The 141,227-nt window shown below is 42.0% G+C and overlaps 4 protein-coding genes across 6 annotated transcripts; 1 reads left to right on the top strand and 3 right to left on the bottom strand.

Annotated features, from left to right (window-relative positions):
* The first annotated feature begins 23,492 nt into the window (after window positions 1-23,492).
* On the top strand, window positions 23,493-66,747 carry LOC101156808 (pre-B-cell leukemia transcription factor 1). Of its 2 annotated transcripts, none has more exons than XM_023954458.2 (9): window positions 23,493-23,931; window positions 26,543-26,616; window positions 54,175-54,419; window positions 54,644-54,834; window positions 56,391-56,526; window positions 58,788-58,836; window positions 60,562-60,674; window positions 62,256-62,345; window positions 64,389-66,747. In XM_023954458.2, exons 1-9 carry the CDS (start codon window positions 23,747-23,749, stop codon window positions 64,479-64,481), a joined length of 1,176 nt encoding a protein of 391 aa, XP_023810226.1. In that variant the 5' UTR covers window positions 23,493-23,746; the 3' UTR covers window positions 64,482-66,747. The 2 variants fall into 2 exon arrangements, with proteins under 2 accessions (XP_023810226.1, XP_023810225.1); XM_023954457.2 differs by having other exon boundaries at window positions 58,788-58,947.
* Window positions 66,748-67,894: 1,147 nt separating this feature from the next.
* On the bottom strand, window positions 67,895-70,464 carry med8 (mediator complex subunit 8). Of its 2 annotated transcripts, none has more exons than XM_004068164.4 (7): window positions 70,344-70,464; window positions 70,090-70,211; window positions 68,917-69,061; window positions 68,693-68,833; window positions 68,527-68,614; window positions 68,216-68,455; window positions 67,895-68,139 (listed from the first exon to the last, which is right to left on the bottom strand). In XM_004068164.4, exons 1-7 carry the CDS (start codon window positions 70,347-70,349, stop codon window positions 68,069-68,071), a joined length of 813 nt encoding a protein of 270 aa, XP_004068212.1. In that variant the 5' UTR covers window positions 70,350-70,464; the 3' UTR covers window positions 67,895-68,068. The 2 variants fall into 2 exon arrangements, with proteins under 2 accessions (XP_004068212.1, XP_011472635.1); XM_011474333.4 differs by having other exon boundaries at window positions 68,216-68,452.
* Window positions 70,465-71,528: 1,064 nt separating this feature from the next.
* Window positions 71,529-76,894, bottom strand: aldh9a1a.1 (aldehyde dehydrogenase 9 family, member A1a, tandem duplicate 1). Its single transcript, NM_001104848.1, is given in 12 exon segments — window positions 71,529-71,671; window positions 71,753-71,865; window positions 72,009-72,150; window positions 72,224-72,311; window positions 72,391-72,579; window positions 72,644-72,784; window positions 74,009-74,205; window positions 74,284-74,418; window positions 74,499-74,628; window positions 74,842-74,987; window positions 76,651-76,794; window positions 76,878-76,894. Coding segments are annotated over 11 exon segments (1,518 nt in total). The 5' UTR covers window positions 76,793-76,794; window positions 76,878-76,894; the 3' UTR covers window positions 71,529-71,576.
* A 2,294-nt stretch (window positions 76,895-79,188) lies between these two features.
* Window positions 79,189-82,616, bottom strand: tmco1 (transmembrane and coiled-coil domains 1). Its single transcript, XM_023954456.2, has 7 exons — window positions 82,447-82,616; window positions 80,798-80,875; window positions 80,659-80,718; window positions 80,532-80,578; window positions 80,393-80,460; window positions 80,073-80,217; window positions 79,189-79,485 (listed from the first exon to the last, which is right to left on the bottom strand). Exons 1-7 carry the CDS (start codon window positions 82,514-82,516, stop codon window positions 79,387-79,389), a joined length of 567 nt encoding a protein of 188 aa, XP_023810224.1. The 5' UTR covers window positions 82,517-82,616; the 3' UTR covers window positions 79,189-79,386.
* Window positions 82,617-141,227: the final 58,611 nt, after the last annotated feature.

Below are 141,227 nucleotides of genomic sequence, written 5' to 3'. Positions count from 1 at the left end.
GTGCTGATAAAAAAAACTGCTGGTAATTTTGAAACATTAAACTCAATGGACATATTCTCATTTATTACAACATTTCAATATCAACGTCTAATTTGTATAAAAAGACACACAAGACCCGCATAACATGGGGGGGCAGCCACGCTGGTTGGTAGTGCATATTCTAAATAAGGTCAAAGTCATCTGGGCTGTGTAGCAGCGTCTCTCTTGCGGTGTCCCAGCAGACAGACAGACAGACAGAAACAGTCTGAGTGTTTTACAGATGCAAAGCTGGGGGGAGGGAGGGGGTGCTCTTGTTTTAGAGATTTTTGATGATGACAGGCTGTCCTGTGGGGGTTCACAACTGTGTGCTTGTTTTTTGAGGCAGCTTCTGTTCTCAGATGAGGACACAATGAAATATCCAGGCGGTGAGGTCTGTTTTGTCCTGTGTTTGACCTTTGACCCCATACATCCTTACGGTCTGCCTCGATATTGAGTTAAAATTCATCTTCATCCTCACACAGACTTGGATGCCAGGGGAGAAGAACATGAGTCTGAATCCAGCAGAGATACTGACGTTAGTCTGCTGAAAGGTGAGCTTAAAGCTTTCTCAGTTGGACATGAAAGGAGAAGGGTGAAAAGAGAAGAGAAAGACATGAGGAGGAGCAGGAAGAAGATGATTGAGGTTAAACAGTGAAGAAAATAATGGAGGAGGAGGAAATAAATCTGTTTATTGTGTTTGCATTTACGTTGACAGTTCAACAAGATAAAATTTAGTTTAATAAGCTTCCACTGTTCAATTGAAATATGTTGATTTTAATTCAATCTGTTTAATTATTTAAAATTATTTTTGTTCCAGTTGTAATATTGACAAAATGTCCTAAAATGTATCTAAATAGCCTTTACGTCGCCGATCATGTCATCCGTTGGGCATGGAAACGTGAAATATCATATTTTTAGAGGAAAATACATTTCAAGGAGCTATCACATATAAATACAGTTTAGTAAAATTATAGTTAATATGGTTTTTAAATATCTGAAAAATATCTTAATGTTATGACAACTTCAGTAACTGAAAACCCCCAACAAGCCCAAAGCTAATAGAAACCAATACATTTATGATCATTCTAATGAAATCTTACATTTTAGACCATATTAATTTAAATTAAAGACATTGTAGAGAAGCAAAAATATTATAAAACGGAATCCTTAATTAGGGACAGTGGTTTTCTCCCCAAAGAAAACTAAAATTCCCGGTCAAATGGTGTGTCAGCTGGATTATTCCTGCATGTAAGAGCACACACACAAACACATAAACACACTCAAGGGGCTTTTCTCACTTTTATTTATGGCTGAGAGGGAAAATGCTAGAACATGCATTCCACAGTTTGTTATCTAAATGGATCCAGATCCACTTCACATGTATTCATTCCTGAATTAATGTAAAGTGATCTCAGCAGAGGCTGTAGATGGTGGTTACATTTGTGTGTCTGCTGTTACATGTGCGGTGCTAGAGAACAAAGCAGAGCAACGATGCACTGTCTAAGCATTGAGAATATTTAACAGTAGGAATACAAAAACACAACACTCAGTCCCTGAAGCAGGGGAGACCCATCTGAAGCAATAAACTAAGACTGACCTCCATGCTTTGTCCTCATGAGACAGACAAATGGTTGTAGCTGGCAGTACATTAACTTCAGGGGGAGGAGGATGCTCAAACAGTCAAAGGTTTCTATTTAATCCCGTTTCCTTTAGGATGATAGCTGCTACATATTCATTGCATGTCTGCACGGCAATAATACCCACCACCCAACCCCACACAAACACTTTGTTGCTCTCTTTTACCTTTTTTTAAACAGTATTTCTCTGACTTTAACAAAGCGTCGTGCAGCCAGTAAAATTATAGTTAACTTTAGGAAGTGATTCTGAAATGATTTCTGCAACCATGGTTGGCTCTGACTTCTCCATGTTGCAGGATTTTGTCCTTTAATTAGGTTCCAACCAGAAACCCGATTCCTTAAAGGTACATAAACTCCTTCCATGCTGTTCCATCTCCACTCCCTGAATAAATCCAGCTTCAGAGCAACAGGTTTCGAAGCGACACTTGCAGCAGAAGCAGTAGTTCTCCCAGTTTTACCAAAACAGTCTAGTTTAAATACTCTAACTTGGCGTTTAAAGACCCACTGCGAATAAGATTGTGTTTTGGATGTTTTTAGCATTTTCTTGTAGCATTTTTCTCATGGTGGAGGACACATATAATAAGAAAATTAAGCTGAAAATTGCATTTATTTATTCTAATTATTGTGAAATGGGAGCAGCTGACTACGGCAAGCCCCAAGCTCCATACACCCCCTTACAGACAAACAGGTCTATGTACGTCTTTGTTTTCCTCGTCTGAGCTGGCATCTGGCAGCATCTGGCAACTGTACAGCTGGATAGCTCCAATATTACTCCTATGTTGCACGCCATTTTTGTTGCACCGCAATTGTAAGGTTAGCGGTGTGAGGGGCTGTAAGCTAGCAGGACAACATGTATGGATGATGGGGAGGGGCAGGCTTACTCCACTCCGACAGTCCTTCCTCCAACTCAGAGGTACATTTCTAATGAACTCCAAGTTTTTCTTTTTTATTCTCCCTAAAAACAACAGAATTAAAAGACTACTTGGAACGCTTTAAACATCCATCAAGAGATAATCAAAGTGGTACTTTATGGAGTTGTGCAAAAAAAGATAATGTTAAGCCAACTTTCCTTAAATAACCGTTTTTAAACACTTAAAAGTGCTGAGCATCTGAAGAACAATAAAAACATTCAAGTGAAAAATTGGTTTGTATTTTCAAGTGAAAATACAAAGCAAAAAGTAATGAAGCCACTTGGATGAGTGGTAAAACTTTTAAGAAAAAAGATTTTAAGTCGATGTGCAGTGACTCATCTTTAAGATTCATTCAGAATAAAAATAGGCAAAAAAACCAACACATTTTTTGTGTCAAACTTAATTAACCATTGAATCTACAACTCCTTGGAGTAAAACACAGGGAAAACACGAAGGCTAAGATTTAATCCCTGCACATCGTATGTCGCTAATTTGCAACACACCAAGACTCTTCCTAATTTAGCACCGCCTTAAAAGAAAAAACACTAAACTATTTTTTCACATATTTGGAAATTAATTCAGGGATGAAGGGGTTAAGATATATATATATAGCAAATAGAGGGCAGACCAGTCTGATGCCTGATAACACTCACATCACACAGAACTGCCACATCTTCACAATTGCCTTCCTGACTCTGACATAAATACTTTAATGTATATTATTCTTCACATGGACAGCGGTACCTGAAGCGTAATCTAGTATGTCCATAGAATGTAATGGCATATTAAAACGAGTAACTTGTGCAACAAGAAAGTGCTGTGTTCAAACTGAAGTGAAGAGAAAGTAGATAAGAGTGTGGACTCCCGCTTTCCACTCTCTCAGAGCTGGAATGTTAATCTTTGCGTCTGTGATTGTAGACCTTCATTAAGTGCACGGCTGCAGATTTATGAAGTGTTCTGTGCAAAAGTCGTTTAGAGTAGCTGCTGCTGCAGCATGATGTATATACTCCACTTGGCTGCAACGCTGCATCTGAAAGAGGCTCTGTTGGGTTTTTGAAGCTGGATAGAGCGTTTCACTTCATGCTACAACTCTATCCTGCTGTAATTACTATCTTGCAGAACTTGACTTCAGCAGGCTTTCTGCTATCGTCGCGCTTTGTTATGCTGTGAGACATGTGAAAACATGATTTGTGAGGCAGGTATCGGCGCTTCACTGCTTTGTAAAAAACTGTATTCACATCACGCACAGAGGTTAAAGTTTTCAGCCCAGAATCTTCATCTCTCTCCCAAATGTAATGAATTGTAAAGATCATTTCATGCTAATTGCTTTTTAGAATGATAATATGCAATAAACTGCACAGAGGTGTTGGCCGTCTGCAGGGAAATAAGTCAGGCTGCTCAGCTTCGCACCAGAAAGAAAGGAAGAAAATTAATATTTTCCCTGGGAGACGCTAAAACTTACTTCGACAAAGGCCCGCTCCATAACTTTCACAAACTGATCAGATGTTTTCAGGTATGCGCTTTAAGACTGCTTTAACCAATGTTACTTATAAATTCAGCCCATCTGAAGTCTGGCTGCATTTTAATCCAGTTTCCATCCATATTTCACCGGCCTGCAGTCCATCGACCTTCAGCTGTAGGAACAGTGGATGTCTGTTGGCCAAGGATGTGGACCTGCAGCTGGAGCGTCAGCAGTTCAAGGCTTAAACCTGAGTGGGGCAGATACCTGGTAGAATTTGATCCACCCTTGTGGTGCCCTAAAACAATGCTCCCAACCCAAAGCTCTCTCTGTGGAGGTGCTCAGTGGCCACAGGCTGATCTGGGGTTAAGATGGTAAAAAAATGAAATAAAATAAAAAAATCAAGGGCTCACTTTTGTATAAAAGAAAAATTTCTTTCTACTTTTCTCTTCTTACTTCTCACGTTTTTATGACTTGCTGAAAAAACCACAAACTTTTTTAGACTTTTAGACTGTGCCACAACTCAGAAAATTGTCTTTCTGACAAAAATCTACCACATTCTATTATATTTCCTTTAATGGTCATAGGATCTGTGTGACTACCAGTTTTTGTGGAAACTCCCCAAAAAAAGTAGAAAAAGAAAAAGGCAAAAAGTAAGACCGAGCAAATGTAAAATTGAAATTAGTGGGCTCTCTGCAGGTCTCAAACACAATCATGGTGCCAGGATTGAGGAGTCTGTGGAGAATCTTTATTTAGATGCAATATTTGTTTTGGTTAAAGGGAACTATTTTGATGTTGTAAACTGGGAAGGAATTGAAATATCCAGACCCACAAAACAATTCATGAACACGTTTTCTATATTGTAATAAGGTAGACTTTTAAAGTAAGGAAGGAAGAGAGATGGAGATGGAGAGAAGAACAAGAAACTAATCAAATATTTAGAAAGCTTGACAGATCCTTTTAACATTCACGTGTGAACCCAGGTTACTGAGGTACATTCCATCAGTCCAACAAAATATGATCAAGTACAAAACATCTTTAAATGTCCAATAAAATGTAAATTGTCATGTGAACAGGCAGAGTAAACCAAATGACATGGATTGTGCACATACAGCTCTGTTCTGTGCCTGTCTGTAAACCTGAGACATAAGGTGCTTTCTCAACTCTCTTTGAGAAGCATCATTAAACCTAAACTTGCAATCCAAATGCTACAGGAGTTCTCTAGGATCTCTGCGCCTGCAACAGGAAAAAATAAATGACAGCATAATAAAATCCACTTTTATCAATCCCCACAACTGAATATCATCACAGATTAAACATACTTGCTGTCAGATCAGACCAGATGGGTTTCCTGCATTTCTAGTGTTTGTATTTCTACATTATCCTGCCTCCCATCACTTTTCTGCACCAACAGGAGCTCGGCTGGCAGAAGCTATGTCTTACAGCTTCACTCTCTGAAAAAGAAAATACTTGATTTCATCTTATACTTTTACATTGAAATGTGAAAGAATTTCTGATATGAGAACATTTATGGTGGAAAAACAGGAATTCAAAAAGCATATTTCATATTTCCAGCACATTCCCATGGAATGAAGCAGCGTAATGAGAGGAAGGATTAGAAATCCAAGAATGTCCTCCTAAATTCTGCTGGGGGCGGTTCTGGCAGCATGTGGTGAAACCTCTCAGGCTGTCGGCAGCTGAACGGGCACAGCTGGGAATGGTGTCTACGGTCTCAGGGGGCAGTTGCTGCAGCAGTCTACCTGCCCCTCCAAACAGTTTCAGACCCCCATCTCCATCTGTACCTACTTCCACAAAAATCAACATCTGTTTCTTGCAAAATGTTGCTAAGATAAAATGAGTTTGTGAATGCACATACTCAGCCTTCATTGTCAATTGGGTTTACAAAGGCTCAACCCCCAGGACACGTCCTTTTTTGAAATGTGAAAAATACTTTAAACATCCTGGAAGATGTGCAGAAATGAAGCATGAATTTTTGTGCTATAAAAGACTCAGAAAGAATAACCAAAAAGGAGATTTTAGTCACTGCTTGGTGAGCTGTGAATACATTTTGTGTTTACAGGTATGTTGGTGGGTGGCAGGTCGTAACAAACACTTAAACAACACTCAAGGGTAAGTAAGGGTGAAGTCGGTAAGACGCAGTACACATTGCGTGCCAGGGCTGTTCAAGGGACAAGTGCGTAATCCTTAAGTACAGAGGAAATTAGACAATCAGAGCATAGTTTGTGTGGAGATCCTGTGGCCACTTATGCCTTTGTTACATTCACCCGCAGGAGTCAACCCCTGTACGGGTCCTGCAGGTTCTTGGATTGTCCGGGCCCGTAGAAGGCTCACAGACAGGAAGGGCTGCACCTTAAGGTGCAAGTGTTGCTAGCAGTTCTCTTGGGGTTTGCCACCTTAAGGGACATCACGAAAATGAAACGGATAATGTTGGTAACACGCACTTATGACGTGCGGGTGACGCTGTAGCAGCACACCAGTCTTTACTAAGGTGCACATACTGGCTCCTTACTGTTCAAATGTTGCATGTACGGGGTGTGGCCATGAAACATAAATACCTATAGAATGCCACACAAACTACAGTCTGATTTTCTCGTTTCCTTTTTTCTACCAGCCAGACTGCATGTAAGGAGTAACGAGTTTTTATTGAAGCATTGAGTTTGTTTGGAAATGCTTCTGTTTAATCAAATCTACTTCACATAAACATTGTCTAAAAGTGAAGTTATACTTTACTTTAGATAACATACTTTTAGTTATACTAAAAACTGTGATAGAGTTTTGCTTTTGTTTTTTTTTCCTTTAAAAACTTAAAGTTGTGCATCTCCTATTCTGCTTCACACGAAAGATGTGACGTTTCTAAAAAATATCACAGAGGGTTTGATCTGACAACAGCAGCAACACCAGCAGGACAATGTTTTGGAATTGATTTGGGTTTTTTTGTGTTACTGGGGGTGTCGACACATTTTTATCTAATGTTATGTGATTGATTGATTTCTTCTCCTCAGTCTTGGAGGGGCTTTTTTCAAAAAGCTTGATGCTGATCATGTTGCTCTTTGAAGACGAAGTTTCCCCGGAGGTGCAGATGATGTGAGGGGAGGAGACGGGAAGGGTGTTGGTGGTGTTGTCATTGTTATTCACGCGGCAGGGATGAGATGGGAATATGTTTTTGTGTAGTTTCAGGGAACCAGAGTTTTGTTTGTGCTCAGAGGCATATCAAGGCTCTGTTGGAGCTTATGGTTGTCTCTTTATAATTACTTCTTGTCAGTGACCCCCCCCCCCCCCCCACACACACACACACACAACACACACACACAAACAACAACACAGCGCAAAAGTCTCCGCTTCATTTTTTTATTAAAATGTTTTATTTCCTTTGATGGAAAATAAACAGTCTTTTCCTCCCAGGCAGATACTAGCAGAGAGTTCAGCTCATTTGCCCAAATTTGAGGGAGTGGGGCTTTAAAATCCTGTTGGTTAGAGTTGGACAGAGAATTATGAGTGTGTACTTAGGTTTAAGTACTATTACTATGCCACGGTACAACTCAAATGTAAAACATAAACACTGGGAGTTAAAAAGCAATCAAGTAAAAATTCTATTAATCTGGTCAAATCTTTATGCTACATAATCTTTATGCTACAAGTATACATTTTTACTATAACTTTATGGCATACAAGTACACGTTACCTAATTTTTTTGTACTTATATTCTTCACACTCAAAAAAAAACACAGCTTTTAGCAAAGCTGCAAAAAGTTGTTATGTTAGGATGTGAGATAATTGGGAAACTCTGCATCATCAAGTACTAATAAGTATTTAATTGAAAAATGGATGGCTAGTACTTTAGTGGTAATTGTAATTTGCAACACTTTATTGCAGTAAATAATCCCTCTGCACTCCTCTGTAGTAAAGAAGGTTTCAATGATTGGTGATATTATAACTTTTTCACTGTACTTTTGACCACATTCAACCATTTTCTCATAGATGGCCACAAGAAGACACAAGCATGCTATTACACACTTCCCTTCCATGCTCATCTTTTCAAGAAACTCAGATTTTAAGGATGTCTTTTTCCCTGAAAATTCGAATACAGACATGTTAACACTTTAAAAAATAATCATTGTTCAAGAGGCTTTGAATCTGTTAAACAAATTAGCTTTGTGAAGACAGGTGAATTAAAACTTGTATTTTCATCTTCAGCTTGACAGAAAAGGAACCATGATTTATTGGACAGTTTTCTGCAATGCAATACCTACGGTGGTGCAGCCTACAAATATTTATGTGCGACAGCTTCCCACTTCATCTTTGACACTGCAGCTAATAAAAGAGTCAAAACACTAACGCCCCTTCTTCTGAATTCATGACAGCTGCAGAGTTACGTTGCATCTTTCGTGTTTCTTTGGGAGCTAAAAAAAAGTTTGGAGAACACTGCTTTCCAATTCCTATGGAGGGACTGTCCATTTTATGTCTCTGTTGAAACTATAACCTGCATTATTTGCATGTTTGACTTCTTCACAACTGCTTGAGTTTGCTGTGTGTGCTCCATTTCCTTTTATTTCATTGGCAATACGTTCCACAGTGATTGGCAGGAGGTTGGTTAATTTATAGCTGACTGCTGTTGAGGGACTGGACGGATTACATCTATGACTGAGCTGACATTTTTTCCTCCAGAACCCTGCAGGACTTCAGAAAACCATTATTGAGCACATATTGATGTCACTTGTCACAAATGGTGAATCGACTGTCAGTAAACAAAGTGGTTGGGTTGTGTTTGTGTTTGTTGTTTGGCAGATCCGAGCTGATCAGTGCTGCACAGTAACCACACACCAGCAGCTCTTGGCTCATTCCAGTGCTAACTGTAGTGAGCTGTGACACTTGTCTGGACTCATTCTCCCAGCGAGGGAGCCTGCAGAGGGGACTTAAGAGCCCAGAATAATGACAGCAATTAGCCCAGCTCACTAAAAACAAACAGGAGTGATCTGATCGGCGCTGGCGAGCTAAATGTGCTGATTAATCCTGTGTTAACGAGGCGAGTTCTCAAGAAACTGACGGACAGGAGCTGCAGCATCCACAATCCTAACTGAAGGCACCATGTTTACATAAGGATGATGATGAAGAAGAGGAAGTTCCATCTAAAGGATTGACTCACCTCCTCCTGAGTGACGACATGATTTGAGTGTCCTCGATGACAACGCCAAAGTCAAGCTGTCATGTGCATCAAGGTGATGTTTACTAATTCCCAGATTCTCTGGAGCCTCTCTCCCTGAACTGCAAAGTGCTGACATGACTTTATTACCGGTGACCTCATTATAGCTAATACCGGTGCCAGAAAATTAATACTGCTTGGTGTCCATGTGGTCACCCACCCATAAATCAGGACTCCTCTGTTGTAATGCTTCTCTCAGCAGAGATCCATTTTCTCTCTTCTTCTCTAATTGCTGTCCTCATAGTTCTGCTCTTTTTCTTGCTGATGCTGATGGCTGTAATCACTGTCTGGTCCAAAGTGACTGCTCTGCGGCGTTTTTTTCATCCTGAAGACCATTTCCATGTCTGTTCCTGGTATAGATGTTTTCTCTGCTTCATGCTGGAGCTTTTAGGAGCCTCGTTATCCCAAGGACAACCTTGAACCTCATCAGTGTTGAGGTGTGAGGAAGATTGGAAGTTAGACTTAGAATATCAAAGAAATGCACATTTTGCAAACAGAAAATGTTTTTCTGCACCTCTAAGAAGGAAAAGGGATCTTTTTTCTTTTTCTTTTTTTTTTGGGGGGGGGGGGGGTGAAAGGGATGGGTCAGCAATAAGAGGCTTATTATTTTAGTCAAGATGTTGCCTTCATTTTTTGAAGGCAAAAGAGTCATTTTTCTGTGAAAGTCCTCTGGGTTTGACAGGCAGGGCCGGCCCTGGTCTTCTGGGGGCCCTAAGCAAAATTTTATTTGTGGGCCCTCTAACTGATGAGCAGCACCAAAAAAACACAACTATTGTTGTAATATAAATGAGATATCTCTATTAATACATTTGTGAATTATTGTTGCTGCCGAAGAATTGAATACAGTAAATTGCCTGCATGTTGGATGCACATTAAGTGGTGCCAAACAAATTTTAATTGCAAAGAAAAAAAATGAATGACAAATGTATATAGATATATATATTTAATGTAACATTAGGCACTCAACAAATGACATTCACAAAACTCCAAGTCAATAAAAACAGCAACTTAATAGAAAATCAAATATGAATAAAACAATCCAACATAAAGAACACAACAGCTCAATGAGGGGATTTTAGAAAGTCAGAGTCTTTCTCAGTCTGAAAAGGACCTCTTTGCACCAAATCCATTCTTTCTGGATCAGAGAGTGTGGTTGGTCATTCAGCTGGACCAACTGGATTTGAGGTACCGGTAGGTGGAATTTTGGATCCAGTCGGCTCCTCTTCCATTCACGCCTCTCTTGGAGCCTCTGGAACATGAGATACATAACTTCAATAGAAGCAAACAGTGAAAAGTCAAACAGTCAAATGTTTCCCTTTCAACAGTAGAAGTGGTGACAGCAGTTTCTTCTGCAGCTAAAAAACAAGAATTATTATTATAGAATAATCAATGATAAAGCTAATAAAATAACTATAGCAGAATACTAATAATGGCTCGTTTAAAATCTGTGTGCAGGGTTTTCACAATTTCATGATCTTTTTATACATTTATGAGAGATTTATTGTGTGACTATTTGCATGAGGTGATATTTATTAATTTAATTATGAAGAACTTGGGACTCCATACTCTTCAGCTGCTGTTTATAAATATAAGGGGTTATGCAGACACTGTTTTTTTTATTACTTTACATGCTATAAAATTACCTGAGATGACATCCTTAGTGATGACAAGAACATCTTGGGATGTGGATGCTGCACCACTTCCAATAAGTTATGAGAGCAGAAGAAACTGTCGGCTGAGACGGAACTGTGCAAAACATCATCATTATGTAGAATCAAAACTGCAAAATACAAATAAGAAAAAAATGTACCCATTTAATAATAATAAATGTGAACAATAATTTGAGTATAAATGGAAATATAAGCATTTATACACGTCTTTATCTATTATTTTATGTTCATGATTTTAAAATTAGTACATTTATTTTGTTTATCATTTATAAATGAGAACATTTATTTCCTGTTTGTATTTGGCAGTTTTGATTCTCCATATTTCATGCCAATGCAAGATTTTAAGACACATTCAATGTTGAAAAAGTCAGACTACCTGACCTGCTATAATAAACAGCAGTTTTTTAATGACATAAACCGGAAAATGCAGAACGCACTATATGTGTTAGTAAAACAATTAAACAATATGATTATAACATGAGTTAAAACATATTTCAGCCACCATACCATCATCATTATTTACTTTTCTCTGCTATTAGCCGTTTTAGAAGGTCATGTCCGACCTCATGATCTTGGAAACTTGGATATCAGAATTATTTTCGAGTTTTCCATTGGAAATGACGACAAACGGGATTGTTTATGTGCAATCTTCACCTCGGATCGATGATATTTGACGTAAATTGAGCAGCTGCACAGAAAGGCAGGATAATGTATAAATACGGCTCCAACATCCTCCAAACTTACCTTGTGATTGATGTTGAAGTTCATCTTTTTTCAGCTCCTAATGATGGATAAAATCTCTTTGGCATGAAGTTGTCTTGTCGTTTTGATCAGTGTGATAAAATGTGCTCGTTTTTTTCTTTTTCTCAACTTTATTGAAACAAAAATGCGCTCGTAAATGCACGCTGTGTATGGCTCAGATGCAGTGATTTTGACCAATCGTTGCTAAGAGGGGCGTGACGCCCTTATTTGGGTTGCCAGATTGGTTCAGGTGTGTTGAAGGGGGGATCACAAAAGTGCAGGCAAGTTTCTTTTGCACAACATTCAGAGCGCACGTTGGTACGGAAATTCTATGAAATGGGTTGCCAGATTTGGGTCTTTCTTTATTTCATTTTTTTCGCCACTTCGGGGCCCTGGTGATGACGGGGGCCCTACGCGGCTGCGTAATTCGCGTATAGGGAGGGCCGGCCATGTTGACAGGTATAAAAGATCAATTGAAGAATTTTATTTGATTTGACCTTTTGTTTTATTCCCTTTTAGTAATTTCAACATATTCATTTCTCTCCGTTTTTATGTATTTTATTCCTTTTACAGTTTGCTTTAACTGACTGATGCACAGGAAACTCACTGCCAATCCACCTATGTGAGTCAGTGACAGCGGACACGCTGTGGCGACCCCTGATGGGATGTGCCAAAAGGTGAACAACAACGTATTGTTTTAACTCCAGTGTTTTTCCTCTGAGGGATCCTGCACATCAGTGATTGCGCCTTCTCAGTGAGGAAGGTGGTGGTGCTGGGTGCTCAACTAGTAAAAGGTAATTGGCGTATACTTATCTAGCACTTTTCTACCTTCTTAGAAGGCCTACAGTGCTTTACAGTCACAGCCCTATTCACCTATGCACGCACACACATTCACACGCTGATGGAGGCTCCATTGATGCCAACCTTTAACCACCAGGAACAACATGGGGTTCAGTGTCTCGCCCAAGGGCACTTTGACACAAAGAGCGGGAATTCATCTGATAAGAGGTTGACCCCTCTACCTCTGCACCAGTAGGTAAACCTGGAACAGCATCAGTGCACGTCTGCAGTGAACACAAAGAGGTCAATCAACCGAGGGACTGAGAGACTATTTATTAATAATCTTCGATTAAAAGAAACTTGAAGCTGTAGGAGGTGCAAAGTTGGAATAGCTCTTTCCAATGTTCTCCTTTACATCTTCAAATACTCAAAATGAATGTTCACATACACAGATAGGACTAGCTAGTCTGAATCATGGAAGATGCTTTGAATGGTTTGAAAACATGATCAGAGAAGCTCTAAGACTGGGCTCGATGTCTTCTCAGTCAGGACTGCAGAGATGTATTTGCTCCAATCAGACTCCGTCATTGGAAACTGTTCTGTAGGTTTTTGTTTAGTGGTGTCTCATTTTTAGAAACCATTTCAGATGCAATAAAATGCCATCTGATCTCTGGATGTTTATCAGGTTTATTTGATGTTTACCTGATCTGTTTCTCAGGAGCTGTCACTAACTCCTGTCATTGTTCTGTCTTCAGAAAGTCTCACATTTATCCTCATTTGATCTAATCACAGCAACCAGGCACTAACGGATATTTATAGCATCAGATCAGGGATTGAATTAATGTTTTACACAATTTTACATGGATGACTTGAAAGTAAAATAGCTCGAGCTTAAATCTCAAACATCTGGTGTAAATGTTTTTTTAACATCCTCTCTTTTGTATATCATGTTCGACAATGGCCAAAAAGGCTTGCTTTTTGCTCTTTTTCCCTTTGCTGCTTCTGTTCTCATGTCTTTGCAGAAATGGTATCATTCACATAAAGGCACTCAACTCCTGGCAGTCTGTGCCACCACAGAGCTGAAGCCGATTCTGACATGATACCAATTGCTGAACATGGGGAATAATTCTCCAAAGTCGAGATGCCAATTAAACAAACACCCCATGTCGTGTGTCTTTGGCCAGAAAAGTAGTTAAAGTCCCGCTCCAATCATCTTTCATCTATTGTAAAACCATTCTCAATGGTCTTTTAATTATGATTGTGCCATATTTGGCCCAAATCAACAAAACTTTGACATTTTCAAGAACATAATTTCTGGTGGTATAGGAGTTCATTAGAAATTTTTCTCTCTGAGTTGTGGGTGAGACTGTTTGTGTGGAGCAACCCTGCACCCATTTCGCTTCACTCATCTATTTACAATCAGTCACACGTTTACAATCCCGCTAGCTTGCAGCCCCTCACAGCCCAAACCTAATTTTACCAAGTTGCAGCAAAAATAGTGAGCAATATTGGAGCTATCCAGCCATACAGTTTTGATACAGATGTCAGCTCAGACGAGGAAAATAAAGACAGACACGGATCTAGTCGTCTATATCAGAATGGTGCAGAGCAGAGAGCTTGTGGCCTGCCAATTGTAGATTTTACGTCACAAGTATTAGCTTTTTTCAACAGCATTTTTTCCCACTCTGGATTAACAAGGATTTGAATAAAGAAATACGCAGAAGTATGATTTTGAGCTTAATTTTCTTAAAATATGTCCTCCATCATCAGAGAAATGCCCAAGAACATGTTAGAAACACCAAAAACACAATTTCCATCAAAGAGGGTCTTTAAAGACAACAAAAAACATTGAAATCAGCAAGAATTACTTTAGTAGAAAATATAAAACACTTTTCTTTGTATAGTTTTTTACACAGCTTCTTTTTTACGAATGGAAAAGCAGTAAAAAAAAGTTCTTCTACCCTCTGTGTGAGAGGGGAAAACAATATTTTGGCTAAAGCCTCAGTTCTTGTGCTCAGTAAGTGCTGGACAGAGAGGAGCCTGACTAGTGGAACAAATGTGTTCATCCGTGCCGATTAGCTTGTGTTCACTGTGTGGCTCTGACTATTTTGTGGGACCCTTAGCCTTTAATTCAGAACATACTTAATTTGACATCCTTTCTGAAAAGTGTCTGCAATATCTGAACATTCATTCTCACCCAGAATTGCACTGGTTTTCTACTAAGCTGATCTATTAAGGATGAGGGAGTCTTCTCCAGCACATTCCAAAGATTCCTAGGATGATTCTTTAAGCCCAAGAGGGATCAATCTCTTTGTCAGAAGGATGTGTCCTGCTCTACTCATAAACAGGTTAAGCCTATAAATTCTAAAAGTGGCATTATGGAATTTTCTCATGCCCTCTGGGAGAATGGAATGCAATGCAGGATGATCATTAATATATTCAGGTAGTCCACTTATCACTCTTTTTGGACTCTAATTCCACTGAACTTTTACCTAATTAACTGCAGCACCCCTGGATCAAAGCCCTACCACTGATATTACTCTACAATTTTATTACTGTGCCATCTTTACGGGGAAGTGTGTAAAATTTTATGATTTAGCAAACTAGTTCTTTCTAGATTACTTTCTCCCGATAAAAAAATAATATAAAGTAAACTAAGCCAAACATCATCAGTATTTAACCCTTGCGCTATCTTAGATGACCCCACCCTTACATTGACGTGTTCTCCCTACCATGACAAAGGTGAATAAAGGTGGAAAAATTTCATGTTATATATGGACACCAGTGAAGATCACAAATCATTAAAGAAAAAAGGTTCAGCGCACTGTCTAGTGGGTCTCGATGACCCAACTCCCAATGTTGAAGTACCTAGGATAGTACAAGGGTTAAACCATCCAGTCAACCAACCAGCCAACCAGACAGTCACTCAGTGAGTCAATCAACCAATCTGTCAATCCACTTTATTTGTCCTCTGGGGGCAATTTTAAAAACGAAGAACAAAAAAACAGTCCAGGACAGTATAGAACATTCACAAATAAACACAAGATTAAAAAAACGAAATTCTTCCAAAAGTCAAGACAATCCAGAAACACCTCATTTCTCCCAAAGAGAAAGTAAATAAAAGATTGTAGACAACAAACAAATGGTACATGAAAGTGTTTTTATGTATAACAATAATACTATATGATAATCTAGTGTGTCAAAACTCAGTTTTCTTTTTTAATCTTTGATAATTAAAAGACAGACCACATTTAAAATCAAAACACCCATCAATGCAAGTACATTTTTTTGTTTTGTTTGCTTGAATTACAAAAATGTTTGAATCCTAAAAAGGAATTGTTTTGTTTACATCTGTTACTTTCTCAATGAGATGTTTGAACTTTAGTGTCTTCATCTGTTCAGGAGATGTACACGTTTGTTGTGTGGCGTTCAGGAGGTAACTCTGAATTTATCTGGGGTGGTTACTGCTTCTTGGACAGGTGCCAGCCAGTCTCCACTGAAGCGAGCATCAGATTCATGGTTGATGACAGAGCCTTGTGTCAATGTGTTCAGAGCTTAGATTTGTTGCATGAGCATCATGGCAGCACACAGAGTAAACACCTGGCTTTCCTGCCTGTGATCTTCATCTGAACCTATGACCTCCCTCTGTTTTTTTGTTATATCCTCTAGCTTTTTACGAAAGGCTGCTGAGTCCAGACCCCCACCCCCACCACAACCAACATACATTCACCTTCTGCAATTTAGAGGCTGCTTGATCATCTGCTACAGGGTATTGATTTCTATTTCCCCAATCTTTAGAGGAGAAGGAGAGACCAGATTAAAAACACAATCAGTCTAAAGTGGAATCAGAATCCTGCAGAGGACACATACTATATGCGTTTGTGTGTGCATGTGTGTGTGCCTCAGTGAGGGATAAAGGCATGGCTAAGGGAAAAGTCTGTGCACAACAGCGGTTTCAAGTATTCTACACAACTCAGATCAATTGCATGCTCCTTTGTTTGAACATTTCATTCACAGCTGTCAGATCTAACAAAGCCTAAAGCAAAGAGAAGTCCTGGTCAGCAGCCATCAGCAGGTCATCTGGAAACTTGACCTTGACCTCTGCAGTCATTTTCAAACAGACCACAAACCTATAGATGACACTCAATTTGACCATACACACTCTTTCAATCGCTGCAAAAACTTTCTGTCTTGCAAAAAAAATAATCTTATCAATTTTTTTTACATTTTTCAAACCCCATTGACAGATTTTTGCTTATTTAAAGAAAACCTGCCAATTTGTTTTACTTGACCTGTTTTTGCAGTACATACAATTTGATTCAAACATTTTTGAAAATGAGTTTACAATTTCCAAGATTTAAAGGATTAGACTGGAAGTTGTTTTATGTGAACTAATTAAAGAGCAGAATGAGTATGGCCTGATCAAAGCAAGGAATGTACAGTTTTGGTCATTGGTTATAAGGGGGAACCCAAGGCACAGGTTGAGATGCACATCTTCAATCCACTCCACGTCCCTCACTACAGAATCCTCAAAAATCTAGCATTCTCTCTGCTCAGAAAGGCATGGGGCAAAGGAAGAGTTAATAGCATTCTGAACTGCAATGATATTAGGATGACAATTGGCTGGACAAGTGTGGCTGTATGATGTCAAACAGAGGAAAGGTTATTAGAACTTGGTGCACTGAACTACCACAAGGCAACATAACAGATGTAAAGTATTAAGACTAGAAATTGCCCACAAGAGGAGATTGAAGCCACAGCCATCAAAAGCAAGAACCTCCTCACAATGCATGATGGGTTCAGTCCAAGTCGTTCACATTGCCCTTGGCAACATGTATTCAAGCAACCACTTTCAATGAAAAATCTATCTGAACGTGAGAAAGTATGTGTGTCTGCCTTCCATGTTCAAAGCTCTTGCATTCATGCATCACTACGCACATCTTGAAGACCAATTTGGGCTTCTGCGTTCAAAATATGTGCTGACCACGTGTTGCAAGTTAAACCAGGTCAAACTTTGACCAACCAGTTTTGACTGGGATTTGGCACTGATAAATGGTCCCTTTAATTCACAGAAGTTCCAACCGTTTGAAAATTGATCATGGTGGAGAAATTAATAGTTGCTGTTTGTGTCCGGCTGGAATTCTATGACACCAAGTCTGTCATTGATCAGAATGGAGCTGTGAAAGAAAAAAACCTGGAGCGAGATTTGCTAGAGTTGCACCACTCTGACATTTCACACCAAGCCTCCTCCAACTGTAGGTGGCAGACATGGGCTAATATAAAGTGGTGATATTCCACTTAAAACGCGTTCAAGAATGCGCATCACATGCCTGGTGTGGAAGTAGCATAAGGCTGAAAAGAAGGAGGCTGAGGATGGGGATTACCTCTCAGCAATAGTGTGATGGGTCTCACTCAGTTGGCCCAACCTAGAGGACAAGAGAGAAAGGATGAACCATTATGGGAGGAAAAGCCCCTGCATGGTGAATTTCACCAGAAGACATCAACCAACCGTACCAACGGCCAGAAACATGTGGAATGAAAGGCTGCAAAGAGGCAAAGATGTCTGCACAAAAACAAACTGAGTGCATGATAAAAACCTTTAGAAAAATCCACAGACTGAGTGTAGCACATGTTTCTCCATGTCCTGATGAGGTACACCTTCAGACAGGACTTATGGTGAAGTCTGGTGAACAGAACTAGTTGATTGAATCCCATGAGGTGTCCTTATCCAGGTATTTTAGCATTTTCCTCTCACATTTCATAGCTGTCTTGTGTTTTTTAGTCATTTTCTGATATTTGTAGGGAATGTTCAAAAACGAAATTGAGGTGTGCCAAGAAAATCCTGTCTGTTCGTCAGCCTGAAGGGCAGCTTCGTGCAGGCTTCCTCAGAGGCCGCATTAGTGCTTGCTGCTGCATATTAATTCAGTGTGAAGACAAGCCACTGCTCCTCTGAGCCCCTCTCCCTCAGCCTGGGGGAGTGATACTGTCGGTCTGTGAGTGCTCTTTGAATGTGGATGTGTTGTTTCACAGCATCCTCCTCTGGTCTTGTCATTAACAGCTGTACTCTTTCAGTTACAGCAGATTTTCACGTGCGTGAAGTGTCGTCGTGCACGCATCTCTCTGAAAACACTGACAGGTTTCCATATGGCGGCACAGGTGTGGATGTGTGAGTGTGGGGGCGGGTATCTATCACTGCTTTGGCGCCTGCTTTTTGTGTTTGTCCCATTCTCGGGTTAGAGAATTGTTTGCTTAAAAGAGAAGAAACAAGTATACAGCAGCATAAAGCCCAGTTGGATTGGCTTTGTCTGTCTCCCCCAAAACACACAGAGCTCATAATGAAGGGTGAAATATGTGATTCAGATTTATTAATCTGAAAGTGGAGCTCCATTCTCTTCTGGCTGTCAGCGGGCCTCTCTGCGCTGACATTGGGATGCATTCGTCTTGTCGGCTCTGACAGTCGGATTCTCCTGGCGCCCTGCTCGCAGGGATCGCCCTGGGATTTTTCTGAGCTGGATAAAACACTCCGGCAAGGAACAGTCTCTTTATTAATGCAAATGAAGGCAAAAAAATTCCAGAGACAGCTTCTTGGCTCCAGAGTCTTGGCTCCATCAGCTTGTTTCCTTCTTTTTCTGTTTGTTGTAGGATGGGGTGGGGGGTCAATAAAGCGCAGCCCAGTGTGACTGTCAGGTGTGTAGGAGCACCTGTCACACTGCAGCTGTGACTCTCAGCATATGCCGGCTCCTTTCTGGATTTTGGAGCTGGTCCTGCCTGATACCTGGTCCTCCCATCATTCATTTTTCAGATCCATGGTTAACCTATCCAGTGCTGCATGTTCTCTTAGATTGGTAGTCTGTTTGGAAAAAGCCTGCAGCTGCATGAACTGTGACCGAAGCTGCTGAAACTTCTGGGATACAGAAACAATGATTTAGTGTAGTGTACCCTCCCTCATGAAAGCCCACATCTCTAGAAAGCTTTCTGCTCCTAGTTCATCTTAGCTGGAGGGTGCTGTTGTTGTGTTTGACTAATCGTGACACAGGATGGAATTGCTTCCTTTTGCAGTCCAAATAGTGAATCTGCAGCTTCACTGACTCTACAGTATGTACATGCATACTGCATACATGCCACAGTTACTTTCCCTGGTTAGGTCTCACCCCTTCAATCAACCACTGGTTGTGCACCAAGCAGAATTACTGATTAGGATTGGACTGGTTGCAACGATATTTGATACTTCAGTAATCGTGCCAACAGCACTGCTGCCTGTTGTTTCTGTTTACTATTGAAGGTCTAAACTGGTTTCCTCTGTGGATCAGCTAATTGATGGGTGAATGGTTGTGTCCAAATTCCTTCACTGTTATACTTAGTTCACTATAAAGTGCGTTCGCCATTTTGTAGATCTGTCCAAATCTACAATTCCAAAATCCAGTGCCCTAGAAATTTCCCAGAAGTCCCTATGAAAAACCTTTGTACATTGATGCGCTCTAGATTGGCAAATATAGACCACAATGCATTGCGTTTGATTGCTTTTTTTATGTGAAAAAATGTAATTTGATTTAGTTTTCTGAGTCTTTCCAGTATTCGTCATCAGAACACAGTGGATTCCTAAATAGTCTTTGTAAAATGTTCATATGTATTAGGTTTTCACTTCTGGAAATTGGTGATGACATATTTGCCATTTACAAAAAAAAGTAGTGAACATGGTGTCCGAATTGCTTTTAAAATCCAGGGCACTAAAAAGTCCTTCACTATATAGTTTTTTTAGTTGTGAGGGTTTAGGGAGGGAACTCAGACATAGCCTATGTTTTGCAGACATCCTGACCATTTGCGCCTGCAGAGGGAAATGGGTTCAGGAACAGTGCTCCTCCCCCAAGTGCCAACTCCATTTCTGACTTTTGGAGATGCAAGCTTCGGCTTTCCACTGAGGAATTTTCCAAAGGATTTGCCAGGAGCAGATTGGGATACCTTGAGGGGTGAAAAGTCATCACCTTCTTTACTTGAGAACCCAAGCTAATTGAGTGCTCAGTGCAAACATCATGACAGATATTTAAGTGTTGTGGACGTGAATGAGAATCTTCATCATTCGTGAGAGACGGCTGAACATTTTTTGGGCTTTGATTTTTACTGGAATTGTGGGACCTAAAGTAATTTTCAATTCATTCTACTTTTCATCAATTTTGATGTGTACTTTTCTTCACTTGTTTGGCTTTATATGAGTATAACAGAAGCCAGGACAGGTACTTTGGGGCGATTTGGTTCAAACGGGTACCAAATCGTGCTGCTGGAATCATGCAGCTGCCAGACCTGCCGATGCTCAAACCGCGGCACAGGACCTCAGATCGCATCTGTACCATTGACTTAACATTGGAACTTGCTTCCTCTGCCGCATGAATCCCGTTCGGTTTGAACACAGCTTAATCGTAAGCCATTATCCTAAACTTTACCATTCCTCTGGGTGCATGCGTCTAAGAAAAAAGTTCAGCACTTTTTGGAAAATGAGGTGTGAATAGTCACTTTCTTTCTGGCATTTCCTTTTATTTGCTGTGCAATTTTCAGCGTTCCTGAGGCTGTCAGTCGGTGTCGTTTGTTCCCACCCTCCTTGTGTCAAGCTCTTCACTCCTCTAAGACGCAGCTTGTTAAAAGGGGGGGATCAAGGGTGGGGCTACACAGCTCAGCACCGATGGCTACGCCCATGAAGAGGAGATTTTGGAAACAAAGGGTTCAGATAGAAATATGGCTTTTTAGACATTTATGTTACGGGATTTTGGTTAAAATCCTCATAATCATGATTAAAAAACCACTGGGAATGTTTTCATTTAAAAAAATTGTCATGGGGGATTTTAAAAGTTCTCTGCTTTGACTCTCCACCCAAAACTGGAAACTGCTGGGCACCTGGTTAACCTTTTCCACAGCCCTGTTCCCCAACATCACCAACTTCTCCACAAGACGCCCACCTTATCAAGTGCCTTCATAATTTTAAAAGCCTTTTTTTATGTTGTTGTTTTTCCTCTCATACAGAAAATGGAGCCATGATTTAATATTTTAATGCATGTTAATGTGTTGTTTAACCTTCCAGCAACAATCAGAAGTCTCTAAAAGGTTAACCTTGAATGGGAGCCAGTGCAGACAGCAGCACCATGAGGCCTTACTCTCTGGAAAACATCTCTGTCTAATGGCTTGCTGCTTGATTGCACAGCCCAACCTCCAGCATACGCCGGATGGATAGGATCAGAATTAAAAGGAGCATTTCTTTGCGTTCTCTTTGCTGCACCTCTAGGATCAGTGTTGTGCGGCTCGACAGATTGCAGAGTCCACATTTAGAGCTTCATTTTAGCAATAAGACCGTTAGATTTACAGGAGCGTGGGCCTTAAAGTTCACTCTGAAAATGTTAATGGGATTACCAGAGAGAGATATGTGAGCATCCTGTGGCGTGAGGCACTCAGGCGAACGTCCTGTGAGGACACTGAGGGAAACATCCTGTTACAGAAAAAGGTTGGGCACATTAACGCAAAAATGATCTATTCAAGGATTTAGCACACATTTATGTTTCAGTAGATTATGTGTTTCTTTGGTTCACATGCTGTATATACGGTATGGATCTGCAAATGTTGCTAAAAACCTTGCAAGTATAGCTGAACAGATGCTGGGGAGTCATATAGATGTTGGTGTGACAGACCCCCTCCCCAGGTATTCTCATTATTCTACAGCTGAGCAGATGGTGGGAAAGCAGTACCCTTGCAGTATCCATCATACATATTCTGCTAAAAATTTTCCCCAGCTGACAGACAGCACTGGGGCCCCCCCTGAGGGTCCCAACCATGAGCTGGGGCCAGTGGTCACTGTCTGCACCCCACACTCAACATGTTCAGGTGCAAAATCACCAGGGAAGGCTTCAAACCTCCATAAAACCCACTTTTTTGGAGTGTTTTCTTTTACTGTTCTGGTTCTGGATCTACTTTTGTAATTCTGATATCTGGGTTTCTATGGCAATAACCTTCATTACCCAGCAGGATCTTCTCTGAGGTGGTTTTCTTGTGTTCTGTTTTTGTTTTATTTAAGCTCCTCCTGTTTAAGTTCAGTCATTTCTTCTTTCTGTTTGTGTCATTTTCTTAACACTCTCTCCTGCTAGCTTACAGCTCCTCACAACCCCAACTTAATATAAGCGGTGCAATAAAGGCGGCGAGCGATATTGGAGCTATCCAGCTGTCAGAGCCAGATGTTAACGTGGACGAGGAAAACAAAGATGCACTGCACATGAATCCATTTGTCTACAAGTGGATGCATCAGAATGAAGCAGAGAAGGGAGCGAATAGCCCGCCAATTGTAGAGTGTAACAACTAAGGTTTTTTTTAACACCATTTTTTCATCTGCTCCTGATTCTGATTTGAATATATAAATACAGAAATGCAATTTTAAGCGTAATTTTCTTTATATATACAGTATATCTTCCATCATGAGAAAAATGCTTCAAGAACATGTTAAAAACACCAAAAACATAATTTTCATCAGAGTGAGTTTTCAAAGGGAAATGTGAATGTCACCATAGTATGGGATTTCTGAAAGCTGTATACATATGACTTATTGATTTGCTTTAGAGATTTTTTTTTTTAGCTGATAGATGTTTTAGATATGATGTGGTCAATCCCCCACTTCTTTAAAGGTAGATGAATAAGGGGAACATACCTGTCAGTTGCTGTTTTCAGCCATTTAGGCCTCAAATCTAAAATAAACAAACAAAATTCCTGATTATTTAAAACGATAAAAATAAAAGAAAATGTATGATTTGCTCGAATTTTTTCAGCCATTGAGAATTTTTTTAAAGGCCTTTCGGTGTCTGCAGGTCTGCTTATCCTTGGACTCTAAACTCTGATCACAGCATTGTTTTTGGAACGTGTGCGCGCCCGTGGGGGGTGGGGTGGAGGGACGGATGGGGGATGTTTGTTAACAGACACTTCTGATCCTGCATCCCTCCATCATCCCAGTGATCCACGTGCGACTTACTCCTCCAGGTGGGGCTAATGGAGCATACCAGGTCCTGCTTGGGGGGAGGCGGAGTCTGACTCCGGTGCGTGTCGCCGCTGTCCAGCCCGCGCGGCGCAAGGATGGAGAGAGTGGAATAAATCCACTCTTCTCCGTTTCTCGTGTTTGGGAGGCACTTATTGGGGGGGTGAAGCGGTCTGCTGTCGCGCGCAGGACCTCCAAGGGGCTGAAGCAGCAGCGGATACCCGCCGTTCCTGAACGGGGACCGCCTTCTCCAGCCTGTGGGATTCATTCAGTGATTCTCCGGGATTCCAGCAGACAGCAGGTGACAGACATGGACGAGCAGCCCAGGATGATGCTCTCTCACACGCCAGGCATGGCCGCGCACGCTGGCCTGCCGCAGCACGTGCACGAGGGCGGCACGGCGCCGGACGGGGACGCGCGGAAGCAGGAGCTCGGAGAAATCCTGCAGCAGATCATGACCATCACGGACCAGAGCCTGGACGAGGCGCAGGCCAGGTACGCGCGGACGCGTCGGCATGCATGAGAGCGCTGATCCCAAAGAAGCAACACGACAAAACACGACCAAAGATGATTAGGATTGATTTTAGCTCATTTTTCTTATTGTTGTTTTTGTTTTATTGCTTTGCATTTATATATTATATGTCTAAAACAATCAATAATATTAAACTATTAACTATTTTTTCCCCAATTTTTAATATAAATATTTGTTTTTATGAGTAGACTATCAGGCTACTGATAATAATTACAATAATAGTACACATTATTTTAGTTAATTATATTATTAATTATTGTCCACAATAATAATAAATGACACATTTTACTTCATATATGCATTAAAAATCACAAACACAACACTTTGTTGCGTTTATATAGTTTCATAGAAAAACACGAGGCTTTCTTGTTACGGGTGATGATGAAACAAGCGCGCACACTTCCCTCTGTGCTTCTGCTGTACATCTGCTGCACACTGTCCTCGTGCATGCCCCTCTGTCCGTTCTGTCGATAGAAAACAGAAAACAAATGTTTTTTGTCTTAGTCTTTAAAAAATATTTAAAATACTTTCTAAACATAATAATGAAATGTGTTTTGAAACGTACTAAAAGCAGGAATCTGAGATTGTTTATGTAATTTTAAATGTTTTGGTACTGAAATTTGTTATATTTTAATTTTGTCAAGTTTACTAAATAAAATCAAATAATCATAATAATTCATCTTTGAATTTTATTTTTTCAGTGACGCACATGGGGGGGGGGGGGTTATAAGATGCCCTACTTAGTAATTAAAAACAAAATAATTTAGTGGAAATATTTACACTTTATATTCTCCAGGTTTTATCAGATTCAGAAAACCTACATTTTCCATGCAGAAAATATATAGTACTCTAGTCTTGGACGGTTATATTCAAATGCTTGCGTGGCTGCAACACTTATTTGAATCACTTAATCCATTATCACTTAACAGTGAGTTTTTTTACTCAGTTTTTTATTGGTCCCAAGTTTAAAGCAACTGTTTCCAGTTTTAAAGCAATTTTCTTGAGGAATAGTTCTGTTTTTTCAGAGACAATTGTTTTTGAAAGAAATTGAAGATGTTGAATGATGAGCTTCATGATCCACGATGAACCTGCTTCAGCTGTTCCAGTGAAAAACTTGACATCAAATTTCTTTCCACTGGATTACGCATCATTTCAGCAATGCTGGCAGGTCTCCTCTGAAATGAGACAGCTCCTTGTTTCATTTCTGTTTTGCCAGAGTATCTGTGAAGATTTTCACTGACTGGTCCAGGATGTCCGCTCTTCAGTTTATTGACATTTTAATGCTCATCTGCATCGTTTCTTTTCTAACTGATAGGAAAGTTCAGATTATTTATGTGCTGACAGTTTCATTGTGTGGCACTAAACTTTGTAAATATATTATTATATAAAGAAATGTTAATGATCCAGTTCTCATCAGAATGTCCCGTAACTTGATATCAGTCTCAATTCTGGTTTATTGTTTGCATCTGACAGATGTGGAGGAGATTCTGGTTTCCTTTTTTTAAAACCTGAAAACATGTGTGTGGGAGATCCCGCCACTGTGAAAGTGGATTATTTTCATGTTGACAGATGGCTTATTTAACTCCACTTTTAAACCATCTGTTCTGTATTTCTAGAATCTGACTTATTTGTCACCAAATATTTCCTTCAGGTGCATGTGAACTGCTGAGTCATGGTCTTTTATGTGCTGTGGCGTCCCTCTGAGGGTGTTTCCCCATGGATCAGATCAGTCATGGCTGCACAGGAAAAGGACTAAATTGTTCTGCTACTGTCTTTGAGTTTTGTCATTGGGTGTATAGCTGGGTTAGAAGTGAACCAGGATTCTGAAGATCCTCCTCAGTATAACTGCCCTAAGGGGAACAATGTTGTTTCTCTGTCACTCCTTGTGTTTTCTTGGCTCAGTCCTGCAGGTTCTCTTTTTCTTGGCTTTCACCGTAGCCCATTTGGGATATCCACTGGTGCTGAGGGCCGTGTTAATGTGGAACTTTAAAGGCAGGGTGTCTGCCCGGTGCTGTGTTGCTCTAATTATTTCCAGATTGTGCTTAAGCGGGAATTTTTTTAAAAAGTCCAGTTGCTCTGAAGAACATAAACCCTGTGATCATTGGAGAGTACTAAAAACTCTACCTTTCATTCCCTTTCAGATAAGACAACCTAAATCTGCATCTTTTCAGACCTTTGGAGGTTTGCTGTCCTCTAATGCCCTTTTGTTTCTTACAATCAACTGTAGAAGCAAAAGGGGTAAAAACCACCACTTTAAGAGTCTGACGGTAAAGCTATCAGACAGAATGACAGTGTCAGCTCACCTCCCGTTCATTTGACAAATAAAGTCAGGGTCATGTGGACCCCACCTCTGGATTACCATCTCTTCTAGAAGCCTGCCTAAGAAATTGTAGATACCCTCATTATCAGAGATTTATTAATACATATATTAACTTTGTTTAATATGTAATAATTAACCTTTTGTCTCCCACTTTTGGCCTGGATTAGAGTCTGAATAAATTCATTTTCATTAATGGGAGGAAATGGGGGCATTTTTCATCATTCCGTCCTAACCTCCCCCCTCTTGCGTTTCAGGAAACATGGCCTGAACTGTCACAGGATGAAGCCGGCTCTCTTCAACGTCCTCTGTGAGATCAAGGAGAAAACAGGTACTGGGTGTCGCTATCATGAAATGGGGTGGGGGCTATTGAAATATAAACTTCTCCAGATTACTGGAAATATTTGCCTACGTTTGGCCCCCGCCCAAAACAAAGTGAAGTCTGAAAGTGTGTGGAGTTGAGGGGTGTGGTGAGGGAGGTGTTCATGTTTGTATCCTGTCTGACCTTACAGTGTGAGAGGCACACTGCTCCTTCTGGGGATCCTCCCCTGATGAAGCCCTCCTCTCCTCTTCTTCTCAATCTTTGCTACCAGACAAGCAGTCAGAGAGTCCACAATAGGATTTCTTTTTTATATTTTGAGGAGTGGTTACACTTTTGTGGCTGGTTCCACCCCCATCCTGACCCTCATCCTGACCCTCACCAAATACAGATTCTGACCAGCGACACCATCGCCTCCTCTGTCAATGAAAGAAGTAAAAGTCAGAGCTGTTAAACTGAAGTAGACCTATAAAAACTGCTATAAATTTAGTGGTGGAGGCCTTTTTTCATTTTTGTTGAGATTTTAAGGTGAAGTTGACAGAAAGTGTGTTGAACAGGATTTGACTGTTTTGACTCAGTAAATGATTTAATTCTTGATTATTGAAAAAACAGCCAAGCTGTCCAGGCCATCAGGAATGCCAGTGACCCCCCTGATTAAATTTATATTAAATTTAATTATTCTTTATTCCTTTTTCTTTTATGATTACAATGCTACTGTAACGCACACATTTCCCACATGTGGGATCAAAAAAGTACTTCTGATTCTGATTCTGATCTTTGGTGCAAATTAGTGAACCAAACTTATAGGTTAGTGAACATTTATGAACCCAATGTCCACTGTTCTGTGTTAAGCTCTTGTTAATAAGCTGTTTTCATTTTCATAAACAGCTCAGCTTGTGGGATTTTTTTTGTCCCGAGTCTGCAAAAACATGGCTTTACATCCACAGTCAGGTTAGACCATAGACTTGGCACTCAGCATCATGGATTGGTCAAACAACTCAATGGTTTTTGAGCAGTTCATCAGAAATTTGCCTCTGACTTGTGGGCAGGACCGTTGGTGCGGCGTTAGCCGGCCGGTCTTCCATCTGTTGACAGTACACGCTCCCCTACTAGCTAACCGCCCCTCACGCTCCCAACCTAACATTATCGATGCAACAAAAATAGTAAGCAAAAATGGAGCTATCCAGCCATACACTTTAGAGCCAGATTCCAGCTCAGACATACTACAAGCAAAGATGTACATGGATCTATTTGTCTACAAGTGGATGCATCATAATGGAGTGGAGCAGGGAGCTTGTGGCTTGTGAGGGGGGGCGATACAGGGATTTAAGGTCTTGATCCACTATCAAGAAATTAACTGGCTAGTATTGCCGATATTGGTACTGATACCAATACTTTTTTCTTAAAATGTTGTATTATAGATTAATTTTGGAAAAATAGAATCTTTTGGTAAATAAATGTATAATAAAACACCGGACAGAGACTTTTGGAAAATAAAAAATGTTAATAACTAATTACAACAATCTGAACTGAGCATACATCAAATGTAGAACATTTATAGTAATAATTGCATGCTACAATACTAATAATAAGAAAATAATAACTAGTGCAAAATTAAAAAAAAAGTAAGTTTAACACCATCACAAACATATAATTAAAAATTAAATTAAAGGCAGTACTAAAATATCAAAGTCACCAGTGAAAAAAGTTAACAAAAGCAAGCAGAGAAGGAGGTGCTCTGTTTACACAGACAGACAATGTTGCCATATTGGGCAGTTTCTTGCGCAAAATGGGTGGGTATTTACTCAAATGTGGCAATTTTTTGCCCAATTTGGTAACACTGTAAAGAGATAGACACTGGGCTTGCCTGAACTCTGTAAGTAAATTCAACCTCTTTAATGTACGTATTGAAGAAATACTGTGACGAAAGTATCAAAAGTATCAATCTCACTACGCTAGTATCACTTTGGTATCAATACTAATAGCTTGCCGTTGTAGGTTCTACGTCACAGCTACAAACTTTTTCTAACAAAAAGTTTTCGTCTGCTCCTGATTCACAGTGATTTGAAAAAAGAACTACCGGTACTCAGAAATTCATATTTAAACTTAATTTTCTTTTTATTTCCCCCCCCATCATGAGGAAAATGCCATAAGAGCATGAAAAAACACCAAAAACCCTATTTTCATTGGAGTGGGTCTTTAAAGGTTTCAATGGTTTTATAGTATTCGTCTTATGGGAATGTCTGACTCAGAAATTCACAGTTAAAAACAGAGAAACTGGAGGTATGTGTGGTGCTGCAAAATTTAACAAAACCTAAAGCCTCAAAAGTGTCTTCATGCACTAAAAGTGATTAACATTGACATCAATTCCTCCAATTTTTTTCCAAGTGGAGAGGAAGTACGTTGTCATTCTGAACTGCTTTTATTCCCACAAATTTTTAGGGGGAAAAAAACCTTACAAAACATGTTTTTAAGAATGTTAGGGGCAGCTAAAGTTGAAGAAGCTCAGGATCTGGTCAGAGTAGAAGTTTTGCTCCTTCTGGATGTTTGAATTTTTCTGTAACATAGTGTTTTGAGTCCCACCTCCTCCGCTCTCCCCTGCTCCCCACAGATGCCACCTCCTGTGTGCTAAGAGTACTAGAGGCTTGGCCACCACAATTATCATGCACGGGGGGGGGCTCTCGCAATTGTCGAAAGTGCACAAATTAATAAACTCCACTTAAAAAAGACCAAGATTAATGGCTTTCTGCGGCTACAACTCAGCCTTGACTTTAGCTGCCGGCTGCTCGTTGGACAAAATCAACACTAATCAACATTTATTCCACTTTAGCCCTGAGCTCCTGGGACACCCCCCCCTCCCACATACACATCCCGTCTGCACTCCCAGCAGTCACCCAAGCACGCACACACTCTTCCTCTGTCAGTCTCGCTACGCTTTTCACCTCTCATGCAGTTCCCCCATACATCACCTCCCCACTCAGCGCTCAGCTCCTCATGGGAGAGAGTGCCTCCTCCCATCAGGCCGCATTAGAGTCATGATAAATTTTCTCTTTTTATTTGCATCTGATAGATAATTCATGCAGCCTGGCTTTTGTGTGTCACCTCCCAGGCGCTATAGCGCACTGCCACTCCCCCTCTGTTGGTGTGTGTGTGTGGGGGGGGGTTGTCGTTTGTACAGTTGCATCATCATCACATTATCATTTTCTTTTTTTATAAAAAAAAAGGAAAACTTCAATGAGCGCTGACAATCCAAACTTGACATTCCCCTTGATATTTACTGCTGCACCGGTCCTGCACAGCCATGACCAACAAAGGTCATGGGTTCATTTCTACACTTCTGCAAATGGAAAGAGGTTGTTTTTGCTGCTGAATTTTTGGAAATTAAAAGCGCAAGTCTGACAATAAATTTCTTTGAGGTAAAAGCAGAAACAAAAACAATTCAGTTGGCTCAGTTAGCCATACTGAGGTTTTAGTTAGGGGTCCTTACAGAACCCCAAAACAAGAACGATACAAAGCTGTAGGTTAGACTACCGCTGATTATAAAACGGTGTCCTGATGGTGACCCAACACACTCACACGTAATCATTTACACAGGCATAAAAGTGTGTTCACATATTCTTGGGTATAATGAAATGGGTGTGTTCATGTGGGTTTTGTGTGTGTGAGTGTGCACAAGTTTGCTCATGTGTTTTTGGTTATGTGCATGTTTCCATACAGTGTGTGGATCAGAGGGCAGTTATGTGTTTTATACATTTTTATTGATGGTGAACCCCCTTGTTGGCGTTTTATTTTTCGTCAATGGTTTTTGCCTCCCGTGTCCCCGTGTCCTCTACCTTCGGGACACCATTCATTCTTAAAGTATTATTCGTTTATAATTGGGTAATTAAACAGTTTTTAATAATTAGTTCCTTGGTTAAAATCCTAGATTCCGTTCATCCCAGGTTTGTTCACTTTCTATGTTAAACTCACAGTTTTTGTGTAATAAATGTGGGCACAGATTTCCTTTAATTTTAGGTTTTATTAAAAAAGATTTTTAAACTCTGTAATTCTTTACATTTGTAATTCATGCTCTTTGGCGAGCACATTGGTTAAGGGATCTTTGGTCATTTCCTGACATTTTCTACCATGATTATTCCATAGATAAAAATAGGATGAAAGTTAATAGATGATCAACAAGCATTAGTCGCTGCTGCAAAAGCAGCTGCACCTCCCCGTTACTCCTGCTGTGACTGATACGTGCACGGGAGCCGCTGCTGCCGACAGCTGATAAGTTATTATTCTGACAACACAGATGAGATAAAGGGGTCTGAGGAGATGGAAGATGAGGCGACTGTGATAAAGTGGCTCTCTCAGTGACTCTGATTTTTCTCATTTATCTTAGTCTGATATGCAGATACGGGTCGCAGTGTGCTGCTGTTACCAGGGCCCGTTCAAAAGAAACTGACTGTCAGATCCAGAAACTGCAGACTCTGTCCACTTTTGTTCAGCATCCATCCCTGCTGTCATCGTCTCTATCAGCTCCCTCAACTCGTGCCCCCACCACCACCACCACCACCACCACCACCAACGTTCGTTGTATCACAAATTGGGCTGACACTGAAAGTGTCAGAGCAGCAGTCGCAAAATATTAACAGCTGCAGAGAAGCTCACAGAAATCTTTGTTTCTTGAGTGTCAGCACAACAGAGTTCTGGAAGGCTGTCCTGCAGCTGCTGTCACATGCACGCGCTCTGTGTCGTACCCGTGTCCGTCATGTGTTGTCTGTACCTGTTGACCTCGCTGCCTGGTCTTCTAGTGTCTGTTTATGTCGGGGGGGCAGATGTTGAATTGGCCTCCTGGAGGAGAAGTTGTTTGGGATTTCTATTCCCGAAGACAAGGCAGGATATTCCCATGAGCCTTTGAGAGAGTTAATTTGGCTTTTATTTCTACTGTCATTGTATTTGCTCTGTGAGTTTGGTGGTGGAGAAGAGAAGGGGGGGGGGGGGGGGGGTCTCTGCCAGCTATGTGGTTGGAAGTGGAACTAGGAAAATAGAGCTGTCAATCATGTGACTCCTGAGAGGCTGTAGTGGAGGACGGGGAAAATCACCTGTGTTGTCACACGTTCTGCCCTTTGATTAAAATCATACCTTCAGTTGGATATGATGGTGGTGCTGCTGGGGGGGGGGGGGGGGGGTGTATTTTAAGCATTCACTGCTTCTTCAAATAACGGAAGGAGCAAAGCACGTGGTTAGATTCCAAGATCACACGAAGACTCAGTTATTTTGCTTAGCGCTTCATCCAGCTTCTTTTTCATGATGAGGGAAACAAGATGCACTGTAAATTACAGACATTCTATTCAATTCACCTTTTTCTAAAGTGCCAAATTTACAGAGGTTGAGTCAAAGCGCTTCACAAAAAGTCCAAAACAACATGCAAAGCTAAATTTAATGGGGTCGTTTCCAAGTCCATTCAAGTGGAGGACAAATGAGAATTCATGTAGATTTTCTGCACTATAAGGCGCAGATTGTAAGGTGCACCATCAATGATTTTTTCTTTTTGAACTTGTGACGTAAGGTGCACTGAAATATAAGGTACATTAAAGGAGACAAAAGAGTCAGAGGCAGTAGTCCGTAAGTCAATTAGACTTTATTAACTGAATGCAGTCTCCACCACCACTAAACGTTAGCCACGTTAGCGTATTCACAGTAACATCCTAACTTGTTTTTTCGACACGTAAAAAAAAAACAGACTGATGCCACTAAAAGAAATGTTACCGTAGCAATGCCACCTCCTAATTTTGTTAGTACCATATAAAAAGAAACCACAGTCAGACACGCTACACGTGATTGTATTCACAATAACATAAAAGCTTGTTTGCAACTCATCCACACAAAAAAACAGAGGCATTTTGACACGGGTACCCCTCAAAATCACTTCAGTATCAGCAAAACACAACCATTAATCAAAATACAGGGCACTCTGGACACACTGTCATTTAAAAACAATAAAGTCTGTATTAAGTGTGCCTAAATAATGCAGAGCATAAGGGATCACTTAGTTGGATTTTAAGTTTAGGTGGCCTTGGTTTCTGGCTGATGAAGCAACAATGCAAAAGGGCACTGCTCCACATTCTTCAACACAAACCGCGATGAAGATCCGGGCGTTGTCTCTGCGTAATTGGTCATCAGGAAGCTTTTTCTTGGTCTTAGACAATATTGTCATCTTTTCATCTGTCATCTCTTGTGATGTAATGTGATCACCGTAATCTTACATTAAGATTGCATGCACAAAAGTGGAAGACCCTGTTAAGCATTTAACGTTTATATAAGTTGCAATAGCTTACAAGTAGCATAAACCGTGGCTTTGACTGTAATATTTTAAAAGGCCAAATAAATTCAGAGCATTTTTAGTCAGAATGAGGCAGCTGCTCACTTAGCAAACACAGCTGTGTCTGTTTCATTGGATCATTCACGAAGAACCAACCTGTCTGGTTCTCCAGATGTTGGTGAACCCTCAGAAAACTCAGGGAGAACCTCAACAGCCTCTGATTGGTTAAGCTGTGTCTGGAATCTATGTGAGATTACCGTACATATATGTATTATAAACATACTTGTAACATAAGAAAGGAGTAATGGGATATAAATCTTGATCAAAGAAATAAATATAAAAACAGAGAAATGTTGAGCAAGTTTTTTTCTTTGTTGGTTAGCTTGCAAAAAAACACAAATAAGAGGCTTTTAAAAGCAAAATACTAAGTATTTTCCTTTTGTTTTGTAGGGACGTGTGTGCACTGTAATTATGTTTTTATCTGTTTATTATTATTTCTATTTAACTGACACTGTAATTTCCTTTAAATACGGGTCAACTCAATAATACTAATACTATGTGGATAAAATCAAGTATTCTTAATGATAATCTTTATATTTTATTGCTTTTTAATGTTCCATGAATTTAAGACATTGCAATAGTATGTACAAGTCTGTGTGTTTAGGAATTTTAGCTAATAAAAGCAAAAAAAATCTTTATATTATCACATTGTCCCAAATAACAGATCAGAGGATGAAACTGATTTGATTAATTTAATTAATTTGACATTAAGTTCATTTAAACAGGCAAATATTTTTTTATCTGAAGTCACGGTCAAATTGACATTTTAGTATAAATTATAAGTCTCTGATATATGAAAATTATTTACCAATTAATAAGATTTTCAGTAGCTGTAGATGAAAAGTGTCAGAACTTTAGAACTTTATTTAAAACTGCAGAGGAGTAGTGTAGTTTTAAAGCTCATGACTTGGTCAACACCCCTAAGAAAATGTTCAGTTGTGAGTTTATGCTCCTGAAATGTCAATCACATCTTCCTGATACTTTTCAACAAATCAAATCACATTGCAGACATATCAATTTAAAAAAAGGGCTTTAGGTTGTCATGCAGAAATGTTCTGAGGCCCCTTATAATGCACAGTTGTGTGTTTGTGCATCAAGCTCATGCATTACCTGGCCTTCTCCTGCAGGAAGGAAGACGTTAGATGCAAAAATGCTCAGCAGGTTCACAGCTGCATTCTGTCTCCACATTCCTGTCTCTTTTTTTTTGGAATCCATTATCCCTGATCCAATGAAGCAGACAGACATTCCTGTAATTTTACATGAAAAGGACGGTTTATGTAGAGGGGGACTGATGAAGAGTTGCTGTGACATTAATAATGTAGCACAGCCAAGCCCTGTGTGCGGTAGAGTAATGGGTATTCTTAATGACATGAAGAGGAAGAGACTGGAAAGATCAATGCTATCACACGTGTGCTCTCACATAGACTGTGGGTGTGGATCTGTGGTTGAAGACGATGCCCCCCCCCCCCTTGCTCCAATGCCGCTCGGGTCCAGTCTGATTTAATCAGCTGAAGGTCTGAACGGTCTGCGCTGAGCCCTCATGTTTATTTCATTACCCCCTATCCCACCCCATACGCACACACACACCGTCATTACGCTCCAGCCTAAAGCCCGTGGGGGCGCCTCTAATGAATTCCTCTGCAGCTCTTCACTCCCCACTTACTTACCAGCTCAAAGTGTCAAACTAAACCAGGCTGGAGAGGAATGGGAAGCCGCTGTGAGGGAGTTTGTTTGAAGTGGTTATTACTGGTGGAACAGAGATTTCCACACCATCAAGACATGAATGTTTAATCTGCAGGCTGTAGAAAACTGACTGGTGATCCACTCTGATGCTTAATCCTATTTAGGACATTTAAAATATATGAAGAAGACAAGTAACCAGAAAAGACATTTATTAGATTTACATTAGTTTTATTTACACTGACCAAAAATATAAACGCAACACTTTTGTTATTGCTCCCATTTTTTATGGTATGAACTCAAAGATGTAAAACATTTTCCACAAACACAAAATAACCAGTTTTCTGAAATATTGTTCACAAATCTGTCTAAATCTGTGAAAGTGAGAACTTCTCCTTTGCCAAGACAATCCATCCCACCTCGCAGGTGTGCCATATCAAGATGCTGATTAGACAGCATGATTATTGCACAGGTGTGCCTTAGACTGGCCACAAGAAAAGGCCACTCTGAAATCTTCAGTTTTGTTTTATTGAGGGGGTCAGGGGACTCAGACAACCAGTCAGTATCTGGTGTGACCCCCATTTGCCTCATGAAGTGCGACACATATCCTTCGCATAGAGTTGATCAGGTTGTCTATTGCGGCCTGTGGAATGTTGGTTCGCTCTTCTTCAATGGCTGTGCAAAGTTGGATTTTGTCAGGAACTGGTACACGCTGTCGTATACGCCGATCCAGAGCATCCCAAACATGCTCAATGGGTGACATGTCCGGTGAGTATGCTGGCCATGCAAGAACTGGGATATTTTCAGCTTCCAAGAATTGTGTACAGATCCTTGCAACATGGGGCCGTGCATTATCATGCTGCAACATGAGGTGATGTTGTTGGATGTACGGCACAACAATGGGCCCCAGGATCTCGTCACGGTATCTCTGTGCATTCAAAATGCCATCAATGAAATGCACCTGTGTTCGTCGCCCATAACATATGCCTTCCCATACCATAACCCCACCACCACCATGGGCTACTCGATCCACAACATTGACATCAGAAAACCGCTCACCCACACGACGCCACACACGCTGTCTGCCATCTGCCCTGAACAGTGTAGACCGGGATTCATCTCTGAAGAGAACACCTCTCCAACGTGCCAGACGCCATCGCATGTGAGCATTTGCCCACTCAAGTCGGGTTACGACGACGAACTAGAGTGAGGTCGATGAGGACGAGGAGCATGCAGATGAGCTTCCCTGAGAGGTTTCTGACAGTTTGTGCAGAAATTCTGTGGTTATGCAAACCGATTGTTTCAGCAGCTGTCCGAGTGGCTGGTCTCAGACGATCTTGGAGGTGGACATGCTGGATGTGGAGGTCTTGGGCTGGTGTGGTTACACATGGTCTGTGGTCTGTGTGAGGCCGGTTGGATGTGCTGCCACATTCTCGGAAACGCTTTTGGAGACGGCTTATGGTGGAGAAATGGACATTCAATTCCCTAGCAACAGCTCTGGTGGACATTCCTGCTATCAGCATGCCAATTGCATGCTCCCTCAAAACTTGCGACATCTGTGGCATTATGCTGTGTGATACAACTGAAGATTTCAAAGTGGCCTTTTCTTGTGGCCAGGCCAAGGCACACCTGTGCAATAATCATGCTGTCTAATCAGCATCTTGATATGGCACACCTGCGAGGTGGGATGGATTGTCTCGGCAAAGGAGAAGTGCTCACTATCACAGATTTAGACAGATTTGTGAACAATATTTCAGAGAACTGGTTATTTTGTGTATGTGGAAAATGTTTCACATCTTTGAGTTCATACCATAAAAAATGGGAGCAATAACAAAAGTGTTGCGTTTATATTTTTGGTCAGTGTATGAAATTTACAAGACATACATGTAAAAGTACATTTTACTGTAGGACAGGAATTTGACGTTAACGAGATATTTAGGTACAGTGGTACTGAAGTTCAAATCCTATTAATATGTAACACAAAAATGTATTGAAGATCACAACACTTAAAAAAGCAAAAAGAAAATAAAAATAAAAAGCTAGATTACATTTCAGAAATCAAAACAAAAACCCAGAAACCAAAACACAGAATTCACCAACCTTCCGTAGAGCTAATCATTGCAGACTCCAACTTTCATGTTTTCAAATATCTCCTGGACTCTAGAGTAGAGGAGACGCTTCCTCCTGAGTGATCAGGATCAATCTGTCAATCTGATTTAAAAATGCCTGAGTTTGGCTGTCTGACTTTGATTGTGAAGTTCGGTGGAGGAGTGATTATTGTGCAGATTTGTTTTGCAGGAGGCTTGGCCTGCAACATGCTCCTGTTGAGACTCTTTTCTGTGACTGATCCCATGGCCTCCACAGCTATCTGCATCTGGATTTCTGCAGAGCACCCTAGTGGTCTGGTGGTGTTGCTGTGACCTGCAGGAATGACAGTGTTGAATTTATGTGGCATTTAAAGTCCACAGCTTGTTAGCCTAAATGAATGTGCAGCATTAATTAAAGACAGGAGCATTAGGAGGGTTTGAGAATCTGAGCTACCTCGTGTTCTAATTAAGGATTAATTAAAAAATAATTTTATTCCGCCTGGCAGACACCAGCCTGAAACCAAGGCTCATCATCACTAGGTCTCCAGAAAGTATCTGTCCTGTCTGGAAAACAGACACTTACCGTGGGGGGGAGTGGTGAAAGAGTTGGGTTAATTAAATTTTCTTTGCCCCCTCTATGCTCTCCCACCCCCTCCTCTCCGTTTCTCGGCTGACAGAGCAGAAGGGAGGCTTGCAACACTACTTGTGCAATTATGGTAATGGTATGCCATTAGGCCATGATTCTGTATGAATGATCAAGAAGGGGGGCGCGCCCCACAGCACAAACGATAATGGTGCATGCAGCTCGTTGATATGACTCTAGCTGGATCATTTGCATAATTACCCGCCCCCCCCCCCTCTCCACTAACGAGACGTGTGGCTTTGTGGGATAGCTGCACGAAGCTCAGAACTGTGACACAAAAAAGAGGCATGGCTTCATGGCATGACATGTATTGGGTGGATTCCAGTTGCAGTGTGCACGCTCTTCAACTTATTTCACAGGAGACCCCTGTCACATGAGACCTGACCACGCCCCTTCAAGTATTCCTAAAGTATTTTAGGAATACTTTGTGTTCTGATGTTGCAGATTTTCTGATGTAAAAATGGTCTGATGCAAAGGTTTGTCAGTTTGTTTTTTGTCAGCTTTATTTTTGAAGACATTTCAATTCTATACATAATGTAAACAAGACAAAGCCTTTTTTTTATATTGCTGAAAGAGCTAATGTATTTTATTCGGAAAGTGGGTTGGATGGTGAAACATGAAAAGTATGTTGTAAAATGAACATTAAAAGGTGCAGAGTAAAAATCTTCTAACACTACCAAAAACCATCTTAAAGAGCTTAACAGAATAGACAGAAAGAAAAATCCTAAAAATACCATTACATTACAATAAAACACATTAAGTCAAACAAAGTTTTTGATGTTGACCTTGTTACCACTTCCTGTACATTTTTTACTGTACTTTTTATGATAAAGTGCAGTTATTTTGAAAAGTGTTCCTTTCAAAATGAAGTATTTCTACTCTTTTTTTCAAACAAAAAAAAGCGCGATCATGTTTACATGAACTATAAGCCAAAATTTCTTATAAACTAAACTTATAAAATAATGACAATCCTTTATCTGATGTTTAGGATTTTCAGATTTCAATTGTTGTGGTGCATTGATGTTTTGATGTTCTGATGTTGTGATGGTTCGATTTTGAGATGTTCTGAACTGTTCAGTTTGTCTGTTCTGGTTCTGGTCTAAATGTTAGTGTTTAGTAGTTTGCATTGAAAATATTCCACATTCCAGTTGCTTTCGGTGTTTTGAGGTTAAGTATTCTCATGTTTGGATGTCCTAATGTTGGAAGTGAAGTTGTAATGATGTCTGGATGTTATAATGTTGTATATTATGAACGTTTTGCTATTCTGAGATGTTCATGTTCTTTCGTTCCAGTGCTCAGGTGTTGTGACCATCAGATTAATGCTCAGTCATTTGGAATGTTGGGTGCTTTACTCTTCTAACCTTATTGATTTAACTCATCAAGCCAACATTTAGTGTTGTTTTGATGAAGTGTGTAAAGCCTTAAGGAAGGCATTAAGTTACATTTTTGAAGGTTTTTTTATTATTAGTATCACCTGACCACAGATTGGAACCCACAGTCTCTCAGCTATTTAGCTGTTTCTGGTGTTTTGATACTTTTGAGGTTCTGTTTTTCTGGTGTTCTTATGTTCAGATGTCCTTTGCACACAACTGGGTGTTGATCAATATTTCCTTTTTCTTGTTGATCTCATGCATTCCCTTGTATTAAAAAAGGTGGAAAGTTTCCACACTATTGTATTTCTATGTTTTTTTCTTCAGACTCTCTTGTGTTAAAGAATTCAATTATTCTCATGCCCAAATCTCTGCTTTTCTAATATTTGGATGTTTTAATGCTACAGTATTGTGATGTTTGAAAGTTCTAATGTTTTGCACGTTCAAACATTGTGATTTTCTAGTATTTAGATCCAAAGTTCTCTTATGGACCTTTTTATGTTCTGAAAAACTGATGTTCAGGTATTTTCAGCTGTCGGGGTCCGATGTTAAAATGTTCTGATATCTGAAGTTGAAACATATTTATTCTCAGAATCTAATGCTCTAATGTTCTGCTGTTTGTAGATGCTTATATTTAGACTTTATGCTACGCGGGGTATCTGTTAAAGGTTCTAATATTTGACTATTTTGATGTTCATATGAATTGGATGTTCAACTGTTTTTGTGTTTTGATGTTTAGATTCTTTATTGTGCTAATGTTCTGATCCTCAAATCGGATAATCAGATGTTTTCATGGTAGAATATTCTGTCATCTTAGATTTGTAAAGTTCTGGTGATATGAAGTTCCAATGCTCTAATTTAAAGTTGGGATATTCCTATGTTCGTACTTTTCTGTGCTAAGATCGTCCTACTTAGGTGGCTGAGTTATGTCCATACACCTGTGCCACCCATAATATTAACAGAGACTAGAAAAAATGCATTTGACTTTCCCACATACCTGAAAGGTACATATGTGTTGCTTTTTCACTGAAAGCTCTGAGTGTGTTTGCACACAGTTGACTTGATTTTGTCTGGATTTTGTCTGCTTCTTCTCGGCTCTCTATTTTGCTCCTCTCCTCCTCTGTTTTGTCTGATGGAAGCACTTGGCATACAGGATTGTCTGAAACTGAGTCCAAAGGACCAGGATTGAAATGTTGCTTTATTGATTCAGTCTGACAGACAAGAAACATCTAAGACAGATATGAGTCGTTGTGTGCTGGTTGTAGTGGATGCAGCAAAAATGAGACATGAATCAAGCAGAAAGGAGACAGGTGCTGTTTTTCTTTACTGCTGCTGTCTTTGTCAGTGGTCAATGAAGATAGGCATCTTCTGGCTCTGTTGCTTCTTTCTATGTTTGCCAGAACTCTATCCACCAATCTCAAAATGTATGTCTGTGGAAAGTCTTGGTGAACTCACAAAAGTGATATTTTGAAAGCTGTGGGTAAACACTAGGATCCTTTGCTTTCTGTCCTTTCTGTCTGGAATGATCCTTTGTCCTGCTGGAAAAGTTCTGCCCTCATGTCAGCATCCGACCTCAGCTGTAATGATCTCTGATTGAACCATAATCAATTTGAACTTTTCAAATCATAACATTTCGTAATCAGCACAGGACTCATCTGCAGACACTCAAAGCTGTTCCAAAGAGTGCTGGTTTTAGATCAGAACAGTGAGGTCTGACATTTCTACCACAGAGATGCAAGTCGTGTTTTAGCTATGCCTCCCAAGAGCAGAAGCATCTTCAGCAAAGAAGACGATGGACAGCAAGTTTTATCTCAGCATAACTCCGCCATAAAATTACCAAAAACTCTCTTCCATCCTAACTTTCATCTATTCTGACCTCAAACCCCAGCGAGACAGAAGAATGGTGTTGTATTTTTTTCATTTTTGCTTCGCTCTTCAGACTGCAGCTGTGTGCTCACGTCGAGAGAGAATTAAGTGGTGCTCTTCTTGATAAAGAACACGTGTGCCTAGTGCAGCATGTGCAGAGGCTCGGCGGCATCCTTATCTTCTGAAGCTCCCCCGGAGAAAGCAGCAGCTTTCTGAAGGTTACCTCGTCTAAGGCGTACATGTTTGTGCCGCTCGGAGCCTGGAGCAGCCTCCTGTGTGTGTGTGTGGGGGGGGGGTTTAGCAGCTGCACAGACAGCACCGGGCTTTGTTCCATCACTCTTCATCATAAGAATAGCCCCTTAGCTGAGCAACACTGCAAGATGTGCACGCTCTTCTCGGTGGTGTCAGTAACAGGAAAAGACATGCTTCCATCGTGCTACTTGATTGAGTTATTGTTGGGGGGCGGGCAACAGCAACTCTGGCCCAACTCAACCTAAGTTTTTTGACTATTTGCAGCAGTACATCTAAGAACTGAAGCCCGTGCCACTCTGCCAGCCAAGTGTTAGATGCCGCAGAAATCCTGAGTGGACATCCCACCATTGCTTGTTGTTAATCTTGGCGCTGCTGTGCATCACTCTCAGTTAGAGATTTTCTTGTTTTGAGAGGGAAAAGGTTTGAGCATGCAGCGTTGTTCACAGAAAAGATGCAGCAGCCTGTCACTCTCTGTAGCAGTAAAGGTGCTCAGTCGCTCCCTCGTTGACTCTCAATCTACAGAGATAAACCTTTACTATATGAGAAAATAGAGCACAGGGATCTGACTGCTTTTCTTGCCTATTTTACTAGCTCCATAATGGGCCCTTTGTGACATTTAAAGCTTTATTGGCCCAACTCAAAAATCTGGGGTTAGTATATAAAAAGAGGAGTTATTGGTCTGTGTGCCATTTCAGGGAGAGGAGGCTGTAATGTGGCTCTCACACTGATGACAGGCAGCTGCTGGATAATAGTTTAACGTTTCAGTTGGCACGTGGCGTTTTTTTTTTTTTTTTTTTTCTTTTTTAACTTGTCCTGTCCAACAGCTAGGCAAACAGATGAGAGCTGAGGGCCTCTTGTGTTGGACATATTTTATTTTAACAAGAGGGGTTATTCATCTTCAGACAAACCAAAGGTATGTCTGAATAAACCCCTTTTGTAATTGAGGCCAAAATTTATTAATTTCAATCATGTTTGAAAATCTTTGGTGTTGGACCGGACGGAAAAGGAAAGAGGGGAAGAAGAGAGAGGGACGTTAGAGAGAGGGGGGGGTAGGAGGGTGATAATAGGAGGGGAAGGGGGGTAAGACCATGAAGCAGCATAGAGCAGACAGGTTTACTGGTTGTTTATCGTTACGGTACGGTTCAAATGTAGTACAAAAAGGGCGGGGCCTGTTCACACACACTCAAATATTATCAACACACCTGCTAGCCGCAAAAATGTCCACATGTCAACATGCACACAAAACAGATAGTGTTCACGAACGCATACCTATGCCTTTAAACCAACTAGTGTGAAATCTTTCATTCATTCAATCATGCAAACTATTAGTGCAAAGGTGAGCTAACACCTGTGCTCAGGTGAGTGTTTATGTTCTTCTAAAATGGATGGTGGAATGTGAAAAGAAGTAGGAGGAGCGCCCAGCCACCCCCACACCCATACCCCCGCCGCAGCAGCAGCGGCAGCCGGAATTCCCCCAACGCCACACGGGAACAGGCAGGGAACAACCGCCCCCCGGGCGACCAAGACCGCCACCCAGGCCAGGGCCAGCAGGACCGCCGCGAGGCCCCCAGAGCCAGAGAGCAGGGAGGCGCAGAGGGAAAGAGAGCGCCGCCCCAGCCCAGCCAGGAAAGCAGCCCCCCGCCGCGCCGGAAGAGCCCAACGCAGGGCCCCACCGGAGAGGGACGCCCACAGCCCCAGACGAGCACCCCACCACCACCCAGGAGTTCCGGGCATCCCCCCGCCCCGACCCCAGGTACGAGCCAGGACCCCCCAAGGGAGACCCGCTCCGCACTCCAGGCAGCCACCCACCCGGCCCACGGTTGGTCCAGGTAGGAGCAAGGCAGGGGCCCGCCGCCCCCGCCCAGGAGGGGGGAACCCCGGGGAAAAAAGGGCGGCCCACAAGGGATGTTATAAATATGGCCCGACCAGGCTCGGCCATGTTGGAAGTTTGGCGGGGCCCAGCGCCCAGGGGCAAGGACCAGGACCCACCCCCCAGGGACACAAACACCCCCGGCTCAGGTGTAATATGAACCCCCCCACCGTGCGGAGAGAGCACCGCCGGGCCCAGGGAGCCGGCACCCAAGGGACACGGCCGCCATCGCCAAGGGGCCCGCACCCCCCACCAGGGAAGGGGTAGGGGACAGATGGACCCAGGTCCCACCTTCCTTGTAAAATGTGTGTGCGTGTATGGGTGTTTGAGAGGGTGTTTGTGTGCATGTGTGTGTGTTTATGTTTGAATGTATATATTGAAGGGGGAGGGGTGTGTGTACTAAGGGGGGTGCAGTTAAAATTGGCGAGTAGGGCACTAAGGGGACATCTCCTGATTACTCACAGTGATGTCCCCTCACCCTCCACACCAAGGGGCCCTAAATGTCTAAGGTGCGGTTAAAATTGGCGGGTAGGGTGCCAGGAGGACATCTGCTGCTTGCTTGCAGTGATGTCCAAGCACCCCCCCTACCAAGGACCCTACATGTCTAAGGTGCAAATAAAACCGAAAGAGGGGGGGCCCACTCCATACGGCAACCATAGGAGGGGGGCCACTCCCAAGTAGCCCCCCCCCAAGGCGCATCGCAGGCTAGACCCCCCACCCCCTCACCCTAATATGAGGTTATATAAGGAAGGGGGTAAGTTGGGGACAGCTGGTAGACTGTCCCCCGGTGGTCAAACAGCCGTCCCCCAGCCCACCCCCAGCAAAGGGGCCAGGGCCACCCAGCCCAGGGGCCCACCCCCGGAGGCGCCGACACCCCAGGCCCGGCACCACCCACCCCACACAGAGAGAGAGGAGCCAGAAAGCGTCGCCCCCCCCCCGGAGCAAGCCCAGGCCCCCACCCCCAGACGCCGGCCCTAGAAGAGCTCTGGTCAGGCCTCGACGGGACCGAGGAGGCCAACCGGCCGAGGCAACCACTGATTGCCTCAGCGGAGACCCCGACCCGCTAGCCCCCCCGACCCGTACTAATAATGGGCCCCCCCTCCCCCCCAGAACGCCCCCCCACAGGACAGGGCCGACAAGCCCCCCACCCCACCCCACCCCAGACCCCGCAGCCGAAGCGGGTGACACCCAGAGCGACCGGGGGCCCCGAGAGGGTTGTCCCGTCCCGCCCCAGAGCCAGGGAAGGGCCGATCCCAGCCCCAGGTGCAGATGGGCAGCCCATCCGGCGCCGCTGGGCCCCCCCCACCCGAGCAGGGCCCCCCGCCAACCCCCCCCAGCACAGGCAAAGGGACCACCCCCCCAAGCCAAGCCAGACCACCACCCCACCCCCCCACCACGCACCCCCACACCCAAGCCCAGAGGGCCACGCAGCGCCCCAGCCCGCCCCACCCAGGCACCGGACCCGACCCCCCGACCAACGGAGCCCCCCACCGCCCCCGCCAGGCACCGGAAGCCCCAACCCCCACCCCATACCACGGCAGAAGGGCAAGGAGCAGCGACGACCAAGCCCCCCACCCCCTAAGTCATGGAGTCAACCACAGGAGACCAGAGAGACTGAATTCTTTCAAAGTTACTTGAGCTTTGGGCTGACATTTTTTCCAAGCTGATATGATCAAACAGCAGATTTCTGTGTTGACTTATGTTTATATTTTTCTTGTTTTTCCAATTTATTAAAATAGTTTTTTTGGCAATACAAAGAGTTATGAAAATGATAGATGCTAATCCTTCTTCTATATCGATGGCACTCATGTCACCAAGCACACAAAGTGACGGTGAGGCAGTGATTGAAACCTTAAGCCAGACTGATAAATCGGCACATACCTGCTGCCAGAGAGCCTGGACAGGAGTGCAGAACCACAGTGCGTGCATGTAGCTGTCGGGTAGATTATTATCACAGTGCTCGCAAATGTCTGAGTTACTGAGACCCATCTTGAACATCCTCTGTCCAGTGTAGTAAATTCTGTGAAGAGTTTTGAGATGGATTAGCTGCAGATTTGGACTTTTTGTCAGTTTAAAGGTGTTTAGACAAAGTTCTGACCAGAAGCTTTCATCTGTGCTGATGCTCAAATCTGCATCCCATTTTTTTGTTGGAAGGGCAATATTGTTATCTAAATTACATAAAAGTTTGTATATTTTGGAGAGAGTTCTATACATTGAAAAATTAATCAGAGTGGTAACTACATCTGGTAGCTTTAAATCGTCGTCTTTAATTTTATACTTTTTAGTAATACTTGATTTAAGTTGCTGATATTCCAAGAAGTTATTTATTCCATGTTTGTCCTGAAATTCCTGGGGGGTTATGAATCTTCTATCAATAATTACGTGCTCTAGTTGTTTTATGCCCCCTGCTTGCCAAGCTGGGAAGTGAATCATTTTTTTGTTAATAAGGATGTCCGGGTTGTTCAAGATGGGTGTCATTTTGCACGGTTGAATTGATGATTTTGATATTTTGAGAAATTCCCACCAGGCTGTTAAGGTGGCATTTATATTAATGCTTTTGAAACAATCCTGTTTTTTAACTGTTTGGCTAATAAATGGTAGCTGTGACAGGTTGATCTTTCCACATAACGCCTGTTCCAAGTCTAACCATGAGTTGGTTTCTGGATTATTTTTTAACCATTTTAAGATGTATTGTAATCTATTTGCAAGAAAGTATTTGTGGAAGTTAGGTAATTCTAATCCTCCACAGTTTTTTGCAGATTTTAAAGTTTTTAGACTAATTCTTGCAGGTTTGTTGTTCCATAGAAAGCTTGATATGGATGAGTCTAATGTTTTGAACCATTTTAATGGCGGTTGTGTGGGAATCATTGAGAAGAGATAATTAACCTTGGGTAAGATTTTCATTTTAACCGTGGCTACCTTGCCCATAAGGGACAAAGGCAGGTTGGTCCAGCGTGTTAGATCGTCCTGTATGCTTTTCAGTAATGGGGTGTGGTTTAGCTGCACCAGTTCTGATAGTTTGGGGGAAAAGTAGATACCCAGATATTTGATATTTCCTGTTTTAACTGGAATTGTGAGTCTTTGTTCCATATTCCTGTTGAGTGGTAATAAAACAGACTTATTCCAATTAATGGAATAGTCTGATATGGAGGAGAATTCATTTATGATCATTGCTGTTTCATTTACAGAATGTAAATTCCTTAAAAACAGTAATATGTCATCTGCATAAAGACTAATTTTATGATGGCTGTGTTTGGTTTTTATTCCTATAATGCTCTCATTCTGTCTTATTGCTGCAGCTAAAGGCTCAATGAATATAGCAAAAAGAGAAGGAGAGAGTGGGCAGCCCTGTCTGGTTCCTCTTCCAAGAAAAAACCTGTTTGAAGTCTGTTTATTAGTTCTAACTGATGCATTGGGGTTGTGATATAATATTTTGATCCAATTGATGAATGCTTCTCCAAAACCAAACTTCTGGAGGGCAGCAATAAGGAACTTCCAATTAACTCTGTCAAAGGCTTTTTCAGCATCCAGCGATAGTACCGTCATTTCCTGGTTTTTAATGGTGGCAAAGTCTATTATATTAACTAGTCTACGGACATTATCATCCGAGTGTCTGCCTTTGATGAATCCAGTCTGGTCGAAGTGAATTATGTGAGGAGTGATTTTTTCTATTCTCTGTGCTAGTGCTTTGCAGATAATTTTTACATCTGCATTGATTAGAGAAATAGGGCGATAGCTTGAAGGACTAGTGGGATCTTTGTCTGGTTTTAGAAGAAGAATTATGTTGGCTGAGTTCATGTTAGGTGGCATTGATTGGCTCTCATTAATAGATGTGACAGTTTTATAAAATGTTGGTGCCAGTTGTTCCCAGAATTCTTTATAAAACTCAGCAGGAAAGCCGTCAGGCCCTGGTGCTTTACCATTGGGCATAAGTAACAGAGCTTCATGAAGTTCAGACGGCGAGAGCGGAGAATCTAAGTTTGTGATTTGATCCTCATTTAGCCTGGGTAGGTTTACATTATTAAGAAATGAGTCAATACTTTGCTCTGACGGATTGATCTGCGGTGTGTACAGGTTTTTATAAAAGTTTTCAAATGCGTTATTAATTTTGACCGGGTCATGGGTGACATTTCCTGTTTGGTCCATAATAGAGGTGATTGATGATTTTTCTCTGTTAATTTTAAGCTGATTAGCCAGAAATTTGCCAGATTTATTAGAGTTTTCAAATCTTTCAAGTCGTAGCCTTTGTATTTGAAATTGTGTTTGTTTATTAATGATGTCATTTAACTGCAGCTTTAAATTTTTCAGATCTCTCAGAATGTGCTCCTGTGCAGAAGCAGCATAAGCAGTCTCCAGGGTTTTGATTTTATTTTCTAATTCTAATAAATCTGCTTTCTCTTTGCGTTTTTTGTGCGATGAATAAGAAATGATTTTCCCTCTCATGACTGCCTTTGCTGCTTCCCAAAGAACGCACGGTGGGATGTCTGGAGTATTGTTGAAGTCTAAGAAGGTTGCCCACTCTTTTTTAAAGAATTCAAGAAATTCCTGGTCCTTTAACAGAGACGTATTAAACCTCCAGGTTGTACCAGAGGGTGTGGATTTTTCCCTAGAAATGTTTACAGAGACTGGTGCATGATCACTGATAATAATTGGATGGATATTGGAGCTTTGAATATTTTTTAAAAGAGAGTTACTGATTAATAAATAGTCTAAACGGGAGTGTGAATAGTGAACTGGAGAAAAAAAGGTGAACCCTTTAGTGTTTGGGTGACATGAGCGCCACGCGTCGCAGAGACCCAGATCATTCATGTACTGCTTGAGAATACTTGCAGATCGCCATGTACGCTGATTTGCTGCTGTGCTGAGTCTGTCAAGTTCAGGGTCCAAAACAAGGTTGAAGTCTCCTCCTATAATGATTGTGGAGTCAGAGTGAACTGAGAGTGAGGTGAAGAATCTGTGAAAGAAGGCGTTTTAAGGCGTCCCCATCTTGTCCGAGTTCTTAGACCGTCTGTCAGAACCAAAGCCCTCAGATGAAGACTTTTTTGGGGGGTTTCCGGATCACGCTCAGCTCTTTCAAATGATTCAGGAGGTGGATAAAGGAATTCAGATTAATGCTTTTGTCTTCCGTATGAAGCGTCTTCATCTGGCAGCAGCTCAGATAAAGACGTACTTACTTACCACGCCGTGATGTCACCTCTGAGCAACTCTAGAAGTATTCAGACACAATCAGGCCAGTCCCTAAGCCTTTTGTTTATCTTAGTTTAGATAACATTACTCCATAAATGTGTGACAATCAGAAAATCCTATTTTATATATTATCAGACGAGTTGGAATTCAATCAGCTATGAAGTTCCTAAAGATGAAAAAAAGTCCACATCGTGACACTTCCTCCTCCAATTCAACCACAGTAAGTTCTACCTCTCCTGAAAAAAGGATGGTGACAGACAGATTAGTTTAACCCTAACATCCTGTTTTGAGAGGATCATCAGAATCCACTTTTGGAAATTAAAAAGAAAAAGAAAACTGGGTTTACAGTCCCACATCGATCATCTTTTAATCTATTTTCAAAGAGTTCCCAGTGGTCTTTTAATTATGATTACCAGTATGCCATTTCTAGCCAAAATAAAAAAAAACTGTTGTTGTCTAGGACATAGTTTCTGCAGAAGAGCAGTGGTTTATCTGAAAAGAAGAGAAAATTAACTTACTGTAGGACAAATTGGGTGGAATGTCTGGGCAGAAAACATGCAGGTTATTATATAAATGTTTTCACATGGTAAATACTTTTTCAGCACTTTACAGTCACAGTCCCATTCACCCATGCACACACTGATGGAGACTTTGTTGCCAAAAACTGACGCCAACCTATGACCACCCGAGGCAAAGTGGGGTTCAATGTCTTGCCCAAGGAGACTTTGACGAGGTCAGGCAGGGCGGGAATTGAACCTGCGATCTTCCAATCAGAGGTCACCATGACTGTGCAATGTGATGTTTTGTTCGGAAAGGAATCAAGACTGAAGGACAAGAACATCAACTTGTTCTCGATAGTTGCTGGGACTGCACTTCACCCCCCCATCAGGGGAAGACTTTTTTTCCCTCCAAAAGAAACATTTGACAACTTGTGGGACTTGGACTTAAACTTAGAAACCATTTCCAGAAAAAGATAAGATAAACAGGAAGAATCAGCTTGTTACATTGATCATATGATGCTAGTTTGGGACATAATTAAGCTCAAGGACCAACAAACCAATCACTCATAAGGAGCTTTGTGATCAAGATCTCCCCGCCACACAAACACACACATGTAATTTTGTAACTGCTGCGTTAGTAATGTAAACCTAGGGGGAGGTGAGCGGTATGTTTGTGAGGTGCTCCCTCCATCATGATCTCACTACAGATCTGTGATAATCAAAGGCCGGATTGACAGCAGTTTCCCCTGTAAGCACGCCCTGTTACACTCCCCACCCCCATGATGGCTCCGTGAAGGTACTTTTACAGAGAGAGCTCTCTTTTCACAGCCGGGGAAAATTGTCGGCCGTAAATTGCTCTGGCGTCTAAAAGATCTGCTCTGCTCTCCTTTAGAAAATTGCTTTGCTACACTCAAAAACCGGTGGATTGCAGCATTAGCATAACAGCATTCAGACAAGAATGAGCCCTGGTGGTGGTGGAAGGGCTACTGCGTAGAACCCAGCGTACATTGAAATGAAGTTTAAAAAAGCTGCAGCCTGAGATGCTTCACTTATTAATTTTTATATTCAAAACTCTAAATAAAAAATAGAAGAGTTCAGGCTGGTTCATGAAGCAGATGTGTCATCACTCATTACTACAAGAGAACAGTGCATGTCCTTTTGTGTCTGGTAGCCATGATCCTCTTACTGCTCATTTCAAACACAGCTGCAGGTTGGAGCATCAAGACAAAGATTGTATGATTGGTGAAAAATGCCGTAAGACAGGGTAGTTATGTGTAAAGCAGTAGTACATCTACATTACACAGTTTAATTATAGTGATGGGCTGTACTCTGTCTGCCAATAAAAATGTCTGTCTAGTATTTTAGTACAATTAAGGATTCTTGCATTTCCACTCTAAAGAAAATAGTGGTTTTGATGTTTTAACATGTTTTTGTGGCATTTTTGTCATGATGGAGGACATATACAAAGAAATGTCAGCTTAAAACTGCATTTCTGGGTTTTTCTTTATTCAAATTGTTATGAATGAGGAACAGATGCAAAATTGTAAAAGCTTTTAGATGTGACTTAAAACCTACAAAGACAACCCAAAAGCTTCTTGCCCTGCTCCATTCTGATGCATCCACTCGCAGACAACTAAACCCATCCATAAACGTCTTTGCTTTACTCTGCTACCATCTGGCTCAAAACTGTGTGGAAAAACCCAGAAGGAGTGAAGGTATAGCAGCTAACCTGCACAGAACCAAATATGTTCTTTATTAATCAACGTCCCATTAGGAGATGAGCTGGAGGTGCCTCTTTGCTCTGTTGTGGGTAATTTATCATAACCTAACATGCTGTTGTGTTTACCTGGAGATTCACATGTCCAGTGGAAGGAGGGGAAACTAAAGGAAATTAGGAAAACTGAAGGAAAATGTAAAAATTGAAAAAAAAGTTACATTTGGAAAAGAAATTTAAAAATATCAACATTATCTAAAAAAAACAATATTACAAAAAGCAGAAAATAAAGAAAAAAAATGACAAAACAGCAGTAAAATGAAAGACAAAATTGAAAGAAAAATATAAAGAAAAACTCAAAATAAAAAAATAAGGAAAAATATATTGTAAAAAGTAGTAATTCTCTTGACTTAAATATTAATTGCAAAATTAAATTGAGGCAGACAAAGGCGAGGCAAAAAAGAAGAAATGGAAATGATGTTAAAAAATGGGGCAAAAGAAAAAGTCAGAATAAAGAAATCAATCTAGAAAAACTGTAAGACAAAAAAAGAATGAATTGTACGAAAAGAGAGAAGGGTTAAAATTTACACAAAAAAGTGCAGAAACTATGAAAATATTTGTGCAATGAGTAAGTTAGAGAAAAAACTGATTAAACAAAATACATCAAAATAGAAAAAGTCATAGAAAATGATATACAAAACATAAAGGAGGATATTGGGAAAAAGAGCACTTTTATAGATGTAAAACAATTCTGAGCTTTGGATTTATGTCCAAATATGGCATTTCAGTGAGAAAACCTAAAAAAGCCAGAGATTTCAGAGATTTTTTTACACATTTTAGTCTGTCCTTTTAAAATAAGCAAGTTCACAACACAAAGGTGGGTTAAGTCAGACTGATCATAGGGAACAAACAAACGGTACTTCGTTTTTATTACTTTGTGTGTTATCATTGCGAACTGCACAATACTGACCACAGAAGCTGCTGACTTATTTTACTGCCAACATTTCTTGAAAATAGCAGCATGAACCAGCCCCTGTGCTTTCATCTATCAGTGATTAGAGGGGTTTGCACTGTTTGTTTGCATTTCACTGTCCAGGCTGTACCCTGGCGTCACCCAACAGTAGGTGAGATAGGCTCCAGCAATCCCACAAGGGATTAAGTAGGGTTGGAAGATGGGTGGGTGGATGGATAGCATGTTCACGTCTTAAAAGAGTTTATGTGAAAGGACATGTGAGGAGCAGGAGATTCCCCCTCTGTGACGGAGAGAGGTTTCTCCGTGTCTCTGACCTGCTGTGTGGTCACAAGACACAGGGGACTCTCAGTGAGTAGGGGCATGCACACTTAGCTTGTCTGCTGCAGCTCACAAGCCTTTCATGAGCCACTGCAGATGTGGCTTTGTATACCTCTAAGTAGCTAAATATGAATTGTCTGGCTGTTAGAAAGCAGATTGAGTATACTCTTTTCCAGAATGTGTGGATGCATAGATTATTTGAAATTGCACGTGCTCAATAGTGACTGTAGATGATGGTGCTGACACTGGCTTTAGCTGCTGCAGACTGGGTCCTGCATGCATGAGTTGCAGCCGGGGTAGAGTGCTGCTGCCGGATCATGCGAGTCCCGACCGAATTCCTCTTCTGGTGCCACAGATAGTAACTTCCACTAACACAGAGTGACAGGAAATCCAAGGGACATCGGGGGCAGAGTGAGGCTGTGATTGCTCATGCTGATGGTGGCAGTGTGGTCACCCTCCCCTGGCCTGGTTTCCGTGACGTGCTCGTCTGCCCCCTTGAAGGAATGGCTCTAATAAGCTGGTGCAGATCAGCGCAACTCTGCATGACAAGGCGGGCCAAGTCCACATGCCTGAGGTGATGCACAACCCCCCGCCGCCGCCACTATCTAGAGCTGGGCACAGTGTGACACGGGACACTTGGTCGGATGAGCTGAGCTGCTTCACATCTTCACCGTCCATTGAATGATGCCAGCTTATTCTTCTTCATCTGTGTTGTTTCTTTGTTCAGCAGAACTTGGCTGCCCAAAATGGGACATAAAACCCTGCACTCCAACAGGAAGAAGTCTGAGAAGATTCATGATTGTTCTTTTTTTTTTTTTTTTTGTCCTGCAGCGTTGAAGAATGTTGTTACCCATCCTGCTTCAACACTCCCTTCAGGCATTAAAGAAGTGTCTACCACAATTCTCTTTTTTGCGAGTCCAAATCCTTTCTGATGTCAAACAAAGCAAAAGCCACATGAAGAGGCCTTTTATTTTAGACCTAACAGTGATGTCATACAAGGCCGGATGGATTTAGGCATGCTGTGATGGCCCCCAAAAATCCAAAATGATCTAAAGAAATAAAAGTACAAATAAAAACACAAACAAATAAAAACAGTAAAAAAAAAAAAAAAAATGTAAGGATGGATGGATATAAAGAGAAAAAAGATAAATGCAGCCACAACAGAGCACAAACCAGTGTTGTTCAAACGCAATGCATTGTGGTCTATATTTGCCAATCTAGTAAGCATGGATGCACACTGGTTTTTTTGCAGACTTCTGGGGCACTCCATTTTGGAATTGTAGATTCAGACAGCACTACAAAATTGCAAACGCACTATAGTGCACTATGTAGTTATTAGTGAAGGAATTCGGACATAGTCCATGTCTACATTCCTAAATGTATGGCATTGCTATCATGTAATTGGGTGATTATAAATTTGCGCTAACGGCAGTTTGACAGGTGTGCCTACTAAAATGGTTTGTGAGTGTAGACTGGTAACCCACTGTGTTTACATTAGCCATATTAGACTATTAAACTAATCAAACTGTTAATCAGTCAGGCTCCTAATCAGTCAGACTGTTAGTCAGGCTGCATGCATTTAGCCAGAAAGGTTGTCCTTGTTTAATGATGAGCCTGTTTATAGAGCCTCATTATCGCTGCTCATTAATTTGGAGTGTCTGTTATTGTCCCCCTCTGCTTTAATGATGGCTTCATTTTCAGGCTGCAGAAAAGTAATCATTGTTTCTGATTTCCAGACTCTCTTATAATGTCAGAGTACCGTAATAAGACCCCCCCCCCCACCTTCCCACATGTCAGTTCAATCAGGAGTTCAGATGTCCTTGCAAGATGCTCTGCAGGTGGATTAAGGGTGCAGGAGATTTTACAGCTTGTACCCTGTTGAAGTGTGTGGGGGACGCTGTGCTACAGCGTACTGTCACTGAGGGATGACAGAACACAGCCAACATTATTCCACACTCTCCCCCCCAACAGAAGCTCCTTGGGGAATCTGGATCAGCAGGGATGAAGCCAGATCCTGGAGAGTAGCTGATTAGCATGAGTGTGAAGGAGTACAGAAAAGCTGGTGTTCACTTTACCAACATGCATGCATTTCCTTGGCCTTTAAAACAGAAATTTTCCCATTTTTCCATGACTTTACAATTTATACAGATTTTACTTTTCTATTGTTCCTTCCAGTGGATCTTCTGGTCTCCTCTGCACCAAGAACTTCTACAACCCACACAAAATGATTCATCTAAACTCAAAAATTCAGCTGGAAGTGGGAGACACAAGAGTGCCAGTTCCAAAGCTTTAGGCGCCTCATTGTGAAGAGCAGCAGCTTTAGGAAGAGAGAAAATCTGCTAAAAGGGAAGCTTGGAAAGATGTGCTCTCACTGACCCCCCTCACCCAATGAGGAGATGCTTTTGCATCACCAGTCTCCATCTCATCTCCACCCTTCACTGCATGTGCAATTCTCATAAGCCATAAAAGTGTAGACCCATCAAGCTGTCAGTTTCTCAGGTTCTTAGTGAGAAATTGACAAGGTTTTAAAGTGATGATATCAGGTTCTCAGCATGGAACCATCAGCTACAGGTTCTCAGCTGGTGGCTCTTCAATTAGCAAGAATATTTAATTTGATGGAGACATTTATGAGGGGATACTGCTTTATCTGAACAAAGTCATTAGTTCAGGTCACTTGTTGATGTGCACATGCCTACGTGTGTGCCGCTTGTTTTCATCTCTGACCTCTGACCTCTGTTTCTGGCAGTGCTGAGTATCCGTGGTGCCCAGGAAGAAGAACCTCTGGACCCTCAGCTCATGCGGCTGGACAATATGCTGCTAGCGGAGGGCGTGTCTGGTCCAGACAAAGGCGGAGGCTCGGTGGCAGCAGCAGCTGCAGCGGCTGCTTCAGGAGGGGTGGGGGCCGACAACTCTGCAGAGCACTCAGACTACAGGGCCAAGCTGTCCCAGATTAGACAGATCTACCACACAGAGCTGGAGAAATATGAGCAAGTGAGACATGCATCTTCAACTTTCCAAGAAAGATGGGAACCTCTGAAGGTTTCTTTGCTTCTTTCCAAAGAAAAAATATGAAAATATAAACTGCATTAACCTAATGCAGTATTATAATGACTAATTATAATAATGGACCTTCACTGGCAGCCCATAAGCTTTATTCTGCAGCCTGCAGGAGGCGGCATCATCGTTCTCGTTGTAACTCTGCTCCTTCTCTGCAGGCTTGTAACGAGTTCACCACGCATGTGATGAACCTGCTGCGAGAGCAGTCACGCACGCGGCCCATCTCACCCAAAGAGATTGAGCGCATGGTGAACATCATCCACCGCAAGTTCAGCTCCATCCAGATGCAGCTGAAGCAGAGCACCTGCGAGGCTGTCATGATCCTGCGCTCCCGCTTCCTGGATGCCAGGTGAGTTCAATACTGCACATGCCTTACCCTGCAGCCCAAACGTGAACCTTCCCTCTAGATGAAAGTTCTTCACCTCTGCTCATGGCTGCTGGTGGATCTGTATGTATCTAGCTCTGGGACAACAAATCACAAATTTTCTCAGCAGCAGGAAGCATATCTACCAGTTTCCTCTGTTAAAAGGCTGGATGTTTGGTTCTGCAGAAAGTAGAAATTATGTTTGGCAAAATATAATGTCAGAAAAAATTATTTTGATTATTAAATCAAATGAGGTTAATAATTAATCGCATTTCTGACTGCAAGATTTACTATTGCATTTATAAGTATTTGATTGTCTCAGATTCACCCAAATAAATAAAATAACGTCACTTTTTTTATTCTGAAAAACGTGCCATAGTACCTCTCTTTTCTAGTTTCTTATTTTGTTTCATTTTTTTAGCATTTCAGTCAAATTTCTGGAAATTGTTTTTGTTTTCCAAAACGTTTCATTTCTATTTTCTATTCTATTTTCTATTCATATAATTTGGGTTTTATAGAACTTTATTTTGATTTAGTCAGTTTTTTTTTTTTTTTTGTTTTTTTATTAGCTTTTTTAATATTAGTTTTGCTCATTGAATTGTCGTTGTGATATTTACTATGTTTACTTGAGTGGTTTGTTTATGTGATTGATACTTCAGAGCCACCGTACTTAAAAGGCATCCAATAGATGCTTTTCACATTATCTTGCTCTGAAAAGCTCCTCTGTCAGTCTGTCTCTCTATCTCACTGCTCGTTTCATTTCTGTTAGTCTCTCTTACCATCTATCCAATGCTCGATCACATTCTTCTGCTTCAGTACCACTCTGGTTCACTTTCTTAATGTCATCTTGTCTCATGACTGCTCAGCCTTACTCTTTTTTGTTCAATTCAATTCAACTCAATTTTATTTATATAGCCCAGAATCACAACAACTGTCGTCTCAATGGGCTTCGTACCGGTAATTGTAAAGTAAACATAAAATTCTAAACTGAACTCGGAAGCATCATCTCACCGTTGCTCTGTCTTCCTGCTTTGGTACCATTCTGCTTCTTTGTGGCTTTGTCTTGCTTTCTCTCTGTTTTGCCATCACTTTGTCGAACTGTCTCTGTGATTTACAGCTGTTCTGGCTAAATGGTCCTCTGTCAGTTTGTCTCATTTGTCTCAAAACCCCCACCAGCACTCCTTTTTTCTGTAACTTTGTTTAGCTATTGTTTTTTCTCACTGCCTTTCCTCTTTGCCATTGCTCTGTCTAACTGCCTTGCATAGCCTCTCCTTGTCTGCGTGTCCCTGATTCACCATCACTCCAGCTGCTGCTCTTCTTTGCTGCCAGTCTTGCTTCTGCTCTGTCTAGCTGCCATGCTGACACTGTCTCCCTGCTACTCTTCTTCTCTGCCTTGCTGTATTCCTTTAGATCTGTCTTACTGCTGGTGTGGTTGACTGTGTCACTGTAGTTCTGTCGTCCTGTAAAACACTCCTCTGCCTTGTGGCTTTCTTTCACAGCCGCTCTGTCTCATTGCGTCTCATTTGCTCTCTTACTTACAGGCGGAAAAGGAGAAACTTTAACAAGCAGGCTACAGAGATACTGAACGAGTACTTCTACTCACACCTCAGTAACCCCTACCCCAGCGAGGAGGCCAAAGAGGAGCTGGCAAAGAAGTGTTCTATCACAGTGGCCCAGGTACAGCCCCCTCTTCACACCATTCTTTACATCCCAGAGTGTCCGAACAACAATTTTTCATCTAAGAATACCAAGGTGCCTGTTGGTTGCAAGTAAAAAGTGCTTGACTAAAAATTGGCTTTCCCATTATGTACCAACTTTAACAATATGGTGGGAATTAACATTAGAAATATATAAAATTGAAGAACTAACGGCACATTTGAACAACAGAGAAAACTGGTTTATGTTATGCTGGAAAAAGTGGGTCCAATATACTAATTCAAATATGTCACATATTATTTCAAAAATACAAACAAATGTATAATTACTGGTCACTCCCTATAGTTCAATGTTCTTATATTTTGTAAAAAAAAAAAAAAAACACTTTTCTGTGTTTGTGTATTAAGAACTTCTATGCAAATTCAAATTAAAATGTTTATTGTACTGTTTTGTACTGTAAAACTGAAAACATAAATAAATAATAAAAAAAAAAAATAGAATACCAAGGTGAATGTTTCAATGTGCTTTGTTAGACGATCTGTCAGGGAAACTGACAGGTGAGGAAATATGTTAGGGTCTACATCAAATTATAGACTAAAACATGCAACTAGGTTTAACTGGTCTCAGTTATTGATGCTGACTGAACGGTGTGGAGGCTAAACATGCATAATGGAGGAAATATTGTAAAGAAAGTCTTGGCCTAATCCACACATGTCAAACTCAAGGGTAGCGGTTTGGACCTAATATAATTATTTTGGCTCGCATGATATCTGATTACTGTTAAAGCTGACTTGCACGTGCCCAAAATCACTACAAATTTGACAATGCACTTCAATTAATCCAGAGGATTTCCTTAGATTAAAGCCTGACAGCTAACATATGTGAACTTATACCTAAAATGAGACACCAAGTGAACATCCACCAGAGCTGTTTTTGTATGTTTTAATAAATATTGCTGCTCTAGAACAATTTGATTTTTCTTAAAAGAAATTAGATCCAGTTAATAACTTCTCCAGAAACGACAGCTGGGTAGCTCGGTTGGTAAAGTGGGATGCTACAATGCAGGAAACCAGGGTTCGATTCCTGGAGGGGAATGAGCAATGGTACTGGGGGCACTTACCATATCAATGGCAAGCAATTAACATCACCCAGTGAGAGTCCTTAGGCAAGACCCTTAATGCTACTGCCTCCCAAGCGCGGTTCGGCTGCAACTCACTGCTCCCCTAGCGGATGGGTCAAATGCCGTGAAAGAATTTCCCTTCGTGGGATAAATACAGAAGAAAAGCTATAAAGCTTTATTAAGTGTTATGTTAATGTTTATTTTTTAGACACAGACTGTCCTGAAAACTTTGTCTGGACCAGTTTCAAGTATCAACTACCGTCCATCACAAAGTGACAAGCTAAGCTTTAACACGGACTTCATTTTTGAATATTTTCTGTGCTGCTACACACTTTTTTTGCTTTTTACCAGTGGAAAACATTTTCATTACAAATTTCAATGAAAGGCTCTGATTTGTAAGCAAGAAAAAATAAATGCTTGTGTCATATGTTTTGGTGGGTTTTTTTCCATCTCAGATTGAAAACATTCATTAAGGTTGTTCGCAATTTCTGGAAAAACATTAAACTAGTTTAGCCCTTTACTTTTATTTGGTCCACTGTGTATTTAAGCTTCAGCTTCTAGCTAGTTTATTTCCTGTTTTATTTTGAAAGGTTCTTGTGTTGTGTCGTATCGAGTTTTACTTTGGTCCCCCTCTGTCCTGATTGTGTTCACCTGTGTCTCGTCTTGTCTGTTTGTATTTTAGTCCTGTCTTTCTCTTCCTTCTGTGTTGGTCCACAGTTTTACGTTTCTCCTGTTCTTGTGGTCTTTCGAGTTTCTAGTTGTCTTTCCTGCTCAGATGAATGAACTTCAACACTCCATAACTTTGGTTTTTATTTTTTATACTGTTTATCGTTTTCTTTCGGTTTTCCACATCACAGAGACTCTACAAAGAGTCCATTAGGCATAACAGCTCTAGTCGATGTTGACTGATTGTTGCTTCCGTGAAATCTTATGACAGCTGCAGTCATGGTGACATAATGAGACTTTTAATGGCAAATCATTTTACTTCGACACTAATGCAGATTCACAGCAGCAGCTTGTGCAGCCCGCTGCTGACAGTGGCTCTCTGCAGTCTTACAAACACCATTAAAGCCCATGTGAGCAAAGCGCAGCATTTGTGTTTTGGGCTCCTTCATTTCTCCTTTATTCAAACAATTAACTTCATTTTGTTTTTTCTGCTCAGGTTTCCAACTGGTTTGGGAATAAAAGAATCAGATACAAGAAAAACATTGGTAAGTTCCAGGAGGAGGCCAACATGTACGCTGCGAGAACTGCCGTCAATGCGGCTAATGCATCCTCACATGGAAGCCAAGCAAACTCACCCTCCACTCCCAACTCTGCAGGTGAGACAGGAAGTCTCCGGCTCTGTGCTTCCTCTCTGTGGTTTACTGCCAGCAATTCATGGCGTTTGTAAAGATTAAGAAAGTACTTAAAGACAAACATTACTTACTAATTTTCTTATTAAATTATCTAGTCAACAAATGCAGAACCTGCCACTCCCCAAACTCACCCCATTCTCCAAACCCTGACTGTCCTGTTCCTTTGGTCCTGAGTAACCAGATTCAATTCAGTTCAGTTTCTTATTTTAAGTACCAGTCCACAACTGAAGCCGCGTCAAGGGACTACACAAAAGGTTCATGATGGCTGTTGAGGCCAATTTGTCTTCCCTGTATTCTACTATTACATGTCCAACGGGGTAGATTGGGTTTTTGGAGTCATTACGTACATTTACATGTAAACGTCTGTGCATCAGAACATATCCACTATTTCGAACACCCCTAACCCTCCAAATGCCCCAACAACTGAAGGGAAAGGGAAAAGCCGGAGGGGTAGGGGAAGAATTTGGATTGGGCCTTATTGTTTCATCCAAGTTGGTTGCTATTAACTAGTTCAGTAGAACCAGTTCAGTTCATTGGAATTTGTTGCTGTTAAAACCACAGAAGCTGTTGCTAATTACTACCTGAAAGAGGAAGCACTCGTCAATTTTTGCTAATTCTGCCCGGTATCAAACTTTACGCAATCAAACGATTCATTTGGGAAATGTTCTCGTTTCAGAAATGTGTGCGACACAAATGTGAATTTGTATTGATTTCCATCAGTGTGTTAAAAATAAGAGGTTCCACATGTTCATTATATCAGTATGAAGGTAGTATGACAGGGCAGTTAGTCTAAAACAAGAGCATGGATAATTGCGACATTTGTGTTTTATTTCTGCGGACAGCAGAGGTTGAGGAATGTGTTTTTTTTTTCTGTGAAACACACCTGCTTGTCCATATGAAACATATGTCCCTATGTTGAAAGAGGTAAACCAGAACTCCAATTTTCCATTCCAGACCTACTGACTATTGATGTTCAAGCCATATTTTAGAAACGTGTTACTCAAGTCACAGACATTTCTTGGCACCTCAAAGACCTCAGACCCACCAATGATTGGCCCAGCCCTAAAGTGCAGAGTTCCTGTTTTGGCATGGAAGAATTGTTGTTGGGATTGAAAAGAGCTTCCATGTATTCATTCCACCACCTTGCAACACACATGTCAAAAACAAATGTTACGTTCTCATGCCGTCTTCTTCTACATCCTCTGCTAAAGTCCCATAACAACACATTTGGCACACTGTTTTTTAGGACGTCCCCTACATTTTGTAGAAAGTTTAAGACTTTTAAGTGCGCCTTATGGTCGTGAAAATACGGTATATTTAGCATTTAACGTGGCTAATGTGCTTTTCTGAAAGAAGGGATCCAAAAGGACATATGGCTCCACTACTGTCTCTGTGTTCTGAACTGAGATTGGTTGCAGCCTTCACATGCTCACACAAGGAGGAGCCAAATCCTCCTGAAAGACGAAGGAGGATGTTTCTCTGCTCCTTGTGTTTGTGTTGAATGAGCATGCAGGTTTACACGCTCCCTATGTGTGACAACATCATGGCTGACCTTTACATACTCCTGTCTCATTACAGGTTCTGCTGCTTCTTTTAACGTATCCAACTCAGGGGACCTGTTCATGAGTGTGCACGCTCTCAACGGGGACTCCTTCCAAGGGGCACAGGTGGGAGCCAATGTTCAGTCACAGGTGAGTGTGACAGCATGCATAAATGTTCTTTTAAATATAAGAACGTATACACTTTAACATTCCACTGTTAGCATGCTCTTCCTTTAAATGTGTTCTCTTCTCCATTCGATTGGCTACATTGAACTCTTCCTCTCTAAATTAAATCAGAGATGAAGAATTGGACATGTGTCTCGGACTTCTGTCTTACTTAAATTTTAAATGCAAGGGACTCTTGAAAACACTTGACAATTACCTGGCTTTGGGACTTGTAAAAATATGGTTCTTTTACCATATTTAAATAGTTTTATCCCTCCTATTCTGTTCGCTCTATTTGTTTTAAATGACTATGACAGTTTGTGACTACACAACAGACTCATAGAGGTGTAAGACTTAAGAATTTACTTAATCTGCTGACCAAAAACTGAATATTTCACTAGAAATGTTAGCTAAAGATTTACGAATTTGCTTGGAATTACAGCTAAAGACTTGAGCCTTGACTTGGAAGTGCAAAAAGTCAATTGTAAGCATCTCTGGATCTTGGTCTTTCTTAATGCTACTCACCATTTTTTTTGTTGTTGTAATTTGCAAGAACAGGCTCTCAGTTGACACCTCTCCAATTTTAACACTCCTTTCTGAAAAAATGCTCACTGCATCTCTACTGCTGTTCCACAGGGTTCTAGTTCAGGCCTCCTCCTCTCCTCACCCTATATCTGAGTGCCGTCACTTGCTCATTAAGCTTTTCTTACTATTTTAATGTTGAGGAAACACCATTTTTCCTGTCTTATGATAACTTTTTCATCTTTTCTGTTTGATAAAAGAAAAACCTTAAAAACATATTCAACTTTACCCTTTTAAGGCAGAACTCCTTGCCCTTTCTTCAATTCTTTCCATGAATCACAGCAGCTTCACCATCAGACCACTTGTTGGGGACGACCTTGATAGAAAAATAATGTCATAATCCACAACATGAGAAAGACTAGAATGACTTTCAGTTTGCACGACCAATCTCAAGGCAGTTCTTAAATCTGTCTTTTTAATTTTACTGAAACTCAAAATTCTGAATTGTTTTGGCATATTATTAATTGACAGGGGAGTGGACTCAACAAAGCTCTCACTTTGTTTTGTCCTGCCTAATCTGCCATTCTGGGTTAGGGTAAACATTGCTGAGTTGGATGGCGTTAACTCTCCTCAACTTACTGGTCATATTTCAGGATTCAATAGTGCGATACAGAATCTTATGGATGCCATCAGAGATGATCTGTCCTGTTTATATTTGTCTGTGGATGTGACCCCAAGATACTAAACTCCACTACAAAATCCACCTATTTTTGTGAACGTCTTAAGTCAATTTTCTTCAAGTATGCATGAAGTGTATGTACCTTTATTTCGAAAGATTCAGCAACAGAAATCCACAAGTCAAAGGACTCTAAGCTGCTATGGTGGAGTGCTTCTTTGCCCCTGCGCCTGCAGCCACAGTCAGTCTGGAACATAATGAGAGCAGGGGTGCAGCTCTGCTGTCACTGTGTGTGTGTGTGTGTGTGGGGGGGGGTTATTCATTACTTTTTCCCGCTGCAGTCTCTCATGGCTTCTTTTCTGTTTCAGGTGGACACTCTTCGCCATGTTATCAGTCAGACGGGGGCGTTCAGTGAAGGAGTCGTAGCCAGTCACATGTACAGTCCGCAGGGCATCAATGTAAGCCCCCTTCTTATTTCTTTTTCCTCCCCCCCAATTATTTCAGAGCCACAGGGCTCAGGGTGCTTTCTGCACGCTCACCTCGTGGGTGTACTTCTGCATGTCTACCGCACGTGCGCACGTGTCAGCCGCCTGTCAGGTTGGATCAGGCCTGCACCTGCAGCCTGCTACCGCCAACTCTGCACACGCAGGTCAGCCCCCCACCCCCACCGCTGCAAGGGCCCCTGACCCCCAATCTCCACAGCCAAACTGTTCATCTAACTGTTGTGATGGGGGGCGGGGGGGGGGGGGGGGGGGGTTAGCTGGCGGCAGAAAACAGGCGGGAAATTCACAACGACAAGCCGTGTGTTTTCTGTGAAAATCAAGCAGACAGATGCGGGACAGCACCACAGCCTGCTGGATCATGTTCCCACCATGGTAATGGCCATGACAGCCCAGCCGCCCCCCCCCAGTGCGCCTCACTGTACATTCGATAATCCGAGGAAATGTCCGGAGTGCTTCCCGGCACAGTCAGCTTTCCTTTAATGCTTCCTCACTAGGAACATTGGATCTTTGGGGGATGAGGTTGTTGCAGGTTCTGAGGACTGCACTAACATTTTTGCACATTTTGGTCCCAGAGCTGTTCATTTTTTTAAGGTGAAAAAACATAACTGAGCATAGGTACACAATCTTGTTTACAAGGAACTCTTAAAAGAGAGAAATATAAATAAAATAAACATCTGCTCACATGTCTGAACCAAAAAATATCCATCCATCTTTTGAACTTGATGAATCGTTTTTGGGGTCACGGGGCTGCTAGAACCAACCCAGCTACTGTTGGGAGAATATTGGGTGAACACTGGACCGGTCACCACACCATTCTGTCACATGGCCACACAACCACATTTACACTAAGAGGGAGTTTAGAATCTTCACATGAACTATGGAGCATGTTTTTGGGCTGTGGGAGGAAGCCAGAGTGCCCGGAGAAAACCCAATCATGCACGGGGAGAACATGCAAATGTAACCACATAACTTCTGCATTGTTTTTAAGAAAATAAAAGATGTTGAGACACAGCAGCACCCTTGGAGACCACCTCCAAGTGTTGCGGATCTGACTGTTTTCCGATAAGTAAAGAAACAGGAATCACAGTGGTAGCTGCCAGTCCTAGCTCCTCTCCCAACAGATCAAGCAACAAACATATATAAAAAAATAAATAAATAAAAAGTGAAGAAGAACAACTTAACCCTTGGGGCCATCTTATGGGGTCCAGATGACCCCACCCTTACATTGACGTGCTATTCCTACCATGACAAAGGTGGATAATGGTGAAGAGGATTTCATGTATTATGGACACCAGTGAAGATCACAAATCATTGAAGAAAAAAGGTTCAGAGCACTGTCTAGTGGGGTCTAGATGACCCCACTCTCAACTTAATGGACCTTGGATAGTACAAGGGTTAAGGAAGGGCAACAACTTAACACTGAACACAGGGGGGGAAAATCTTAGGGACAAGCAACATTTTGTGGTCTCATTACACAAACTCCACACAGAAAAGTCCCAGAACCAGAGCCCTTTCATTGTGAGTTAGAGCACCTTTCCAACAAAAATCAATGAGATGACTGCATGCAGTCTGAACCCCTTGAAGCCTAAATTTATTTCCAGCTATGAAAAAAGTGAGTCACTTATTATTTTGATTTCACGTTTCAAGTTTGCTTTCAAATTAAACGTATTTTGGCGCTGAAGTTGTTTGATGCATCAATAGGTGTCAAGGGGTTAAAATAAAGCACACATCACATGGAGTTATTGGAAAATGCTTGTGCAAACATCATTTTTATGGAAAAGACAAATGTTCACACAGAGCCGGACACGAAAGCGTGACAGAGCTGCCATGACAGATCCTGAATGAACAAATTCTGTTCTCCTTCAGCCCAACTTTGGTTGACAGCATTCTGCTGAACATTTCTTCAGTGTCAGCTGACTCTGTCCTCTGTTGTTACTCACACTAACCCCCACCACCACCCCCCCACCCCCTCTGTCTGTGTTTGTTTCTCCCTGACAGGCTAACGGAGGTTGGCAAGACGCTCCCACCCCCTCCTCAGTGACTTCGCCCACAGAAGGACCAGGAAGCGTTCACTCGGACACCTCCAACTGATGAACTCCCATCTACTCATCTATCAATTGACTTGCACTCCCCCCCACCCTCAAACTGTTCAAGTGGACATGACACAGTGCAGCTGGGGAAATTTCCAACCCCCCCCCACAAATCAAACAAAAATGATTTTATCCCTCTGCAACGATCAGCAACAGACTAAACGCATATGTGTGCACCCAGTTGGTGGTTTTCAAGTTCTCATGAACCCCCTCCTCATAAAATCTTTTTTCAGATCCATAAAAAGTGTGCATGAGGTTATCATAAATACACTCATAGTCCTGTGGGGTTTACATGAGATCTAAGTAAAGTTGTGGTGTGGTCCTTGTAAAATCTGCATAAACATCACAAACATCACACAATTCCCTAAAAAGACCACAGGTGAAACATCTCTGCTTTGTAGTCCTTGTATTTGTTTTTTATTCATGTGGCGTTCAGGGATCTTTTATATTGTAATTTTATTGTATTTTTTCACCCTGTGCCAAAGTTGAGCTCAGAATGTTTGTTTTGTGTCCCATGGATTCTCCCGCTTATCCCCCAAATTTTGATCACATGACTCCTGTCAGATTCTAACCAAATTTTGAGCGTCAGTTTATAGACTCTTCAGATTACAGGACAGCCCAGAATGGATCCCGTCGTGATTCCTTCACATTAACTGAAGCACAAAGGTGTCCCATAAATGAAGATGGTCCGAGACGACCATGCCCCTATTTTTTTCTGTCCATTCCAGTGAGAAGGTGGCAGCCAAAGCCCTCTGATTTGGTTGGTGTTTGTGGTGTTCATCTCTGCATCTACACCAATGTCAAGAGTGAGACAGCACACATTGAACAAAAAAAAATATTTCCCAAACACAACATTTTGAAAAGACTTATTTGAATTTTATTCAAATAATGACATTTTTTGCTTCAAATGTCTTGCCTCACTCAAGTTCTCTGCATCATGTTGGACTCCACAATGTTGTGTGTTTCCAGTATTAATGTAAAATTCTTTCAAAATTCCATGCAGACGATGATACGGAATTTAAATGACTCCAGCAAGTTCTAAAGAAATTAAAGGTCTGGGTAAAAGCTGAAAAATGAAGAGAATTAACTTAGTGACAACATTGGTCATAAAAATGGTAAAAGTAGAAAAATCAAGTGTGATTGTGCACAGCTATCCAGATGTGAACATAAATGGCCCCATCATCCAGATGTGAGCGTGCACAGCCAAGCATCCAGATGTGAGCATTGCCAGCCTATCAGCTTTACGTGAGGGTAAACGGCCTATCATCCATATGTGAGCGTGCACAGTCAAGAATCCAGATGTGAGCATACACCCCCATCATCCAGATGTTAGCGTCCCCAGCTGCAGCATCACACCAAATACAAAAACATTGCATTTTAAGCAGCCATATTGCTCTCTGCTGTTGCATGCACTGTGCACAGTCCACATAGATTCAACCAACCAGACATCATATCTGCACAGTCATATCCTTTAACTGGGAGTATAATCTGTGCTCGGGTGGCACTGAGGGAACCCAGCTGTTTTCTGATACCAAAAACCAGAATCTGATCATTTGAAATGCTCAGGCGGCTTTATTGAGATTTCATCTTTTGGGGGCGGGAGAGGGAAGTTTGGACTGCTCTGCAGGATTGTCCTCGCACTCTGTGCTCAAGCCAAAAAATAAACTGAGGGAGTCAAACAAAATCCCTGAGGGCATAGAAACCTCCAAGTGTTTGTTTGGTGAAAAAGTCCTTTCTTTTTTTGTTTACTTTTTGGGTTCTGCTGTTCCATCAGTCAGACCGGCACATGCAGACTCAAGCTGAACGCACCCCCAGATTCAGAACGTGAGGTCTGGGGAGGGGGACGGGCAGTTGTGTTATAGTTACCTGCACAGGCTTGGAGCACTCAGTCGCTGGACTGACGGCAGCAAGACAGGAAGACAAAAGAAAAAATGGTTTTCAGTGTCTAACGTCATGAATCTCAATCCAATGAAGGTTTTTAGCTTTTGAATATAAACGCTGAAGTTTGTACACACTTGTTTTGTTTGTTGCATGTCTTTTTATTCAGAAAAACAACTGTGTTTTGAATGTTTACTTGTTTTTTTATAAGGATTTCACAGTGAAATTATGAAACATTTTGACTTGGAGGATCCGTGCACATGTTGTCCCGAGGTGCACGTGATCGCATTTTAACCCAAAATCAGACTGTCTTCTGGATAAAAACTGCTCCTTCATTTGTACTGCCCACGTGAGTCCAAATAAACCTTTTATTTCTTGGATAAATTTTACTTGGTTTTGGTGGTTTTGCTTGCTGTTGTCACTGCTTGCTTCACAAATCTGTCCTGTCAGACTGCTCTGGCCTCACCTCAGCTAGCTGAGCATTTGGGGGAGCGTGGAGGGGACGTTTTCACACTTTTGGAAGTGAGGGAAATGTGTCCGCTGGCAGCAGACAAGTGTCTTTCCTTCAACACTGCCCCCTCTCTCCCTGTACACACAAAGGAATGAGCTGTACTAATCTCTCTCTATCAGATAAAAAGCAGCTGTGCATCCATTCCTCCCTGTTGGTGAAGAAAAGCAGGCGGAGGTTTGAGGATGAGGAAGAGACCCCATTAGCACTCAGAATCTGTGAACAGAGGCTGTGACACATGCATTTGCACATGCACTCCTGCACATAAAGATGCATATCTTTAGTTTATTTGTGAAAACAAACAACACTGCAGCTCAAGCTTTTAGTGATGAAGTTTTGCAGTCAACACCTGTACTCTATCACCTTCAGGTAACAGGCTGACCAATGATGAAGATCCCCTCCTTTTGTCTAGTATTATTTCTTTGTTAAATTTGAGCCGAGACTAAAATGGGGCAAGCCAAATATTGTCTCAGGTGTCCCTTGAGATCCTGTCCATCTTGATGTAAAAAGTTTCTCTCAGTATAGGGCAGTTAGTTTGAAGTCACAAAGATAAAGACGATGTCTACATCTCCAAAAGCAGGGTTCTAAAGATGAATGGAAATTAGACGTGGAGTTGTATATCAAAAAATACAAATTTAAGAATTTACTTACAATAAGGGTAACTTTATGGAGACTTCTGACTTTGTGTCTCCCATATCGGTCTTTTGTTCAGGTTTGTTTGTGAGCACAAATGTGTCTTTGTTCAACTCTGAGTTAAGGAACGGAGGGTGGATGTAGGTCATACAGCCAGACAGGATCAGAGCAGACAGAGGGCCAACACTCAGACAGGAATAAAACCCCCACCACCACCATTGTCAACAGCAATAGTTCCTCGCGTTCTCCCTTAAAAGTTGTGACACAACGTCCACCCCCATCAGGCTCAGCGCTGCAACACAGACTCAGAAGAGCGGAGCTCAGGTTTTTTCACGTCGTTTCAGTGCAGAAACAAGAGAAAGACACTTGTATAATAAAGGCCACACAAACCAAGCTGCTTTTCTGGGTTTTATTGAAAACATGTCATTGTGCTGTTAAGATTTAGCCATAAAGGATCCCATGCTGCCACCTAGTGGCTGTATAGAGAGCTTCAAAGGGGGACGTGAAGGTGGACCCAGTAACAGACTGATGTTCCTGCATCTGAGCAGTAAAGAGGCGGGCGGGGGAGATCACCGGTTGTAAGGGTGAATGGAACCCGATGCAGACTTGATGTTTGTCTTGATGCTGCTTGGCATTTTTCCTGGACAAAAATAAAGAAATAAAAATGTGTCTCCAATACAAAAAACTTAATACATTTTACCAGTACAGTTTCCTACCTGGCTGACCTTGCTGCTGGGGGGCCCCAGGCCCTCCCATACCTGCTTGCTGGTTTGACCCGCCACCAATAGTGACCTGCTGTAACGTTGGACCTCCGCTCATCATGGGCCCCTGCCCTGGGTGGCCAGGGGCCACAGGGCCAGGAGGTCTACACTTGGAGAGTCCCTTCCCAAAAGCCACAGCTGCTACCAAGGCACTGGTGTCTGTGGGGTTGAAGGACGCTTTGTTCTGCCGCACTGCTGGAAGATAAACACACTCAGCTCTTTCTACAATAAGGACAACAAGGGATTTACACAAACGAGCGACCCACCAGAAGCATCTCCCTCTCTGTCCTCTCGAGGGTTGTTCAGCTTCTCCAGAAGGTTGGAACACAGCTTGTTCAGAGCCTGGATATGCTTCTGTGGATTAGCACAGACAAACACTAAACACCTTCTGAGCACAGACAACAGATAACAAACATCCATGCGCCTCCTGACCTGAGCCAACTCAGGACCAATCCTGACCGCCTCTGCACTCAGCTGCTTCTCCTGCTCTTCCACCTCGGGGTCAGGCTTGGTCCTCAAGTGATCTGGCACAATCTCGTGACTGAACACCGGGACGCGTTGCTCTGTGAGTTTCTGAGGGGGGTGTGGGGGTGGACAGGATAGTTAGAGGTCTTTCACCACACAGGACAGCCTGCAAATGTTGCGGCGACACTCACAGCTAAATCCTCATCCCGGTCAGGAGACAGGAGCAGCGGGATGATGACCTGACTCCGGAAAGCTGGGGTCTTCTCGTTCCTCAGCAGCTTGTTGATGGTGTTCAGCTGACCCGAGAGGAGAGCAAAGTTGTCCAAAACAGATGGCCTGAGGGACAGGAAAGATTTGAGAGGGGGGTGAGAAAACTTTTGCAGGTAAACATGGAGACACAAACACTTTCTAAAAGACGCATGCACACGTACAAATACACGCACGCAAATACAGACACCAATGCTACAACAAGCTGGCAGTTACCATAGATCTGTGTTGGCTTGCTTGTTTTTCTTTAGTTTCGTTTTTTTTTTTCTCTAATTATTATTCTGTTTTTTGACAGAATTGTTGTTTTTTACACAAGTGCAGTGGCGTGCCTGCTAGTCCTTTGGACTATTTATCCCCCACTTTCTGGGTCTGAAGCGGTCTGTGGGTACATCGTCTACACGGTCAGCTGTTGTTGCTTGGCAACAACAACATGCCGCTGGAGAAGCAATCCCAGATCGCAGGAGATACTGAGGAGACTGGGGTTCTCCTGAGTTTTCAGGACTCTTTTTAATGATGGCATTGTTGCGTCTGCCCTCTTCTATGGTTTGAGCTGCTGGAGGTGTGAATGCACAAACAGGAACAAGAAGAGGATCAACAAACTGGAGCGGAGATCCGGCTACGTTCTGGGATGTCTCCTAGAATCGGTAACTGTGGTGGGTGAGAGTAAAATGTTACAGAAACTGAACTCCATCATGGACACTCCTCTTCTTCATCATCATCATCATCCTTTGTATGGGTGTACTGAGCAGCTCCTTTACACCTTGTTGCAGGAAGGAGCACTTTCCCAGATCTTTCTTCCCGTCAGCTATTAGACTCTGCAATGCCTTATAGACATTGGACAAAAATGATTGCTGTTAATTGTTTAAGTGTATTTTTAGTGTTATTAATATATATCTGATGTTTTATTGGAGCTATGGCAACAACAAGGTAATTTCCCCTTTTGTGGGATCAACAAAGATTTATAGTCTAAGTGCGCTCGCGCACACATGCACACGCACGATATGCACTCACTTGTTAACTTCGCATGTTTCCAGGCTTTTATTTATCATAATCAAAGGAGGGGGGATACGTTACGTCATAAGGGCAGGAGGACCCACCATGTCAGACGTTCGTACTCATTCTCCAGCTTGTAGATGAAGCTGCTCAGGGCGTTTTTAACGTGAGCCACCCGGGAGATGAGAGACTCCACCGCCGTCTCCAGCTGCTTCTCCTCCCGCTGCTGAAACACAAAAAGGACGAGCAGAGAGGCCCGGACAGATTACACAGCGCCCGAGCTAGCATCAGTCCAAAGTATCGTCCACAGTAGGTCAGAAGAATCACAGACAACCGAGTGAAATTATTTCAGACTCACTTGCATTGTTGATCTGTCAGCGACCCGGAAGTCTTCTAGGTTGTACTTCCGCTTTGCGCTTTCCAAAAAAAAGAGATGCTTCTTCTTCTCTGGTCAAATCTGACGGTGTGTTTGTGCTCCCTTGTGGCTACAGCAGGTACCCATACCACCCATCCTCTTGTTTTTTTCTTTTCTTTTTTTATTTATTGTTCAATAAATATTTGTTTCTGAGGGTTTTGCACCCTTTAATATTGTTTTCTTTCGTCCAAATTCTCTGTTCCAGGCCAAAATAATGTACTAGAACTGTCCCGTCAGAGTCATTAATCCAGTCTATACTGACTTTTTTAAAATAGAGAATCAACGATGGTGTTGACTAAAAAAAAATGAGAAATTGCAGCAACCAAAGTGAAATTGAAGAGCTGAGAGCAGAATCAGAGGATGAGTCCTGCAGACAGTTGTGAAGGAAGCACAGAGAAGGTGCAGCTTACAGGGAGACAGAGATAAAAGCTCAGAGCAGAAACAATTTAGTCTTCCTGGTATTTATTAAAAACAAATGATATGTTTAGTGTTTTTGTTTCTGTGTGTGATCATGGGTCTTCTGTAACAAGCTGTATATTGTTCTGGTTATCTTTAGTGGAAGCTCCAAATGTCCCAGAATCTTGGCCAACCATTACAAAATCAGTTCTTTTCAAGTTTATGAGTCATCAACATTATCTATTTAGTTCGGCTTTATTATTAACATTCACCGGTCCAGGCATCAGACTAAAATACAAGCCTTATAAAAACAGAGACCTGATTGTTTGGTGCAACCTTGGAGAAGAGCTCTCTGACCTAAGACCTCAAAAGTGTCTCTTAGACTGAATCCTAACACCATTTGACCCAGCAGTGGTCTGGTGAACTGCCCAGGGTGTATCCCACCTTTGCCTTTCAGTAGCTGGGTGGGCTCTAGGACACCCAGCATACTTTTTTTTTATATACATGAATAAAGGTGGTTTAGAAGATGGATCAATGTTTCTAGCAGTGTAAACTCTATATGCAACTGCTATTTTTACTTCAGGATCAGAGTTCAGATAATGTTTGCATGAGCAAATGTCCAACGTGACAAAATAAATTAGCCTGAAGAATCATGCCAGCTGTTCATACACACTTAAGAGTTAATAAAAGACACTCCAGAAAAGTTCAAATAGGACATCCACATTCAACAGGTCTGCACAGTTTCGTTTATTGCTCTGAAATGAGTGTAAAACGGAAACTCTAGAAGTAGTTTTCCACATCGCCTGTTTCCACCACCACCGTCTTCAGCTGGGAGTAGTACTCGATGGTCACCTGGCCGTTCTCTCTGCCAAAGCCTGCACAGATCAAGAACTCGGTTTCACCATTTTTCCTCAAGAAGCCTCTTGTTTTTTTTTGTTTTTTTTACAAGACCCCACCTGACATCTTATACCCTCCAAATGGCACCTCCACTGGGCTGATGTTGTAATTGTTGATGAAGCAGGTCCCCGCCTCCAGACTTGCAGCCACACGATGAGCTCGAGAAATGTCTCTGCAGACGAAGAACAGAGTTCAGGTGAGACCTTACCAGAGACTGTGGAGTGTTAATCTTTGACAGCAATAGGGTCAGAAAATGCAATAAAGCAGTTTTATCTTAAAAGCAAACGTTATCGCAGTCTGCAGCTCTCTGCTGACCTGGTGAAAACCCCAGAGGCCAGTCCAAAGGTGGTGTTGTTGGCCCGCCGGATCACCTCCTCTTCGGTGTCGAACGGCAGGACAGACATGACCGGGCCGAAGATCTCCTCCTTCACGCAGGTCATGTCGTCTCTGCAGTTGTCTGTGGCAGGAGAGACGGGAGGTGAGCAGACCGGGGGAGGAGCATCTGCACACGAGAATGTGTTCCAACTCACCGAGAATGCAGGGAGACATGAAGTAACCCCCCTTCAGCTTGGGATCACTTGGGACAAAAGGCTCTCCTCCACAAAGCACACGGCCCCCCTACAGGAAAAATCTCCACATCATCAAGGGGGTAGTTCGAAAGTCATCAACTTCCAGCTTGTCATGTTTTGCAGCACACCTCCTTCTTGGCCTGACTGACGAACCCTAGCACCTTCTCCAGGTGGGGCTTGGTGATCAGCGCCCCCATGCGGGTGCTGTCGAGGAGCGGGTCACCTACGGCGATGGCTTTGGTCCTCTTAACCACCTCCTCAAGGAACTGTGGCAGGATGTCCTTATGCACAAACACTCTGGTCCCATTGCAGCAAACCTGTGCAAGTGAGACATTTACCACAAGCAGCAGCAGCAGCCCTCCCCCCCAGAAAACAAGTTACCTGCCCCTGTGTGAGGAAGTTTGCCATGAGTGCACCCTTCACTGCATTCTCCAGATCACAGTCTTTGAAGATAATCAGCGGTGACTTTCCTCCAAGCTCCAGGGTCACCTGCTTCACTCCCTTGGCGGACATCTCCATGACCTGGAGATCACAGAGGCGTCGGTTTGAATCCTGCAGTCTTTCAAGTGTCTCTTAAACCTTTGCATGAATCTCGATTCAAGTTAAGCTTCGAGAAAAATCATAGTAGTATCACAGCTAAACTGAAGGCAGTTTATTTTATCACGACTGCTTTGTGTAAAAAAAAAAAAAAGTTCATGGTTCATCGATTCCTCAAAAACGTCTCACTGACTATCACAACATTTTCTGCACTATAGGGCAGATTTTAACTGTTTTAAAAAAAAATGACTTCCGTCTCATGTACAGATTAATGGATCACCGCATGTATGGATTAATTCTGTTTGTGTTTACCGATGTCAAAGTGATTTTTAGAAGTACACGGCACTTTGTTAAAAATGTCAGTCTGTTTTTTTTATGAGTTGCAGAAAAGGTTGGTTGTTATTGTAAAAACACCAACGTGGCTCACATGTAGCGGCGTCAAACGGTGTTTGTTTTATTTTATTTTTTACACGTTAGAAACAATGTTGGGAGTTAGCATAATCACAGTAATGTTTGTTTTAGCGGTTGAGAGTTCCAGGTATCGTGAATATGCTAACGTGTCGCGTGTAACAAGTGCTAGAGTTACTGTAAATGCAGGTAATGAAGTTGGACTGTTTTGTCACGCTTAATGCGCCTTATAGCTCAGTGCTCCACGTATGTGACATAAGTTCAAAAATAGCCAATCAATTGACCGAGCGCCTTTTCTGAAAATAGCTTTTTAAATCATACCACCTTGTTGTTTGCATTTATGCTACATTTTCTTTGTTCTTGTTCTTTATATTATTCTTAGTCTTTTTTTTCCCCCTCTGCTGTCAGTTGCTATGGTAACGAACAAATTTCCCACGTGTGGGATCAATAAAGTACTTCTGATTCCGGTGCGCCCCAAATAGTGCAGAAAATAAAGTACTCTAAAAATGACAATAGGGCTCAACTTCACTTAACTACTGTAAAGTTAAGTTTTTAATCATAAGTTGAACATTTATTGGTGAAATTGAGATTTATAGTGGAACTTTAAACCAGAAACATTTTTTTCTCTTGGTTTATAAAAAAAATAAGTATTCATTCAAGAACGTATCAATGTTTTTTTTAAGGTTTCGAAGTTAAATTTTTGAATTGTTCCTTTGGTTCAGTTTGTTTATTATCTTTGTATGTGAGCTGAGCGTTCTCATACCAGGGATTTTTTTAATCTTCCTAGGGATGAGTGTTCACCTTTTTCCCCGTTGGAACGCTGCCGGTGAAGGAGACTTTGGCAACCTTCGGGTGATTGCACAGCAGTGAGCCCGTCTCTGCTCCTCCCTGGACGACACAGAAGAGCCCATCAGGGACCCCCGCCTCTTTGTAGATCTCTGCCAGTATGACGGCGGTCACAGGCGTAAAGGGAGACGGCTTGAACACCATGGCGTTTCCTGTTAAAGCAGCAGCATCTCAGCTGTTAGTACGTTCTCCGCTTCATCAAAAGGGGGACTTGTGGTGCAGAGACCCACCGCACGCCAGAGCCGGAGCGGACTTCCATGCTGCAATCTGGAAGGGGTAGTTCCACGCACCAATTCCCACGCACACACCAAGGGGCTCCCTCCTAGTGTAAGCAAAGGCCCCCCCAGGCAGCTGGAAGTGCTGACCTGCAGTTACAGATGCAAATGAAAAAGGTTAACAGAGTTTCTAAATGCTTTTTCTCCAAAAGCACCAGAGGTGCCCCCACCTGCAAGAGTACCAGCCAAACCAGCGTAGTACTCAATGCACTGCCAGGAAACGTCGATGTCCACCAGGGCTTCAGTGATGGACTTGCCATTGTTGATCACTTCCAGCTTTGCAATCTTCTCCCTTCGTTCCTGTTTCAAAGAAATGAGAAGAGAAATGAGATGTGTATAAATCTGGAATTCTAAGAGTTTCTGCCAAGTTCAAAGTTCAAACTCTTTCTTCAGAAAAGATGAGACGCACAGAAGCTTTGGGTTTTTAATGAGTAACGGTTCTCACACTGCACGCCAGCAGATGCCAGTCCCAGTTTCTGTTGAACAATCATGACACCAAAGCCCCCTCCTCACCCTGATGATGCGGGCTGCCTCCAGCATGACCCGGGCCCTCTCCGTGCCAGCCTTCTTGCTCCACTGCACGTAGGCAGCGTGAGCGCTCATTATGGCTTCATCCACCTCCTCGGCTCCACAGGGCACCATCTGGCACAGGACTCGACCTGCAACGACACAACAAAAAGGTCTGAGAGGTTTGCTGCCAGGGACAAACTGAGCATCAACTGTCCTAAAAAGAGGCCTCACATGATTAAGCACATCATCTGTAAGAATTTGTTTTTTAAAAGCAAATCTAATAAGCAAATCTCATTCATAAACTAAAAAAAAAAAAATCATAAAAATACAATTTAGAATTTACCCTGAAACCCATGGGTAGCTGTTGCAGTGTTAATAATGGTGTAATGTGAGCTCAATTTCTCGTTTGTGTTGGTACACGAGCAGCTAAATTTGGAAATACCTTTGGGCATAAAATATTTTTTAAACCAAAAATGAGCTTTACAATGATTTAAAGGACTAAAAATTGTCAACATCTATGTGTTTACCCAGGAGAGAGATGCAATGTTCTTCAGGTGTTTAAAAGAGAAAAGATATAATGTATTTAAAGATGAAAAGAGTGATTTTGCTGTTCTTAACATGTTCTTGTGGAATTGTCCTCGTTATGGAGGACAAGTATAAATAAACTTGGGCGTAAATTTGCAATTCTGAGTATTTTTGTATTCAAATCGCAGTGATTCAGACCAAAAAAATGGTGTTTGAAAAAGAGCTAATTTGTGACGTAGAAGCAACAATGAGCGGGCCACAAGCTCCCTGCTCCACTCCATTCTGCTGATCACCTTGCAGACGATTAGATTCATGTACGTCTTCGTCTTCCTGGTCTGAGCTGGTATCTGGATCTAAACTGTACGGCTGCATAGCTGCAATATTGCTCACCATTTCTGTTGCACCACTAATGTTAGGTTGGGGGTGAGAGGAGCTGGAAGCTAGCAGGAGAGTGAGGGCAGGCTTACTTCCAGTCAAAAGTCCACCCCACAACTCACAGGCGAATTTCTGATGTACTATAGCTGCTCTGCAGAAACTGTCCTAGAAACAACACAGGTTCTTTGATTTTGGCTAAGAACAACATTGACACTTTGAAAATAGATCAAAAGACGACTGGACAGGGGCTTCAAAGATGTGGTCCTATTTTCCAACAGCTGTTCCCATCTCTTGACTTTAGACTTATAACTAAAACCTGAATTTTGTCCTTGTTCAGTTGCAGAAAGATGTCTTCCACTCATGTTTGCAAAAAGAGCATCAGCTGATCTTGAATCATAAGAAGGACCTCTCTGTGTTCTCTTCACAGCTGTAAGAATTGATGTCTGCCTACTAATGACGCTGGAACATAAAAGTATTATACAAAAAGGTATAAAAGTTGTGAAGCGAACCTGTGCAATATAACAGTCTGTCTTATTATTCCACTCCAAAAAAAGAAGGTTCTTTGTGTAGTTTTACAGTACAGTATGCCCTTGGCAACGATAGGGAAGGCGTGGTCAGTTGATATGTCATGACCAAGTGATCACTGGTTCGCAATGGGGCGTATTTGCCCCACCCATTTTAGAAAATTCTGATGGAAAAACATACAGCGTGTCACGTGACCTGAACAGTTTTTGCTTTGTTCTGCCATAGCGGGTAAAAGTGTTGCATATTGCTTGTTCACGTTGTAGTTTTCCACGCGCTGCAGAAAGAGGCTCTATGATCGTTCACTCGCGCGCGCACATTTGTCACATGATCTGCGCGCGCTCCTCATGACGCCTACGCACTTCTCCGTCATCCTGTCATCTGTCTCACCTGTGGCAGGCTCGAACACCGGCTCTGCATGCTCGCTGTTCCGACCCCCCACGCGCCTCCCGGCCCAAAAGTTGAGCTGCTCGGTCACCGTCACGGATCCCGTGGAGGCTCCGCCCATTGAGTCCAGAGTAGCCAGCGACATGTCTGCAGGAAGAAACAAGTGTGAACCGACAGCGATGGACCCTGCGATGCCCCCATCCTCCCTTCAGAGTTAGTTTTATGCCCACCGTTCGGGATGCAAGCAGAGGGGAGCAGAACTTTGACGGAACAGGGGGAGGGGACTTCTGCACGTCCCTTATAAGGAGGACGCACCCTCCGAGTGGGCGGGGTCAAGAGACAGCTTGTTGCACATTCACCGAAAGTCCAATCAAAGTCTGATTTCCTAATTTATCAGATTTTTTTCATGTAGTTAGTCATAAGCGTCAGCATAATCTGGCATCCTTTACTCAGATTATGGAAGTTTATCTGGTTTTGAAAAAATACATTTCTCTTTAATAGCCTGATGCTCTGGATGAAGTTCTTTCAAATACTTGCATCTATGTGACAGTAAGTACTTTTTTAAAAGTACTTACTGTCACATGCAGGTCACTTGCAGGTTGAACAGACCTAATGATAGTGGGTGTGATAAAGACGTGTTCATGAATGCACATGACTTTATAAATCTCTGCAAATTTAAGTTTATTAAAACCAAAAAAGATAGTTTTCTGCTAAGCTAAATGTTTTTATTCCTTAATTCCTGAAATACATAGCCCTTTATCAGACGGGTGACTTGTTTTGGGTGAACCCCGCCTTTGCCAAATAGGTGCTGAGTTGGCTCCAGTGACCTCATGACCCCAAAAAAGAAACAGCAGGTTCTGAAAATGAATGGGTGGATATTAAATAATACATCTGTTCTTTAAAAAGAAAAAGAAAAGGAGATTTGAAAATCAAGCTTTTAAAAGAAAACCTTTAGAGATAAAAAAAAAACATTTTTCTAAAGTTTATTTAAAAAAAGAAAAACAAATTCCCCTCTCAAAAGAAGTGGTTTTTAAATTGAATGGCATAAGATCATCATCCAGAATGTGTTAAGCATGTGGTTTATGATATGAAATATGAATCCTGTTCAGACCAGACCACCTGATGAGACAAAACTAAAATACTTTCAGAAACAAATCATCAAAAATTACAGTGATTTCAGCATGTGATCATTTACCGTAACTTAAATATGCAGAAACCCTATGATTTGTATTTCCACATAAGTTCTAATTTAAAAAAAAATGTCAAACTGATATTCATTAAAACGCTTCGACATTTTCTCTATGAATGTGAAAATAAATCTGTTGGTCTGACAGATCTAGTAGAATTACAGGTAAATGGAGCAAAGCCGGGGCTCAGATTATGAGGGTAATGTTTCTACTTACCTGGTCAAGTAATGATGCAGGATTAAATTTAAGACGAGGAGCTGTGCAGATATCTAAAACGGTAGATCTGAGTTTATGCCAGTTGAACCCACGTATGATTTCCTTGACTGTTTCTCCCAATTTCATGAAAATGACAAAAAAGTGATGCAAAACCCCAACATTACTAAACACAAAAAAAAAGCTTTGGACTTTATCTCAGCCCACGGACAAAAAATTACAATGTTTTTATGTTTCACGGGAGTCAACATAATAAAACTTTAAAACACACAAATCTAAGCAGCAGCAGTGAACAATAAACCAGTTACATTTACTGAAGTAACTTTAAAAACAAATGTACTCCTATAAAAGGCTGTACTTTTTTCCCTTAGCTTTTTTTGTAATTATTTATTTTACACAAAACTTTTAAAAGTAATAATAGCAATAATTACACTTCTTTGTTTGAAAAAAAAGTTTTTTTTAAAATGTTTTTCATTGTTGGAAACAATTTGATTCATTGAAACATCTACATTGAAACTGTTGCTTAAAAACATCAGATTAAATTGGAATATTTTATTAATCTATCTTAATAACTAGAACAGTTTAAAAAAAAAGGAGTTAAAGACTCCGAGGATGTTTGGGATGCTTATAGAGCAGTGGCTTCTGACAATTGCATTCAAAGTGTAATTCACTGTAATTCTAATCCAAAAGGCATCAATACGTTCACAATGATGCATTTGTTTCAATGAAAAGTGAAGCAATCTTTCTCAGAAAGACCAAAGGTTAACATGGTAAGCTTATCTTCAGGCAGCACCACAGCAAGCCTTAACCCATATGTCGACTTGGCTTAACTATTTATTTTAAAAAGAGCTAAAAGTCAACCATATACTTATATTAAAAAGAATACAAAAAGCTGGATTTAAATGAAAAGGCAAAGATCACAAAGCATGAAGTTAAAAAAAAGAATGCAGCAATGTTAAATAAAGTCTGAAACTGTAGGAACTAAAGCAAAAATTCTGTTTTTATCTTTTTCTTTCATTGTTTGAATAATTTGTGTGTCTATTGTCCAATGGTGCTTTGAAAATACCTTTGAATCCATTTTTAAGATCAATAAATATCATTTCTTTAGCTTGAATATAATAAAAGCTGCCCTTAACAACAGTTTTGAGTCAAAACAAACTTTATTGACATGCAAAGAGAGACACAGCAGTCACTAACAAAGATGAAGAGCAGTTTACATTTTTAACTTCTCTAATGAGTAAAGAAAGCATTTATAAGTTAAATCAACATTTATGGGTTCCGAATAGGAAGCCGTGCTCTTCACCTTTGCCCTGAAGGGTGCGCCACGCTCACATGCTGGTTATGAAAACTTTGCCGCCTGGGGAGGTGGTCCCAGGAAGCCCCCTGCCTGCTTGGTAGCAGCTCTGGAGGGAGCGAGGCCGAGCATTTTCTGAATATTCTGCAGAAACAGGACAAAGACTTAATCAGAAATGCATTTTCTGACAGAGATAGATCATTAACATTCTAGGTATCCGTCTGCAGGGAGCTGCTGTTCCCAAACCCAAACGCCTCATCGAGCCCCACAAAAACAAAACACTTCCTGTAACAGAAAACAAATCATGACAGGTTCCTTGTGAACAATCAAGCTGTCTGAAGAGATATGTGACATCTGTGAAGAAGAGGATCGAGGACACCCTGCTAGATTGGAACAAAACTTAATGTTTTGAGATCAAACATCTTAACTACACACAATCTTAGGGTATTTTGTCTTTAATTTCATGTTTTATGGTCCCGTGTCAAGCGTCCTCCTAAAAGGGTCAGACCGTTGGCAGCTCACTTCCAATGTTTTGCTACAGAAAAGACTGAAAACACTTCTCAGCCTCTCAACTGCTACATCCACTCTTCCTCAGCAGCTCCTCGAGTCTCCTGAACAAAAACAGGAGCATAACTTCTGCCCTGACAAGCTCACACTCAGTCTGCAGTCCATTTGACTTTGTCTGTCCGAGCTCCGGCGCTCTGTGGTTTACTGAGAGTATGGAGGCTCACCTGTCTGATGGACATGGTGCAGAGGATGTAGAGGAAGATGAAGGAGCAGTCGGTGTAATCTTCGCCCAGCAGGTTACGGTGCGACAGCCCCTGGATGTAAGACAGCGGCACGAAGGGCAGCTTTGCCACGACCCTGCCATCGAAACTGAGCACAGACGGCCGTCAGTGCATTTCAATCCTGGTCCTCAAGATCAACCGACTATTAAATATGTGGATCTAATCGGTAATCATTTATGTTGGGTATAAATGTCAGGCAAACAAAGCAGGATTGTACATCTGAGGGAGCAGAGTCTTCATCTGAAGACCTCTAGGCCACTTACATGGAGTTGAACATTCCCATCAGCGCCGTGAAGCAGAAGCCAATGGCAAACATGGACTTCATGCGAACCTACAAGCAGCAAACGCACAAACAGGTTAAGAGTTTCTGAGCAGGGCAACTTCCAGCACGTCCCTCCTCACCATGGACAGATCTCTGTTGTTGTTCTTCAGCTTCTCCTCCTGCCTCTCTGCAACAGAGCAGCGCACCAGTCAGCAAAAAAGTAGCATGGATATGACGAATGCAGGGAGGAGCCAGAGCTCTTCTTACCAATCTTCTTCTTCTGTTGACGTCCAGCAGACTCTGTAATGGTCTCCTTTTTCTTCTCAACTGGAAATCACAAAGATGTATGGTGAAGAAAAGCGATCAGTGCAGTTGTTTCAAAAACGGTGAGGCTGCAGCCACTCACGCTTTTTGCTCTGCTTTTCCACCTCGGCCTTCAGCCTCTTGTACTTCTCAGTCCGGTAAACCAGCACCCAGGTAATTCCTGTGGAGAAGAGGGCTGGTTTTAGCAAAAGCCACAAGTCCTTCTCGTCTTCCTGAGGACTTTTTTTTTTAAGATTCCACTCCAATCATCTTTTGATCTATTTTAAAAGCATTTCCAGGGGTCTTTTAACTAAGATTATTCCACTTTTAACCAAAATAAAAAAAACCTGGGTCGCTTTCCAGGACATAGCTTCTGCAGACCGGCAGTCCATCACAAATTTGCCTCTGACTTGTGTTTAAACGCTCTCCCGCTAGTTTCCAGCCCCTCACGCCCCCCTCCAACCTGACAATATTGGTACAACAAAAACGTTGAGCAATATTGGAGCCTTCCAGCCGTACAGTTGTGAGCCAGATTCCAGCTCAGACGAGGAAATCCAAGACGTACATGGATCTATTTGCCTGCAAGTGGATCATCAGAATGGACTTCTACAATATCTGCTTTAGACAGGAAACACCAGACCACCCTTTCTATGTTAGGAGAAAATCTAAACCCACAAGTCCCAAAAGATTCAAAGTGGTAACTAATTATTTTAAATTGAAGTTAAAAAGAAAAGGAACATTCCCAACTTGTAAATAGCTTTTGAGATGTAAATGGTTTATGAAGTACTTGTGAGCTGTAGAAGAGTGTAATAGTCATTACAGTAAAAAATAACTAAATAATAATAATTAAAAAAAAAACTCTAAGCAGAATTAAAACAAACTTAATATTTTTATCCTCTTATTCTTAACTAGTTTTGATGCAAAGACACATGTTTGATGTCGTCCAGGATTATATATTTTATTTCCGCGCTGTGCAACTGTGCCAACAAATGACCTCATGTCTGTAGTTTAAAGTATATAAAGAGAAATATATAAATAGGAGGACCTATAGACAGAAAATTAGGATTAAAACTGCTTTTCTGATTATTCAGCTGTTCAAATAATTGTGAATCAGTGAAATCAGGGAATCAGAAAAAAGTGTGACGTACAAGTTACAAGCCACAACCAGATCCATGTACGTCTTTGTTTTCCTCGTCTGAGCTGGCATCTGGATCTAAACTGTACGGCCGGACAGCTCCAATATTGCTCGCCATTTTTGTTGCAGCACTAATGTTATGTTGGTGTTGTGAGGGGCTGTATGTTAGCAGGAGAGAGTACATGAAAGCTGATGGGAAATGACACACCTAGAAGTGTTCCCAGTGGTCTCCCAGTGTGTTTGTTTTTTGGCAGAAATAAAAATAATAATAAAAAATTTGTTATTTTCTAGGACATAGTTTCTGCAGAGCGGCAGTAGTTTATTAGAGAATTGCCTCTGAGTTGTGGGCAGGAGTGTTGGTACGAAGTAAGCCTGCTCCCACTTACCATCATCTATCTGTTTACACACTCTTCTGATTCGTCTTTTTTCTCTCTTTCTTTTTTCTTCGTCTTTCTAGAAAAAAAATACAATATCTAGGAAAATATTTCACTATAAAACAGTTTAAACTGGGTTCGGCGGATCATTGTCGAGAGCCAATGAATGTAGAAACGAAGGTTGGCTTCGGTTCGGTCGCAGCCCGTGACCGGTTTGGAATAAATGTCGTGGTTTTCATTCACCTTCAGCCAGCAGCGCCGTACACACGGAGATGAAGACGATCAGGATGGTGTCCGCGAACATAGTACTCATGTTGGCGGAGCTTCGGCTCTGTCAGTGCGGTGGGTTAGGGGGCCAAATCCTGGAATCCTCTGAGCTCCGTCAGCTTCCGGTACAGTTCACTACAGGAGAAGAACCACTTCCGGTTCACCAGCGCAACAGAGTTCCGCGTGTGTGTGTGTGTGTGTGCAGCTTTAACTTCTTTAATAATGAGGTCAATTTATACTTAAAATCCATAAAGTTAATCGACTCACCTAAAGCCATAACAATTTATGACACCCTGAGTGATATTCCTGATGTGTAAGACAGTTTATTTATATTTTGTATCTCCCTGCTTTTTGCAACACTATCCAACTCTGAAATTGTTGTTCTCTTATGTTATACTTTTCCCTGATTACTCTATGATTATGAATATAAATAGGTTTATGTTTGCACACTGATAAGAATTTTTCTTCTTTTTGCTTCCTTTCCAATTATAGTATTCTCTTTTGTATTCGCCATATTTTGCAATTTTTATGTAAATGTTCTGGTATTGTTTTGTATTGTGTTCTATAAAAAAAATGTGTGTGTGTATATATATATACTTACATATATATATGTATGTATAATTATAAAAAATATATACAGTATGTATACGAAAAATTACAATGGGTAATAAGAATAAATAAATAATTAAATCACTTACTTAATTTAATTATTTATTTTATCATTATTCAACAATAATAAAGACGACGCCTACTAAATTGAGCTAAACTTGAGTTCAGTAAATTGCCCATGAATCTGAATCAAGAATCATTTGAGTTGTGGGTCTTGAAATTGAAAGCTTCAATGTTTTTTAACCTGCCACTGTTGTTACTTTAGTTGATTTTGTTTTTTTAAGATTGAGAATGCCTTTCTGGTTGGATTCATATCCAAACTGACAAGGGCAAATTACTATAGAGAAACATTACCGCTTCACAGCAGGGGAGGCTATTGCCTGGAACCGGATCTGCAGATCGGGTTCTGTAATTGGCCCACAGCTATAAATGAGTCTGTGACTACAGACTTATTTATCTGGATGATGTTATTTTGAAGTTGAGTCATGACATCTTTCTTTCAAATAACTTCTAATAATATGGCAGCTTAAGAAGTTGTTACCTCTGTTCATGTCAGTGTAAAGGCTTTAAAACTCCTCAGAAATGAATGCAATACCTACTTTATTTAGGTATGAACCCTACAGGAATAAAGTCATTTCACTTGATTGACTTCTGGCAAGCAGCTTAGAAAACTGTAAGAAAAAGTACAAACTGGTTCAGTAAAAATGGCATTTCTCTCTTCAAATCACATAAAAGTCGTGATCAAAGAATGAAAGACAAAATCTGGCATGCAGGCAAAAGCTCATGAACAAATACAGAGAACAAAACCTTTATTGGTAAAGTTAAGTAATGTTCTCGTTCATAGCTTTTTGCTTCCAGATTGGCCTCTGTTGTTCAGGCACAAGTGGTCAAATAATTTCTCATTTCTTTTTAAGATAAGACGATGTGGAAATGCAATAGATTTTAAAACAGACAAATTGTCCTTTTGAAGTTGATTTTTAGTCTTTAAGACTTTTTGGTCTAACAACTGTCTGCTTCATGTTATAAGTGTTCTGTTTGTTTTTAATGGCAGTAAGGAGTTATTATCACAGTAGTATTGAAGGGTTTAGGAAGTCGAGCCGTTTCTCAAGACCAATTTGGATCATTTTCCCTTTCCATTTAACTAATGGGGGTCTTTCATCTGTAGTTTTCTATCAGCAACATTGGGCCTTTTGAGCTTTTCTTCTGGGAAATCCTAAACTCTGGTTTCCTGTTTTCCTGCAAACAAAACAAAGTTTAACCTTTTGTTCTGACCAATTTCTAAACGTTACATGCGGTGTAGGAAAGTCCAAAAAGCCTGATTACTTTAGTATGTCTTATGAAAACAGTTTATAGAAAATGATGAATAGGACATTTATTCATTCATCCATCTTCTAAACCCGCTTTGTCCCTTTTGGGATCACAGGGCTGCTGGAGCCTATCCCAGCCACTCGTGGGCAAGGCAGGGGACGTCCTGGACAGGTCGCCATTCTGTAGGATGGAAACAGATATTCACACGTTTTTAAAATGAAACTTCTGCTCTGATACAACTTTTAACGATAGAGCTGAATTTTTTTTTGCTGAAAAGTTAACGTGTTAAAATCGGAATGGTAAGGCTTAAGTCACGCCGCTTTCACAATCATGGGGGAAACCCCTGAAGTGGTGCTCTCGATTATCTTGCCATCCCTTCTGTAGCCGTGTTTCTATTGCAGTGTTTTTCAACCAGTGTGCCGCGGCACACTAGTGTGCCGTGGGAGATGGTCAAGTGTGCCGTGGAAAATTGCCCTCATTCACTGATCTCAAAACAATTACCATCTCCAGGAAATCAGCTCTTTGTTCATCCAAACAGGTCCTGATAAAACACTGAGTAGTTAGGAATATAAAAGATCATAAAATACTTTTTTCTTTGTGTTTATTTGATTCTATTAAAGACATTTTGATAAAAATGACGGTAACGCGATTTAGCTGCAGCTATAACTGTTTTCTGAAAAGTACCGCAGCTTTTACTGTCTCCACGACTCCACCAATCATTCTTGAGGCTTAATCACATGTCATCAGTCTGACCAATCAGAAGTGTTTGAAGTCTTCACTTCCTTGTTCCAATTTAGCTCATAACTCTCTCAGTTCCAACAAAAACACCAGCTAAAGCTCGTTTTTAGCGGTGTAGCTTTCCACAGAATCCGGTATCAGACCGTGGAACAAGTGAACAAAACCATGAAGCTCAGAGACGCGAGTCTTTTTACCGTTTTTTTCGCAGTTTTTACACTACATCTCCCATGATGCATTGGCTTAAAGGGACAACGCCTCAGCGTACAATAAGTCGTCCTTGTTACACGTCTTGAAAACACAACGAACATACAGTTTGTATGTAACTTAACTTTTATTACATCTTTTAGAAAAAACATCTGTAACTGCCTGCTTTTTCTGCCACAATTATCACAAAAATGCACGTCAGATTGCCGGGGGGGGGGGGGCTGTAGATCAATACAGACTATGAGTTTCTGCTTTTTTTTTTTTTTTTGGGATGCTGGTGTGCCGCGGGATTTTTGTCAAGGTTAAAGTGTGCCGTGGCTCAAAAAAGGTTGAAAAACACTGTTCTATTGGCACAGAAAGCACCCAGTCTCTTTAAAATATTATGGGCCTCACAGGGAACTGGACATTGGTACCTAAAACTGGTTTTGTAATGAGGACAAGCCTCAAGACTTTCTCCTGGGACTAGGTGTTCCTGTAGGCTGCCAGCACTCATGCTGTTTCTCTTCAGATGTGAATGTGATGTGAGAAAATAAAATAAACTTGAAGCACTCTCAGTGCAGAAACAGAGGTATTAAAAGATGTCAGTCAGTTTTAGATCAGAATTTGATGTGAGTGGAAGGTTGTGTTCTGGAGGATTTCTTACAGGTTTACTATCTGAGCAATCCTCCACATTTCATCAGAACTAAAAAGTCTTTTTCATCTTTCCCTTTCATTAACCTGTTTTAGCTGAGTTTGACATTCTTCTTTGACATTTTTCTAAAATATTTGACAGATGATTCAAGTGACTCCACTCAAAATCTAATGTCTTCAAATTAATCAGATCCAAACCTGTGAAAACGGCTTTAAGGTTAAAGTTGAAGAATTCAAGAACAGCCGATGAATTCATATTCAGCTATGGAAAAAATTCACTCATAATTAGCTTTTAGATAGATACTAAATGAAGGTATTTTGAAGTTGGTGGTTTGATGCGTATTTGCAGCAACTGGTGTCAGAGCACGAGGTTTTTGGGGAAGCTTCAGGCTGTTGTGATCTAAACTTCTGGTTTCAGTTCATGCGGAGTTGTTCCACATTCATCTCAGCTTTGAAATATTTTATTTTTTGTTTGACTTTGATAGAAGTCTTTTCAACTTGATGATTCTGTGAAACTCAACATTGCAGTCGGCTTGTCGGTTGGTTCCGACTGTTTCAGCTTGAACTCCACTGTTCTGCTTGCAGGCGGCATCGATGGCAATGCTCCAGTGTCCTGCTGTTTGACCTACAGCCCAGATTTTTCTCATTCTTCAAAGAAACTTTGATGCTAGAAAGATGAGCAGGATAGAGAGCAAGTTTAACTTTTTCCATTGAAACAATTACTAAAATCCTGAATTATTCTCTAAAATTTCTTGGGGTTAATATGGATTTAGATTCTTTGTTTTGCAGGATTGAATCCTGTAAAGATTTGATTTGAGTAACGTTTGCAATTTATTAGAAGAACATGTGAAACCCAAAGCCAGAGAATTTAAGTTAAATGAGCTATGAGTTGGGTTTTTTTTTTCCCCTTTAAGTTAAATGACTTATGGTTGGCACAGTGGTTAGCGTTCTTGCCTCACAGCAAGAAGGTTCAAGTCCTGGCTAGCGGGACCTCAAACAGAACACCAATGAGGACCTTTATGTGTGGAGTTTGCATGTTCTCCTGTGCATGCATGGGTTTTCTCCGGCTTCCTCCCACTTTCCAAAGAAATGCTTCATATGTTAATTGGTTACATTAAATTGTCCCTGGGTGTGATTGTGACAGTGCATTGGTGTGTGATTTGTGACCCTGTGACAGACTGACGACCTGTCCAGGATGTCCCCTGCCTTCACCCACGAGTGGCCGGGATAAAATTAAATAAAGGATCACTCACTTTGTAAGAACAATAACATTGAACCAATGCGCAAAAAGAAACAAAAAGTTGTGTTAATGGCTGCAATGTGCCTGCTTTGTGCTACACGTCTTTCCAAACGAGGTTGCAGATTTGTTACAGCAACTAAGTCATGCTCAATATTGAGCCTAGCTCTGTTCTTTGTTTTCACAGTGGGAACAGCAGAAAATCTCACAAAGATAGGATGTAGAATAGAAGCAGAATGAGTGGATTCTCCCTGTGAAGAAACTGGATTCTCTAGAAAGGACTGTATTAAATTTTAGTTCGTAACCCCGTCAGTTTCTTACACACAGAAATAATGAATAATGACTCAGAGACAGTTACTTAGCTTTTGTGGAGGTTTTACTTCGCACAAACACGAAGGGGACAGACAGATGAACATGGTACATTCAAAGTCCGAACCAACGAGCTCAGGGATGGGCTTTGGTATAAAAACCCTGCATTTGCATATTCAGAAGATCGTCCGATGGACCTCGTGTGAAAACCACGCCCACAGGTTACTGCTGGAGAGGAGCTCCAAGGCTAAAGTGAAGATAAGTCTGAGGCCTGCTCAGGAGATCACATATGCACAGAAAAAGAGGGAGGATGAGAATAAACTGTTAGAACAATAGTTTGGCTGTGCTTTCTTCAAATGTAATATAATTTTGAGATGACAATACATGCTCAGTGAATTAAGTTTAAACCATTAGTGTAATAAAAGTTAGAGGCAGTTTCTAACTATTCTTCACACTCCCTCTACACACCCAGCAGAATTCAGGAATTGCTGTAGACCTCATCCTCAGCAGAACTGATCCTCCTCAGCAGAGCTCAAATCAGCAGGTGCTGCTGCGTTAAATGGATCTCTCAGCCAGTCACATTGAGCACTGTTGTCTGGGAAATATTTGAGAAAGAATCCTCGCAGGGAAGACATGTACAAAGTGAAAGATCCGTTCTAAAAGTATAAATAAATTTAAAAAGGATCTTTCACTTTGTATGTTCTGAAACTGTGGAGCACCCCTCCCTGTGAGGGGGGGGGGTGCATTCTGTGACCGTGGTGGGAAGACGTAGGGGAGATCTTCTCCAAGGCCGGAGACTGATCTTCACTTCCGCTTCCATTCGAACCTTCAGAGCCTCCAGAGGGGTTAAGCCAAAAAAAAAAAACAACTGTCTCTGTTCTTTAAGAGGAACTTTAAAACTTGTTTTTCTTAACTCCAAAAACGGCGACTGACTGCGCATGTATGCGTTCCACACACTCACATGCATTCTTCCCTACTCCCTTCCTGCACTGGTTTCAGCACAAACACTCATCCCACAACACATGCTTTTATCCATTCTTCAACAAATCTGATCACAGCTGCAAAGAAAGGCAGGTGTAGGTATCCAATCCGTACAGGTCACGTGTGAGAAATGTGTCAACGTCCGGGCGGCATTACTGTTCTTTTAAGACATTAAAACAGCAACAAAAGTTACGTCTTTTAGTATCACGGTTGGGATTGGGTTAAATTAAGTGACACAACACAACAACTCACTACACAATAACTCACAACACAAAACATTAACACACAATAAAAATGATCTGATCAAATTACAGTACAAACATACTTTAATATTTTGCCTTATTTGCAGATCATCATGGGAATGCTGAAAAGCACTGCACCTTCTTCCCTGAACCTAAATTCAAGCTTTCTGTAACTTTTTTTGTCCTGTCTTTTTCTAGCCAGTGTCTTTCAGCCTTCTGCTCAAGCTGAGGTTCATTCCCATCAGGGGGGTATTCCAGAAAGCAGGTTATGCTAGCTCTCACGATAAGTTTGAGGCTAAGGAAGTTGATAACCTCAGCTTTCGGTTCCAGAAATGGAGGTATGTTTCAGGGTAGGTCAAGTTGCCGCAACTCATGCTCTGAACATAACCTGGTCCGGAGCAGGTTTAGTTGAAGCTTAGTTTGTTTACAGAGAGGTGAGGCAGCATGGAGTGTCCATTTGAAGATGATTTAGTGGATGAAGAAGCTCAGATAATACTTTTTCCACAGTGAGATGGTGATAAGACCACATATGGATGATGGAAAAATACGTTTTTTACTTTGATCTAACTTAATTATTTGTTTCAGTTAAGATAAATCTTTTTTTTTGTAAGTCAATTTAAAAATTACACGTAGTTTTCAGACAGTTATTTTACTTTCATTCAAATTAATTCAATTAAATAGGTGTAACTTTGGTGCTGCTGTTAGATTGGCACCGCAAAGGATTGTGGGATATCATTCCCTTTGCCTGTCTGGACGGATTTGGGTTTAAGTGTGGGTTTTTGACCAAATGTGTTTAGTTGTTTAGCTGTTTTACTGTGTTTTGCCATGTTTCGCCGAGTTATTTTGCCCTACTGAGCTTGGGTCTCTGCACCATGAGTGAGAGTGAAGGAGAGGATGATGAGTTTATATAGCAGCCCTACTGCTAAATATCATAGCGATAATGACAGTAAATTCCTGAATGACATTTTGCACTCCGTGCATTCCCCCCCGTCTTTTTTATTGTTATAAAAATGAGAATATCTGCCGGCTCAAAATTAGACATTTGAGAGTTCAAGAAATATAATTAATTAAGATGGAAAAAAGATTAATTGAATTGGAGTAATGTGACATTTAGTTAAATAAATATGTAAATTTGAGTTGTGTAAACAATTATTGAGTTTTATAGACGTAAGAAATTAGGTTGAATAAATTTAACTCAATTGTTTGTTCCCAATAGAAGTAATTCATTTAAGTCGGCAAAATTGGATATGTTATATGGCTCACAAGGAAAATGGAAACAAGATCAGAAACTCGTGCGTTTACTTTGTCTGCTCTTTTTCTACACGCAGAAACTCTTTCTTTTGATGATGCAGCCGTGAAACTTTTTTGATGGACGTGTAATCTTCATACGCCGTCATTAAAATCTCAGACTCCGTCTCACTGAAGTGTGGAGCTTTTTTTTTTTCTCCACGCGTTTCCATGGTGACTCCAGAAATCGGCGATCCATTGAGAATGTCTTTATGTACCTGCTGTGCACGCCCATTAACTCCTTTAATTAATTTTTAATTAACTCCATAATTAACCCAGGGTTACCAAGTCGAGCGTAATTACGCCAATTCTTATCCGGTCTTTTGGAACCGACATACCCAGAGTAAGCAAGTTCAGGCGGATTTCAGCCAGAGTTCAGGGTTAAAGTCAGGCTAGTTTTAACATGCTTCCTGGAATACCCCCCAGTTGTTGATGTTATAAGTCCCAAAAGACTGAAAGCGGATTTTGGACTTCTGAGGCACCTGCCTTCAATTATCACTCAAACCACAACCTCAGTTTTATTTGCCTAAGGCTGTCAGCTTAAAGATCTTTTTTTCTTTTTCTGTACTTTTAAAGCTTCTAAAACTTTCTTTAAAATATTTCTGTCTTAAATTTATTATAAAAAATAAATGAGTTTGCATTTTCATAAACAGTAAAATCCTTTCATTTTTAATCTTCAGCTTTATCAGCTTCAGTTTTATTGATATTTTAAGCAAACTTATGCTCAGATTTTACCAGCACTCTGTGATTATATTGTTGATCATTTTAATAACAGACTTTAGACTTCCATGGATGCAGTGGCTCCCTTCAAGACACAAACATTAAGAGCCACTCCTAAAATAAGAAGACTGATGATATTAAGAATCTGAAACAGAATTGCAGGAGAGCAGAGAAGAGATACAGGAAGACCAAATAAAGAATTCATAATGAAATTTTGAGAGAACAACTCAAAATGTACAATAAGTCAATTAGACAGGCCAGAACTACCTGTTATTTCCAAAATCATTTTATAAAAAAACAAAAACAATCCAAAATGTATTTTTAAAACAATTGATATTTTAATAAACAAAGATAACAATTGCTGAAAAAAACAATCTTCATGAGCTGGAAATCAATGAACACCATAAACCTGTCTATATGGAAAAATTTGTTTCTTGAATACATTTTTTTAACCAGTTTATTACCTTCTCCCCCCGACACGACTGAACCACCATCTGTCAGCTTTCTTTAGCCGCATTTACATGGGCAAAAGTAATCGGAATGAACGCCTGATCGGAAAAAAAATGCGTCATGTAAACGCGCCGTTCGGAATACTCTGCCCCGATCAGACTCATTCGGATCAGAATTTCTTTCCGATGGAGATAGGTGGGTTATACCGATCGTTTATCCGATCGTGGATCATGTAAACGGTCATTCCGATCGTGTGTCACTGCTGCTCTGGGTTACGTCATGCATAGACGGTGTTTCGCTGAGAGAAAGCTTTGGAGCTCATACGGGACCGACCAGCTGCTCTGCGGACGCCCCGTGAAAAGCGCCGCTCCGCTCTCGCCCCTCTGGCTCTCCCGTCTCTTACACCCCTCACAGGGGAGATTCAGAAGAGGAGCGCTTCGTGCCCCCCGACGCTCACTTGGTCCACTGGCAGCCGAGTGAGCAGAGGAGCTGGATTAATAACTTTGTGTCTGAGGAGAGGAGGATGCTTGTTACGTGTGCGTTTTTTATTATTATTTATTTTTGTTTTTGTTATGTGTGGGAGAATTCAGACTGCGAGCCGTCCCGCCGCTCTGGGTTAGCGGCTGCAGGACTCAGGAGGAACCGTGTTCGAACAGAGCTCCGGCCGCTAGCTCAGAGTGGCTTTGGGGCGGTCTGTGTGAACTTTTCAGAGCAGAAATAAATGTCGCGTGGTGTCACGTGGATTTGTGTTTCCAGTTGTGTCTCAACAAATAAAGGCTGATGTTATTCCCACACATTTACGTGCAGCCAAGACGCAGATCGCTGCGTTTCTTGCACGGTCCTGGATTTTGTGTCCATCAGGCTAATGATGTTAGCCCGTGTTAGCCTGTCCTAAGCCTTCTTCCAGCTCTGTTTCTTCTACAAAGAAGCACTGACCACACGGATATATAACGATGAGCGAACAGGCGCTTCATAATATTCATGACATTAATAAAAGCACGTTTGGAAGATCGTCTCGTATTACCGAGCTGCTGCACATGCCGTCTGTCTGTGGCAGCGGTTTGTTTACAACGGGACCTATTTCCGCATCCGGGTGATTTTACACTACTGCGCATGCCCAAATCATTCATTCCGACCAAAAGTGTGAGCCATGGGAACGTTTGTTCTAATCGGAAAAAGGTTTTCTGATCCCATGTGCACGGGTGAATTTTAACCCGACCATTGATCCGATCAAGATATTCTGCCCATGTAACCGCGGCTATTGAGTTCCTAAACGAACACTAAGTTTAATCTGAGAAACAAATGTGTGACTATCTTGGCCTCTATCGGGTGTTGTGTCCCCGCCTTTTTGTCTCTACAATACCCTATTTATCTCATTTGCAGGCGTCTGATGGTTATGGGTAATTACTCTAAATATTTTTACTTTAATTCATTATTATTATTATAAGTGTTGTTGTTATTTGTTTGTTTGTTTTATTTATTTATTTGTTTGATTGTTTGTTTTGAAATAATGACAAGATGACACACACACACACACCTTTCCTTTTTATTTTATTTTTATCTACAGCCTTTGTGTGTTACTATTGGTAGTTAGTTGTCTGTGTATGCCAGGGGCCTGTTTCTGAAAGGAGGTTCAACCAACTCTGAGGTTGAACTTGAACTCTGAGTTGGTCAGTCGGGAGATTAACAACTCTGAGTTTTCTGTTTCAGAGAAGCTGATCCGAGTTAGATCAATCAACTCTGAGTGGACTGATTCGGAGGTGAGCGTGCGCACCGCGACTATAAGAAGCCATTATCAATGGAGCGCAGATATCACGAGTCACCATGGCAACCATGAAAAAAAAGAGGTCTGCGTATTTTTCGCCAACTGAACTTGACGTGCTGCTGCAGAGTTACAGTGAATATGAGCACATATTCCAGAAGAAAAGCAACACCGCTGCATCTGCAAAACAGAGACAGTTAGCGTGGGAAAACATAGCTGCTCAAGTTGATGCGTAAGTTTGCATTTAAATCATTGTTATAAAATATTGGCTGAAGTAACTTTTTAAATAGCGTAAGGAGTGAAATAAAAAATGGGGATATTTAGGAGTACTTTTGAAGTGTTATTCCTGGTGTAAATGCATGAAATGCTGCATAGTGTACAGAACCAATCTGGGGGAAAAATGCATTTAACGTCGGTAATGTTTAGAGGACTTTTTTGTTAACCTTCCCCTCTTGCAAACGTTGGTCAGTTTAATATTAATACATGCAATTGTGTTTTTAAAGTGAACTTGTGTCTACTGTTGAACCTTTCGCTGCGCGAAGACTTCTCCTTTCTTTTCTCTCGTCTTTCCGACCGTGGTCAGAAGCGCAGGGGAGATTTCCTTCAGGGCCGAAGGGAATTCTCCTTCGGGGTTCACTTCCCGTTCGAAACCCTCAACCTCCAGAGCGGATTAAGAATGACTCCAAAACAGTTATTCTGGGAATGACACTTTCTCTTTATTTAACTAAGTGCTCCGTCCTCCGAACACACAATATATACCACGCACACACCTCCGCTCCGTGCTCACCCCCCCCCCCCCCCCCATCTGCACCTGCAATCGCTCCTCCCCTTCTCTCTCGTGGATCGCACCCCGCTCAGCACACACACGCTGCAACACTACCCTTGTATTGATCAAGTGGTATAGGTTTATATGGGATTAAGAAAGTAAGCAGTGCTAGCGAATTGTGTTTCCAAAAAGTAATTGTTACATTAATCTAATTCAATGTCCTGATTTCATTGTCATGTAGATGCAATCCTGCAGGAATTAAAAGAACATGGCAGCAGCTAAAAATGAAGTATAAAAACATAATTCAATCAGGTCAAATCTGAGCATGTCATGGATGTAGGCTTTGTTGACAATATTTGACATATGAAACATCTACATAGCAATACATATCTAATGTTGTTTTCATTGTATATATGTAATTGACTGCAACGAAAAACGGTAACGCTCAAACAAAAACGTATGGGGAAATGACAAAAAATCGAGTCTTCTCAAAATCCTCGTACGAGGTAAATATAATTCTCTATGAATTAATGCAGCCTCCTCGTCTATTGGGTCCTCCAAAAAAGGACAAGCCATTCTTGTCACTTAAACCGTCTCTGTGTGACGGAAATGTGGGCAATGAAGGTTAAAGCGAAACATACCGCTTCGTCTTTAAATAGGGGAGGGGACCGGCAGAAACTTTGAGTTTGGAGAATAAAACCTGCTCCCGACCAGGTTAGGTTCACAGCATAAGTAACCATGGACACAGACTCAGAGTATAAGTTACTTCTCTTTCAGAAACGGGTTTGACTTACTCTGCTTTCTCTGGTTTAACAAACCTCCCATTCTGAAACGGAAAACCCAGGGTTTCCCTGATTTCAGGGTTAACGCACTCAGAGTTTACACTTAACCTCCTTTCTGAAACAGGCCCCAGGTTGTTGTATTTTCAAAATAAAATACGTGAAAAGTAAAGTTTTTAAGAGCACTTTTAAACCTACATTTAGTCGCTAGCTCTATCCTACATAGGTTACATAGTAACCCAAACTAAACTAAACAGACTACAGATGACCTAAATTCTAGGCTTCCCTGCCCTTAGACCCTCCTTCTTTTTAGTCTGGAAACTAGAGCACCTTTAATCCTACATTTAGTGTCTAGCTTTGTACTTCATGGGTTACATGGTAACCCAAACTAAACTAAACCAAACAACCTACCGATTAGCTAAACTGACCTAAATTCTAGGTTTCTGTGACTTTTTTTGTCCTGTCTCCCCCCCCTGTTGGGATGCGGATGTCCTGTTGGAGTTTTCTCCAAGGCAAAGGAACTCTTCCTTTTCAGATTCAGTCAGCTGTCTCGCACCTAACTTATTTTCTAATTTTGGAACTGAGTCACTTGGTGCTGACTCAGTTCTTTGCAGCCTTGTCTTGGGAGGGGTACTAGGGCCTGGTGTGCATTGTGACGGACTTCTGTTTTTTACCCTGCTTTGTTTTTGATCAATCGGAGGCAAATGAAAGCCTTCTTTCTCGTTTTTCGGGGGGAGAAGATTTAAAAAGCTTTTGCATTTGTGTTCCCCTAGCTTCTTTGCATCTGAATTTGAAGCCCCATGCCCCCAATTTCTTTGCGCTAACATTTCTTTTAGAGTTGCATGACTCAAATCGGGCGTGTAACAAATTATATTACGACATAGTAATATAATGTCCTCAAGCTGGAACCCCCCTGTGTTTCTTAAGTCTTCAAACAATTCATGGTCATCTATTTTCATTAATTTGAGAAGTTCGATCTGTTTTTCGATCAGATTGTTTTTGTCCAGTGCCAGCAATCTGAGTTGCGCTTTGTCAAATTTCATTAGTGCTCTGAACTTTTCAGTGTCAATGAGTTTCTGTGAAGCAAGTGCTAAATTGAATGCAACAGATTTTATTTTATCCTTTCCCACTTCTAAGGATCCATGTGTGCCTGATTCAAAAGCAGCCTCTTTCATAAAGCTGTTATCAGGTTCTGGAATTCTTTCTTCACATTTTCTCTGTTGTTGGTTCTTCTCAAATAATTGTGTTTTAACTACATCGATGTGCTGGGGTTGTTCCTCATCACTATCGGGTCCCTGCATCTGTCCACACCTTGAAAACATTGTCGTTTTATCTTTTTCCCCTTTGTTTTACTGACAACGACAAACAATTGAATCTAAAATTTCAACCAAATGTTAGGTCTATAAGTTAACTTTTACGGACTACTCGACGACTCATTATGACATCACTACTTTGTATCTCTAGACACCACACAACATCATTTGACAACATTTCACATCACTGCAGGAAATGCTGTACGTGCCTTGTGATGTCATCAAGTGGGCGGGGCTTGTGTGTGTGACTGGATGAAGTCAGTTTACATCAATGACTTTTTATGACAACTGAATCAAGTGAGTGTTATGTCTTCCGTAAAAAATGGCTTACTTCCGGCTCCAACAAGATGAATTCAGTTGCCCTTTTGGTTGCATCCATGTTGGAATAGCAAGTTGCTACCAGTACAAAATAAAAACACTGATTTCGGTGCTCCATATAAAAATATGTCAGGCTGTGCAGATGTGATGGAAGTTGAGAACCGAGTGAGTGCTAAGGAGGATAGCCACATCCAGCACGAGAAGGTACCATGCTACTTGCTACATAGAGAAGCTAAACTCACTAGCAAGTGTGATGACATGGAAAACAGGCTGTGGTGTAACAATATTCAATTCTATGGAATTCCAGAGGGGTCTGAGAAGGATGATATGGTGAATTTTGTGTGTCATTTCCTTAAAACTGTTCTGGAAATCAGAGAGGAGATTGTCATCAAGGTGGAAAGGGCTCACAGAGCTCTGGGACCAAGACCCAGAACAACAGCACCACCACGGTCCATCATAGTTCGCTTTCTGGACTTTCAGGTGAAACAAGCTGTGTTGCAGCAGGCATGGAAACAACACAGCCAAGACCAGTTCCAAGGGCACAAAGTTTTTCATCGGAGTTGCAGAAGAAAAGAAAAACGGTGCAAGAGTATGGTGTCAATTCAGCGCCTAGTGTATTGCGCACCAAATCTGCGAATCCAAATGCATAAATTGAGAACCAAAACCCACAATTTGCGACCAAAAGAAATAACCCAAAGCACAATCATATTTCTCAGCTGCCGATTTGTTTCCTCACCCTTCTTAAATCCTTGTTTTTGAGTTGCGCTTTTATTCTGAAATCCTCTTTTTGAGTCGCGCTTTTATTTTTTGCGTTGCGCTTTTATTTTTTGCGGTTTCGATCCTAAAACCTGCACACGTAAAATCAGCGACACGTCAGTGAAGTGAAGGTGAGGCAGGACATCCCCGACATCCAGTAGCCTATTGGCTGCCGAATAACGTCTTACGTCAACATACCAGTTTCAGAAGGTGAGTTTTTCACGTTTTTTAAATATTTTACTATAATAAACAATCAAACATTTACCATATGTAACCGGAGGACGCCAGCACAGTCAAATGAGCTCCACCAGTTGCTGCTAGTGAAAAAAGATGTTAGATAGTAAGATGTTGCATGAAAAACTATCACCAGTTGTTATTGTAAACAATGTTCTCCTGTGCTAGCCATGCTAGGTAGCTCAATGCTAGCGGGGTTTCCGGCTCATTTCATGAGTTTTACGGATTAAACAAAGTCGAATTTTTACGTCAGTCTCAGGATCGGTCATGTCAAACCTGGGAATAATAGCCCGTGAATTGTCACTGGGATTAAGCAAATATTTTATTTCAACAACAACTGGGACAGAATCATGAAGTGGAACGAAATTTATTGGATATTTCAAACTTGTTTAACAAATAAAAAATGGAAATATTAGCCCTGCAAAAGTTGAGAACTGTTATGTTTATTTATGCATTACTTTAGTTAAAATATAATCATAAGACTTAATTGAAAGATCAAGCAAAACAACAGTCACTATGTCTGCAGTGTTTGTGCAACTTTCAGGCTGATAGATTTAAACATTTTTTTATTTTGTTTTTTGCAATAAATTTGATAAGTTAGAAACATTGCATTCTGTGTAACAGTAGTATAGTGTTCCAGGTTATAATGTCTTATTTCATCATAAATGTAAGGTGTTAACGGCGCTACATCGCACAGCTCGAACAATACAAAGTCTAAAATGTGTAAATGAAGTTCAAAATATGCTTAATGTAACAGCGGACAGCAGAAATCACCATGGCTGAGTCTAATCTGCCTCATGTAAACGATAAATACTAGTTGGTTATCAATTGCTGCAATATTTCTCTTTAACTTGTTCGCTATTTGCGCTCAGTTGTTTTCATATACAGGCTTTGTCCCTCTCAGACAACAATAGCAGCATCTGTATGTCAGGTTTTGGCTAGTGCAAAGTAAAATAAAATATTCGCTAAACGCCACTGCTGGAGGAAAAAAAAAAGTTAATGTTCACTAGCGGGTTAAAAGTTGCATGCTCTCAGCTTATTAATTACCTGCAAACATTGATGAAGTTAGCTGTTCACCGAGAAATCAACTCCGTCAGTTCAGAGCTGACTAACAGCTCTGGCGCTAACGCACTGCTCGTCTCCACCGGGAAACAGTGCTTCACACAGATTCTCACACGACCGACTACGTATTAAGTTTGGTTTGTATTTCAACAAGAATACGACACTGAGCCTGGAGGAAATTCTTAAGAAAGTTTTAGAAGCTTTAAAAGTATAGAAAGAAAAGATCTTTAGGCTCACAGCCTGAGGCAAATAAAACTGAGGTTGTGGTTTGGGTGGTAGTTGGAGGCAGGTGCCTCAGAAGTCCAAACCCCACTTTAAGTCTTTTGGGACTTAGAACATCACCACTTCATGGGAATGAACCTCAGCTTGACCAGAAGGCTGAAAGATACTGGCTAGAAAAAGACAGGACCAAAAAAGGTTACAGAAAGCTTGAATTTAGTTGCAGTGAAGAAGGTGCAGTCCTTTTCAACATTTTCTTTGACTCCATCATACTCGTTCGATGTAAGGCTTTTACAGTAAATGAAAGAATATGCTTACCAAGTAGGAGGGTCTAAGGGCAGGGATGCCCAGTTGAGCTTAGTCTGTTTAGTTTAGTTTTGATTACCATGTAACCCAGTGTTGCAGCCGCGTGAGACCTTCCAAGGTTCGGATGGTTAAGGATATCAAAAACCAGATGTGCAAATGTTAAAAAGTAAAAAAAAAAAAAAGTACACAAGTCTGCATGAATTTTCAAGCCTTTTGCCAAAGGGAGAGCCAGTGGCGTATGTAGAAAAAAGGGCTCCGCTTCTGCTAGAATCTGTTCTAATCTGAGTTCCCCCCTCACTGCAAGCAGGTTTTATTATGCAACATGTGTAAATCAGAGGCATGGTATACAATGTCAATGGTTCTGTGTCCATCCTTACAAGCGCAAAGTTAATAGACAAGCCGTTCCAGGTATGATAGCTATGACCACCGTAATGAGTATAAAAGTGAACGACCCTGGGAGTATTTCGGGCATGCAACTCGAGCAGTGCGTTTGCCTGGTTACTCCACCCTGCAGGCGGTTCAGTCTAATCAACTCACCTGTTCAGCGTCGTACTTAAGTCCAGGTGCGGTCCAATCCTCTTCTTCCATTTCCGCGAGCTCTGCATTCTTCACCACACCCTCCTCCCCATCTTCCACCTGTGAGCTCCATTAGGGGTAGTTTAATTGTAGCCTCGCAGAATTCTTAGATTTGGATTTGTGTGGAGACAGGACACCAAGGACCACAGTTCAAAAGGGAGCACAAAAATGTTTATTTCGGGGGGGCAATATTGGAGGAGTCTTCTGCTCTGTCCATCCGTTGGAGCCAGAAGCCTCTGTCTATAGAGTAAACACAGAAAAACCCAAGAAGTCCGTAAAAAAGCTCAAACGCCAGGCTCAATAAAAACCACCAAAAACACACAATTAGTTAAAAAAATAGCATGCAGTTTGTTAAAATGTGGCTCTGGCGACTAAACAAAGTCTTTCTTGGGTAAAAAAACAGATAAAACAGCCGAGGGTTACTTCGCTCGAAGAGGGGCGGGTCACAACCACACCCCTCTGCGTTCCAACGTCACTCTGAACGTTGTCTGGCTCCTGGCTCAGCTGCTCCTCCTGCGGTGCGGGTCAGCGCTCATCCATCTACGCAGGGCGTCTCCCTCTGGTCGTCTTCCAGCGCCACTTCACTCGGAGCTGCCTTACTCCAAGCGCGTTCCTCTGCCGTCAGCCTGGCGCTGCTCCGCTGGCTCCGCGTAACCGACCGCTGGAAGAAGCACCCCCCCCCCCCCCCCCCCCCCCCGCCGTCTCCTCGCTGTAGAGAGCTCCTCCCTTGCGTTTCCAACTGATCCTTAAATGCAGTGTCTTATCAGCACGCCCCCAGTGCACACCTTTGTCCAATAGGCTCCGTGTGCACGAAAGTAAGGAGCTCTACTTCCGCCGCCTTGAGAGTTAGGCCGACCATTTCCGGTTTGCGACTTCTATAGCAGCGACACGGCAGATTTTGATTGCGAAAGATGGTATATTTCACCCGTTTTCTACAAGGTCTCCCGAAAATCGACGTGAACGACATCTACAGGATTGTCGACCAGTGCGTGATTACATGGGCAAAATATCGTGTCTAAAATATATAGTGTCGAAATTTTTTTTATTTTTTTATTTTATTTACCAAGGCTGTGTCCCACCAAGGTGGGGTAGCCTAGACAAGGCACACAATTTTAGCTCCCTCTGTCTCCTCCCCAAACCCTCCCCCCTCAGCGCGCGAGCGCGTGTGTGTGTATGTGCGTGTGACTGGTCTGAGGCCTGGTCGAAGCCACACCACACTGCACCAGGGTCAGCTGCACACTCCAGCGTGGGCACCTCCACAGCAGGGCCTCAGCCAAGGCTGGTTTCCCCTTGCCGCTTCATCCCAAGACCAGACCTCTACCACACCCATCCATTCATCCATACACAAGCTCTCTCCACCCATCACTGTCCTGAGCCGCCTCTCTCCCTTGCACCACAGTCATCCCTCTTGCATTCAACGCTCTCCTTACACCCTCTGTCCATCCCATTTGCGGTCTTCCTCTCATTCTCACTCCACTCACATCAGATTCATATACCCTTTTCACCAATCGCTCCCTTCCCATTCTTTCAACATGTCCAAACCATCCCAGTGCCTTTTGCTCTGCTCTATCAGCCAACTCTCGCATCACACCAGTTCTCTCTCGGATAACTTCATTTCTCACACGATCCATACGCGTCACACCACACATACTCCTCAAACATCTCATCTCAACTACATTCAGCTTCCTCTTCCTCTTCCTCTAAAAGATGGCGCCGTGAACGGACGCCTGTTGCCATAGCTCCTGTAATCACTCTTTTACTCAAGTCTGTAATCATCGTCTCCTTTCCTTTTTTTCTCAAATTTTTTTTTGTTGTTGTTGTTCTTTTATTATTTCTGTCTTTTTTCCATTTTTGTGCTTTTTATTTACTTTTTTCTCTCGTTGATATTCTCACATCGGAGGGAATAACAATGGAAAGCATGGCCATTGTTTACACGCGCGACCAGCTGCTGGCCCTGAGAGAGCCTAGCCTGTTTCATGGAGCTCGGCATGAGATTCCGAAGGAGATACGGAGGAGACGTCGGGGTCGCAGAGCCGGGACTCACGTTAAGATGAACAGAAGGAGATTTAAGCCTGTCGTGCCTGCAGTCATTATGGGGAATGTGCGCTCACTGGCCAACAAGACCGAGGAGCTAACGACGCTAATGAACACCCAGACGGAGTATCGGGAATGCAGCCTACTGAGCTTCACCGAGACGTGGCTGCACTCCCACATCCCGGACAGCAGCGTTGCGGTTCCTGGTTTTACGACTGTGAGAGCGGACAGAGATGCAGCCAGCTGCGGTAAGAAGAGGGGAGGCGGGATCGCTCTTTACGTGAGTGAGCGGTGGTGTAACCCCGGACACGTCTGCGTGAAGGAGCGACTCTGCACGCCGCATGTGGAGCTGCTGGCGGTGGGACTCCGGCCCTATTATCTGCCGAGGGAATTCACATCGGTTGTGGTGGTGAATGTGTATGTTCCTCCATCCGCCGATGCTGAGGCCGCCGCTGACGTCATCACTACCACCGTTTCCCGCCTGCAGACACAGCAGCCTAACTCTTTCTGCATCATCACTGGGGACTTCAACCACATCACCATGGACAGAACGCTTGGGGACTTCACTCAATATGTGAACTGTCCCACCCGGGAAAATAAAACTCTGGATCTGCTGTATGCAAATGCAAAGAAGGCATACAGAGCCACAGCCCTCCCCCCCCTCGGCAGGTCTGACCATAACCTGGTTCACCTCATCCCAAACTATGTCCCTATTGCCATGCGGGAACGTGTCCACAAAAAGGCTGTGAGGAGGTGGACCCCAGAAACGGAGCAGGCCCTGCAGGACTGTCTTGGGTCCACGGACTGGGACGCTCTTTGCACGCCTCATGGGGAGGACATTGATGGCATGACGGACTGCATCACAGAATATATTAAATTCTGTGAGGAGTCTGTTATGCCTACTCGAACTGTTCGATGCTTCCCCAACAACAAACCCTGGATCAGCTGTGACCTGAAGAACCTCCTGAACAGGAAGAAGAGAGCCTTCAGGTCTGGAGACCATGAGGAGCTGAAGAGGGTGCAGCACCAACTTAGGGATCAGCTGAGGAACGGGAGAGATTCCTACAGGAGGAAGCTGGAATCCAAACTCCAGCAGGACAACATGAGAGCGGTGTGGTCTGGAATGAAGAAGATCACAGGATGTGGGGGGAGAAGCAGACCCATCAGAGGCAGCAAAGAGAGAGCTGACGAGCTTAACACCTTTTTCAACAGGTTTAGCTCTCTGAATGCCTCAACCTCCTCCCCCCCAACTCCACCACACCACCCCCCCGCTCCTGCTGCCTCTCAGCTGACTGACCTCCCCCCTCATGAACCCCCCACACCTCCTCACCTTCCTTCCCCCTCTAACACACCACACCTACTGGGCCCACAGTCCATCACCCCTCCCCCCAGTCCAACCACCACCCCCCTCCCTCCCTGTCTGACTGTAACAGCCTGCCAGGTGAAGAAACAGCTGGAGAAACTTAACCAGCACAAAGCAGCCGGCCCGGATGGCGTCAGCCCTCGTACCCTGAGGACCTGTGCCCACCAGCTGTCTGCGGTTCTCCAGCATCTCTTCAACCTGAGCCTCAGACTGGAGAAGGTGCCGCTCCTCTGGAAGACCTCCTGCCTGGTCCCCGTTCCTAAGAAGACGTCTCCATCTCACCTCGGGGATTTCCGTCCAGTTGCCCTCACCTCCCATGTGATGAAGGTGCTGGAGAGGCTGGTGTTGGCTCAAGTGAGACCGGTGGTGAGCTCTTCTCTGGACCCCCTGCAGTTTGCCTACCGGCCGCGCCTGGGGGTGGATGATGCTGTCATCCATCTGCTGCAGCGAGCTCACTCACACCTGGATGGTGGCGGAGGCATGGTGAGAATCACCTTCTTTGATTTCTCCAGTGCCTTTAACACCATCCGGCCTTCTTTACTGGGTGATAAGCTGCGGCTGATGGGTGCTGGTGCGTCCACCGTCTCCTGGATCACTGACTACCTGACAGACAGGCCACAGTTTGTCCGACTGGGCGGCGTCCTGTCTGACGTGGTGCTGAGTGGTGTGGGAGCCCCACAGGGCACTGTGCTCTCTCCATTCCTGTTCACCTTATACACCTCAGATTTCCAGCACAACTCAGAGTCATGTCACCTACAGAAATTCTCTGATGACTCTGTGGTTGTGGGGTGTATAAGCGGTGGACGGGAGGAGGAGTACAGGAGGCTGGTGGACGGATTTGTGGAGTGGGCTGGAGAGAATCACCTGCTGCTCAATGTGGACAAGACCAGGGAGATGGTGATCGACTTCCGGAGGAAAAGGACTGTCTTACAACCCCTCTGCATCCTGGGCAGGGATGTGGAAGCGGTGGAGGAGTACAAATATCTGGGTGTGACTATCGACAGCAGACTGAGCTGGAGGAGCCACAGTACTGCTGTGTACAAAAAGGCCTGCAGCAGACTCTACTTCCTGAGGAAGCTGAGGTCATTTGATGTGTGCAGCAAGATGCTGGGGATCTTTTACCAGTCTGTGGTGGCCAGCACCTTGTTCTCCTCTGTGGTCTGCTGGGGAAGCAGCATTGCAGTCAGTGACACCAACAGACTGAACAAGCTGATCAGGAAGGCGGGTTCTGTCATTGGCTGCAAACAGGAAACCTTTGAAGCAGTGATGGAGAGGAGGTCACTGAACAAGCTCTTATCCATCATGGACAACCCAGAGCATCCTCTCCACCCTGTTCTGGACAAACAGCGGAGCTCCTTCTCTAGAAGGCTCAGACAGCTCCGCTCCAAAACTGCCCGGTACCAGAAATCCTTCCTGCCAAATACTATAACCCTGTTCAATAATTCACAATGCAGAAGATAACCTTTGCACATTTTTTTTTTCTCTTTTCTTTATTTTGCACATTTCTTTTGCACATCTCTTTACCTGCACTGTTATGTAAATAGCTCTTTAAATTATACCACATTTTCCTTGTTCTCTTTTTTATTTTTATTTATATTATTCTTACTCTTTTTTTCCTGTCAGTTGTTATGGTAACGAACAAATTTCCCACGTGTTGGATCAATAAAGTATTTCTGATTCTGATTCTGATTCTGATTCTCTTTTCCGCCACTTTCAGACTCCATGTTTCAGCCCCATATAACGCTGCAGGCACCACCACACCTTCATACAATCTCCTTTTTGCATCCTTTCCCAGTGACCTACATTCAAACACTCTCTTCATTCCCCCCCATATCTTTCGTACTTCATTCATCCTAAACTCTACCTCTCCCCCTATTCCACCATCCACACAGACACACGACCCCAAATACTGAAAACACTCTACCTCTTCCAACAACTCCCCATTTAATGCCACATTCAATCTACGTTCACCCTTTAACCTCGTACACCTCATCACCTTACTCTTTTCCACATTCACTCTCAACTTCCTTCTGTCGCACACCCTTCCAAACTCCTCAACCAGAGGTGCCAAGTTCTCTTCTGAGTCAGCTACTAGTGCAGTATCATCTGCAAACAGCAACTGATTCACACTCCATTCGCTACCGTCAGTATTTATCATGCTCACACCCGTACCCGACACCCTTTCATTCACCTTTTTTACCACACCATCCATATACACGTTAAACAACCACGGAGACATCACACATCCCTGACGCAGACCAACCCTCACAGGAAACCACTCACTCATGCTATTTCCTACTCTCACACACGCTCTACTGTTTCTATAAAAAGTCTTCACACCTTCCAACAAACTACCATCAATACCATACATACTCAACACAACCCACAACGCCTCTCTATCAATCCTATCATACGCCTTCTCTAAATCCATGAATGCCCAAAACACCTCCCTCCCCTTAGCCAAAAACTTTTCACACACCTGTCTCACAACAAACACCTGATCCACACACCCTCTACCTCTCCTGAAACCACACTGCTCTTCACCAATCATACACTCAGTTCCCTCCACTACCCTATTAATCAGCACTCTCCCATCCACTTTGCCTACAACACTCAACAGACTAATACCCCTAAAACTACCACATTCATACTTATCACCCTTACCCTTGTACAGGGGAACCACACACGCACTCATCCAATCAAGCGGCACCTGCCCGTTTGCAAAACACACATTCAACAATCTCACTAACCACTCGATCACGATCGCTCCACCACACTTCAGGCATTCCACAGCACACCCATCCACACCTGCAGCCTTTCCTACTTTCAACTTTCCCACAGCTTGCTCCACTTCCTCTCCTGTAATCAACACTTCATTCAACTCTTCCAATACATTCAGTCTACTTTCCCTTCCATCCATCCCAATCACAGCATCCCGATCTTCCTCCACATTCAGCAGCCTCTCGAAATACTCTGCCCATCTTTTTCTTACTGCATTCCCCTCATTCAACATCCTTCTATCCTCTGTTTTTACCTTCTCCTCCCTCCCCGACACTCCCTTTTGCACCCTCTTCACCTCCTTCCAAAACATTTTCTTGTTCTCTCGAAAATTATCCATCAACTGTCTGCCCCACCTTTCGTCCGCAGCCGCTCTTGCCTCACGCACAGCTCTCTTAGCATCCCTTTTCTTCTCCTTATAACACTCATATGACTCCCTGTCCTTTCTCTGCAGCCATACTTCGTACGCACATCTCTTCTCAGCTACAGCCAATCTTACATCCTCGCACCACCATTCACTTCCCTTTCTTAGACCACCCCCAACAAGTCTCACACCACACACTTCCTCTGCACTTCCAACCACTGCACTCTTGAACTGTTGCCATTCTTCCTCCACTCCAACAACCATTTGCTCCTTCACCATATTCCACTTGCCACTTAATTCCCTCTGATACTCACACATTTTCTCTCTGTTCTTCAAAACACTCACTCTCAGAACTTTTCTTGCCTCCCCACTCTTTCTCGATCTCACCCATGCCATACCCACATGCAACCTTCCTTCCACCAAATAGTGATCAGACATACCTCCACTCTCTCCCCTCCTCACACTTACATCCAGCAATCTACTACATGCAACCTTTGAAACCACCACATAATCCATCAGTGCTTTGTCAATCACTCTTCCACCACTCTGCCTCACCCACATATACTTATGGATCTCTTTCTTTCTGAACCATGTATTCCCAATCACCATCTCTCTTTCAGTGCACATTCCTATCAGTCTCTCACCATTATCATTCTTTCCAGGAACACCATGCCCGCCAACAACACCCTCAATTTTCTCATCACCCACTCTAGCATTCAGATCTCCCATCAGCACTACATTCACATTTGCTCCAAATCCTTGCAAGCACTCATCCAAGTCGTTCCAGAAGGTCACTCTCTCCTCTTCATTCCTCTCACTGCCAGGACCATATGCACTCACGAACACCCACAGCTCCTTCCGAAATTTCACGAAAAAACCGAAAGGAAATGTGTCCCGTTGTAAACAAACCTGTGCTGTCACATATTTATGCAGCAGCTCGGTAATATACGAGGCGATCTTCCAAACGTGCTTTTATTAATTTTATGAATATTATGAAGTGCCTGTTCGCTCATCATTTTATATTTAATCCTTGTGGTCAGTGCTTTTTTTGTGGAAGAAGAACAGAACTGAAGAACAACCCAGTGTTAGGATAGGCTAACAAAACGGGCTAACAACATTAGCCTTTTGATGGAGACAAAATCCAGGACAAACCATGTGGGAAACGCTGCAATCTGCATCCTGGCTGCTTGAAATGATCAGCCTTTATTTGTCGGGGCACAATTAGAAACACAATTCCATGTGTCGTGATTTTTTTGAACAGTTTCTAAGGACTGAGCGGCATTTCTGCTCTGAAAAGCTCAAACACACTGTGTGCTCTGCTCTCTGTCCTCGCGAGTCCGGCAGCCGCTAACCCAGAGCGGCGGTTCGGCTCGCAGTCCGAATTCTCACACATAACAAAACGCACACGTAACAAAGCACCCTCCCCTCAAACACATTAATAAATCCGGCTGCTCTGCTCAGAGAGGTTCACTCGGTCAGCTGGCACCGGAGCCCGAACGCAGAGCTCGGATGCCGGGTCCAGACCTCAGTGGACACGCATCCCCCCCGCATCTCCCTCGTGACGGGTGAAAGAGAGGGGAGACCCAGCGGGGCGAGAGCGGAGCAGGGCTTTACGCGGGGCGTCCGCAGAGCCGCTGGTCGGTCCCGTATGAGCTCACTAGCTTTCTCTCAGCGAAACACCGTCTATGCATGACGTAACCCAGAGCAATAGTGACACACGAAACGGAATGACCGTTTACATGAACAACGATCGGTATACCCAGCTATCTCGATCGGAAAGAAATTTTGATCCAAACGAGTCTGACCGGGGCAAAGTATTCCGAACGGCGTGTTTACATGACGCATTTTCTTTCCGATCAGGCGTTCTTTCCGATTGCTGCAAATACGAAACACGACTCTTCTTGCTTGGGGTGAAGTCCTCCCGCCGTGTTCACCATCCATTCGACTCTCACCGACACATATACTGTAAAGCTATGAAAGCTTATATTAGTACTGTTGTACTTTGACAAATTCGCACACGGGTACACAACAATGTTGTGATGTCTTTGTCACACGTTGAAACAACAAACGCCTTTCCTTTACCCGAAATCCGCTCCTATTTACTCAAAACTAGCAACTCAACAAAACTCCCCAGAACAATAACACGACCAACAGGAAGTTGTCGGCCTCACACTCGAAACACGGAAGTTAACCGGAAGTTCTATCGTGCACGTAGGCTATTGCGAAATTTAAAACACGCTGCAAGTCACTCACTGCAGCGTGTGAGTGTGTGTTTGGCTCCACGTCTGCATGTGAGCAGTCTTTCTCACATCTACAGAACATTCAGACCTACGATCACGTTTAAAGTCTCAACGCCTGCATGAAGCTGAAACTGACCACGTATCAACCAGACTAGACCATCAGCAAAACCGTGCAGCACCAGAAGTCGTAATAATGGGAAGACATTCTCATCATTTATTATCAACAGCATAACACTGTTATTAAAAAGATTCCGCAGACTTATTGTACTTAAAAAGTGTTGAAATTACATAAAATGCTCACATTCACATATTTTTAGTTTTAAACATATTGTAGTGGACTGACTTGGACTGGGTGGCTGTTGTTGGGTCGCGTTCTAAATTCTGGAGGTCATTGAACGCATCATGGAGAGATCTGATTGGCTCTCAGTTGTGTCACTCAGCCTGTTGTTGGGTAGTTTGGACCAATGGGATTTAGCTATGGCCGAATAAGAAAAAATAGGAGGGCTGTTGCGGCAGTGAGGGAATAAAAAATTGGGAGAAGCGCTCTCAGTAGGAGAGATTGAGGAGTTGCTGAATTAGTTGTACGGCGTTACTTGCGGTCTACAGTAAGAACCTTAAAAGCATGGCCAGCCCTCCCTGCGAATTACGCAGCCGTGTAGGGCCCCCGTAACTACCAGGGCCCCAAAGTGGCGAAAAAAATAAAACAAAGACCCAAATCTGGCAACCCATTTCATAGAACTTCTGTGCAAAAGAAAGTTGCCTGCACTTTTGTGATCCCCCCCGTCAACACACCTGAACCAATCTGGCAACCCAAATAAGGACGTTACGCCCCTCTTAGCAACGATTGGTCAACATCATTGCATCTCATCCTGGCACAGTGTGCATTTACAAGCGCATTTTGTTTCAATAAAGTTGGGAAAAAGAAAAAAACTAGCACATTTTGTCACACTGATCAAAGCGACAAGACAACTTCATGCCAAAGATACTTTATCCATCATTAGGAGCTGAAGAAAGATGAAGAACTTCAACATCAATCACAAGGTAAGTTTGGAGGATGTTGGGGCCGGGTTTTTACATTATTATCCAGTATTTCTGTGCAGCTGCGCGATTTTACGTAAAATACTAATCGATCCGAGGTGAAGTTTGCACATAAAAAACGACCCCGTCTCATTTATAAATGACAAACAATATAAATGTACTAATTTTAAAATCATGAACGAACAAAATAAAAGACAAGTGTATAAATGTTTATATTTCAATTTATACTGAAATTAGTGTTCACATTTATAACCGTAAATTCCGGACTATAAAGCGCACCCAATTACAAGCCACACCCACCCATTTTCAAGTGTTTAACTTTTTGGAAACATGGTCTTCTTCTTTCTCTTTCGGCTTTTCCCATCAGGGGTCGCCACAGCGAATCATCGTTTTCCACCTCACTCTATCATGGACGTCTTCTACCCTAACATTAGCCAACTTCATGTCCTCTGTTAAGACATCCATATATCTCCTCTTTGGCCGTCCTCTTGCCCTCCTGCCAGGCAGCTCCATCTCCAACATCCTTTTACCAATATATCCACTATCCCTCCTCTGAACATGTCCAAACCATTTCAGTCTGGCTTCTCTGACTTTGTCGCTAACACAGGCAACATGAGCCGTCCCTCTGATGTACTCGTTCCTTATCCTGTCTAACCTGGTCACTCCTAAGGAGAACCTCAACATCTTCATCTCCGCTACCTCCATCTCAGCCTCTTGTCTCTGTCTCACTGCTACCGTCTCTAACCCATAGAGCAGAGCTGGTCTCACCACTGTCTTGTACACCTTTCCTTTGAGTCTTGCTGACACTCTTCTGTCACACAACACTCCTGACACTTTCCTCCACCCGCTCCAACCTGCCTGCACTCGCCTCTTCACCTCTTTTCCACACTCTCCATCACACTGAACTGTTGACCCCAAGTACTTGAACTCCTGCACCTTCTTCACCTCAGCCCCCTGTAACCTAACGCTTCTACCTTGATCCCTCTCGTTCAGACACATGTATTCTGTCTTACTACGACTGACCTTCATGCCTCTTCTTTCCAGAGCAAACCTCCACCTCTCTAGCTGTTCCTCCACCTGCTCTCTACTCTCACTGCAAATTACAATGTCATCTGCAAACATCATTGTCCAGCGAGATTCCTGTCTTACCTCGTCTGTCAGCCTGTCCATCAGCATAGCAAACAAAAAGGGACTCAAAGCTGATCCTTGGTGTAGTCCCACCTCCACCTTGAACTCCTCTGTCTGACCTACAGCACATCTCACCACCGTCATACTTCTCTCATACATGTCCTGAACTACTCTGACATACTTCTCTGCCACTCCAGACGACCTCATACAGTACCACAGCTCCTCCCTCGGCACCCTGTCATACGCCTTCTCTAAATCTACGAACACACAATGCAGCTCCTTCTGACCATCTCTGTACTTTTCCATCAACATTCTCAAAGCAAAAATGGCATCAGTGGTGCTCTTACGGGGCATGAAACCATATTGCTGCTCACAGGTCTCCACCTTCTTCCTAAGCCTGGCTTTCACTACTCTTTCCCACAGCTTCATTGTGTGGCTCATCAACTTTATTCCTCTATAGTTGCTGCAGTTCTGCGTGTCACCCTTGTTCTTAAAGATCGGAACCAGAACGCTTCTCCTCCATTCCTCAGGCATCTTCTCACTCTCTAAAATCCTATTGAACAACCTCGTTAGAAATTCCACTGCTGTCTCTCCTAAGCACTTCCATACCTCCACAGGTACGTCATCAGGACCAACGGCCTTTCCGCTCTTCATCCTTTTCAGAGCCTTCCTAACCTCCTCCTTTCCAATCTCTGCTACTTCCTGCTCCACAACAACCACATCTTCCTCCCTTCTTTCCCTGTCATTTTCCACGTTCATCAGCTCCTCAAAATACTCCTTCCATCTTTTCTGTACACTCTCCTGGGTTGTTAGCACCTTTCCATCTCTGTCCTTAATCACCCTTATCTGTTGCACGTCCTTCCCATCTCTGTCTCTCTGTCTGGCTAGTCTGTACAAGTCCTTCTCTCCTTCCTTTGTGTCTAACCTGTCATAAAGCTCATCATAAGCTTTCTGTTTGGCCTTTGCCACCTCTCTCTTCACTCTACGCTGCGCTTCCTTGTACTCCTGTCTACCTTCCTCAGTCCTTTCTACATCCCACTTCCTTTTAGCCAACCTCTTCCTCTGGACGCATTCCTGTACTTCCTCATTCCACCACCAAGTCTCTTTACCGTCTTTCCTCTTTCCAGATGACACACCTAGCACCTTCCTACCTGTTTCCCTGATAATCTCTGCTGTAGTTTCCCAGTCCTCTGGAAGCTCATCCTGACCACCCAGGACCTGCCTCAACTTCTGCCTAAATTCCTCACAAGTTTCTTCATTCTGTAGCTTCCACCACTTGGTCTTCTTTTCTGTTTTCCCTCTCTTCTTCTTCCTGGCCTCCAGAGTCATCTTACACACCACCATGCGGTGCTGTCTGGCTACACTCTCTCCTGCCACCACTTTGCAGTCATTAACCTCTCTCAAATGACCTCGTCTACATAGGATGTAGTCCACCTGAGTACTCCTACCTCCACTTCTGTATGTCACTCTATGTTCCTCTCTCTTCTGGAAGTAAGTGTTGACTACAGCCATTTCCATCCTCTTCGCAAAGTCCACCACCATCTGTCCTTCCAGATTCCTTTCCTTCACACCAAACCTGCCCATCACCTCCTCATCACCTCTATTTCCCTCACCAACATGCCCATTAAAGTCTGCTCCAATAACAACTCTCTCTCCTCTGGGGATACTCTCTATGACCTCATCCAACTCACTCCAGAATCTCTCCTTCACTTCTAACTCACAGCCAACCTGTGGCGCATACCCACTGACTACATTCACCATCACCCCTTCGATTTCTAACTTTAGGCTCATCATCCTGTCTGAGACTCTTTTCACCTCTAGAACACTGTTTACAAACTCCCCCTTCAGAATCACTCCTACCCCGTTTCTCTTCCTATCAACACCATGATAGAACAGTTTGTATCCTCCTCCAATACTACGTGCCTTGCTGCCCTTCCACCTTGTCTCCTGCACACACAGTACATCTACCTTCCTTCTCTCCATCATGTCTGCCAGCTCTCTGCCTTTCCCTGTCATTGTGCCAACGTTAAGAGTCCCTATTCTCAAACCTATGTTCCTGCCTATCCGGGCTTGGGACCGGCACAGAGGCAACTGGCTTGCAACCCCTGTGGCTAGATTTTTGGAAACATGGTAAACCTGACAAATCGCATCCTGACTCTCAGCATAGGCAAGGATCATTACCACACTGTGGGAGGAGTCATCTTCACCTCAAGCTCATGCGTGTGTGTACACCCACATCTGCCAAACAGCATGGACCTCTATTCTGTTCACAAGTTCCTCAGTTATGTTTTTTTTATTTTTTGTTTGTTTTTTTTTACTTATTGACAATCTAGGTATCATACATAAAATTACAAACAGTAACCATATAATCAACATTACATCCCTCAGTTATGATGAGGAAATTTACATCCACGATCCCCCATTTCCCATGAGTCTTAGGGGCTAAAGGCGGGGCCAACGCCAGGCTCGTCACACTGTTGTACGTGTTTAAGAATGAGCAAGGAGCAACAGTGGATGGAGGGGTGAAAAGGAACAGCTCTCCTTCCACTTGTGTCGCGGCAGCATTATGGTAGTAACAGGGCTGGTTAAAAAAAAAAACACAGCAGTAAAATAAAACAGCGGCGACTGAAAAGCGCCCGGCTCGTGCGTCAGAAGTTTCTTTCCACAACAAACACTGTTGCTCCACGGACGCCTCTGAGCTCCGTGCTCGCCCCGCGAGCTCCCCTTCCTATCTTCTCCAACACATCTGGCCAGGGCGGCTACAGGGAGGAGGAAATCGTGTCTGTGCAGAGCAATCGGACTTAAAACTGTACGTTTTGTGGATGAGGGGCGGATGCGTTGTTACGTGTGGGAGCCTTCAGACTGCCATTGGCCCCGCAGCTCTATGTGAACGAGCAGCAGCCAGGAGAACATGTCTCCAGCTCACACGGAGGCTGTGAGCTTTTCAATGCAAAATTCCGGTCAGTCCTCAGAAACCGTTAAAACGATCACGTGGATTTGTGTTTCGAGTCGTGTCCCGACAAAATAAAGGCTGATGTTATTCCCACATGCGCTGTTCTCTCCGTCACGCAGCTGACCGGCTTTTCCAATCCAGTTGGTGATGGTGGATTTTTTCACGCTGCTTTTAACGATTGCTTTTAACTTGAAAGCTGCATCATATTGTAGCGGCGATCACGTGCACGTTGGGTCAAACGGCACCAAAGGATTCTGGGATGCGGCCGGGCATCCGTGTTTCGTTTTTTGAACCATGACTGAAGTGTATAAGACCTGAAGTGAGGTCCATGCTGTTTGGCTGCTGAGTTTGTTGAAAAACAAATGACTAGTGCTTGGTGTTAGATAAAGAATTCAAACTATTCACTCAGTCCAAAAGTCCGCACATGGCAGCCGCCATTGAAATCCATAAATTAGCCGCGTCACTGAATAAGCCGCAGGGCTGTGAGCACAGGAAAGTAGTAGCGGCTTGTAGTCCGGGAAATACGGTATTTATAAATGGGTACATTTATTTCTTATTTGTATTTTGCAGTTTTGGTTTTTACGTAATAATGATGTTTTGCACAGTTTCATCTCAGCCAACAGTTTCTTCTGCTCTCAAAAAGTATTGGAGGTGGTGCAGCATCCACATCCCAAGATGTTCCTGACATCACTGAAGATGTCATCTCAGGTAATTTTAATAGCATGTAAAGTAATCTAAAAAACGGTGTCTGCATAAACCCTTATGTTCATAAAGAGTAGCTGAAGAGTATGGAGTCCCAAGTTGTTCATAATTAAATTAATAAATATGACCTCATGCAAATAAACAATCAAACAATAAATCTCTCATAAATATATAAAAAGATCATGAAATTGTGAAAAACCTGCACACAGATTATAAATGAGCCAATATATTAGTAGTATTCTGCTATATTTATTTTATTAGCTTTATCAGTGATTATTGTATAATAAAATTTCTTGTTTTTTAGCTGCAGAAGAAACTCCTGTCACCACATCTTCTCTTGAAAGGGAAAACATTTGACTGTTTTACTTTTCCCTGTTAGCTTTTATTGAAGTTATGTATCTTATGTTCCAGAGGCTCCAAGAGAGGCGTGTATGGAAGAGGAGCCGACTGGATCCAAAATTCCACCTACCGGTACCTCAAATCCAGTTGGTCCACCTGAATGACCAACCACAGTCTCTGATCCAGTAAGAATGGATTTGGTGCAAAGAGGTCCTTTTCAAACTGATAAAGACCCCGACTTTCCAAAATCCCCTTCATTGAGCTGTTGTTTTCTTTATGTTGGATTGTTTTATCCTTATTTGATTTTCTATTAAGTTGCTGTTTTAAATAAGTTGGAGTTTTGTGAATGTCATTTGTTGAGTGCCTAATGTTACATTAAAAAAAATATATCTATATATCTATATACATTTGTCATTCATTTTTTTCTTTGCATTTAAAATTTGTTTGGCACCACTAAATGTGCATCCAACATGCAGGCAATTTACTGTATTTAAGTCTTCAGCAGCAACAATAATTCACAAATGTATTAATAGAGATATCTCATTTATATTACAACAACAGTTGCATTTTTTGGGTGCTGCTGATCAGTTAGGGGGCCCACAAATTAAATTTCGCTTAGGGCCCCCAGAAGACCAGGGCCGGCCCTGCTTAAAAGACATTAAGTCTCTATGGCTCAGTGTGGGAAAGGGACACTACATTAATGCATGGCTCTTTGGAAATTACATTTAAAAATATGTGGCGTTAATGGCTCTCTCAGGTAAAAAGGTTCCAGACCCCTGTTCTAGGAGCTAGCAAAATGAGTAAAAAACAAACGTCTTTTGGAACGTTTCTTTGCCAAGGGGAAAAGGCCCAGCCAGGAGACAGAAGGGGAGCCTTCATTTAAAAAAAGAAAATGCATTGAATAGACAGTACTTCTTTTTTGCCCCATGAGTGTGGGAAGGGTACAGGATGAAGACACCTTTTTGATGTACTAATTCATACGTGTCAAAACAAAAACTCGGGAGTCGTCTAGTTACGAATCTGTTCCTCCTTCAGCGTACCGACGGTACAATAATTCTCCGACCAGTCCGTGAAAACCTTGTGAGACGTCATACCGGGCCTTGGCGCTAAAAAGGTTGGGGACCACTGCTTTAATTGACATCACAGCTGTTTTCAAACCCATAACCAACAATGGGTTCTCGCCCCGCTGGCTCTCCCCTCTCTTTCACCCCTCACGGGGGAGATGCAGGGAAGGAGCGCTTCGTGCCCCCCGATGCTCACTCAGTCCACTGGCACCCGAGTGAACAGAGGAGCTGGATTAATAATTTTGTGTCCGAGGGGGGAGGATGCTTTGTTACGTGTGCGTTTTGTTATGTGTGGGAGAATTAAGACTGCGAGCCGTCCCGCCGCTCTGGGTTAGCGGCTGCAGGACTCAGGAGGAACCGTGTTGGAACAGAGCTCGGGCCGCTATCTCAGAGTGGCTTTGGGGCGGTCTGTGTGAACTTTTCAGAGCAGAGATAAATGTCGCGTGGTGTCACGTGGATTTGTGTTTCCAGTTGTGTCCCGACAAAATAAAGGCTGATGTTATTTCCATACATTTACGTGCAGCTAAAATGCAGATTGCTGCATTTCTCGCACGGTCCTGGATTTTGTGTCCATCAGGCTAATGTTGTTAGCCCGTGTTAGCCTGTCCTAACCCTTCTTCCAGCACTGATCACACGGATTAAATATAACGATGAGCGAACAGGCGCTTCATAATATTCATGACATTAATAAAAGCACGTTTGGAAGGTTGTCTCGTATTACGGAGCTGCTGCACATGCCGTCTGTCTGTGGTAGCGGTTTGTTTACAACGGGACCTATTTCCGCATCCAGGTGATTTTACACTACTGCGCATGCCCAGATGATTCATTCCGACCGAAAGTGTGAGCCATGGGAACGGTTGTTCTAATCGGAAAAAGGTTTTCTGATCCCATGTGCACGGGTGAATTTTAACCCGACCATTGATCCGATCAAGATATTCTGCCCATGTAACCGCGGCTACTGTTTCGTGTTGAGTTCACCGTCACACGTTGGTTTCTAAAGCGTTGTGTTGTGACCCTTCTGGGCCACCGCAGAAAAGCCTTTTTGTGGTGGGGGGTACGGGCCCCTTTGCAACGGCGGCCGTGTCCCCGGGGTGCCGGCTTCCTGGGCCCGGCGGTGCTCTCTCCGCGCGGTGGGGGGGTTCACATTACATCTGAGCCGGGGGTGTTGGTGTCCCTGGGGGGTGGGTTCTGGTCCTTGCTCCTGAGCGCTGGGCCCCGCCAAATTTCCAACTGTGGCCGAGCCTGGTCGGGCCATATTTACAACACCCCTTGTGGGCCCTCTTTTTTCCCCGGGGTTCCCCCTCCTGGGCGGGGGCGGCGGGCCCCTGCCTTGCTCCTCCCTGGACCAACCGTGGGCCGGGCGGATGGCTGCCTGGAGTGCGGAGCGGGTCTCCCTTGGGGGGTCCTGTCTCGTACCTGGGGTTGGGGCGGGGGGATGCCCAGAACTCCTGGGTGGTGGTGGGGTGCTCGTCTGGGGCTGTGGGCGTCCCTCTCCGGTGGGGCCCTGCGTTGGGTTCTCCCGGCGCGGCAGGGGGGGCTGTTCTCCTGGTTGGGCTGGGGCGGCCCTCTCTTTCCCTCCGTGCCTCCCTGCTCTCTGGCTCTGGGGGCCTTGCGGCGGTCCTGCTGGCCCTGGCCTGGGTGGCGGGCTTGGTCGCCCGGGCGGCGGTTGTTCCCCGCCGGTTTCCGTGTGGCGTTGGGGGGATTCCGGCCGCCGCTGCTGCTGCGGTGGGGGTCTTGGGGTGGGGATGGCTGGGCGCTCTCCCTCCTTCTTTACACATTCCACCATCCATTTTAGAAGAACATGAGCACTCACCTGAGCACGGGTGTTGGCTCACCTTTGCACTGGCGGTTTGCGTGACTGAATGACTGAAATGTTTCACACTAGTTGGTTTTAAGGCATAAGTATGCGTGTGAGCACTATCTGTTTTGTGTACATGTCGACAGATGGACATTTTTGCAGCTAGCAGGTGTGTTTGACACTTGGGTGTGTGTGTGGACAGGCTCCGCCCTTTTTGTACTGCATTTGAGCCTTACCATGGTGATTAACAACCAGTAAACTTGTTGCTTTATGCTGCTTCATGGTCTTATCCCCCTTCCCCTCCTACTATCACCCTCCTTCCCCCCCTCTCTCTAACGTCCCTCTCTCTTCTTCCCCTCTTTCCTTTTCCGTCCGGTCCAACACCAAAGATCTTCAAACATGTTTGAAATTAATAAAATTTGGCCTCAATTACAAAAGGGGTTTAGATTAATAACCCCTCTTGTTAAAGTAAAATATGTCCAACACAAGAGGCCCTCAGCTCTCATCTGTTTGCCCAGCTGTTGGACAGGACAAGTTAAAAAAAAAAAAATAAAAAAAAAAAGCCTTTTTGTGTTTACATTAAATAGTGATTGCAGAACTAATCAATGGCTGAGCTCGAAGGTTTCTTCTCCAAAATAATTAATTTATTTATCCTCTAAATCCTCTAATTCATCCCTTTCTGAGTCATGGGGCCACCCAAGTTTATTTTGTCATAGTTTTGTTTGCAGGGTATTTGTTTCCTCCTTCGAAGGGGGAAACAAGAATATAGTTTGAGAAGCACTAGAATAGAGTGACACGTATGGTGCTCTGAAGTTTCCCTAATGTAATGTGGGTTCCATGGTAATCAAATTAAAACTAAACAGACTAAGCTAAACTGGGCAAAATAATGAACAGGTTTTTAAAGCAAAATGAAATATATTGAATAATATAATGGCTAATTTAAAATCTGTGTGCAGGTTTTTGACAATTTCATGATTTTTTTATATATCTATGAGAGATTTATTGGTTGATTGTGTATTTGCATTAGGTCATATTTATTTATTTAATTAAATATTTATTTATTTAATTATGAACAGTATAGGACTCCATACTCCTGAACCTAAAAAATAAACTGTTATTTTTTCCCTTGATCACAGTTTTATGTATACAAAAGAAAAATAAGTAAAAAGTATAGTTTTTTGTGTTGGGTAAACCTGGGGCCTGTTTCAGAAAGGAGGTTCAACCAACTCTGAGGTTGAACTTGAACTCTGAGTTGGTCAGTCGGGAGATTAACAACTCTGAGTTTTCTGTTTCAGAGAAGCTGATCCGAGTTAGATCAATCAACTCTGAGTGGACTGATTCGGAGGTGAGCGTGCGCACCGCGACTATAAGAAGCCATTATCAATGGAGCGCAGATATCACGAGTCACCATGGCAACCATGAAAAAAAAGAGGTCTGCGTATTTTTCGCCAACTGAACTTGACGTGCTGCTGCAGAGTTACAGTGAATATGAGCACATATTCCAGAAGAAAAGCAACACCGCTGCATCTGCAAAACAGAGACAGTTAGCGTGGGAAAACATAGCTGCTCAAGTTGATGCGTAAGTTTGCATTTAAATCATTGTTATAAAATATTGGCTGAAGTAACTTTTTAAATAGCGTAAGGAGTGAAATAAAAAATGGGGATATTTAGGTGTACTTTTGAAGTGTTATTCCTGGTGTAAATGCATGAAATGCTGCATAGTGTACAGAACCAATCTGGGGGGAAAATGCATTTAACGTCGGTAATGTTCCTCCTGGAGCCTGCTACTCCTACCCTGGGCCTGCTAGCCTGAGCTAGAAGATGAAGGCTTTTTTTTTCACTTTATTTTGCTTCTGGACTGCTTGGGACTTAAGATCAATAAATGTAGCCGAGACAAATACCCCTCCTGGGAATGAAATCAACATTTGGGACACGTATTACAGTGGCACCTGCTTTAGTTCTTATAGGTATCCTGAACACACACGGACTCACTTGGCTTGGACTCTAAATTTGAGGTTTCCTCAGCCATCGCAGAGCCCTTTTCATGTAAGTTTTATTGCCTTACATAAACTTACTCTATTGCTTGATAAAAGTTACCGCTTGTCCTTAACATACGGTGTAGCAAAGCAAAATGTGAAACTAAGATTAATTATTATCTTACTTTTGTTTCTGTCTGGAAATGTACACACATTTCCAAATCCTGGCCCTGAGATGCAACATATTCAGACTCCTGAAGATTTCAAATCAATAGCTGGACTTAAATGTATCCACTTTAATGTTTGCAGTTTATTACCCAAGATTGACAAGGTCAGAATCTGGGTTAAATCAACAAATGCTGACATTGTAATAATTTCTGAAACCTGGCTGTCTAAATCTGTTGTTAATGAAAGAATTAACATTCATGGTTACAATGTTTTTCGTACAGATAGGCCAAAAAAAGGTGGGGGCATAGTAATTTATGTTAAATCAAGATTTGAAACTTCTATTCTACTATCCGAATCAATCTGTAAGCAACTGGAGTTCTTAGCTTTAAAAGTTGAAATCGCTGAATCCCTCTGTATAACAGTTGTAGGCTGTTACAGGCCTCCCTCTGCCACTAAAGAGGCTTTGTCATCTTTGAAACATCTTCTGTCCAAGGTTCAGTTTACGGAGCTCCTACTGGCTGGAGATCTGAACTGGGACTGGCTAACCTCAGTTTCAGATGAATTTAAAACTTTCTGTGATTCTATTAATCTTAGTCAATTGGTTAATGTACCCACAAGGCCAAACCTTAAACATCCAGAGAAATCCACCTTAATTGATTTAATTTTAACAAACGTTCCCCATAAATTTTCTGCAATTGGAGTTTTCTGTGCTGACATGAGTGACCATTGTGTTGTTGCTGCTTGCAGGAATACTAAAATCCCCAAAAACAAACCAAACATTATCTATAAAAGGAACCTAAAATTATTTAATGAGCAGGCTTTTCACCATGATCTATCTCTTATAGTTTGGGAGCAGATAGACCTTTTACCAAACGTTGAGCTAGCTTTGACATTCTTTAAAGACACTTTTACCAACATTGTTAACAAACATGCTCCAATTAGAAGATTCAGAGTGAGGGGACGAGAGAATCCCTGGTTCACTCCAGAGCTGTCAGACACTATGCACATGCGTAACCTAGCATGGGCTAGGGCCAGAAAAAGTGATTCCTCCGCTGATTGGACTGCTTTTAGACAATTACGGAATAAATGTACCTCTCTTATCAAAAAAGCCAAATCAGATTATTACCTATCTGTCACAACTGACAATCTTAATAATCCATCCAAATTCTGGAAGGTGATTAAGTCTCTTTTTCTTATTAAATCTCCTCAAACTCTTCCAACATTTGTCCTTAAAGACTCAGTTCCAGTCCTAGACAAAGTTGATATGTTGAATTGCTTTAACAAACATTTTATTACAAGTGGAGACTTATTTAATCAAAAAGGTGCAGCACTCAATACTTCCTGCACAGATCCTCCTCTCTTCCCTGGGGATTCCTTCAACTTTACTCTCTTTACGGTGCAGCAAGTGCATAAGGCACTCAGGACGCTCGATCCCAGGAAACCTCCTGGTCCAGATTCAATAGAACCTTTTCTTCTGAAAGCTGCAGCTGATTTTGTAGCACAGCCCCTTACAGTACTTTTTAACCTCTCAATCCAAAGTGGCGAAATACCTGCTATTTGGAAATCTGCCTTTGTTCGTCCTGTATTAAAGGGAGGTGATCCAGCAGTCCCATCTAACTATAGACCAATATAAAATTTATGTGTATTGTCAAAAATTCTCGAAACTCTTGTTAGCGATCAACTAAAAGACTATTTAACGATTAATGAACTTCTTTCAATGCTGCAATCAGGTTTTAGGAAGAAACACAGCACAATCACAGCCGCTACAAAAGTCGTCAACGACATACTTCTTGCTCTTGACAAAAAGCAACATTGTGCTTCGCTTTTTATTGATTTGTCTAAAGCCTTTGATACTGTGGACCATGGGGTTTTAATGCATCGGCTTAGCTGTTTTGGATTCTCCAATACTGTGCTTTCCTGGTTTAGAAATTACTTGAATGAAAGGACTCAGTGTGTTAAATGTGATGGCTTGTCCTCTGAATTTTTAAATGTCCACAGGGGGGTGCCACAGGGTTCAATATTAGGACCTCTACTTTTCATTTTATATATTAATGAACTAGGACAAGATCTTCAAGATGCTAATATTCATCTTTATGCTGATGACACAATTATCTATTGCTTTGGACGAACTCCTGCGAAAGCAGTTGAATCTTTGCAGAAAGCTTTTGATAATGTGCAGCTTACACTTCTGCAATTGAAACTTGGCCTAAATGCTGAAAAGTCCAAATTCATGTTCTTTTCTAATGCCAAAAAGGTGCCAGAAGATCTCCCTAAGATTCTCACTCTTCACGGAGATGCTATAGAGCAAGTACATGAGTACAAATACCTTGGGGTTTTACTTGATGACTCCTTGACATTCAAGCCCCACATTGAAAATGTTGCGAAGAAACTAAAACTGAAATTGGGTTTTCTTTTTAGAAATAAGCTTTGCTTCTCTTTCAAAGTAAAAAAAAGGCTTGTGACAGCAACATTTCTATCTGTTTTAGACTACGGGGACCTTTTGTACATGAATGCTTCAAATCATTGTCTTTATAGATTAGACTCTGTGTATCATGCTGCTCTGAGGTTTATCACCAATTGTAGAGCATTAACACATCACTGTGAACTGTACTCTCGTGTGGGGTGGTCATCTCTGTCCACAAGAAGACAAGGACACTGGTACATTTTTATTTACAACGCCATGCTTGGACTGCTTCCCTCCTACATTGGAGATTTACTACAGAGGAGAAATGTTGATTCATATTCATTGCGCTCAAATGATCAACTGTTGCTCAATGTTCCATTTGTCCGCACAGAACTGGGAAAAAGATCTTTTTCTCACGCTGCTCCCACGTCATGGAACACACTGCAAAAAAACTGGAAGCTCCCTGATCTTATCTTTTTAAATGATTTTAAAACCAGACTGAGAGCACTTGAGGTCAACTCCTTTAAATGTAACTGTTTTTATAATTGAATGTAATTTTATTTGTTGTCTGTGTTTGTAACTTTTTGCTGCCTCTTAGGACTCCCTTGCAAAAGAGGTTTTTAATCTCAATGGGACTTTCCTGGTTAAATAAAGGTTAAATAAATAAATAAATAAAAAAGGACGTTTTTGTTAACCTTCCCCTCTTGCAAACGTTGGTCAGTTTAATATTAATACATGCAATTGTGTTTTTAAAGTGAACTTGTGTCTACTGTTGAACCTTTCGCTGCGCGAAGACTTCTCCTTTCTTTTCTCTCGTCTTTCCGACCGTGGTCAGAAGCGCAGGGGAGATTTCCTTCAGGGCCGAAGGGAATTCTCCTTCGGGGTTCACTTCCCGTTGGAAACCCTCAACCTCCAGAGCGGATTAAGAATGACTCCAAAACAGTTTTTCTGGGAATGACACTTTCTCTTTATTTAACTAAGTGCTCCATCCAGTTCAGACTGATGACACTTTGCTAAGAGAAGACCAGAGTTTTGGTGGAGCCACGGTTTCTACGGTGATGAACAGCAGTGATGATCGAAACGAGGAAGCGCTGACCTGAGGTGGAGGAAAGATATTTTCCTCAAGTTGATATCGACTGTTCTGCAAGACATGAAAAATGCAATAAAACCCTTTTGAATATGATGTCAGAGCCCTTATTTGATATTTAATGTTCAGCAAGACATAAAAAATGTATGTTTTTCTTGATAAATCACCTCCTTTTATAAACTGAATGCCTATTTTTAAGTTTACTCTAATCAGTTAATTCTTTAAATCAACACATTTATAGAAGTTTATAGTTGTCTAGAAGATGGGAGCCAGTTTAGCTCGTGCTGGTTTGCGGCGCCTTCCGTCCGTGAAACCCGGGTTCGACTCCAGGCTGTTCCCTTCTCTACCTCTGCCGGTCCCAAGCCCGGTTAGAGAAGGTTGCGTCAGGAAGGGCATCCGGCGTAAAACATTGCCAAATTTACCATGCGACTTGTTCGCTGTGGCGACCCCTGATGGGAGAAGCCGAAAGTGGAAGAAGAAGTAACTAAGTGCTCCATCCTCCGAACACACAATATATACCAGGCACACACCTCCGCTCCGTGCTTCATTGTATATATGTAATTGACTGCAACGAAAAACGGTAACGCTCAAACAAAAACGTATGGGGAAATGACAAAAAATCGAGTCTTCTCAAAATCCTCGTAAGAGGTAAATATAATTCTCTATGAATTAATGCAGCCTCCTCGTCTATTGGGTCCTCCAAAAAAGGACAAGCCATTCTTGTCACTTAGACCGTCTCTGTGTGACGGAAATGTGGGCAATGAAGGTTAAAGCGAAACATACCGCTTCGTCTTTAAATAGGGGAGGGGACCGGCAGAAACTTTGAGTTTGGAGAATAAAACCTGCTCCCGACCAGGTTAGGTTCACAGCATAAGTAACCATGGACACTGACTCAGAGTATAAGTTACCTCTCTTTCAGAAACGGGTTTGACTTACTCTGCTTTCTCTGGTTTAACAAACCTCCCATTCTGAAACAGAAAACCCAGGGTTTCCCTGATTTCAGGGTTAACGCACTCAGAGTTTACACTTAACCTCCTTTCTGAAACAGGCCCCTGACCACCTGGAGAAAACCCAAAATTAAGTAATGTCTGCAGACAAATCAATTGTTGTTTCCCCCCCCAATCTAATTTTGTTTGTATTCTCAAAATAAAATACGTGAAAACTCAATGTTAAGTAATTTCTACACCCAAACCCAAAAATGCTCCATTCTTTTTTCCCCTTAATCTTCAGTTTGTTGCATTTTCCAAATTAAAGAGGTGGAAAGTAAAATTTTGGAAGAATACCCAAAGAGTTAATTATTTCCACCCCCTTCGAAATCTAGATCTGTTGACAGTCCCCAGATGACCATTCCCACAAAATGAAAAGAACAACAACAGAAAAACACAATAAGTATGCTAGTATTTCTAAAGAAATCCTTATTTTGATGTCCATTATAAATAAAACATCTGCAGTAAAAAATGTGTTCTTTTGAAGCTTTAGTTATGAATAAATTAATTTTATTCTGTAAACTACAGAACCTTTAAACCTATTTAGTCCTTAGCTTTATCCTACAAAGGTTACATGTTAACCCAAACTAAACTAAACAGACTATTGCTAAACTAAACTTGGCTCTTGCCCTTTGACCCTGCTTCTTTTTTTTTCCTGGAAACTTGAGCACCTTTATTCCTACATTTGGTGCCTAGCTTTATCCTATTAGGGTTCTTCTGAATTTGAAGCCCCATGCCCCCAATTTCTTTGCGCTAACATTTCTTTTAGAGTTGCATGACTCAAATCGGGCGTGTAACAAATTATATTACGACATAGTAATATAATGTCCTCAAGCTGGAACCCCCCTGTGTTTCTTAAGTCTTCAAACAATTCATGGTCATCTATTTTCATTAATTTGAGAAGTTCGATCTGTTTTTCGATCAGATTGTTTTTGTCCAGTGCCAGCAATCTGAGTTGCGCTTTGTCAAATTTCATTAGTGCTCTGAACTTTTCAGTGTCAATGAGTTTCTGTGAAGCAAGTGCTAAATTGAATGCAACAGATTTTATTTTATCCTTTCCCACTTCTAAGGATCCATGTGTGCCTGATTCAAAAGCAGCCTCTTTCATAAAGCTGTTATCAGGTTCTGGAATTCTTTCTTCACATTTTCTCTGTTGTTGGTTCTTCTCAAATAATTGTGTTTTAACTACATCGATGTGCTGGGGTTGTTCCTCATCACTATCGGGTCCCTGCATCTGTCCACACCTTGAAAACATTGTCGTTTTATCTTTTTCCCCTTTGTTTTACTGACAACGACAAACAATTGAATCTAAAATTTCAACCAAATGTTAGGTCTATAAGTTAACTTTTACGGACTACTCGACGACTCATTATGACATCACTACTTTGTGTCTCTAGACACCACACAACATCATTTGACAACATTTCACATCACTGCAGGAAATGCTGTACGTGCCTTGTGATGTCATCAAGTGGGCGGGGCTTGTGTGTGTGACTGGATGAAGTCAGTTTACATCAATGGCTTTTTATGACAACTGAATCAAGTGAGTGTTATGTCTTCCGTAAAAAATGGCTTACTTCCGGCTCCAACAAGATGAATTCAGTTGCCCTTTTGGTTGCATCCATGTTGGAATAGCAAGTTGCTACCAGTACAAAATAAAAACACTGATTTCGGTGCTCCATATAAAAATATGTCAGGCTGTGCAGATGTGATGGAAGTTGAGAACCGAGTGAGTGCTAAGGAGGATAGCCACATCCAGCACGAGAAGGTACCAAGCTACTTGCTACATAGAGAAGCTAAACTCACTAGCAAGTGTGATGACATGGAAAACAGGCTGTGGTGTTGGCTCAGTTCTCTGCAGCCTTGTCTTGGGAGGGGCTATAGGGCCTGGCGTGCATTCTGACGTCCTCATGTCTGGGCTCTGGTTAACCTTGCTTTGTTTTTGATTAATCGGAGGCAAATGAAAACGTGATGTGGAAAGAGTAGGTGAGAGATTTCCTTTAGTCAAATTATGTCCAAGTGTCAGAGACAAAGGTTCCAGTTTTGGTCTTTTTAAAGGAACATATTGAATGATGTTCTGATGTTGACAGCCAATCTTTGGGTTTGAATCACTTAAATGGGAAACTTTCATCTTCTCAGTGCCACAAGTTGGAGGATGTGGGTGCCTGTAGTTAAACTCCTCTTCTGAGATATCTACAGAAGAATCTGTCATCTCCAGGCCTGGGACAAAGCAGTTTTTTTCCATTCTTGAACGAATGTGGGTCACAAAGACACGGAAGTTGCCGCTAAAAGCGGCTTTTGCGGCCGGACGGAGACAATATCCGTGTTTATGAATGACTTATGACGTGAATAATTTTTGCGTTTGCACGAATTAATCATTTTGACAGAACGAAATAGCATTTTAATAGTATATTAGTTTGTCAGAAGGCTCCGTTTAGATACATAAAACAAAGATCTCCAACGAAAACTTTGGGTATTATGTAACAGGGTGAACTGTTTTTTATTGTGTTTTTATTCTCTGTGAAAACCGGAAGGTCCCTGAGGGCAGCAGCTCACGCTGCTAGAATTGGACACAGGTGTGCACTGGGGGCGTGCTGATAAGCCACTGCATTTAAGGATCAGTTGGAAACGCAAGGGAGGAGCTCTCTACAGCGAGGAGACGGCGGGGGGGGTGCTTCTTCCAGCGGTCGGTTACGCGGAGCCAGCGGAGCAGCGCCAGGCTGACGGCAGAGGAACGCGCTTGGAGTAAGGCAGCTCCGAGTGAAGTGGCGCTGGAAGACGACCAGAGGGAGACGCCCTGCGTAGATGGATGAGCGCTGACCCGCACCGCAGGAGGAGCAGCTGAGCCAGGAGCCAGACAACGTTCAGAGTGACGTTGGAACGCAGAGGGGTGTGGTTGTGACCCGCCCCTCTTCGAGCGAAGTAACCCTCGGCTGTTTTATCTGTTTTTTTACCCAAGAAAGACTTTGTTTAGTCGCCAGAGCCACATTTTAACAAACTGCATGCTATTTTTTTAACTAATTGTGTGTTTTTGGTGGTTTTTATTGAGCCTGGCGTTTGAGCTTTTTTACGGACTTCTTGGGTTTTTCTGTGTTTACTCTATAGACAGAGGCTTCTGGCTCCAACGGATGGACAGAGCAGAAGACTCCTCCAATATTGCCCCCCCGAAATAAACATTTTTGTGCTCCCTTTTGAACTGTGGTCCTTGGTGTCCTGTCTCCACACAAATCCAAATCTAAGAATTCTGCGAGGCTACAATTAAACTACCCCTAATGGAGCTCACAGGTGGAAGATGGGGAGGAGGGTGTGGTGAAGAATGCAGAGCTCGCGGAAATGGAAGAAGAGGATTGGACCGCACCTGGACTTAAGTACGACGCTGAACAGGTGAGTTGATTAGACTGAACCGCCTGCAGGGTGGAGTAACCAGGCAAACGCACTGCTCGAGTTGCATGCCCGAAATACTCCCAGGGTCGTTCACTTTTATACTCATTACGGTGGTCATAGCTATCATACCTGGAACGGCTTGTCTATTAACTTTGCGCTTGTAAGGATGGACACAGAACCATTGACATTGTATACCATGCCTCTGATTTACACATGTTGCATAATAAAACCTGCTTGCAGTGAGGGGGGAACTCAGATTAGAACAGATTCTAGCAGAAGCGGAGCCCTTTTTTCTACATACGCCACTGGCTCTCCCTTTGGCAAAAGGCTTGAAAATGCATGCAGACTTGTGTACTTTTTTTTTTTTTTTTTTAACATTTGCACATCTGGTTTTTGATATCCTTAACCATCCGAACCTTGGAAGGTCTCACGCGGCTGCAACACTGGGTTACATGGTAATCAAAACTAAACTAAACGGACTAAGCTCAACTGGGCATCCCTGCCCTTAGACCCTCCTTCTTGGTAAGCATATTCTTTCATTTACTGTAAAAGCCTTACATCGAACGAGTATGATGGAGTCAAAGAAAATGTTGAAAAGGACTGCACCTTCTTCACTGCAACTAAATTCAAGCTTTCTGTAACCTTTTTTGGTCCTGTCTTTTTCTAGCCAGTATCTTTCAGCCTTCTGGTCAAGCTGAGGTTCATTCCCATGAAGTGGTGATGTTCTAAGTCCCAAAAGACTTAAAGTGGGGTTTGGACTTTTGAGGCACCTGCCTCCAACTACCACCCAAACCACAACCTCAGTTTTATTTGCCTCAGGCTGTGAGCCTAAAGATCTTTTCTTTCTATACTTTTAAAGCTTCTAAAACTTTCTTAAGAATTTCCTCCAGGCTCAGTGTCGTATTCTTGTTGAAATACAAACCAAACTTAATACGTAGTCGGTCGTGTGAGAATCTGTGTGAAGCACTGTTTCCCGGTGGAGACGAGCAGTGCGTTAGCGCCAGAGCTGTTAGTCAGCTCTGAACTGACGGAGTTGATTTCTCGGTGAACAGCTAACTTCATCAATGTTTGCAGGTAATTAATAAGCTGAGAGCATGCAACTTTTAACCCGCTAGTGAACATTAACTTTTTTTTTTTTCCTCCAGCAGTGGCGTTTAGCGAATATTTTATTTTACTTTGCACTAGCCAAAACCTGACATACAGATGCTGCTATTGTTGTCTGAGAGGGACAAAGCCTGTATATGAAAACAACTGAGCGCAAATAGCGAACAAGTTAAAGAGAAATATTGCAGCAATTGATAACCAACTAGTATTTATCGTTTACATGAGGCAGATTAGACTCAGCCATGGTGATTTCTGCTGTCCGCTGTTACATTAAGCATATTTTGAACTTCATTTACACATTTTAGACTTTGTATTGTTCGAGCTGTGCGATGTAGCGCCGTTAACACCTTACATTTATGATGAAATAAGACATTATAACCTGGAACACTATACTACTGTTACACAGAATGGAATGTTTCTAACTTATCAAATTTATTGCAAAAAACAAAATAAAAAAATGTTTAAATCTATCAGCCTGAAAGTTGCACAAACACTGCAGACATAGTGACTGTTGTTTTGCTTGATCTTTCAATTAAGTTTTATGATTATATTTTAACTAAAGTAATGCATAAATAAACATAACAGTTCTCAACTTTTGCAGGGCTAATATTTCCATTTTTTATTTGTTAAACAAGTTTGAAATATCCAATAAATTTCGTTCCACTTCATGATTCTGTCCCAGTTGTTGTTGAAATAAAATATTTGCTTAATCCCAGTGACAATTCACGGGCTATTATTCCCAGGTTTGACATGACCGATCCTGAGACTGACGTAAAAATTCGACTTTGTTTAATCCGTAAAACTCATGAAATGAGCCGGAAACCCCGCTAGCATTGAGCTACCTAGCATGGCTAGCACAGGAGAACATTGTTTACAATAACAACTGGTGATAGTTTTTCATGCAACATCTTACTATCTAACATCTTTTTTCACTAGCAGCAACTGGTGGAGCTCATTTGACTGTGCTGGCGTCCTCCGGTTACATATGGTAAATGTTTGATTGTTTATTATAGTAAAATATTTGAAAAACGTGAAAAACTCACCTTCTGAAACTGGTATGTTGACGTAAGACGTTATTCGGCAGCCAATAGGCTACTGGATGTCGGGGATGTCCTGCCTCACCTTCACTTCACTGACGTGTCGCTGATTTTACGTGTGCAGGTTTTAGGATCGAAACCGCAAAAAATAAAAGCGCAACGCAAAAAATAAAAGCGCGACTCAAAAAGAGGATTTCAGAATAAAAGCGCAACTCAAAAACAAGGATTTAAGAAGGGTGAGGAAACAAATCGGCAGCTGAGAAATATGATTGTGCTTTGGGTTATTTCTTTTGGTCGCAAATTGTGGGTTTTGGTTCTCAATTTATGCATTTGGATTCGCAGATTTGGTGCGCAATACACTAGGCGCTGAATTGACACCATACTCTTGCACCGTTTTTCTTTTCTTCTGCAACTCCGATGAAAAACTTTGTGCCCTTGGAACTGGTCTTGGCTGTGTTGTTTCCATGCCTGCTGCAACACAGCTTGTTTCACCTGAAAGTCCAGAAAGCGAACTATGATGGACCGTGGTGGTGCTGTTGTTCTGGGTCTTGGTCCCAGAGCTCTGTGAGCCCTTTCCACCTTGATGACAATCTCCTCTCTGATTTCCAGAACAGTTTTAAGGAAATGACACACAAAATTCACCATATCATCCTTCTCAGACCCCTCTGGAATTCCATAGAATTGAATATTGTTACACCACAGCCTGTTTTCCATGTCATCACACTTGCTAGTGAGTTTAGCTTCTCTATGTAGCAAGTAGCTTGGTACCTTCTCGTGCTGGATGTGGCTATCCTCCTTAGCACTCACTCGGTTCTCAACTTCCATCACATCTGCACAGCCTGACATATTTTTATATGGAGCACCGAAATCAGTGTTTTTATTTTGTACTGGTAGCAACTTGCTATTCCAACATGGATGCAACCAAAAGGGCAACTGAATTCATCTTGTTGGAGCCGGAAGTAAGCCATTTTTTACGGAAGACATAACACTCACTTGATTCAGTTGTCATAAAAAGCCATTGATGTAAACTGACTTCATCCAGTCACACACACAAGCCCCGCCCACTTGATGACATCACAAGGCACGTACAGCATTTCCTGCAGTGATGTGAAATGTTGTCAAATGATGTTGTGTGGTGTCTAGAGACACAAAGTAGTGATGTCATAATGAGTCGTCGAGTAGTCCGTAAAAGTTAACTTATAGACCTAACATTTGGTTGAAATTTTAGATTCAATTGTTTGTCGTTGTCAGTAAAACAAAGGGGAAAAAGATAAAACGACAATGTTTTCAAGGTGTGGACAGATGCAGGGACCCGATAGTGATGAGGAACAACCCCAGCACATCGATGTAGTTAAAACACAATTATTTGAGAAGAACCAACAACAGAGAAAATGTGAAGAAAGAATTCCAGAACCTGATAACAGCTTTATGAAAGAGGCTGCTTTTGAATCAGGCACACATGGATCCTTAGAAGTGGGAAAGGATAAAATAAAATCTGTTGCATTCAATTTAGCACTTGCTTCACAGAAACTCATTGACACTGAAAAGTTCAGAGCACTAATGAAATTTGACAAAGCGCAACTCAGATTGCTGGCACTGGACAAAAACAATCTGATCGAAAAACAGATCGAACTTCTCAAATTAATGAAAATAGATGACCATGAATTGTTTGAAGACTTAAGAAACACAGGGGGGTTCCAGCTTGAGGACATTATATTACTATGTCGTAATATAATTTGTTACACGCCCGATTTGAGTCATGCAACTCTAAAAGAAATGTTAGCGCAAAGAAATTGGGGGCATGGGGCTTCAAATTCAGATGCAAAGAAGCTAGGGGAACACAAATGCAAAAGCTTTTTAAATCTTCTCCCCCCGAAAAACGAGAAAGAAGGCTTTCATTTGCCTCCGATTGATCAAAAACAAAGCAGGGTAAAAAACAGAAGTCCGTCACAATGCACGCCACGCCCTAGTACCCCTCCCAAGACAAGGCTGCAAAGAACTGAGTCAGCACCAAGTGACTCAGTTCCAAAATTAGAAAATAAGTTAGGTGCGAGACAGCTGACTGAATCTGAAAAGGAAGAGTTCCTTTGCCTTGGAGAAAACTCCAACAGGACATCCGCATCCCAACAGGGGGGGGAGACAGGACAAAAAAAGTCACAGAAACCTAGAATTTAGGTCAGTTTAGCTAATCGGTAGGTTGTTTGGTTTAGTTTAGTTTGGGTTACCATGTAACCCATGAAGTACAAAGCTAGACACTAAATGTAGGATTAAAGGTGCTCTAGTTTCCAGACTAAAAAGAAGGAGGGTCTAAGGGCAGGGAAGCCTAGAATTTAGGTCATCTGTAGTCTGTTTAGTTTAGTTTGGGTTACTATGTAACCTATGTAGGATAGAGCTAGCGACTAAATGTAGGTTTAAAAGTGCTCTTAATAACTTTACTTTTCACGTATTTTATTTTGAAAATACAACAACCTGGAGATTAAGAAAAAAAAACAATGATTGATTTTTGGGTTTGAGTGTAGAAATGACTTAATTGTGGGTGTCTCCGGGTGCTCTGGTTTACCTAACACATAAAACTATACTTTTGACTTCTTTTTTTTTTTTTCTTAATTCATTTTTATTTAAGTGAGACAACAGAAAAACAAGCAAAATAAAACAATAAACAAACAAAAATACACTGGAAAAAAAGATCTGGCATACACAGACAACTAACTACCAATAGTAACACACAAAGGCTGTAGATAAAAATAAAATAAAAAGGAAAGGTGTGTGTGTGTGTGTGTCATCTTGTCATTATTTTAAACAAACAATCAAACAAATAAATAAATAAAACAAACAAACAAATAACAACAACACTTATAATAATAATAATGAATTAAAGTAAAAATATTTAGAGTAATTACCCATAACCATCAGACGCCTGCAAATGAGATAAATAGGGTATTGTAGAGACAAAAAGGCGGGGACACAACACCCGATAGAGGCCAAGATAGTCACACATTTGTTTCTCAGATTAAACTTAGTGTTCGTTTAGGAACTCAATAGCCGCGGTTACATGGGCAGAATATCTTGATCGGATCAATGGTCGGGTTAAAATTCACCCGTGCACATGGGATCAGAAAACCTTTTTCCGATTAGAACAAACGTTCCCATGGCTCACACTTTTGGTCGGAATGAATGATTTGGGCATGCGCAGTAGTGTAAAATCACCCGGATGCGGAAATAGGTCCCGTTGTAAACAAACCGCTGCCACAGACAGACGGCATGTGCAGCAGCTCGGTAATACGAGACGATCTTCCAAACTTGCTTTTATTAATGTCATGAATATTATGAAGCGCCTGTTCGCTCATCGTTATATATCCGTGTGGTCAGTGCTTCTTTGTAGAAGAAACAGAGCTGGAAGAAGGCTTAGGACAGGCTAACACGGGCTAACATCATTAGCCTGATGAACACAAAATCCAGGACCGTGCAAGAAACGCAGCGATCTGCGTCTTAGCTGCACGTAAATGTGTGGGAATAACATCAGCCTTTATTTGTTGAGACACAACTGGAAACACAAATCCACGTGACACCACGCGACATTTATTTCTGCTCTGAAAAGTTCACACAGACCGCCCCAAAGCCACTCTGAGCTAGCGGCCGGAGCTCTGTTCGAACACGGTTCCTCCTGAGTCCTGCAGCCGCTAACCCAGAGCGGCGGGACGGCTCGCAGTCTGAATTCTCCCACACATAACAAAAACAAAAATAAATAATAATAAAAAACGCACACGTAACAAGCATCCTCCTCTCCTCAGACACAAAGTTATTAATCCAGCTCCTCTGCTCACTCGGCTGCCAGTGGACCAAGTGAGCGTCGGGGGGCACGAAGCGCTCCTCCTCCGAATCTCCCCTGTGAGGGGTGTAAGAGACGGGAGAGCCAGAGGGGCGAGAGCGGAGCGGCGCTTTTCACGGGGCGTCCGCAGAGCATTCAGTCGGTCCCGTATGAGCTCCAAAGCTTTCTCTCAGCGAAACACCGTCTATGCATGACGTAACCCAGAGCAGCAGTGACACACGATCGGAATGACCGTTTACATGATCCACGATCGGATAAACGATCGGTATAACCCACCTATCTCCATCGGAAAGAAATTCTGATCCGAATGAGTCTGATCGGGGCAGAGTATTCCGAACGGCATGTTTACATGACGCATTTTCTTTCCGATCAGGCGTTTTCCGATTACTTTTGCCCATGTAAACGCGGCTAATGACTCTCAACAAAACTCAATAACTCACAACACATAACAATAACAACACAATAACTCATATCACAATAACTAACAGCACAACACAATAACTCATATCACAATGACTTACAACACAAGACAAATCAATAACTCACAACACAACATAATAACTCACAACACAACACAATACCTCACAACAAAACACAATAACTCACAACACAAAACAACAACTCACAAACAACATAACATTACACCACAATAACTCACAACACAATAACCCACAATATAATATAGTGGTGGACAAAATTGTTGGTTATGGGTTTGAAAACAGCTGTGATGTCAATTAAAGCAGTGGTCCCCAACCTTTTTAGCGCCAAGGCCCGGTATGACGTCTCACAAGGTTTTCACGGACTGGTCGGAGAATTATTGTACCGTCGGTACGCTGAAGGAGGAACAGATTCGTAACTAGACGACTCCTGAGTTTTTGTTTTGACACGTATGAATTAGTACATCAAAAAGGTGTCTTCATCCTCTACCCTTCCCACACTCATGGGGCAAAAAAGAAGTACTGTCTATTCAATGCATTTTCTTTTTTTAAATGAAGGCTCCCCTTCTGTCTCCTGGCTGGGCCTTTTCCCCTTGGCAAAGAAACGTTCCAAAAGACGTTTGTTTTTTACTCATTTTGCTAGCTCCTAGAACAGGGGTCCGGAACCTTTTTACCTGAGAGAGCCATTAACGCCACATATTTTTAAATGTAATTTCCAAAGAGCCATGCATTAATGTAGTGTCCCTTTCCCACACTGAGCCATAGAGACTTAATGTCTTTTAAGCAGGGCCGGCCCTGGTCTTCTGGGGGCCCTAAGCGAAATTTAATTTGTGGGCCCCCTAACTGATCAGCAGCACCCAAAAAATGCAACTGTTGTTGTAATATAAATGAGATATCTCTATTAATACATTTGTGAATTATTGTTGCTGCTGAAGACTTAAATACAGTAAATTGCCTGCATGTTGGATGCACATTTAGTGGTGCCAAACAAATTTTAAATGCAAAGAAAAAAATGAATGACAAATGTATATAGATATATAGATATATTTTTTTTAATGTAACATTAGGCACTCAACAAATGACATTCACAAAACTCCAACTTATTTAAAACAGCAACTTAATAGAAAATCAAATAAGGATAAAACAATCCAACATAAAGAAAACAACAGCTCAATGAAGGGGATTTTGGAAAGTCAGGGTCTTTATCAGTCTGAAAAAGGACCTCTTTGCACCAAATCCATTCTTACTGGATCAGAGACTGTGGTTGGTCATTCAGGTGGACCAACTGGATTTGAGGTACCGGTAGGTGGAATTTTGGATCCAGTCGGCTCCTCTTCCATACACGCCTCTCTTGGAGCCTCTGGAACATAAGATACATAACGTCAATAAAAGCTAACAGGGAAAAGTAAAACAGTCAAATGTTTTCCCTTTCAAGAGAAGATGTGGTGACAGGAGTTTCTTCTGCAGCTAAAAAAAAAGAAATTTTATCATACAATAATCACTGATAAAGCTAATAAAATAAATATAGCAGAATACTACTAATATATTGGCTCATTTATAATCTGTGTGCAGGTTTTTCACAATTTCATGATCTTTTTATATATTTATGAGAGATTTATTGTTTGATTGTATATTTGCATGAGGTCATATTTATTAATTTAATTATGAACAACTTGGGACTCCATACTCTTCAGCTACTCTTTATGAACATAAGGGTTTATGCAGACACTGTTTTTTAGATTACTTTACATGCTATTAAAATTACCTGAGATGACATCTTCAGTGATGTCAGGAACATCTTGGGATGTGGATGCTGCACCACCTCCAATACTTTTTGAGAGCAGAAGAAACTGTTGGCTGAGATGAAACTGTGCAAAACATCATTATTACGTAAAAACCAAAACTGCAAAATACAAATAAGAAATAAATGTACCCATTTATAAATACCGTATTTCCCGGACTACAAGCCGCTACTTTTTCCTTTCAGTGACGCAGCTAATTTATGGATTTAATTGGCGGCTGCCATGTACGGACTTTCGGACTCAGTGAATAGTTTGAATTCTTTATCTAACACCAAGCACTAGTCATTTGTTTTTCAACAAACTAAGCAGCCAAACAGCACCCGCGCTACTCTCCTCTCCTTTTTTCAGCTCCGTCCTGTGTGTGCGTGTGTTGGGGACTGCACGTGCCTGTGTGAGAGGACGGAGCGGAAAAAAGGAGAGGAGAGGAGCGCGCATGCAGCGACAGAGGGGGGTGTCAGAGCGGAGGGAGGAGTGTGTGTTCATATTGTGTGTGTTTAGAGGAAGGAGAACCGTAGTAAAGAGAAAGTTTCTGGCAACACTGCTGCTAGCTTCTCTTGTAGCAATAACATGCTCCCTCCACAGCTCACTGTGACCTTACCTTCTGTTAGGTAGTTAGCTGCTTAGCCCAGTAGAAATTTCAGAATAAAAGCACTTCAATTGCTGCTTTACTTCCGTTGTGATTTAATGTGTTGTGAGGTAAGTTAATGTGTTGTGTTGTGAGTTATTGTGTTGTGTTGTGAGTTATTTTGTTGTGTTGTGAGTTATTGTGTTGTGTTGTGTTGTGAGTTATTGTGTTGTGTGTAAAGTTAATGTGTTGTGTGTAAAGTTAATGTGTTGTGTGTAAAGTTAGTGTGTTGTGTGTAAAGTTAGTGTGTTGTGTGTAAAGTTAATGTGTTGTGTGTAAAGTTAGTGTGTTGTGTGTAAAGTTAATGTGTTGTGTGTAAAGTTAGTGTGTTGTGTGTAAAGTTAGTGTGTTGTGTATAAAGTTAATGTGTTGTGTTGTGACCCTTCTGGGCCACCGTACCTGGTAGTTACGGGGGCCCTACGCGGCTGTGTAATTCGCGTATAGGGAGGGCCGGCCATGCTTTTAAGGTTCTTACTGTAGACCGCAAGTAACGCCGTACAACTAATTCAGCAACTCCTCAATCTCTCCTACTGAGAGCGCTTCTCCCAATTTTTTATTCCCTCACTGCCGCAACAGCCCTCCTATTTTCCTTATTCGGCCATAGCTAAATCCCATTGGTCCAAACTACCCAACAACAGGCTGAGCGACACAACTGAGAGCCAATCAGATCTCTCCATGATGCGTTCAATGACCTCCAGAATTTAGAACGCGACCCAACAACAGCCACCCAGTCCAAGTCAGTCCACTACAATATGTTTAAAACTAAAAATATGTGAATGTGAGCATTTTATGTAATTTCAACACTTTTTAAGTACAATAAGTCTGCGGAATCTTTTTAATAACAGTGTTATGCTGTTGATAATAAATGATGAGAATTTCTTCCCATTATTACGACTTCTGGTGCTGCACGGTTTTGCTGATGGTCTAGTCTGGTTCATACGTGGTGAGTTTCAGCTTCATGCAGGCGTTGAGACTTTAAACGTGATCGTAGGTCTGAATGTTCTGTAGATGTGAGACAGACTGCTCACATGCAGACGTGGAGCCAAACACACACTCACACGCTACAGTGAGTGTCTTGCAGCGTGTTTTAAATTTTGACAATTCCTGCGCGATACACCTTGCTGCCTGTGGCCAGTTGATGAGTTGATTCCATGTCCTTTGGAAAACATGGTCTATCGAGTCAGACAGGAGCTGGGAGAGACCAAAAGACCTGACAATGACCCCCAATTAGTTCTCAGTCTTTTATGGAGGTACCATCATTTTTGTCCAGCCCTATTTCATTTGTTTTTTTTTAAAGCATTCTGTTAATCAATAACTAAAAATGTAATGGATGATTTTGATTATTTAATTTTCAATACGTTTTAATTTACTGTTACTTTTGAACATTTCAAGTCATCTCAGTGAGCATTGTGGACTTTCTTTTTTTAACTGAGGAGTACCTAGAATTTTTTCCACCACTCACAACACAAAACAATAACTCAAAGCACATTAACTCACTACACAACCACTCACAAGACAATAACACACAACACAACATCCCACAACACATGTTGCTGTTTTTCAGAATGATTTACTTATTTCATGATGAGCTTTATCAGCAGAATGCGTCTGTCTGTCAATCAAACCAGACACTTTTGTGACTGGCTACTCCTTTCCTCAGACATAGCAGCAGCACCCTGACTTCATCAATTTTGAAGTCTGTTATTCCAGTTTAATTGTCAAATTAGACATTTCTAAATGAATTTTGCTACACATTTACCAGAGAACATTTTGAAAATGAAATGTCAAATACCATTTTCTTATTCATTTTAATTAAGTGACAGAAAAAGCGGTTTTTAAGAAAAAAAATGAAAAAGAATTTTGAAGGATTGCTTTTTCCTTATAATTTTGAGTAAAAAAATGCAGCTTTAAATAGAAATTTAAAAAGCATTTATGTTAATCAAGTTTAATTGTCAAATTAAATTTCAAAATGAATTTTGCTACATATTTACCAGAGAACCTTTTTAAAATGAAATGTCAAATACCATTTTCATTTTCATTATAATTAAGTGACAGAATAAACGGTTTTGAAGAAGAAAATGAAAAAGAATTTTTTGGCGGATTGCTTTTTCATTTTAATTTTGAGTCAAAAAATTCAGCTTAATTTTGAAAGTAAAAAAGTATTTCTGGTTTTGACTTTGACTTTTAATTATGCTACAGAATCGCTTCCATAGTAGTTCACTCTCAGTGTTAATGCAAAATGATTGAGATACTTGCTGTCACATTTGAAAGTATATCAGAGGAAGCCGGAACTCCCAATCTGTGAATATTTTTCAAACTTTACCAAACCTATATTTTTCTTACCTTTATAGCGACAATAATAATAAAAAAAATCCCCTGATTTTATTTTTGTTTATATTTTCGACTCTGGGATTATTGCAGGACAGTGAGGCTTCAAAATGGGTCACAGAAACGCAAACACGCTGAAGGAAGCGGCTGACATACAGACAAATTTCAGACGCAGCTTAAGAAAAATTGCAAAAGAATCTTTGAACGAGCTTATGAACCCTGAATGAAAATTTCAGAATAAAAACACTTCCATTGCAAATAAAAAAATTCTGTTTTGACTTAAAGTATTGTAAGTTATTGTGTTGTGAGTTATTGGTTTTGTTTTGTGACTTATTGTTTCGTGTTGTGAGTTATTGTGTTTTGAGTTTTTGTGTTGTGAGTTATTGCTTCATGTTGTGAGTTATTGTGTTGTGTTGTGAGTTATTGTTTTGTGTTGTAAGTTATTATGTTGTGTTTTGAGTTATTGTGTTGTGAGTTATTGTTTCGTGTTGTAAGTTATTGTATTTTGAGTTATTGTGTTGTGTTTTGAGTTATTGTGTTGTGTTGTGAGTGATTGTTTCATGTTGTGAGTAAATTTTTTTAATGTTGTGAGAAATTGTACTATGTCATTCTGTGTTGTGTTGCGAATTCTAAAGTGTTAGATAGAACTGCCTTTTTTGACCTGCGGAATATTGCCAAGATCAGAAATACTTTCTAAGAGTGATGCTGGATAACTCATTCATGCATTTGTTACGTCGAGGCTGGATTACTGTAACTCTTTGTTAGCAGCGTGTCCTAAGAGTTCCTTAAGAAGTCTCCAGCTTGTTCAGAATGCAGCAGCTAGATTTTTAGCAGGAACTACCAGAAGAGATCACATCACTCCTGTGTTAGTTTCACTTCACTGACTCCCAGTTGATTCTAGAATCCAGTTCAAAATCCTCCTGTTAACCTATAAGGCCTTACATGGAATGGCCCCATCCTATATTAAGGACCTCATAGTCCCTTTCCACCTAAACATAACACTTCACTCGCAAAATGCAGGAGTACAGTTGGAGGTAGAGCGTTTAGCCACCAAGCCCCTGTTTTATGGAATAAACTCCCAGCTCTTGTAGAGCTGTGCAACTATGGTGCACTGGGGTTCTGTCCTCTTTTCTCATCTAGTTCTACCCTTCCTCTCTTCTCTATTCTTGATTATTATTCATCATTTAGTTCTCCATGCCTCTGAGCCGGTTTAGCTCGTGCTGGTTTGCGGCGCCTTCCGTTCGTGAAACCAGGGTTCGACTCCGGGCTGCTCCCTGTTCCCTTCTCTACCTCTGCCGGTTCCAAGCCCGGTTTGAGAAGGTTGCGTCAGGAAGGGCATCCGGCGTAAAACATTGCCAAATCAACCATACGACTCGTTCGCTGTGGCGACCCCTGATGGGAGAAGCCGAAAGTGGAAGAACAAGTTCTCCATGCCTCTGTTTGGTGCAGTGCAATTCATGTACTGTCTCTCTTTCCCTCTCCCCTGGAGAGAGTGCTTCCAGATTCCAGTTGGCTCATCCGTGCTCCTGTACCTGACGTTTACCTCGTTTCTGGCTTGTATATACTACTGCTCCTACATCTGGCTGTGGATCCTGTCTCCGGCTCCACTCACGCCCCCGAATGTCCCCCCAACTCCATCTGGATGAAGCTCGTCTGCTGGACTTTAAATGTGTAGTTGTAGATTTAGATGAGTTAATTCTTCTCTATGAGTTCTGCTAAATCTCCTGTCCGTCCTGGGGGAGGATCCGTCTTTCATGTGGGCACCCCTGAGGTGTCTTCAGTTTTTTCCGGAATACATTTTTTTAGGAGTTGTTCCTTACCGCGAAGGGGGTCTAAGGGCAGGGATGCCAGTATAGCTTAGTCAGTTTGTTAGTTAATTTAAGTATTTTCCTATTGAACTCTATGTATTCATGATCCTTTTGATTTTATGTTTCACTTTTTCAATTACCAATACGAAGCCCATCAAGATGACTGTTGTTGTGAATTTTGGCTATACAAATAAAATTGAATTGAATTGAATTGAATTAAATTGAATTGAAAGGTTTGCCTAATTTCCAGATCATCATAGGAATACTGAAAAGTACAGAAAGAATTTATTAAGATACACAATTACACAATTCAGCATTAAAACCTCTGGAGTCACTTTACAAACAAACAAAGTACTGGATAGAAAACCAATAAGACATCATCACTGTGACATTTTACAAAAACACAAACTGTTAAGCTGGGAGAATTTCATCAAGTATACAAAACTATGCCTATTCTATAAAATCATTAACGGTCTGTCATCCCCTCCACTCAGTCAGTTTGTTAAAATAAGATCCTCCCAAAGAGTGACTCGAGGGTCGGGTCAACAAGACTGTATAGTTCCTCTGAGGAGAAGTGCCTTCAGCCAGAGCGCCTTCTCCATAACAGCAGCACAAGAATGGAACTCTGTCCCTCACATCATAAGACACCTCACCACATTCACTCTGTTTTAAAAGAACCTAAAAAACTGGCTCATATCACAGCAAACATGTTCACATTGCCCTTCCTCCTCCTCTCTATCACCTTTGTGTCTTTTATACTTGCTTTTTATGTTTTCACTATGTGCATGTTTTTATTAGTATATGTATTTTAGATGATAATTTAATTGTTAATGTATATTTTTAATTAATGTATTTAATTTATGCTTTTAGGTTGACAATTTTTAAAACCTGTCCGGGGACTACGGATGAAAAATAGGATTGGGATAATTCTGGCGCATTGCAGTGGTGCTTTTAATGTGCACTGTCCCTGTTAAATAAACGAATAAATAAATGAAATAAATAAAGCTACACTGAATAAATAAGATCAAGCAAACACCAAAATAAAGGTAAAACTGTTAAAAAATGCTAATTACTTGAAATAACTGAAAACTGATCAGAAATTGCTATGTAATTTAAACATTAATAGATTAAAATGTAAAATAAATAGGAAACTGACAAATTATTTGAAGAATCAG

Source organism: Oryzias latipes, chromosome 4 (assembly GCF_053564925.1).
Source record: "Oryzias latipes strain Hd-rR chromosome 4, Olatipes_Hd-rR_3.1".
Lineage (NCBI taxonomy): Eukaryota > Metazoa > Chordata > Actinopteri > Beloniformes > Adrianichthyidae > Oryzias > Oryzias latipes.
This window is presented reverse-complemented; position numbering and strand designations above follow the sequence as displayed.

Bases quoted from the DNA above. Each gene is read 5' to 3' on its own strand.
- LOC101156808 (XM_023954457.2), top strand. From the start codon at position 23,747: ATGGACGAGCAGCCCAGGATGATGCTCTCTCACACGCCAGGCATGGCC. The intron at 54,420-54,643 runs GTGAGACATGCA...CCTTCTCTGCAG, and splicing joins AGCTGGAGAAATATGAGCAA to GCTTGTAACGAGTTCACCAC. The intron at 54,835-56,390 runs GTGAGTTCAATA...TCTTACTTACAG, and splicing joins TCCCGCTTCCTGGATGCCAG to GCGGAAAAGGAGAAACTTTA.
- med8 (XM_004068164.4), bottom strand. The intron at 68,456-68,526 runs GTGGGTCGCTCG...TTTATCTTCCAG, and splicing joins CAGAGAGGGAGATGCTTCTG to CAGTGCGGCAGAACAAAGCG. The intron at 68,140-68,215 runs GTAGGAAACTGT...ATTTTTGTCCAG, and splicing joins CCAGCAGCAAGGTCAGCCAG to GAAAAATGCCAAGCAGCATC.
- tmco1 (XM_023954456.2), bottom strand. From the start codon at position 82,516: ATGAGTACTATGTTCGCGGACACCATCCTGATCGTCTTCATCTCCGTG. The intron at 80,876-82,446 runs GTGAATGAAAAC...TCTTCTCCACAG, and splicing joins TACGGCGCTGCTGGCTGAAG to GAATTACCTGGGTGCTGGTT. The intron at 80,461-80,531 runs GTGAGGAGGGAC...TGCTGCTTGTAG, and splicing joins ACAACAGAGATCTGTCCATG to GTTCGCATGAAGTCCATGTT.